Source organism: Sorex fumeus, unplaced genomic scaffold (genome assembly GCF_029834395.1).
Source record: "Sorex fumeus unplaced genomic scaffold, SorFum_2.1 ptg000029l, whole genome shotgun sequence".
Lineage (NCBI taxonomy): Eukaryota > Metazoa > Chordata > Mammalia > Eulipotyphla > Soricidae > Sorex > Sorex fumeus.
In genome coordinates, this window is record NW_026606086.1 from 14,000,186 (window position 1) to 14,144,364 (window position 144,179).

A 144,179-nucleotide genomic window follows, 5' to 3' on the forward strand; every position below is an offset into this window, starting at 1 on the left:
TTGTGGACTGTCTATCTTCACTCCCATTCCTTCCCATTCCAGTCATCGCATGACGTTCTCAGGGTGGCACTGAAGAGTTTTGGTGAAATGGTATCACCCTGCTGAAACCCTCTCTTGACATCAATAATCACTTCCTTGTAGAATGGTGAGATCCTGGTAGTGAATCCGTAATACAGCTCACCAAGGATCCTGCTGTATTGAGTTTGAAGGTCCTGTTTGGCTAGGGCTTCGATGACTGCTTCTGTCTCAACAGAATCAAAGGCCTTCTTTAAATTAATGACCATTAGACAGAATTGTATCTTGAACTCCTGAAAAACCTCAATGAGCTTGGTTATCGTGTGGATATGGATGACTCTGCTGAATCATTTTCGGAACTCGGCTTGCTCGCATGGTTGTCCTTCATCTAGTGTTCTGCCAATCCTATTCAGGATGACTCCAGTGAATAGCTTTTAGATAACCGACAACCGGCATATCGGGCAATAGTTGCCAATGTCGTGCCTGTCTCCCTTCTTGTACAGCAGTACAGTCCTGCTGGTTTTCCAGTGGGACGGAGCCTTGTATTCTGAGAGGTAGCGTGTGAAGAGCTGAGCCAGTGTATTGATGAGTACTGATGGCAGATTCTTTAGGTGTTTTGGTCTGACCTTGTCTGGGCCGGGTGCTGTTCACTTCTTTACCGATGAAATGGCATGTCAGTTTTCAGAAGGGAGAACGTTGGGAAAGACATATCCATCCTGCATAATTTGGTATATGGGCAGGTGGAAGTGGCTATCGAAGAGATCTGAGTAGAAGTCATGGATAATCTTCTCCATTGCCCTTCTGTATTAAATCAGATCAGAGAGATAATAGAGAGGTTAAGGTGTATGCCCCTTATGCTACCATCCCTGTGTCTACTCCCTCATACAATGTGGACTATAGAGCTGTACCTGCTATGTAACATAGGTAGGTCACCACGTACACTTGGAGTGCTGTCAGGTGCAGCTCTGAAGGCTCTCTCAAGCTCCTCTGGTGTAGTCTGGCGAATCCCTGGATTCGCATGTCTTCAGCAATTCTCTACTACATGAATTAAGGGCATACACTGTTGATTATGAATCACCGCCAGGCTTCTGGGTCTCCTGGCACGACTTAGGATGTCACTTCCCAATTTTTTCTAATACCCAACCATTTATAATCTCTTTATACAATTTCTGTGTACACAATGTGTACATGGATGATTTTATGTATCATTATATAAATTATTTTAGCTCTTTTTGAACAATTTAACGTTCCATTTAATTTTTATGTGAAATTTAACTAAAAATTTCTTAAATAATCATGTAGATTGTCTAACTTTGCTATGTGGTCATACTTCCCTGAATTTATTTTATTATAAATACTGAAACACATTATACTGCTTTCTTATTGAGTTTCTTTAAATTACAATAATTTTTGAAAAAAATATTTTCACATTCAATAAAAATTTCTACACAAAATAAGATATAGTTTTGAGTCATTGTCTAATAAATGCTTCATTTGTATTGAATATAAGATATCATATGAATAAATTACAAAGCTAGCAATAGTCATATCCAGTAGAAGGGTATTACCAAAATATGCTTTTCCTTTGATTAAGTTCTGCCATACCTTCAAGATGATATAATTGGAGTGAAAAGAATACATGATCAAGTGGTAAGATCTGAAATATAAATTCTCATAATTATTTTATGATTTCAGAAAAATTTTTACAAGTTTTACAATTGCTATTCAAACTAATACTATTAACCTAGAGCTCATATTATTCGTGAAAAAACACATGTGAATTGTAATTTATATATATTATTGAAAGAAAAATACAATTGTTCAGTTCATACAAATAAAATATTATATAGAATTAATTAAATCTATATAGATTATAAATAATAATCTATATAATGTAATAGATTAACATTAAATTGACATACTACTTCACTTCTAACATAACACCTTCTGCCGTGTCAATTATTTCTAGTTTTATCAAGCAATCGAATATGTATGACTCAGATTGTAAGCAGACTCATTGTAACAAAAACAACAAAATTTCCAATCAAGCCCACATGAGGACCAATTAAATTAGAGACATGTTGAAGGTTGTTTTGTATTGGCAAAAAGTTGCAGGTTGGAAAATGACAGACTCATAATCTCAAAGCAGCCATCTAGTTTAAACAGTTAAAAGAAGTAATTAATCTTCCCTCCCTCCTTCCCTCCCTCCTTCCCTCCCTCCCTCCCTCCCTCCTTTCCTTCCTTCCTTCCTTCCTTCCTTCCTTCCTTCCTTCCTTCCTCTTTCTTTTTGTTTAATGAAGAATGGGCAGGGAACAAAGAGTTGGTTACAGAAAAAAAGACCTCTTGAGTGAACAATATTCTGTGGCTGCTCCCCTTTCTCCAAGGGTATTAAAACAAGAGTAAACAGGGTAAGCAGTTTTTAGGTTTTGGGGCAAGACCAGCTTTTAGTTGTTCTCCAGAAATATTGCTCTTTGACCCAGTTTTATGATGAAATAGTAAATATATTCTAAGGAGTCACTAGCAGTCTCATTCTTTACAACATTAATTTTTTTTAATATATGAGACATAACACAAGTGGCCCGGGGATGTGGTACCAGCATAAATAGCATAAATTGGATGTTCTGGTACAATTCTTTGGCTACCCATGATGGATTTCAGGAAGACCACCAAAAAAATTAAAGCAAGCACTTATTTTGAAAAGCAGAAGAAGTACAGGGTTATGGTAACAACCTGGCAATAATTAATTAAGAAAGAGATAAAGGAAGAAAGATACTCTCATAAGCACAAAAACAAAAGAAAACAATAAAGAAAACACCCTTGTGGAATCTGCATAAATCAGCTGGATTAATAACTACATAATACAATATAGTTGGAACATTTCACATTTGTTCTGTCAGTAAAGGTTTGTTTGGGGGGGACACTATTGCAAAGTTAAATTTTCCCCAAATTTTGTTCTTTTAAAGAAGAAACTGTTTGAGGTTGGAGCAATTGCACAGTGGGTAGGGCGTTTGCCTTGCCCGTGGCAAACTTGGGTTCAATTCCCAGCATCCCATATGGTCCCCAGAGCACTGCCAGGGGTAATTCCTGAGTGCAGAGCCAGGAGTAACCCCTGTGCATCGCTGGGTGTGACCCTAAAAGAAAAAAAAAGGAAGAAACTGTTTTGCTTGGAGTGTAAAGTAAATAGGTTAAACTGAGACCCACAAACCTCCCCTTCACAATTCTTTTTACTTTTCTGTCAAAGCTTGACAAACTTGGAGATTGACATAGTACTCAGTATATTTAGAAGAATCTTTCTCCTTCTTTCTTCTTCTTCTTCCTCTTCTTCCTCTTCTTCCTCCTCCTCCTCCTCCTTCTTCATTTTATTCTCTTCTTCATGTGCTCAGGGCTTACTAGTGGGTCTGTGCTCTGGGATCATTCCTGGCTGCACTGGTGTAGGGGTCGGGGATCCAACCAAGGTCAACTGTGTGCAAGTTAAATGCATTACTCATTGTATTCAGTCTTTTTCATATGAGTATTGCACTTTGCTTACACTTCCTACTTCAAACCAGCGAGAAGTAAATGACTTTTGATCAGGCAGAAGGTTAGAATGACCTGGAGCCAGTCAAAAGATAAGTACTTTGTTTGTTTTAGAGAATAAGACTTAGTCTCCTTTAAACATAAATATCTTCTATTTTGAAAACACTATTTGAAAAAAAAAACCTGGCATCTGTGCTTCAATTAGAAACAAGTTACTAGATTCATTCTTTTCACTTCCTCAGGGAACACCCACAACTATGAAATAATTACCCTCCATTAATCTTAGAAAAACACACTCATTCCTTCATATGTTTATTCCTCTATTTAATGTATTGAACATCCACTATATGTAAGATGGTAATTGAAATATTTAAGGTAAATTTTTGAGTGAAACCAGTAGTCACCTTTCTTCCTAAGCAAGATACAACTGCTTAATATCTACTTAGAAATAATAAATGAAAGCTTGCGTGCCTTGTAGTTTGTTTAAATTGTAAAATGTCATTGATATTTGTAGTATTTAAGCTTTATTTTAATGTGCATTGAATTTCATTGAATTCCAGTGAAGTTATTTCCTAATTTATACAATATGTGCGTTCAGGCAACCTAGAAATATGCATCTTTATACAACTGAATAATATTGAAACTGAATAATATTGAGATATAGTTTAGATTTAATTCATTTAGGGAATGATAAGTTCTTACCAGCAAAAATGTAATTCTGAAAGTAAAGGCTATACAACTACTTTAATGTCACTGATTTTGAAAGAGTTGTTAAGAATTCTTTTCTTAACTTGAAATATCAGAAAATTAAATTATTAGTAAAGCAATTGTTCTAATATACTGGAGCATGGCTTTCTTCTAAATTGTAATAAGATATATTAGGGCATAATAATAAGCAAATTTTATTTCTAAAATTCAGAATAAAGTATAAAATATATAACATGAATTTTAGGATAATTATATCAGACACAAACTCTGTTTTTAGCTTTATCAAAATAAAAAGTATACCCATGGGAAACAATTTGCTACTAAATTTTGCTAACATTCATAAAGCTTTTTAGTTTAATTGCTCATATCAAGCCTAAATAATGAAATGACTAAAATAAATGGCATATATAAATATATACATATATCACGATCACGACCACCCTGTTGTTCGTCGATTGCCTCGAGCAGGTGCCAGTAACGTCTTCTTCGTCCTAGCCCTGAGATTTTTTTTTTTTTAAGTGCCATATTCAAGGCTTTTTCAGGGTTAGGAGAATGAGACCCATCATTGTTACTGGTATTTGGCATATTGGGTATACCACGGGGAGTTTGCCAGACTCTGCTGTGTGGGCATGTTACATTTGGTAGCCTGCCAGTTTGACCAAATTAGGAATGAGATGATAAGATGTCGCGCGGCCGCAAATGCGGCCGCGCGCTTCCGGGAGCTGAGTGTGATGATCTCTGGATCCTGGCCGTTGTTGGAGTTACACGGCAGTTGGTGGGTGTAACTGCCAGTAACTCTGGCAGGTCCAGTCCCAAACTGTGCAGGCTTGGAGATCTCAGCCCCGGGTCCCACACACCTGGGTTCCTCTGTCAGTTCTTTTATGCGTGAGGCTCATCCAAGTGTGTGGAGAGTGCTCCCAGCATGGCCTTGGCTGGGCCTCGATGGTCTTCAGCTGTTGGGCCCTGGTGGAGACAGTCAGGCATAGGGTAGGAGACTCTGTCTTGTTCTCTCCCAGGAGCTGTTCTCTCCCAGCATATATTATATGCTGAAGTTTAGTTTCTTGTTAAATCAATTGCACTGAAATCATAAAAAACAGAAATTTATATATCCTTAGTTTATGATAGGCACCTGACTCCTATATTTTACTTATATTTTTGTTGTGATTGCTTTGTTTTGGAACTTTGCCCAGTAGTGCTCAGGGTTTTCTCCTGGCTGTGCATACAGGAATCACTTCTGGTAGATTAAAAGGACCATATGGCAATGGTCTCTATGAAAGGTAAATACCCTACCAGTTGTACTATCACTTTGACCCTTTACTTTTACTTTTCTCATTCCAGCTAACACTTTGTTTATCCAGGTGATTTGTAGATTCCTCAGAACTAAAATCCTCAGGTCATACATCTATATTACATTAAAAATAATAAAAATAGAGACCTAGAGGATGATTCAATTATCATGAATACCTGTCTTACAAGAATGAGGCAATGTGTTTAAAATGCAGTACTATACACATGTTCCAAGTACCTTCTCAGGTGTCCTGCTGTCTAAGAACTCTAATATCATCATAAAAGTATGTGCACACTTCAGTATCCCACCTGGCATGTGTAAGGAACACAATTTATGTGTTTGACCCCTAGTGAGCATCACAACTAAAAGATTTATGAGGACCATGGTCAAGAAGGTGAATTGTGACCAACATTAATGTAAGTTTTTTTCAGGACCACATGGCGACCAGCAAGTGAAAATGAGACATTCCCAGAATCAAAGATCACCCTGCCGCCAGGTGGGAGGGAGGAATTATGGCCCACTGGCGACAGGAAGTCAGCAGGCTGCATTCCATGCCCCCTCACATTGACCCCCCACAGATAACAAGTCCAAACCAAATGCATCTGTTCCACTGATCTCTGTTCCCCTTTTCCACCCAAGACAACTTAAAAAACCCCTCTTGGTCTCTCCCAGGGGCTTGGCCCTACCATAGCCTCACAGGAGTTTCTTAAGTGTTCTGAGCTGGAGCACATCCCAGAATCTTCTCCTGTTTCCTTCACTTTTACTGGTCTCTGTCTCTCTGTCTGTGCCCGCTGAAATCAGTGATCTATCAATTTACATACACTGAATACTACAACCAGAATGTGACGAAGCACAACTAAACGAGGACAACTCAAGACCTACATTTTGGAAGCATTATAACTAAAATTTGCAATCCCTGCATAACCCCCACGTGAGTATGTAAGCAATGTAGCTGATGTGTCAATAAAATAAGATTTGTGACCCTTCCCAAGCACAGATAGAGTGTGAGCTCTGCATACAGCCCCCCAGTTAACACAATAGCAAGAAGGGAAGTGAAAATTATATATATATATAGTATTATATGTGTTTAATATATCACTGTCACTGTCCTCCCATTGTTCATTGATTTGCTCGAGCAGGTTCAGTAATATCTTCATTGTGAAAATTGTTACTGTGTTTGGCATATCAAGTACGTCATGGGTAGCTTGCCAGGCTTTGCTGTGTGGGCGGGATACTCTTGGTAGCTTGCCAGGCTCTCTGAGAGGGGCAGAGGAATCAAACTCGAGTCGGCCATGTTGGCTGCATGCAAGGCAAACGCCCTACCTGCTGTGCTACCATTCCGGTCCCATGTGTAATATATATATAGCACATATATATATATATATATATATATATATTATAAATATAGATGTAGTAGAATGCATATATAGAAAAGTATGTATCTTACTACATATAATATGTGTGTGCACACACGCGCGTGTGCGGGTGTATCTTACTACATTTATTTAATCACCAAAAGAAATTGAGGATGCTTGGATAGAAATCAGCTTGCTAAACATTGCCAAATTTTTGTATTGTTTCCAGATATGAGCCATATTTATACTCCAAAATGAAATTCTTAACAACTAGCCCTTCTAAAAAAAAAAGTACTAAAGCATATAAACCAATGTACACAATGTTCTTCTGGACTCCCCAAAAATGATCCTGAATTGTTTCCTGAAATAGACATTGAGTAAAGAGGAAATCCTAACCAATATGAGGACTGTTTGATGTAAATTCCAAAATGACAGCAACACTCAGAGACCAAAATTAACTTGACACTTATGTTAGAAATTATGGCATGTGGGGACCAACTTAAAAATTGAATCTTGGCCAAGATTCAACTCGGATAATTTAATGGGAAGGACACATCTTGCGCTAACCTGTGGTTTTTAGTCAAAAATCAGGATAGCCATTCTCAATGATTGATGAAATCTATACATTGAACCCTTAGCCTATTTGTTTCGAACTCTAACTTTGGGGAAAACCAAATAGATGTCTTAGAGAGTGTTCTGCAAAAATAAAGATCACTTAAGTGTGTAAACTATGCAAAGCTTATAATTTATGTCATATATTCATTTAATTCATGTCACATATTCATTTAATTCATCCATAAAGAAAGACCTAAGGGGAAAAAAAAAAAATCACCGACAATGAAAAAAAAAAAAAAAAAAAAAAAAAAGAAAGACCTAAGTTTCAGCTACTGGGAGAGTAATGGATAAAAACTTTAGCCATCAGTCTATTGTGAAATCTATGCAGATTTCACAATAAATTCCATCTCCAAATAGGCTTCCTATAAACATTCTAACGTATTTTGAAACTAGAAAATATTCACACACACACATGTACACACAACCGCATACACACTCTTAATCTAGTGCTTATGAACAAATTTATCCACATATATAAATACACTTTAATTATTTAATCAAAATGTCATGTTACATTTTAATTAATACAACTTTTTTAATAAATAGGAACTCATGTCAGTGTGTCTGAAAAGCAGGTGTATGATTTTACCACCTGCCAATGACTGAGCATATAGTAGAAAATATGCTTTAAAAAATGAGCCTTTGCATTAAAAAAGGGGAAATGGTATTGGCAGAAATCTCATTAATCAGAAATAAGCACAATGTTAACACATACCATATTTGATAGGGTATTTGTAACTTTCAAAATGTTATTTATTAAATTTTTGATATAAGTGATTGGTGACAAATTGATTTTTTTACATTAAATAAAAGAAATGTAGACTTAGGTAAGAGATTATTTTTTCTAAAAGGGTAAGGAGAAAATATACAGCAGTAAAGTTTTCTAACCATCAGATCTGCATGTGTAACCAAGGCTAGACAGATACTACTTAGTGATGAGTACACCAGACTACATTGAATCAGGTATGGTGAAGTGATTGAGTATTTGGACAACTTAGCAGGTAAGTTTCTCCTTGAGATTGAGTGTAGTTCTATGTTTTGTTCAGATTTATTGGTTTTGTCTGGATTGGCTAATTTGCTTATAAACAATTGAGCTAAGGAGGGTTAAAGATAGAGGGTTTTGAATATTTTAGTCGATATTCATCTAGTTCATGGGCCTCTGAGCACAATAGTTATATATTTAATTTCCCACTTAAATTTAAGTTTGAAATTAAAACAGAATATAAAATCACATAGATTGAAATAATAATCATTGACTTTGATTAGTAATTATTGTACCACATCTGAAGATTCCTATCACTTAATCACTTAATCACTTAATCCCCGTTATTCATCGATTTATTCGAGCGGGTGCCAGTAACGTCTCCATTCATCCCGGTTGCGTGCTAGCGTAGCCCAATGGTATCTGTTCGTTTTAGGAACACGTAGAGCCTCAAACCGATCATTTAGGGTCTTGACGAAGAAGTCTGACCATCTTATAGGTGGGCGTCCACGTGATCTTTTGATGTCTCGTGGAATCCAATCAGTAATGTCTCTAGTCCAGCGGTTGTCTGTAAACCTCATTACATGTCCAGCCCATCTGATTTTTGATGTCTTGGCAAATGAGACAGCGTCCCTGATTCTTGAGCGTTGACGAAGATCAGAACTCCGGATTCTATCTCTCATTTGAGTGAATCGTGATATTCCAAGCATAGTTCTTTCGATTCCTCTTTGAGAGACCCGAATAGCGTTCTCATCCTGTTTTCGTAGGGTCCAGGTCTCTGAGGCATATGTTAATGCAGGAAGAATAGTGGAATCAAAGAGATGTGCTCGTAGCTGGAGGTTCTTTGTCCTTTTAGTTATTTCTTCAATGCTCTTGAAGGCATTCCAAGCCGCTCTCTTCCTCCTGCGTAACTCAGGTGCCAGGTCATTCATCATGTTGATTTCTCGACCGAAGTATATATAACTGTTGCATTCGGAGATGGTGGTTCCGTTGAGAGCGAATGGAGCGTCAGGAACAAGGCTGTTTCTCATAAACATTGTCTTCGTAAGATTCAGCTGTAGTCCGACCTTTCCACACTCACGGTCAAAGTCCGCAAGCATTTGTGCTGCTTGGCTGATGTTTGGTGTTATTAGAACGATGTCATCAGCAAAGCGGAGGTGGTGTAGTTGCCGACCATCTATCTTCACTCCCATGTTTTCCCATTCTAGTCGTCGCATGATATTCTCGAGGGTGGCACTGAAGAGTTTTGGTGAAATGGTATCACCCTGCCGAACCCCTCTCTTGATATGGATGATTACTTCTTTGTAGAATGGTGAGATCTTGGTAGTGAATCCGCAATAGAGCTCACGAAGGATCCTGATGTATTGAGTTTGTACGCCCTGATTGGCTAGGGCTTCCATGACCGCTTCCGTCTCAACAGAATCAAAGGCCTTCTTTAAATCAATGAACGTTAGACAGAGCAGCATCTTGAACTCCCGAGATACCTCAATGAGCTTGGTTATTGTGTGGATATGGTCAATGGTACTGAATCCTTTTTGGAATCCAGCTTGTTCACATGGTTGTCCTTCATCTAGTGTTCTGCTAATCCTATTCAGGATGACTCGAGTGAATAGTTTGTAGATGACAGACAATAGGCAGATTGGGCGATAGTTGCCAATGTCGTGGATGTCTCCTTTCTTGTATAGTAGTACAGTCTTGCTGGTTTTCCATTGGGATGGAACCTTGCATTCAGACAGGTAGCGTGTGAAGAGTCGAGCTAATGTATTGATGAGTACTGATGGTAAGTTCTTCAGGTGTTCAGGTCTGATCTTGTCTGGGCCAGGTGCTTTTTGTTTCTTTACCGACGAGATGGCATGTTGGATTTCGGAAGGGAGAACATTGGGAACGACATATCCATCATGTGGTATGTGGTATGTGGGCAAGTGGATGTGGCTATTAAAGAGATCTGAGTAGAAGTCATGAATAATCTTCTCCATTGCCCTTCTGGAAGATGTGATAGATCCATCATGATGTCGGAGGGCAGTCATCTTGGTTTTGTAGTTGGTGAAGGACAGGCGGGCATTACGAATGTTTTTCCCAGCTTCTGCTGCATCTACCAGTACTGCTGCTCTTCTGTTTTTGAGGTCATCCTTGATGGCTTTTCTGCACTGTTTTGCCAGTTCGGACGTTTGCTTGTGGTTGCCTGAGGCACGTGCCACGCCACGTTGGCGAATAAGTTCAAAAGTGTTCGAAGAAAGACGGTTTTTTGTGGTTATCTCTCTCTTGGCATTCCTTGCACAATCATGGAGGTGCTGAATCATTCGATCGTATTCCTCATCAATGTTGTCAATGACGGCATCTTCCCATGTTGCTGCAACAGAGCCAAAGAGTTCCCAGTTGGTGGTTGTTCTGGGAGTCTTCTCCTTAAACCTTGCATTCTTTTCTCCTCGTTCTGTGAAGTAGAATTTTGCACGAAGAAGACGGTGGTCTGATCCCGTTTGGAATTTTGGGACAGCAGCAACATCGGTTAGGCAAAACCGCCAATTGAATATGATGTGGTCTATTTCATTGTGGAACCGTCCATCGGGAGACTCCCATGTCCAACGTTTAGATTCAGCCTTTTGGAATTGTGAGTTACCATGGAAGGTTTTGGTTGACATGATGAACTCAGACAGTCTGTCACCCTGTTCGTTCCATTCCAGGCCATGGGTTCCAATGTGTAGTTCATCGACTGATCTTCTTGGTCCTATCTTGGCATTAAAATCACCGACAATGATCTTGTAGAAGGTGTGATCTTCTTTATAGAATTTCTCCAGCTCCATGTAGAATTTCTCAGTTTCTTTTTCACCATAACTGGATGTTGGTGCATAGACAACAAAGATAGAAACTGCTGGTAGTGAGCCACATTTATTTAAGTGTAATCGTCCGATTCGGGTTGTTAGGCATTCAAATGAATCAATGCTTGTGACTAAGTTTGTGTTGACAAGGATACCGACACCACCGACGCCTCTTTTATCACATGTTCCAAGGAACAGTTCTTCTCCAGTGTCGAAAACAGCATGATGGGATTGATGTCTTCTCGTTTCGGTCAGACCAATGATGTCGTACTTGATCTTTCGTGCTTGTACCATAAGGTCTTCAATGGATGCAGCAGATGCCAGCGTACGAGCATTAAAAGTACAGACAATCATTTTTGTTTTTCTGCGTTTTAGCGATAGCACAGCGGTAGGGCGTTCGCCTTACAAGCGGTCAACATGGCCGACCCGAGTTCGATTCCTCCGCCCCTCTCGGAGAGCCCGGCAAGCTACCGAGAGTATTCGATATGCCAGACACAGTAACAACAAAGTCTCCAATGGAGACTGTTACTGGGCCCGCTCGAGCAAATCGACAATCAACGGGAGGGCCTTTACTTTTTACTTTACTGGTAGCCCATGTCTGCCTTGGTGTTTTATCAGCTTCTCCTTCCATATCCTTCTCGACTCTGCATAATCAGGGTTAGGGAAATGAGATCCATTTATTACTGGATTTGGCATATCAATTTGGTCTATTTGGCATAGACCACGGATAGCTTGCCAGGCTCTGCCGTGTGGGTTGGATATTTAAGGATATTTAAGGTATCCTGAAAATTTAGAGAAAATTAAATAAATAGTCCCGGGAGCTTGTTGTGATAATCTTTGGATCCTGGCCTTTGTTGGGGTTACACGGCAGTTGGAGGGTGTAACTGTCTAGTTACTGACAGGTCCAGTCCCAAACCGTGCAGGCTTAGAGATCTCAGTCCCGGGTCCCACACACCTGGGTTCCTCTGCCAGTTCGGTTATGTCTGAGGCTTATCCAAGTGTGTGGAGAGTGGCTCCAGTAAGGCCTTGGTTGGGGCCTGGAAGTCTTCAGCTGTTGGGCCCTGGCGAGGATAGTCAGACACAGGGTAGGAGACTCTGCCTTGTGCTCTCCCGGGAGCTTGTTGTGATAATCTTTGGATCCTGGCCTTTGTTGGGGTTATACGGCAGTTGGAGGGTGTAACTGTCTAGCTACTGACAGGTCCAGTCCCAAACCGTGCAGGCTTAGAGATCTCAGTCCCGAGTCCCACACACCTGGGTTCCTCTGCCAGTTCGGTTATGTCTGAGGCTTATCCAAGTGTGTGGAGAGTGGCTCCTATAGATTGTAAAAATGGCAAATGTCTTTCTCACTCTACTATCTCAATGAATATGTTTTATTGAGATAAATGTATAAAATAAAATAAATGTATTTTATTGAAATAAAATAAACATATTATTACTACTAGCTCTTTTTTAAAAGAGCTAGTAGTAAAAATATGAGAAAAATGGTACAACCCTGTATATCATAATAAAGAAATTAATACCTCCTTGAAGAATGAAAGTCTTGTTAGAATGGCTTCATGTCTGTTTAATTAAAAGAATAAAAATGCATTCAGAATTACCAGTGAGTAAAGGGGAAAAGCAAATAACAATATAGCTAACTGGGGCTGGAGCAATAGCACAGTGGGTAGGGCGTTTGCCTTCCACACAGCCAACATGGCCGACCCTGGTTCAATTCCCAGCATCCCATATGGTCCCCTGAGCACCACCAGGGGTGATTCCTGAGTGCATGAGCCAGGAGTAACCCCTGAGCATTGCTGGGTGTGACCCAAAAAGCAAAAAAAAAAACAATATACTTTTGGGCATTAGGGTTTTCAATACAGACCATTAGAGGTTATCATCTTTGGCCCTTTATCTACTTTCTGCACACATCTCCCATCCCGGCCAATTCCTCCAGCCATCTTTTTCTTAGTGATCCCTTCTCTATTCCAGCTACCATCCAAATTACTCTGATGACTAGAAAAACATTTTGAAATTAACAATGCTGAAAAGGGGTAATAAAATCAGAAGTTAAAGTACTTGATATAAAGTAGATTTTAAGGAAACACAGAGGTATGCAAAGGTATGAATCACTTAATCAGGAAGCCTACACAACATAGCTCTTTTGAGCTCTGCATGGGAAGTACAAAAGAAAAAAATTAAATTTAATTAAAAAATAAAGAGAATTAAGAGGGAATATGTGACAAATTCATTGGCCTCAACATAAAAAGAACAGAAAAAAATCACTAAGCAGGTATTTCTTTCTTCTTGACAATGTATACAAATATTCTCTCTCTCTTTCTCTCTTTCTCTCTCACACAAACACTAACGCATAAGCCCTATGAAAAATGTAGTTACTTCACATGAACGGAACTGTCCAGAACACTGTCCTCCCGTTGTTGATTGATTTGCTCGAGCGGGCCCAGTAACATCTCCATATTTTGAGACTTGTTGTTACTGTGTTTGGCATATCGAATACGTCATGGGTAGCTTGCCAGGCTTTGTTGTGTAGGCGAGATACTCTTGGTAGCTGCTGGGCTCTCCAAGAGGGGCGGAGGAATCGTACACTTCACATGAATGTTAATTTTTATTAACTCCTATAGAAAAGAAGTTGATAGTGATTCTATAAATGAAAACTTATTTCTGAATTATTTTTGATAACTAAAAACTGTTGTTATCTATCATTGAATTTGCTTGTTACATTTGACTTATTTGTTATTTTCTTAGAATAGATGTATGCTTAGACAAATTGACATTCAAATATGGAGATATTATTTATTTTTGGAATAATTTGCATTTAAACGTTTATGCTCTTAAAAATCAGAGAAGCTAGTCTATATGGACTATAAGTGATGATCTATAAGTGATCTATAAGTGAGTCTATAAGTGATGATCAAATTGGTATGAAATGTAAGCAGATCACAGAGGAACAAGATGAGTAAGGCAGAAATGAGCTCATTGCATGTTTAAATCAACATGCTCTTAATTTGAGAACAGTAATATTTGTGGGCACTATTTTTTTCTAGGAAAGGGTGCACACAGGGAGATACTCAGGGTTTACTGTGTCTCTATTCTCAGGATTCAGATCCACCATGCTCCTGGGTCAATATTCAGTGCCCAAGATGAAACCCTGGTCAGTTACATGAGAAGCAAGTGATCAAATCCTGTACAACCTAAGTTGCCCCGAGAATAGCAGTTCTTTACCAATTTCTCCCATATGATAAAACCATTTATTTATACCCTAAGGAAAAAATAAGTAATACAAGTCTTGAGAAATTTAGCCAAAATACTTCTGCTCACAAGGAATTAGGCATATGTTTTAGTAACTGTTCATACGTATGATTTAGCTTTATTTTATTTATTTATTTGCTTCCTCTTGGTCTGCCTATGTTGATACCAAGTTCAATGAAAACTTCTATATGCTTTCTTATAGACCAATCTCATTCTTATTTTACTTTTTACATTTTTATTTTACTATTTAATTTGTTCTCATTCAGGGATCATTCCTGGTAATGCACAGAGGACCATGTTGATGCTGATGATCAAACCTAGTTGCAAGGCAAACACCCTACCCACTGAACTGTAGTTCTGTCATCTGGCTGGTTTTGGAAATAGAAAGAGAAAAACAATAGTCCTTCAACTAGACTTCTAAACAAAAGATATCCTGAAGTAGCACTGTAGCACTGTCCTCCCATTGTTCATTGATTTGCTTGAGCAGGCCCAGTAACGTCTCCATTGTGAGACTTGTTGTTACTGTGTTTGGCTTATTGAATACATCACAGGGAGCTTGCCAGGCTCTGCAGTGTGGGCGAGACACTCTCGGTAGCTTGCCAGGCTCTCCAAGAGGGGTGGAAGAATCAAACTCATGTCGGAGGTATAAAAACAAATAATTAGAATATGAAATTCACACTGAACAATTAGACCACCCAATGCAAATAGAAGGATTATAAGACTACAATGGACAGGTTATGTCCAAAAATCTCAAAGTATACTTAAATTCTTAGATGTGGATACATCTTATATAAATACATTATAGTACTGAAACAAATACAGTATAGTAACACTTGTTTCTTATCCATTGCTCATTGATCTGCTTCAGTGGGCACCAGTAACGTCTCCATTCGTCCTTATCATGAGCTAGTGTAGCCTAGTGGTGTCTGTTCACCCCAGGAACACAAAGAGCATCAAACCATTTGTTCAGGGTCTTGATAAAGAAGTCCATCTCATAGGTGGGTGGCCAGGCGTTCTTTTGATGTCCTGTGGAATCCAGTCAGTAACAGCTCTAGTCCAGCGGTCATCTCCAAATCACATTTCTTGTCTGGCCCATTTGATTTTTGACGTGTTGGCAAACAAGGCAGTGTCCCTGATCTTCAATGGTTGATGGAGGTCAGAACTCCAAATTCCTTCTCTCCCTTGAGTGAAGTGTGATACTCCAAAGCATGGCTTTTTCAATTTCTCTTTGGGAGACCCGGATAGTATTCTCATCCTGTTTTCGTAGGGTCCAGGTCTTTGAGGTGTACTTTAGTGCAGGAAAAACGGTGGAGTCGAAAAGATGTGCCTAGAGCTGGAGTGTCTTTGTCTTCTTAAGAACTTCTTCAACACTCTTGAAGGTGCATCCTCTTAACAACTTCTTCAACGCTCTTGAAGGCATGTCCTCTTAACAACTTCTTCAATGTCTTGAAGGCGCTCTATGCCTCTCTCTTCCTCCTGCGCAGTTCTGGCACCAAGTCATTCTTCATGTTGAGTTTTCGACCCAGGTACACATATCTGCTGCATTTGGAGATATTCATTCTGTTGAGAGCAAATGGAACATCAGGAACTAGTTTGTTTCTCATGAACATTGTCTTTGTGAGATTCAGCTGCAGTCCAACTTTTCAACACTGATGGTCGAAGTCGACCAGGTGCATATTTGTCAGCGTTCAAAATACAGTATAGTACTGTAACAAAGGAATAAAAAACTTAAACTTCTCAAACTATGCTTATAATAAAAAACAAAAATGAAAAGTACTTTTCTTCAAATAAAATCCCCGGTATCTAAGCACTTTGACAGTAAGGGTATTTGATGTCTTAAAATAGATATGAAATTTTACTAAATGGAGTACAGTACGTGAACAAATGTTATCTAATAATATGAAAACAACATAAATACATAAATCAATCAACGAATGAAAGAATGAAAATGATTTAAATCAATCAAAGCATGAAAGAGGCGAACATTCAGTGTTCAGTAGCCTGGCGTTCACACCCAGCAGAGGGCAGGGAGCAATCCATGGTGCTTCTCCCTCCCTGGAGATATTGGAAGCCATAGGGACTTTTCTCAGAGATATTGTAGACTACAACATACAGTGTAACAGATCAAGTAGGCAGTGTGTCCTTTTTTTACTTTTTTTTTTTTTTGGCCTCTCCAGTCCTCAGGAATTACTACTAGTTCTATTCTCAGAGATCACCTCTGGGGAGTTCAGGAAACCATACGGGGTGTCAGTGGTAGTATACTGAGGGCAAATGCCCTACCCACTCTACTATTTTTCTGGCAAAATAAAAGTACAATGATCTTTTTTTTTCTTTTTGGGTCATACTCATTGATGCTCAGGGGTCACTCCTGGCTGTACACTCAGGAATTACTCCTGGCAGTGCTGCAGGACCATAAGGGATGCTGGCAATTGAAGCCGGGTAGCTGTGTGCAAGGTAAAAGCTCTACCCGCTCTACTATTGCTCCAGCCCCCAGATGGTCTTTTAAGGTGTCATATCATATAGATGAATACTAAATTAAAGTGAGAACATAGAAAATTATTGAATATTTATAAATTGAAATGAGATTGAACATTTTGTTTTAGATATGCAATTATATGTGTATGTACATATCTATTTGATTGTTATGTGATGTGCATATCTTATTATATGTAGTACTCATAAGGCTTGAAGCAAAGTTTTCAATTTAAATTAAGTAATATTAAAAAAGAAAAAAAAATGGTGGTTTGTGATCACTTACCATCGGATAAGCCTCATGCATGAAGGAACCTGCAGAGGAACCCAGGTGCGTGGGTCCTGGGGCTGAGATCTCCAAGCCTGCTTTGATCAGGGCTGGGCCTCCTCTACCAAGATCCCCCATTTTCCACTAGTTAGGCAAAATCACCCACAAACTGCTCTTGGCGCCATGAAATCCCATCAACGACCAAGATCCAGAGACTACAAAACAAAGCTTCTGGAAGTGTGTGGCCGCATATGTGGCCACATGACCTCTTATAGTTTAGTTCTCCTTCTTGGAGAAACTGGCAAGCTACCTACCGAGAGTATTCTGTCCACATAACAGAGCCTGTCAAGCTCCTGTGGCATGTTCTATATGCCAAAAACAGTACCAATGATGGGTCTCATTCCTCTGACCCTGAAAGAGCCTCCAGTGGGGCACTGTTGGGAAGGACGAGTAATAAGAGGTTGCTAAAATCTCAGGGCTAGGACGAATGCAGACATTACTGGTGCACATTCAAGCAAATCGGTGAATAATGGGATGAGAGTGACACAGTAATACAGTGATATCATCTACTTAAATAACTAACAATTGCTTTCTTATCCATCTCCAAACCACCTAATGTATACATCAGGTGTATATTGGTATATTTGTATACAAGAATATGTTAGAATTCAGCCCTGCAGTCATTGACTTTGGGCCAGGAGTCTGGACCCTGAGGGAGCATTCTCCTCTAACAGGTACACCCACCATCCAACCAGGAACCAATCTCCCGCCCATTTTACACCATTCTGTGATTCTTCCTAAACAAACAAAGACATCCTAACTTAGACTTTTAACCATACAAAAGCCCACAGGAAGGAATCCTAAACTGCAAAGGTCACAATGGCAAAGTGCAGAGAAACCTATCAGGCTTAGTCAGTGAAGAAGCTAGCTTAGGTGGATCCACTAGTAATAATGAGTCAAATAACCTCTCTGATAAAAACTCTAAAATGGAACTGTTAATGATACATAAGAACTTAAAGAAATAATAGAATGCTTAGACAATAAAATATAGAAGAATGTGGGAGCAGAAATGAGGAAAATGCAAAGGGCAATCCAAGCAGAAATAACAGATCTGAAAAACCTGGTATATGAAAAGAAAAACTCACTGGAGAGTCTTAGCCACAGAGTAACATTTGCCAAGTACAGAATTAGTGTGCTACAGGATGAGATGCAGAGAATCTCCAGATTACAGCAGAAGATGGAAAAGACCCTCAAAATAAATGAACAGATGATAAGAGAAAAACGGGATGAAGCCAATAAAAATCAGTGAATTACCAGAGGGGCAGGAAGAAAACCCTGATGAAGAAGCAACTGTCAAAGGTATCACTGCTGAGAATTTTCCGAAACTGAAGAATGTGTGCATCCAAATCCAGGAGGCATAAAGTGTACCAGCTAAAAGAAACACAAATAAAAATATCCTAGGACACATTCTAATCAGAATGATGAAAACCACATGTAGCGATAGAACATGGGAAGCATCAATATCAAGGAAATTGCTTATAAAGGAGAATCTCTAAGATTCACAACAGATTTATAGATGAGACAGTGCTGAACAAATTCAATGAATTGAATGCCTCACCAGGAATATATTACCCAGCTAGATTCATTCATATTTGAAAGAACAATAAACAACTTCACAGATAAAGAACCTCAGGAACTCATGGACTCAAAACCGTTGTTACAAAAAGAACTAAATGGGTTACTTTAAGATACGAGGAGCCCCTAAGAACAACAAGCTCCTACAGAAAGATGACACAAATCACTACCACAACAATGTCAATGGACTAAATGTACCAATGAAGAGGTAGAGAGTTGCAGGATGGATTAGAAAATTGAACCCAACATTCTGCTGCCTATAAGAAACATATCTGAAAAATCAAAGCTGCCTACAAGAAACATATCTGAACAATTAAAGCAAACACAGGCTCAAAGTCAAAGGCTGTAAAACAATTCTTGAGGCAAAAAAAGCCAGATGACCTTGCTAGTATCAGACCACATTAGATGTCAAGATGAAGAAGGTTGTAAGAGACAATAAAGGTCATTTCTTAGTGATCAAAGGGCCAGTACATCAGGAAGAGCTCACATTCCTAAATGCATGTGCATCTAATGAGGGACCAGCAAAATACTTAAAAAAACTGCCAATAGACTTTAAGAAAAACATGGCTAGCAACACAATAGCAGTTGGATATTTCAATACCACTTTATCACCTCTTAACAGATTAACCAGATTAAAGATAAGCAAGAAGATAACGTACTTGAAGGAAGCAATGGAAGAGGGGGAGGTTAGTAAATATCTACAGGATCTTTCATTCCCCCAATGCTGAAGACATAGTCTTTCCCACTACACGTGGGGAATTCTCCAAGATAGACCACATGCTGGGTCACAAAACATACCCACATAAAATTAAGAGGATAGGAATTACATTAACTATCTTTTCAGATCATAATGCACTAAAAATAGAAGTGAATCACACAAAGTAACAGAAAATTAAATCAAACAGCTGTAAATTAAATAGTTCATTGCTGAACAACCAGTGGGTTAGGGAAATTGAAATATTCCTGTAAACAAATGAAAATGAGGACATGAGCTACCAGAACTTGTAGGACACATCAAAACAGTGTTAAGAGGAAAGTTTAAAGCTCTGCAAGCATTCATCAGAAAGGAAGAAAGGGCCCACATAAATAACTTAATCTCACAGCTTAATGTAGAATAACGGTTGGTTTGCCCTTCCTCCCTGGCAGCTGGGAGCTTGTGTTTGTTGATTTCCCCCCAACCTATCAATTACCTTTGTCTCCTGATCAGATTCTGACTTGTAAATGTTGTCTTTCTCTTGTCCTTAATGTCTTTGCATGGTTAGTTATTTCACAGCAATTGCTTTTTGTATAAATACTGAAAGACAATTAAAAAGACAAGCTTGTGGCTTGGGAGTTGATTGACTCCAGATAATATTACCTCTTGGACATCTGCTCTCTCGGGTTAAGCCTTAGTTACCCTTACTTCCTAGACACCAAAAGTAGGGTCTCAACATGGGACTGGATGGATCCAGGGCAAGCGGTGAGTTATGAGCTACCCTGGCATCGAAATGGGCCTGGCCAAAGTGCCCTAATGCTTAAATATAAGTTAAGAGCTTGGTCATGGACAAATTCTGTCATGATCCAAAAGTAATAACTAGATTTGGACCCTGCTGGGGCTAGAAATGATTGATCTGGCCTGAGAGCTGTAGTCTGTGTCTGTGGTTTGATGTCCCCAGGAGAGTCACCCTGCAGCCTAGAAGTGTCTACTACTGTTTCCATACAGAATGGTAACTATTAGGAGAATTAAAGATGCTAATGAAGTTGCAGGTCTAAGGAGAGAAGAAATACAACTAAAGGCTGTTTTGCCCTCCATGGATTGCAGGTAGTTGAGGAGTCTGGAAAAACATTTTTGATCACGCTTCCCCAGGGGGTGTGGTTGGAGAGGTGTGGCGAGAGGAAAAAGAAAAGAGTGGCTGCGGGAAAAGGGGGATTTATGCTTGGAGAAAGGGATTGTTGATTGATGGATTGATTGATTGAAGGTTGCTGAAGGGGGACTGATTGGAGGAGAAGGAGAGACAGCAGAGAGAGAAAGGAGATGGATACAGCGGGCAGAAAGAATTGTGCATTTAGAGAGAGATAGGCACAGAGAGAAGGGGGGCAATTGGAGAGATCTGGGAGAGACGAGAGATTGAATAAACAGCAACTAATCAGCAACCAGCTTAGCCCTCATTCTTCCTTCGTCCATCCATGGCAACAGCCTTTGTGGGTGGAGAAGCAGCTTGAGAGCAGCAAACGTGGGCAGTGAGAGAAAGCTACCCAGAAAGCCTGTGAACATCCTTTCACGTGTAATTTCCACACACGTGAGGGGCTTACACAGCACATGTAAGGTCTTACACAGCTCCACAGCCCTGCGGGGTGGGGAATTTCACAGCTCCTCACGAACATGTTTGTTTTTACAGCTAAAGATCTCGGAAAATGACCAACAAGAGGAGCCCAAACCAGGAAGGAGGAAAGACATAGTAAAACATAAAGCAGAAATTAATGAGTGGGGATCAAAAACCACAATCCAAAAGCAACAATACCAAGAGCTAGTTCTTTGACAAAGTAAACAAGTTCTATAAACCAAGTGAGATTCACAAAGAAACAGAGGAACCTAATAAATCAAATTAGAAATGTAAAGGAGGGCAGCACAAAAGAAAGTGCAGAAATCCATAGGATGATCGGAGATTACTTTGAAAAGTTTATGGCACAAATGAAGAGAACCTTAAAGAAATAGATGGTTTCCTGAATTCCTATAAACTCCCAAGGATCAACCAAGAAGTTATGGAATACCTGAACAGACCTATCATCATTGAGGAAATAGAATTGACAACCAAAATTCTCTTCAAAAACAAGTGCCCAGGCAAAAATTAATTTACTATGACATTTCATTCATGACAACGTTTCAACCCTTTAAAGAGGATCTACTGCCATTACTTTTCAAGAGTTTTCAAGAAATTGAAGAAACATAAAGAGTCCCAGTTTCTATGAGTCAAATATCACGTTGACACCAAAGGCAGACAGAGGTACCACAAAAGAAAGAAAGAAAAAAAGAAAGAAAGAAAGAAGGAAGGAAGGAAGGAAGGAAGGAAGGAAGGAAAAATAAAGAAAGAAGGAAAGAAAGAAAGAAAGAAAGAAAGAAAGAAAGAAAGAAAGAAAGAAAATTACAGAATAATTGTCTGTCTGTCTGTCCTCCCGTTGTTCATCGAGTTGCTCGAGCGGGCACAGTAACATCTCCATTGCGAGACTTGTTACTGCGTTTGGCATATCCAATACATCACAGGTAGCTTACCAGGCTTTGTCATATGGGCGAGATACTCTTGGTAGCTTGCCAGGCTCTCCAAGGGGTGGAGGAATCTAATCTGGGTCGGCAGGGTCAGCCATGTACAAGGCAAACGTCTTACCTGCTGTGCTTTCTCCAGCCCAGTCAATATCCCTGAGGAACACAGAGACAAAGATCTTCAACAAAACACTTGCATTACCCGCTGTGCTATCTCCAGCCCAGTCAATATCCCTGAGGAACACAGAGACAAAGATCTTCAACAAAACACTTGCAAGTGTAACACAACAATTCATCAAAAAAATCACACACCATGACTAGGTAGAAATTATTCTGGGGATGCATGGATCTTTTAATATTTGCAAATGAATCAACATAATACACCATATCGATAAAATAAAAGATATAATCCATATGCTTATATAAATAATTCAGAAAAAGTGTTTGACAAGATCCAGCACCTGTTCAGGATTAAAAACTTTCAACAAAATGGGAGTTGAATTCAATACAGATTCAATGAAGTTTTTATAAGAATATCCATGACATTTTAAAAAGAACTAGATGAAACACTCCTGAAATTGATATCGAACAACAAATCTGTTTGAATAGCTAAAGCAATCTCTGGGAAAAATAAGATGGGAGACAACACCTTCCCCAACTTCAAACTGTACTTCAAAGCTGTATTAATGAAAACAGCATGGGACTGGAATAAAAAGAGAACTGCAGATTAAGGAACGGACTCAAATATCCTGAACCTTCAAATATATGATCACCTAACTTTTGTTAAAGGAGAAAGAAATATGAAGTGGAAGAAGGAAAGTATATTCAACAAATGGTGCAAGGAGAACTTGGTAGTTGCATGCAAAATATGAACTCTGATATCTTCCTAAAGCCAGACAAAACAGTCAGATCAGAAGGGATTAAAGATCTCAGTATCATATCTGAATCCATATGCTACATGGAGGTAAATACCTTCCATGACATTGAAGCTAAAAGCATCTTCAAAGATAAAACACTACTGACCAAGCAAGTGAAAGCAAAGATAAACAAATGGGACCACATGAAACTAAGAAGCTTCTGCACCTCCAAAGAAACAGTGAAAAAGACACAAACACAACCCAAAAATTGGGAAAAATTATTTACCCAACATCCATCAGATAAGGGGTTAGTATCCAAGAAACATAAGGCACCTGAAAAAAAAGTTCAATCCCATTAAAAACACGGGGAGATGGAATGAACAGAAGTTTTATCAAAAAAGTAATGAAAATGGCTAAAAGATACATAAAAGATTGCTCTGCATCATTAATCATCAGGGAGATCCAAAACAAAACAAGGAGATTTCATCTCACATCACAGAGATTTGAACACATTCAAATGAATAAGTAAAACCAGTGCTGGTGAAGATGTAGGCAGAAAGGAACTTTCCTTCATTGTTGATGGGAATGCTAGCTGGTGCAGCATTTTTCAAAAAAATATTGACAGTCCTAAAGAAAGTAGAAATTGAGCACCAATTTGACTCAGCAGTACCACTTCTTCGAATATACCATGAGGGTACAAAAACACACAGAAGAAACACCATCTGCACTTCTATGGTCATTGCAGTACTATTCACAGTAGCCAGAATCTGGAAACAACAGGACTGCTCAAGAAAAGGTGAATGGCGGTCTCTTCCTCTTCATCCCCAATGCTGTGCCGGTCTTCTTCCCCACCCAGGTCAGTTTATCCGCCAGTATTCGAACTCAGGACTTGGCTTCAGGTAGTTTACTCATACCAAGAAATCTAGTGTAACATCACAGTTCCCATACCCACACACCAACATGAGGAAACAACGCAAATCCTCACCACATGTGGAGGATGATAAAGAGTCCAGAGGCCTCAGCAGGTGCTACTTACCTAAGGAAACTCTCTGTCAAAGATTTCAGTTATGAAGTCATGAAGACGTTCAATGAACTCAATGAAACAGTCAGACAGATATTCAGTAAATTGAAGAAGGATATGAAAGATACAATGGATCAGACAATCGAGAAAATCCAGGAAGAAATGAGAGCAGAAATTGGAAATCTACACACAGAAATGTCACAAATTAAAGATTCCATAGAATTCTAATGATACTTCTGAAGGACTTAAAGCCTTCTAAAATTCTCAAGAACCATAAAACTCTTTACATGTTTAACATTTGACATCACTCCTCAGATACTACTTTCCCCTTCTATGAGCCTACATGGTCCCATTGTGGCCACAGCTTGCCCAACTTCTGCTCAGATAGAGCTTAAGGCTTATCTATGGCCCTGCCCTGGTCCTGATGAGAAAGTCTGACAAGATAGCAGTTGGACTGACAGAACCAGTAGATAAGCTAGCCTGACACCATGGATTCGAGTACCTAGTCATTCCCTAGACTACCTGGAATTTGGAGATTCACCTTAAACCCATAAACCCCAGGAATGATTAAAAAAATGGAGGAATATAATTACTTTCTTCATAAAAGTGAGTCCAATTAAATCCACAAGTATAAGTGACACTTCACAAACATGAAATTGAAGCAGCAATACTCTGTGCCAATGAACTGAAGAAATCTTGGGAGAGACAGTCAATAAATAATCTCAAAGAAAGATTGAATAAAAACAAGAAATTCAAGCAACTAAAGAATGCAGTACCAGCACAATAGAAGAAAATGAAAATCAAATTAATGACCTTGAAGACCAAACTCATAACATAATCAGTAAAGAAGAGGTCATTAAAAAGTAGTTTTTAAAAAATAAGAATATTTTCATTTGCATGTTCCTCATCACTGATTATTAGGGAAATGCAAATCAAAGTTACAATAAAATATGCCCTCAAAAATGTTTTATATCAAAAAGATTAGAAAATGCAAGTATTGCTGAAGACGTGATGAAAAAGAAATTCTTTGCTGTTGGTGGAAATGCGGTGTGGGACAGCCTCCTTAGAAAACGATGGACACATCTCAAAACATTATGAGTAAAACTTCTATGTGACTCAGCAATTAAATTTTTGAGTATGTACCTTAAGAATGCCAAAATATTGGGGACAGAGAGATAGCACAATGGGTAAAGTTATTGCCTTGTGTATAGCCAACCCAGGTCAGTTACATATAAAATAAAAATAAATAAAATCACATGAAGATACTACCAGAAGCTGTGGAGCACAGCAAAAGTATTGAAAAAAATTGGATAGACATAAGTTAAAAAAATGATGATAGAACCACATCTCACACCATTCACAAAAGTGAACTGAAAGTGCATTAAATATTGGAACGGAACCAGATCCATAAAATACATTGAAAACATATAGGAAAAAGTCTTCATGATACTGATCTCAGAGGTGTTTTCATAAGAAGGCAGCAAAAACAAAACAAAAAAATGGGGTAACATCAAATAAAAAACTTCTGCCCAACAAAAGAAACTTAGCTAAAATATGAAAGCACTGTACTGAATGGGAGAAAGTATTTCCACTCACTATATCAGTTAAACAACAAAGTCTCCAATGGAGATGTTACTGGGAACACTCGAGCAAATCGATGAACAATGGGAGGACAGTGATATCAGTTAAAAAGCTAATATATCACACCAATCACAACCATCCTGTTATTCGTCGATTGCCTCGAGCAGACCCCAGTAACGTCTCCTTCGTCCTAGCCCTGAGACTTTAAAAAAGTGCCATATTCAAGGCACTTTCAGAGTTAGGAGAATGAGACCCTTCATTGCTACTGGTATTTGGCATATTGGGTACGCCACAGGGAGTTTGCCAGACTCTGCCGTGTGGGCAGGTTACATTCAGTAGCCTGCCAGTTTGGCCAAAGTAGGAATGAGATGATAAGATGTTGCGTGGCCATTGGAGACTCTGTGCTGTTCTCTTCCGGGAGCTGGTTTTTATAGTCTCTGAGTCTTGGCCATTGATGGGATTACACGGCGCCAGGGGGCCAATTGGTGGGTGTGACCCCCGCCTACTGGAATTTGCAGGATCTGGGTGGAGGATGCTCAGCCCTGATCCGAGTAGGCTTGGAGATCTCAGCCCCGGGACCTGCGTGCCTTTGTTCCTCTGCCGGTACCTTCATGTGTGCGGAGAGTGGTTTCAGCATGGTGGTGGCTGGTTCTGGAGGTCTTCGACTGCCAGAGCCCTGGTCGGGGCGGGGAGGAAAACTCAATCCGCTCCCCTCCAAGGGGCCCCGGCGAGGACAGCCAGGTGCGTGGGCAGGAGACTCTGTGCTGTTCTCTTCCGGGAGCTGGGTTTTATAGTCTCTGAGTCTTGGACACAGTAAAAAGCTAATATATAAACACTCATAAAGTTTAGCAACAGAAAATCCAACAGCCCTAGCCCTAAATGAGAAGATGAACAAAGATTTTTCCCAAAGAAGACATAAAGATGTCCAATAGGCATATGACAAAGGGCACATCATTATTTGAGTAGGGAAATGAAAATCAAAATAACTATGCAATGTCATGTTACACCAGTTAGCATAGCATATATCAAAATGTCTGGTAACAGATAGAGTTGGTGAGATTGAAGGGATAAAGGAGTATTATTCAATATTGGTGGAAATGTAACTTGGTGTGTAAACTCAAAAAGACAGCAGTAGCTCTATCTCTCCTGCTGCCGCATTCTGTAGTCTTGAGCCACTTCCCCCACCCCCAGAGGTCGATGGTGATGGGCAGGCAAAAGAAGGAAATGAGAGCCAGGCTGGTTGGTGTCAGTGGATGTTATTCCATTCCCATCTCCATTCTCCTCTGATTCTCTTTCTGCTTCTTCCTCCCCCATGCTACTTCATTTTCCTTCTTGATCCCCCTTCATCCTCCTTCTGACTCTGGAGTCTGGATCACCTTTCTACTTCTCCTTCTGGAGTCTGGATCCCCCAGCACACTCTTATTGCCTAGTTAAATCCCAAAGAATGAGGGGTTGGAGCTTACATATAGGTGTGGTCACAATCAATAGGGGTAAAGTTCTTTCCCTCAGGGGATACTTCGTCTAGGACAGATACACTTTCAGCAGGTCAAACCACCCTAGAATGGAATCCCATGGGTGTGTTTCTCCTCTCCTTGTCCAACAAACATATAAGCATTCATAGTATTAATCATTTTGTATGGACACAGTAAGAAATACATTAAGGTTAATTGCTCTCTTAGGGCCATCAGACTACAGTGCTCAGGCCAGATAGTCTTTCCTCTCCCTAGCAGGGTCCTACTCTTGTTGTTACTTTTGGATCATGACAGCATTTGTCTATGATCAAACTTTTAACTTATAGTTAAGAATAGTGGCACTTTGGTCTGGCCCATTTTGATGCCAGGGTAGCTCACAGCATGCCCTGGTTCCATTCAGTCCCTCATCGGGACCCTGCTTTTGGGGTGTTAGGAACTAAGGGCAACCAAGGTTTAAGTCAAGAAAGCAGATGGGCAGGAGTGAATAATAGTCAAAGCCAATTAAATCCTAAGTTACAAAGCATAATATTAATTGTCTTCCTGTATCTATACAAAAAGGATATTGCTTTAAAGTAAACTATTCAAAAGACAGTAAACTATTCAAAAGATGATTCCACTGTTCTTCCTGCATTAACATATGCCTCAGAGACCTGGGCCCTATGCAAACAAGATGAGAACGCTATTCAGGTCTCCCAAAGAAGAATAGAGTTATGCTTGGAATATCACGTTTCACTCAAATGAGAAAAAGAATCCGGAGTTCTGACATCCGTCAATGATCAAGAATCAGGGACGCTGTCTCATTTGCCAAGGTGTCGAAAATCAGATGGGCTGGTCACGTAATGAGATTTAAAGATGACCGCTGGACTAGAGCTGTTACCGACTGGATTCCACGGGATGTCAAAAGACCGCGTGGCCGCCCACCTACCAGATGGTCAGACTTCTTCGTCAAAATCATGAACGATTGGTTTGAGGCCCTTCATGTTCCCAGAGCGAACAGATGCCATTGGGCTACACTAGCACGCGGCAGGGACAAATGGAGATGTTACTGGCGCCCGCTCGAGCAATTCGACGACTAATGGGAAGTTAAGTGATTAAGTGATTAAGTGATTCAAAAGACATAAGGAGAGGAGAAAGGCAGTGTTAACTTACAATACAAGTTCAGTGTCCTAGAAAGATATAACCTTACAAATTAACAGATTCTGATTAAGGGAAAAGCTGATTAACTGGTTGGGGAAGAGAACATAGAGAAGTGGTTACAGAAAAAAAAAAAGAATGGGAGTGACTTGGGAGCACTGTGATGGGTGTAACCTGATAAACCCAAGCTCTTGTGGCAAGGGAGAAAGGACAAATCAATGTCATCCTCCAACTGGGTTCAACTTCTAGGGAAAGGAATATTGAGATTTCTAAAAATTTAGGAATAGAACTCCTGATATAATCTAGCAATAGCCCTTCCTGGTCTATGCCCTATTTTGTAGTGTCCAATCTCCATGGGAAACAGTATCAATTCTCTTCAACAAGAAGAACTCCCATGTAATCCAGGAATACTACTGATTAGTTTCCACTCTCAAGACAAGGTAATATGCACACCTATGTTCACTGGAGCACTTAGTACAATAAATAAAGTGTGGGAACAGCATACATGTTCAACAAAGGATGAGGTGTTCAAGAAGCGCTCATATACATAATGGAATATTTTGTAGATGTAATAAAGAACAAAACCATGAAATTGGCCACTACAAACATTGATAGGGTTAGTGTGCGGAGTGAAATCAGCCAAAGGAAAGGGATAGATGCAGAATGATCTCTCTCATATGTGAGATATAGAGCAAGATAGCAACAAGTGGCCAGAGGAACAGAATGAGAGAGTTAAACCACAGGACTAAGGTTGAGGGGATCATTAGAGCTTGTAAGGGAGGAAACACTAGGTGAGGGAATCAGCTACTCTGGTGATGGGTATGATGTTTGAATTATGTACACATGAAGCATCACTACAAGTATTGTAAATTACATTATCCTATCTTAATAAAAACTTTAAAAAATTAAAAGGAAATCATTAAAAGTGTCCCAAAACATCAAATACATAGAAATCAACTTAAGAGCATTGGTTAAAGACTTAGACTTAGAAAACTATAAATCTTAGAAAACTGGAAGAACTCAGAAAGTTTTATAAAAAAAATTTAGAAAACTCTAAATCTGGTACTAAAAGAAATACAAGAGGACACTTAGAAAATAGAAAAAATTATTTTCACTGGTTGTAAGAATCAACACAGTCAAAATTACTATGTATACAAAGCATTATACAGATAAAATTTAAGTCTCCCATCAGAATTCTAACGATATTCTTTGAGGACATAGAACAATCTCTATTGAAACTATAAAACTCCCAAATAGCCAAAGCATTCTAAGAAACAAGAAGTTGGAAGGAAATGACATTCCTGACTTCTTTTTATACTGTAACACTGTAGCACTGTAGCACTGTCATCCAGTTGTTCATCGATTTGCTCAAGTGGGCACCAGTAACGTCTCCATTGTGAGACTTGTTGTTACTGTTTTTGGCATATTGAATATGCCATGGGTAACTTGCCAGGCTTTGTCATGCAGGCGAGATTCTCTCGGTAGCTTGCCAGGCTCTCTGAGAGGGACAGAGGAATCGAACCCGGATCGGCACGTGCAAGGCAGACTCCCTACCCACTGTGCTATCGCTATAGTTATTTTTATACTATAAAGCAAACATAATAAAAACAGTGTGGTACTAGAAAAAATAGAAACTACAAGATCAAAACTATTATTTCAATAAATAGTCAAATACAAACTCTGATTTATATAGTTAATTACTGACAAAGGGCTGTTAGCATGAAGTGGAGCAGGGATATCGTACAGAACAACTGTATTGAGTAAACTGGATAATGACATGCAAAAATAAATTCATATCAAACACCAAACAGAAAAATTTATTAAAAGTGAGTTTATGAGCTCCAAATAGTACTAGAATCAAAAAATATATAGGCATAACTCTCCAAGCTGTAAGCATTAGAGTGAGTATAGTTTTCAGTGATTTTATTTCATTACTATCAATAGCAAAAACACATTTAAACAAATGTAAGCATATTAAATTTAAAAGTTTTTGCATGGCAAAGGACACCATTTTGGTCACGGTCATGGTCACGGTCCTCCCGTTGTTCATCGATTTGCTTGAGTAGGCCCAGTAACGTCTCCATTGGAGACTTTGTTGTTACTGTGTTTGGCATATTGAATACATCACAGGTAGCTTGCCAGGCTCTGCTGTGCTAGGCTGAAATTAAAAGACAACCTACCAAATGGTAAAAACATTTGGAAACAATACATCAGATAAAGCACTAATATTCAAAGCACAAACAAAGGCAAACAAGAGCCCCATAAAAATGGGAAGGAAGATGGACAGACACTTCCATGAAGAGGGTTATTGAGAAAGCATTTGGAAAATTGTTTATTATCACCTACTCTTAGAAAAGCGCATACCAAAATGGTAATGAAATATTATCTAACACCAGTGACAATAACATATGTCATAAAGAGTAAAATCAGTGTCAGTGGAAATTTGGAGTAATAATAGCTCCCATTCATTGTTGCGAATGCCATCTAGCCTTTGCAGAAAACTAAATGAAGACAAGAGAAATTCCTTATGAGGGGCTGGAGTGATAGCACAGCGGTTAGGGCATTTAACTTGCATGCGGCCGAATCGGATTAGATTCCCGGCATCCCATATGGTCCCCTGAGCACCGCCAGGAGTAACTCCTGAGTGCAGAGCCAGGAGTAACCCCTGTGCATCGCCGGGTGTGACCCAAAAAAAGCAAAAAAAAAAAAAGAAATTCCTTATGAAAAAGATTCTACTTCTTGACTTTTGCCGCAAAAACACAAAATATAACTTGAAAATATATGTGAATATGTTTTCCTGGCATATTATTAATATTAATAATAATTAATATTCAAATTCTTTTGTCCAGTTATTCTAGCATCTTTCATACCTGTCATTTCCTTGCTATGTAGACTATATTATACCGAAACTTTGTAATCAAATCTATACAGAAAATGTTAACTGTTTCATAGTAAAATGTATCACGGCAGATCCTGGCATGCTACCCACGGCGTATTTGATATGCCCAAAGCAGTAATAATAAGGCGTCTCATTCCCCTGATCCCTGAAAGAGCCTCCAATATGGCAGCATTGGTAAGGATGAATAAGGAGAGGCTGTTAAAATCTCAATGCTGGGATGATTGGAGACGCTACTGGTGCCTGCTCAAGCAAATCTATAAACAACTAAACGACTAGTGACTAGTGAAATGATAGTGAAATGTGTATAGAGTTTTTATTATATATTTATTTTCCTAATGGAAACAAGAATATATGAAGTTCTCACTTTGTTATCTGTTTAGGTTTCAAGAATTTAGTCTTTTCATTATTCAACTACTGAGACCTTATTATGTGTGTAGGAAAATTATTTTTTCTCCCCAAAGACATAGTTGCCAATGACATCTCTTTGGGGCTTTGTTAAAATTCAGTTCTGCTTGTATCATTAGTGATATCTGAATTTTGGTCACAAAGGACCATTGATTTATTCACAGAGGACCCTACAAAACCATAAAAGGCTCAAAACAATATAGATTATTTTAATGTGTAGTAATAGAGAATTTGTCCAGATATCAGTAAGTATCTGTTTCTGAATCTTTTAAGAATCTCATTTGTCAGAACATTAAAAATAAATATTTCTTCAGTTCTTTCTTAGATTTATGTATACATTCCTTTCTAGATTTAAAGTGGAATGGAATCTTCAAAGTGTGACTTTTTGTGTCAAAGATAAATGAAATTCTGACAGCATGTTTATGTACCTCAAACGGTGTGGGCACATAAAAAGTTCCAGAAGAGGGTAAGTTCTGAATATATTGTAAATATCAGAACCACATATTCAGCTATAGGTATTATTTTCTTCCATAATGTAACTTTACTTTTATAATTTCAGTTTTTTCTGCAAAATTCTATTCCTTGTCTGAGATAAATATGAGAGTTCACTGTTTAAAATCAGAATGACAATGATAAGGACTAGAAAAATGGTACAAAGGTTAAGGTGCTTGGTTTGCATAGGGTAGACCCTGGATCTATTCCTGTCATCTTGTATGGTTGCCCTAGATACCACAAAGTGTGATACCTTGGTGCTGCCAAGTGTGAACCAAAAGAGAAAAAACCCACCACAACAAAAATAATAATTCAGGAGCCCGGCAAGCTACCGAGAGTATCTCGCCTGCACGGCAGAGCCTGGCAAGCTCCCCGTGACGTATTCGATATGCCAGACACAGTAACAACAAAGTCTCCAATGGAGACGTTACTGGGTCCGCTCGAGCAAATCGATGATCAATGGGAGGGCCTTTACTTTACTTTACTCATGAAAACAATATAATGATTTTTATGTTACTTTGCTCTAGAATATTAAAACATGAAGTGATCATTTTCATTAGAAATATAAATGAAATGCTTTAGCAACACTGGTGATTTCCTAATCTAAATATGTGTAGTCTAATGTGGGATTTAATTTTTAGTCTAAATATAAATCAAATCCACCTTTATGACTAGGCATCGCTACATAAATTAAATGCAGCGATTGATAATAATACACTAAGCAGAAAATAAGATCAGAGAGATAATTCAGTGGGTTGAGAGCTTTGCTTGCACTCAGTCAAACAGGGCTCTATCCCTACACCACATAGGTCCCCTGAACTACTCTGCTGGGAGTATTTCCTGAGTGCAAAGCCAGGATTTATCCCTGAGCACTACCAGATGTGAACCCCCCCCCCGCAAACAAACAAACAAACAAACAAACTCACAGAGACAAAATAACTATTCTACCTATCACTAAATGTGATAGTAGTCTGTCGAAACTTAGACTTGAGAATGATACTCTGAATTCCTGGACACTTAAGACATTCTCAGTTTGTCTCAGAAGGCTCAATTTCAAGGGATTCTTCTTAAAGATTTTGGCATTAGCAGGTGACTGTTTTGATACTCAGATTGAATTATTGCTACATCTACTAGGTTCTCTTTCATAAATCACAGATAATTTAGATTTATAGAAAATCAATGCAGTCAATCAGCTGTTACTGTCTTGATGGATCAAAAGAAACCTGAATTATTAAGGCACAAAGAAATATCAAAACTATGTATTAAAAATTAAAAGATGAGACAACTTAATACCATGCTATAACTACATGTGAGATCTATATAGATCCGTGAAGAACTAATCCTCTAAAAATATAGTCTTCTTCACTATTTTAATTTTAAAATAATCATAAATAATCCATTGATACCATTATGCAATGTTAAATGATAAAGTACACGTATATAATTACTTTGCTCTTTGAGAAGTTTTGATTTTCTGTAAACAAATTTCATAGGAGAATCAAAATTATGGAAGAGCAAACTGTGATTGAATGAATAAATTTTAATTGATAGAAGCTATAAATAATGCCCGTTGTTAAAATTGATAATAGTAAATAATATATTAAATAAACTCTTTTTACATTAAGTCTTCAGTTATCAAATATATATATATAAATAAAAGAGGTGAGTCATGCACACAACAGTGTCGACTTATTTTTCATATTATTTAGGCAGTTTCCTAGGTATAAAATATGTGAAATCCTTAAATTTATTTGTTGTATAAGCCAATAAAACCTTTATAATTGATTAAATAAAAATCATAGGGCTTGAATGTGATTTTTAATCAAATCTATAATTTTTATGTTGACATATTGATTCATAAGGGTCTAAATGTTTAGTTTATCATGGTACAGTGTTACCACAGCACCAAGATGCCTATATATTTTTCTTACACAGCAGGTAGGGCGTTCGCCTTACAAGCGGCCAACATGGCCGACCCGAGTTCGATTCCTCCGCCCCTCTCGGAGAGCCTGGCAAGCTACCGAGAGTATTCGATATGCCAGACACAGTAACAACAAAGTCTCCAATGGAGACGTTACTGGGCCCACTCGAGCAAATCGACGATCAACGGGAGGGCCTTTTACATTTACATTAAACTTTTAAAATTAATAATCTAGAGTTATCATTTAACTAATGTTTTATTGACTATAGGATATTTTCAGCCCTGAAAATGTGATGCATGTTCCTCAAAGCATAAAACGGAGTCAGCTCTCCATCTTCCACTTTCCAGATGGCTATAAAATCTGGGAGATTCACTATTGGAAATAAGAATGTAGTAGTTAGGAATGTTCTTCTTGCTTATGAAGGGACTATTTTAAATTACCGTCATTTACAATATCTTAAAACAAAAATAGTTTTCTTCATATCCCAGTGAAATCAATTCATGTTTCTAGAGAATTATATATATATATGTTTTTACTTTAAGAAGATATTAAAACACCATGATTCACAGAGTTACTCATAATTGACTTTTACATATACTATGTTCTACCATCTATCACTGTGTCATCTTCCCTCAACTATAGTTCTCAGGTTCTCTCCCACCCATCCCACTCAGTCCTAGTCTGTCACTTGACAGGCACATGTTTAAGTTTGATTGCTGAAGTTTGGATCTCATGTTTTCAGTGTTGACTCTGTGAATTGGATAGTCAGCACTACCACTCCTTTATATCACTGATGTACTCGGATCCCCTTGACCTTGTCTGCCCTTGTCTCCTATGTGCCTCTTCTTTACCCACCCACCCTCAATTTCTTTGATTTCTTTGCACCTCTGTCATTCTTTCTATTCTTTTGAGTCAACAGTGATCCAGGCATCCCTCCTTTCACTCCCTTTCCAGTTGTTCCATATGCCACAGATAAGTTATTGTCATCTGGTGTCTTTACATTTTCTGTCTTGCTTTCTCTGATTTTTTTTGATGCAGAAAAGAACTTGGTTCTGAAATAGTAGAGGGATAAATACATTTGAACCGGCACTGTAATAATAAATGTTGGTGCCTGAAGAGCACAGCACCTTTGGAATCAATTCAAATTACAAGTTCTTATTCTACGTTTCTCATATGTTTCTGATAGGTATATTGAAAATACATACATTAAACCTTTAGTAATAAAATAATTCTCTGCAAAATGGAGAGCTAGAGACAACCAAGCAGCATGATAGCTGGCACCCAGTTAGGAATGTAGAGGAATAAATGTTAGTCTCTCACAAAGCAAGCAAGGAGTGGGAGAAGCATTATTGGTGTAGAGGAAGTGGAAATTCATAATGGGCATGAGCAATCTGAGGAAAAGGTGAGGTTTCCAGGCACAGGTTTATTCAGTTATGATGATTGCAAGATAAAAACGTATCAAATTTATTTATTTCTCTGTTGAATTCAATTTTGAGACCAGACAAGGTAGTGCTCAGGGCTTACCTGTGTATCTGTGCTCAGGGATCTGTCCTGGGGATACTTAAGGGGTCAAATGTAGTAATGGGGGTTGAATTCATGTCAGTGGCATGCAAGGCAAGCACCTTATCAGGTCTACTATCATTTCACCGCTTTAAATTTTAAACAAAAAATTAAAATTACTTTATTTACTGAATTTCCATTAAGAAAACCTGAAGAAGCATGGAGAGAAAGTAAAGTCTGAGAAATTAAAAGGTTAAAAAGACAATTAGGGAAAAGAAAATTTACAAGTATAATTCAGAAACATAAGAAAACCAAACAGTGACTATATGGTGCAAGCAAATAGTGTAGAATATTGTATAGTGTATAGGACAGTGTCAAAACTAAAGATGAAATAAAGTTGCGATTTTGACTTAAAAATAGAGATATCACCCAGAAAAAGTAACAAAATAATAATAATAATGATAATAATAATCACTGTCACTGTCCTCCTGTTGTTCATCGATTTGTTCGAGCAGGCCTAGTAACATTATGAGACTTGTTACTGTGTTTGGCATATCCAATACATAACGGGTAGCTTGCCAGGCTTTGCCTTGCGGGTGAGATACTCTCAGTAGCTTGCCGGGCTCTCCAAGAGGGGCAGAGTAATCGAAGTCAGGTCAGCCGCATGGTTCGCATGCAAGGCAAATGCTCTACCCGCTGTGCTATCACTCCAGCCCAAATAATAATAATAATAATAATAATAATAATAATAATAATAATTAATTCCCTCAGCAGTACTCTGGAAATCTAGGGACCATCCCTGAAGTGCTCAGTTTAGCTGTGAGCCTGAGGTCCAATGTTAGGAACAGCAGTGCTTGATCAGTAATTTTTTCAGTGCTCTTGTTTATATAGAAGCTATGTCATAGCGTAGGACTAATCTGAAAATTAGGAAAAGAAGGAAATCATGGATGAATTTTGAAATGCATTTAGCTCATTTGTTAACACATATAGTTGATAATATCATAAAGACATGATTAAGAGAAAACTGGATGTGTTTCAGCCAGAACATTGCAGACTGAATTGGAATGAAGAAAGTAAAAGTATTCTCAGTTGCTCACAGAATCAGAACCTACTTTCCTATGCATTATATATATTCTATATGCTATGTTTTACATAAGAGAAACTAGATGGACCACTAATCACTTGATCACTTGATCACTTGACATCCTGTTACTCATCTATTTGCTCGAGTGGGCACCAGTAACATCTCCATTAGTTCAAATCACGTTCTAGTGTAGACCATGGCGTCTGCTTGTTCTAGGAACACTAAGAGCTTCAAATTGATCATTCAGGGTCTTGAAAAAGAAGTCTGACCTTCTCGTAGGTGGGAGACATGCAATCTTTTGGTGTCCCATGGAATCCAGTTGGTAAAGGCTCTAATCCAGTGGTCGTCTCCAAATCACATTACGTGTCCAGCCAATCTGTTTTTGATGCCTTGACAAACAAGACAGCATCTCTGACCCTCGATCATCAACAGGAGTCGAAATTCCGGATTCTTTCTCTCATTTGAGTTAAGCGTGATACTCCAAGCATAGCTCTTTCGATTCCTCTTTGGGAGACCCAAATAGCATTCTCATCCTGTTTTGTAGGGCTCAGGTCTCTGAGGTGTATGTTAATGCAGGAAGAACAGTGCAATCGAAGAGATGTGCTTGGAGCCAGAGGTTTTTCCTCCTCTTAGCTATTTCTTCAATGCTTTTGAAGGCGTTCCAAGCTGCTCTCCTTCTCCTGCTCAACTCAGGTGCCAGGTCATTCATCATGTTGACTTCTCGACCTAGGTACACATAACTATTGCATCTGGAGATGATTGTTCCATTGAGAGAGAATGGAATGTCAGGAATGAGACAGTTTCTCATAAACATTGTCTTTGTGAGAGTCAGTTGCAGTCTGACTTTTTCACACTCACGGTCGAAATCGGCAAACATTTGTGCCACTTGGCTATGTTTGGTGTTATTAGAATGATGTCATCAGTGAAGCGGAGGTGGTGTAGTTGCCAACAGTCTATCTTTATTCCCATTCCTTCCCATTCCAGTTGTTGCATGACGATCTCGAGGGTGGCACTGAAGAGTTTTGGTGAATTGGTGTCACCCTGCCGAACCCCTCTCTTGACATGGATGATCACTTCCATGTAAAATGGTGAGATCCAGGTAGTGAATCCATAATACCCAGGAACAGAGATCCTCTGCCTGCTCCCACCAATCTCCGGTGACCAAGGGATTAAAACCAGAAGACCCACCCTATCCTGCCCTGTCTGCTTCCACCAACCTCCAGCAACCCAGCAATTACATACAGAAGACCCACCCTACTGGTACCAGATAAACACCTCATCGGCAGACCTCCACTACCTCCACTACTTCCACTACCCAGCTGCTGCCACACTCCAGGATGCTTTCTGGACTGTGCAGACACTTAATACTCATCTTTCAAGTTTATCGCACCATATTTGATAGGGTTCAAATATGGTCTGAACCATGGGGACACCTGCAAGGGCAATTAGCGGCCACGTTAAAAGCCTCTATCCCTCTCGGAGAGCCTGGCAAGCTACCGAGAATATCCCACCTGCATGGCAGAGCCTGGCAAGCTATCCGTGGTGTATTCCAGTAAATACAATGGGTCTCATGGATCACTAATGAAAAGAATAAATATTTCAGTAACCCATTTGAGCAACCTAGGTAGATAATTTTTTACAATGCCAAGGAATTTATCAGTTGATTATAATAGAAAATGATTTTGTTACTGCAAGATACAAATCTACAAATACATCACGAGCATCCCCAATACTGCAACTTATCCAAGAAAAAAATTTCTTGTACATGAACAAAATTCAGATAAATTCAAAATAGTAAGTATAGCAGAATTTTAGGAAAATTGTTTATTTAGTTATTCCAGTTTGATTCCTCCACCTTCGATTCCTCCGTCCCTCTCGGAGAGCCTGGCAAACTACCAAGAGTATCTCGCTTGCACCACAAAGCCTGGCAAGCTACCCATGACATATTCAATATGCCAAACACAGTAACAACAAGTCTCACAGTAATACTGGGCCTACTGGAGCAAATCAATGAACAATGGGAGGACAGTGACAGTGACAATTATTCCAGTGAAAAATAATATGCTGTTAAAAAGTTATTCCTGAGGACTAAATTTAAAAATTTAAAACATATTTTTTATATATTTGAAAGTACGTTATGCCTTAGGCTGCATCATTGTAAATGAATTGTTAAAATGCTTTTTTTTCCCCAAACTATACATATGTCTAATTACAAATTGTAGATTGAGTTTAATTATATTTATTTTAATGTATTAATCAAAAGTTATAATCATAATGCAATTAGAAAAATTCCAGCTCAACACCAGCTGTATGGTCTTCCCATTGTTCATGGATTTGCTTGAGCGGGCCCAATAACGTCTCCATCGTGAGACTTGTTGTTACTGTGTTTGGCATATTGAATACATCACGGGGAGCTTGCCAGGCTCTGCCGTGCGGGCGAGATACTCTCGGTAGCTTGACAGGCTCTCCGAGAGGGGTGGAGGAATCTAACTCGGGTCGGCCATGTTGGCTGCGTGGAAGGCAAACACCCTACCCGCTGTGCTATCGCTCCAGCCCAGAAAAAACAAAGACAATACTGTTAAGACTTGGTTACTTTATGAAAGTCTTCATTATTCATGCAAAAGTATACATTTGTAAATTTTTATCTAATTTTATGTAAAATTTGTCCTGATTAAAATTGCACTCATAACATTTCACACCAATAGTTTGAATGAAAAAAATCAAATTAAGTTATTCAAAATATGCTTCGAAGTACTCAGAATCATCAAATACTACATATAGTAATTGACATTTCTAACTAGATACAACTAAAAGTAACATCCTTTCCCTCAACTTACTATCACTTATCTTTATTTTACACACAGATCAGAAGTCAGAAGCCAGGAATGAGAAATCGCACAGCAATAACCACATTCATTCTCCTGGGATTAACAGATGACCCACAATTTCAGATTCTTATTTTTATATTTCTACTTATCACCTACATGTTGAGCATTCTTGGAAACCTGACCATCATCATTGTCACTTTTGTGGATGCCCACCTAAAAACTGCTATGTACTATTTTCTGCAAAACTTTTCCTTCTTAGAAATTTCATTCACATCTGCCACTATTCCTAGATATTTGTACAGTATAGCAACAGGTGACAGAACCATTACCTACAATGCTTGTGCATGTCAATTATTTTTTGGATACCTATTTGGAGTAGTAGAATTTTTTCTTCTAGCAACTATGTCTTATGATCGTTATATAGCCATCTGCAAACCACTTCATTACACAACTATCATGAATAACAGGGTTTGCAAAAGGCTTAATTCTGGCTGCTGGATAATTACACTGTTGATTATTTTTCCACCACTTTGCTTGGGACTTGGAGTGGAATTCTGTAAATCTAATATCATCGACCACTTTGCCTGTGATGCTAAACCTATTCTGAAGATTTCATGCTCTGATACAGAGCTCTTAGATAAGTTAGTTCTTTTGTTTTCCACGTTTATCCTGCTAGTGACTCTCTCATTTGTGATTTGGTCCTATGGAAGTATTATCAAAACAATTCTTCGATTTCCCTCTGCTCAACAAAAGAAAAAGGCATTTTCTACCTGTTCTTCCCACATGATTGTTGTTTCCATAACTTATGGCAGCTGTATCTTTGTCTATATCAAACCTTCTGCAAAAGAGGACATGACCCCAAATAAGGCAGTATCAGTATTAACTACTTCCATCTCCCCCATGCTTAACCCCTTTATTTATACTCTGAGGAACAAACAAGTGAAACAAGCCATGAATGACTTAGTAAAAAAATTACTTGGCTCAGGAAATTAGGAGTACATTGAAATTAACAAGCTTCTCCCTTATATATTCTGTTTTCTATTGATCTGCAAACGGATGTACCCACTGTGATCAAGTCCTTCTTTATTTAAGAAACCAGTGATTATCTATATATATCCCTATCATTTCTATATTTATGTAAAATATTTCCTATACACAAACATCATATAGTTGTTATTTTAGTCTATATTCACATAATTAGGTAGATATTTGTTTAGGGAAGGTATTAGTGAAAGCAATATGCAGTGTGGTAATAATTATGTCTACTAGTAAATTGATAATAATAATTATCTCCTTTACAGGATGCAGAAAGTAACAGTATAGTCCAGGTTAATGATTTCAAAGACCTTTAGGCCAATTATTTTTGTTTTTAGGAACCACCTGACTGTGCTCAGGCTTATTTGTCTCTGCACACAGGGTTCACTCCTGAAGACTCAGGGGACCATGTATAGTGCTGGGATCTTGAACCATTGGGTTGGTATAGGCATGGCAGTCATCCTATCCACTATACTATCTCTCCAGCTTGTTGTCCAGTATTTTTTTAATGTAAGACTAGAATCTCTACTAAGTTTAAATGCCTGTTGCAATATGAATTCAATAAGAGGGAATCAATACTGTTTTGTAGTGGAATTGGTGCTGGAAGATTGTATTCCTGAAACTCAACTGTAAATAACATTATAAATCACACACCTTAATAAAATGAAAATCACTTGATCACTTGATCCCCCGTTATTCATCGATTTACTCGAGTGGGTGCCAGTAACGTCTCCATTCATCCCTGTTGCGTGCTAGCTTAGCCCAATGGCATCTATTTGTTCTAGGAACATGCAGAGCCTCAAACCGATCATTCAGAGTCTTGACGAAGAAGTCTGACCATCTTGTAGGTGGGCGTCCACGCGATCTTTTGACATCCCGTGAAATCCAGTCAGTAATGGCTCTAGTCCAGCAGTTGTCTGTAAATCAAATTACGTGTCCAGCCCATTTCATTTTTGATGCCTTGGCAAATGAGACAGCGTCCCTGATTCTTGAGCGTTGACAGAGATCAGAACTCCGGATTCTATCTCTCATTTGAGTGAATCGTGACATTCCAAGCATAGCTCTTTTGATTCCTTTTTGAGAGACCCGAATAATGTTTTCATCCTGTTTTCGTAGAGCCCAGTTCTCTGAGGCATATGTTAATGCGGGAAGAACAGTGGAATCGAAGAGATGTGCTCATAGCTGGAGGTTCTTTGTCCTCTTAGTTATTTTCTTCAACACTCTTTTTTTTTAATTTATTTATTGAATCACCGTGGGAAAGTTTACAAAGCTTTCAGGTTTAGGTCTCAGTCATGCAAATATCAAACACATTTCCCTTTACCAATACTTATTTTTTACCATGAAGAACCCCAATAAAATCCCACCCCCCAGCCCTCCCAGTCCCTGTGAGGCAGATGAATTCTAGTTAACACTCTATCTGCTTTGATTAGATTCATTGTTTCAATAAAAGATTCACCACTATTATTTAGAGTTTACCCCCCCCCCCCCAAATCAGACATGCTGAAAAAGCATTGTGAAGTGATTTGCTTCCTACAGCTGGGTTCAAGAATTACATGTTGGTTTTGGATTTCTGCTATTTTACTTATTGACCCTGGAAGTATTTCTACTGAAAGTCAGATGGTTAAGAAATTGGTTTCTGTGCTCTGGAGTCGTGGCCATGCCGGAGAGCCGCTCGTGGGGGACAACTGGTGGCCTCGGTAGGGCGTGAAGGATGGACCGAAACGCTCCCCTTCCCATGAGGTTTTAGTCACCCCCACACCCCCGGCTCATACCTGCTGTCCACAAGGCTCCCATGCGGCCGCCATCCTTCTTTCCAGAGAAGAGAGGGCGAACGGGGCAACACCCTTTCCCCTCCGGCAGACTTGATGGCCTGGATTAACGCATAGTCCGTTCACTTTTCTGCTCCAAGCTGCTGAGTTCTGCATTAAGTCCTTGTGCTTCTGGGGCTGTGGCCATGCTGGAGAGCCGCTTGTGGGGGGCAACTGGTGTCCTCGGTAGGGCGTGAAGGATGGACCAGAACGCCCCCCTTCCCATGAGGTTTTAGTCGCCCCCACACCCCCAGCTCATACCTGCTGTCCACAAGGCTCCCATGCGGCCGCCATCCTTCTTTCCAGAGAAGAGAGGGCGACTTCAACACTCTTGAAGGCATTCCAAGCCACTCTCTTCCTCCTGCGCAACTCAGGTGCCAGGTCATTCATCATGTTGATTTCTCGACCTAGGTATATATAACTGTTGCATTCAAAGATGGTGGTTTTGTTGAGAGCGAATGGAGCGTCAGGAACTAGGCTGTTTCTCATAAACATTGTCTTCGTAAGATTCAGCTGTAGTCTGACCTTTCCACACTCACAGTCAAAGTCGGTCAGCGTTTGTGCCACTTGGCTGGTGTTTGGTGTTATTAGAATGATGTCATCAGCAAAGCGGAGGTGGTGTAGTTGCCGACCATCTATCTTCACTCCCATTCCTTACCATTCCAGTCGTCACATGATGTTCTCGAGGGTGGCACTGAAGAGTTTTGGTGAAATGGTATCACCCTGCCGAACCCCTCTCTTGACATGGATGATTATATCTTTGTAGAATGGTGAGATCCTGGTAGTGAATCCGTAATAGAGCTCATGAAGGATCCTGATGTATTGAGTTTGTATGCCTTGATTGGCTAGGGCTTCTATGACCGCTTCCATCTCAACAGAATCAAAGGCCTTCTTTAAATCAATGAACATTAGACAGAGCGGCATCTTGAACTTCCTGGGAGGGAAAGGGTGTTGCTCCTTTCCGCCTTTTCCCCCACTGGCAGCAAGGTGGTCACCGCTTCAGAGCTTATAGGAAAACCAGGTACAAGCCGGTGGTGACGGGGCAACTGCAGTCTCATTGGAAGAGGGGTGGTACCAGCACGTCCTTCACGCCCTACCGAGGTCACAAGTTACCCCCCAAGAGTGGCATGGCCATAACACCAGACACACAGAAAGCAATCTCATAATTAACTGGCTCTTTGCAGAAACCCAAAATCATGGCCGCATGACATTATAAGATTCTCATAATCAGCTATAGAAAACAAAATATTTCACAATGCCTTTTCAGCAATTCTGATTGTTTGGGGGGAAATTCTAAACAATAATGGTGCATCTTTTGTCAAAATAGTGAATATAATCAATGTAGAGAAGAGTTAAGTAGAAATCATCTGCCTCACAAGCATTTGGAGGAGGGGGGTATAATGGGGTTCTTGGTGGTGAAAAATGAGTACTGGTGAAGGGAAAGGTGGTTGATCATTGTATGACTGAGACTTAAACCTGAAAGGTTAGTAACTTTTCCCACAGTGATTCAATAAACAAATATAAAAAGAAATAAATAAATTAAATTAAAAAAAATAAAGGTGGAATTCATGCCCAATTCAATCAGCTAATCAGTGGCTGAATAAATAGCAGTACTCCTACAAAAAAAATAAAGGAACGGTCTTTAACTATCAAAAAAGATACTTAAAATAAACTCATTTTTCATATCACTTTAAAAAAGTAATTGTAATAATGTTTCATTGACATAATTATAGACAAGTTGCTTTACTGTTTGGACTTTAATTGAACATATTGCCTAAAAAATAAATACTTCATAAAAACTTTTTCTATATTGAACTTGATACTTTTCTTAACTTTTATTCTTTTTCCCTTTTACAGCTCTTGTTTTTAATTTAATTTAATTTATTTTTTTTTCTTCACAAGAAGTGCTCAGGAAACTCCAAAAGATATTCTTTCATAGACTTAGTTTAGGGTTCCATCCCCTCAAACTAGCTTTCTGAGTCTTCATTTCTCTCTATCTCTCTCTTTCTCTCTCTCTCTTTTTCTCTCTCTCCTTCTCTCCCTCTCTGTCCCTCTCACGTTTGGGGCCACACCTGGTGGTACTCAGGGCTTAATTTTAACGCTGTGCTCAGGAACCCCTGAGCACTCAAACCCAGGTCAGCCTTGTGCAAGGAAGTATTTCAGTATTATCTGCAGCATCATCTTTGCATGTAACACCTTCATCACCCTTTAAAATATAATTTATGTTAGAAGGTCCACTTTTGTTTTATTAATAATTTTCAGTGACCTCATTTCAAAATTCATATCTTGTCATAAAAGTAATTTGTTTCTTCACATCATTTCCTTTTGGTTTGACCAAAGTATTTGCACTTGTCCAAAGATTCATAGTGATTTCCAGAATCAAATGAGAAATATTTATAATTTTGATATTCCCTGTGGTTGTATATGCTTTTCAGTTCGACTAGAATATGACAGTTTTAATCTATAATTATTGCTGTTCAATCAGTGGCTACGTAAGTTCTTTTCTTTTATTACTTGACGGAATTGAACTTATTCTAGACTCCTATAATGGGAGGAGGGCATGGAGAAAGGGGATAGTCTTAAACATGTTTTTCCAAAATGGGCTGAAGAGGATAGTACAGCATGTGAGATACATGCCTGGTTTAGGTTCCCTAAGCACTACTAAGAGTGATTCCTGTGTACAGAGATAATCCCTACTGAATGTGATTACAAATACAGGTAAAGGTAAGGTAAAGGCCCTCCCGTTGATCGTCGATTTGCTCGAGCGGGCCCAGTAACGTCTCCATTGGAGACTTTGTTGTTACTGTGTCTGGCATATCGAATACTCTCGGTAGCTTGCCAGGCTCTCCGAGAGGGGCAGAGGAATCGAACTCGGGTCGGCCATGTTGGCCGCTTGTAAGGCGAACTCCCTACCCGCTGTGCTATCGCTCCAGCCCAAATACAGAAAACACATAAATAATTTATAATAGTTAATAATGAAATAAAACACAATAGTTGTTTATTCTGAAATAATTGCCTTAATTTACTTGAAAAATTCTCCAGTTCTACTTTCATCTCATAATATGAATGATGCCTCTGTATTTTCTTCAGAAGACATGAAATAAAATAATATATCTAAGAGTTCACTCGGCAAGTGGGCTGGAGCGATAGCACAGCGGTAGGACATTTGCCTTGCAAGCAGCCAACATGGCCAACCCGAGTTTGATACCTCCGCCCCTCTCAGAGAGCCCAGCAAGCTACTGAGAGTATCCCGCCCACACGGCAAAGCCTGGCAAGCTATCCGTGATGTATTTAATATGCCAAACATAGTAACAACATGTGAGACATTACTGGTGCTCACTTGAGCAAATCGATGAACAATGGGAGGACAGTGACAGTGACTCAGCAAGTATTAAAAACTCCAATATCTTCACAGTTAATATTGGCATGATGTAAAATAATAAAACTGTCCAATTTTTTACATTTGTTAAAATTGGTAATTGTATGCAAAACAATTAAGAGTATATTAATTTGAAAGTCATTATATCCTCCAATCACAGAAATGTTGAGCCCTGCTAAGTGTGACACCAACAGCTTACGGTTATACTCACCATGCCAGGCCAATCATGTCTAGAGGTGAAGGTCCACAAATTTCTAATAATTTTTAAATTAAGAATAGATTTAAACTTTAGTTAAATAATATATAGTGCCCTCAAAGTTCAAAGTGATGAAATAAATTTCACTAAGAACATTTCTATTCATTATTAGAATTTTTGTTTTTGGAACACAACCAGTAGTGCTCAGGGATTATTCCTGTCTCTGTACTTAGAGAGGGTCTCACGGGAACATATGAAGTGCCCATGATTGAACCTGGTTGGCCACATGCAAGTGAAATTACCTGCCTGCTGTATGACTTCTCATGTCCTATTTCTTAGAAAGTCTGTCTAGGATAAGATTTGAAGAACTAATGCTAAAATTAGATGCCACTTTTTTGGGGCTGGAGCAATAGCACAGTGGGTAGGGCGTTTGCCTTGCATGCGGCCGACCCAGGTTTGATTCCCAGCATCCTATATGTCCCCTGAGCACCATCAGGGGTAATTCCTGAGTGCAGAGCCGGGAGGAACCCCTGTGCATCGCCCAGGTGTGACCCAAAAAAAAGCAAAAAATAAATAAATAAATATAAATTAGTATTAACATGTCACTACCCTTTCTTCCCCTCTCCCTTTCTCTTTCCCTCCTTTTCCCCTCCCCTCCTTTCCCCTGTCCTCCCCTTCTCTCCCCTCCCTTCCCACATTGGGCTGTGATCAGGGTTTACTCATAACTCAGCACTTGGGACTCAGTCCCAACAGTGCTCAGGGGGCATATGTGGTGCTGGCAATTAAACTATTTTAGTAAATGGGTTTAAGTGTTTCCCCAATGTCCAGCTCTCCCATCTTACCCACAAAAGGGGTCACTCAGCCTATCCTTTGATAAGTCATCTAGATGATGATCTCCTGGTTCTGGCCTCTGTCTTTCTGTCACTAGTGTTCTGTGATTTGGTCTTTTCCCTGTGCCATTTTCTGTTCAGTGTCTCTTCCTCATCTGAAATTGGCAGCAGGATCTATCTAACCTATGTCCCTTACCTGGGCTCTGCAATCTGTCCCTGGACCTCCTAGGTCCCTGCCTTAGAGAGTCCCCAACACACTTAAAGTGGCATAAAGGTAAAAAAAACAAAACAAAACAAAACACATAAAGCACTATCAATTGATAAAAGTAAAAGGAGAGTTTTTCTTACTTAAGCATAAGCACATAGGTAAGTCTTTTTTTATAATAAAATCTACTGCCCAAAAGATTTAACATAAATATATAACACACACCAGATAATGCACCAGTTAATTCACCAGACCATGTTTCTCTGGGGCTGGAAAAATAGTCCAGGGATTGTCTTACTTGTGACTGCCCCTGCTCCAATGCCCAACACCACAAGTTCCCCCAAGCACTTCCAGGAATAATTTCTAGCACAGAGGCAGAAGAAATCTTGAGAACTGCCAGGTTAAACTCCCACAATTAAAACGAAACATAAACAAGACAGTATTTTAAAAGCAGGGAAGGTTGAAGTGGGTTTTAACATTTATAAGCGTGCCAAAGTAGTAAGAGAATTCCAAATTTTTTGTTTGCTTGTGTTTATTGAAACATTGATATAATTTAAACATAATTTGTTAATGTGGATGTAGGTGAATAAAATAGATTCATCACCAAATTCTCATCTTTAAAATTTCTATTTTGAAGTACTTTCGGAAAAAATAGGGTGGGCTAATTAAATTATTTTTAGCTACACACTAAGTTAAGAATGGTCTCTCAAATCTTGGCAAATGAAAAGAATAGTGGTCTAATAGGCTTCTTTATTATTTCTTCCCAAATTAAGGGGGAAAAAAAGAGATGGAAAGGTAAAATCCACACTACAGGACAGAAACATTACCATAAGTGCTCAGATAGTTAACTTTTTTACTTTTTAGGCCATGAAGTACTGGTTGAAGAAAAACTCAATTCTGGCATGCTTTAGATAGCATATAAACAAAAGTTCCAATACAAATTTATTTATGACCAAAGAGACAATTCATGAGTTAAGGCACTTTCTTTATATGCTGCTGACTCAAGTTAGATTAGTGGTGCTGCATACGGTTCCCCAAGCATGTTGCGAATGACTCATGAGCACAGAGCCAGAAGTAAACCCTGATTATTGAAGGTTGTGACTCAAAAACTCCTCATTTTAAAAAAATATATAAATATTAATGTTTAATGGATTTTACTTTAAATAAGTCTTATCTGACTCTAGCTCTAAAATGTGTTTCTTGCTCCTAATGTTACTTCAGCTGGTTTTTCCAAAGTTTCCAGGATTTGGATATCTATCTATCTATCTATCTATCTATCTATCTATCTATCTATCATCTATCTATATCTACCTATCTACCTATCTATCTATCTACATATATATGTATATATACACATGTATATATTTTATATTTACGTGTATTTAAATTTTTTATTCATTTTAATTTTATTTAATTTTCCTATTTTGATACATTTTTATTTTAACACATTAAAATAAAATTAAATACAAAAATCATATTAATGCATTTAAACAAAGATGAAACATTTATTCTTACGCTTTGAATATTTCTTTCAGCAAATTTACATGTATAACGCAAGAGTATATTAAAATGATCCAAAATTACGAGTTCATATATTATATTAAATCTTCCTTCCTTCCATCCTCCTTCCCTCCCTTCCTCCCTCCCTCCCTTTATTTCTTTATTCCTTCCTTCCCTTTTTCTTATCCTCCTTCTTCTCCCTTTTCTCTTTCTTCTCCATTTTCTCCTTCTCCTTCTCTTTCTCATTCTTCTGGGTTTTTTTTTTGGGGGGGGGGTATGGGTGTGCAGAGACATCCCCAACTGTACTCAGGACATATTCCTGACTCCATGTTCAGAGATCATTTATGAAGTAGCTTGGATACCATATTCAGTGGTGGTTATCAAATCCCAACCAACTGCACACCAGCGAAGCTGTGTTATCTTTTCGACCCAATTTATTTTAATAATATAAAATCTTTTGAAGGGGCAAGGATAAACCTGGCAATGCAAAGGATCTGTGCTCAGAGGATCATAAAAGGTGCCCACAACATTCAAGATAAGTGTCTTAACCCCTTGTACTCTCTCTTCTACCTAAAATAATCCTAGTGAGAGATATGGAAAAATTCTATTTTCTGAAAATAAATTTTCATGATTTTTCAAAGAGAAGAAATTTTGACTGAGATTAAAGAAAAAAATAAGTTATTTGATGCAAGTCATTTTTATAAATTAAGATTCAGGGCATCATGATATGATTAAACTAAGTAAACTATTATAACTTTCCCCAAATGTTAAGGATTTTTTTTATGGTGTGTCTTCTGTGTCAGGGATCCTACCTGAGGCTTCATGCTTGCAGGGCAAGTGCTTTTTTACTGAGCTATATTTCCAGAATAAAAGTCAAGTTTTAAAATAGTTTTCATCTTATTGTTCTAATGTGTATGTTATTATTTGGATAAGAAGAATGACACTTTTTTAATTGTGTTATTGAAAGCTTGTTTCACTTGCTTATTCCTCAAAGTATAAATGAAGGGGTTCAACAATGGGGCAACTGATGTAGTGAGCACAGATACTCCCTTATTGATATCTACCTCTTCTTTGGCTGAAGGTTTGACATAAATGAAAATACAGCTACCATAAGTTATAGAGACAACAATCATGTGGGATGAACAGGTGGAAAAAGCTTTTTTCCTTTGAGAAGCAGAAGGAAATCGGATAATGGTCTTGATGATATATATGTATGAAAGAGTAACAGCTATCAGTGTAATGATGAATGTCAATACTGCACAAATTATAACCATTTGTTCTATCGACCAAGTATCTGAACATGAAATTTTTAAAAGAGGAGATGCATCACAGCCAAAATGATCAATAACATTGGAGTCACAGAAATCAAGTTGGAGGCCCATACCAAGTGGAGTGATGACAATTATCAAACCAGAAAGCCAGCAGCAGAGAACAAGGATGGAACAAACTCTATTGCTCATAATTGTCATGTAATGGAGGGGTTTACAGATGGCCACATAGCGATCATATGACATGGCTGCAAGAAGAAAAAATTCTGTGGCCCCAAAAAGTCCAATGAAAAATATTTGACCGGCACAAGCATTATAAGTAATGGTGTTGTCACCAGTTGATAAGCTATACAGGAATCTGGGAATGCAGACTGATGTGAAGGAGACTTCTAAGAAGGAGAAATTTCGAAGAAAAAAGTACATAGGCGTTTTAAGATGGGAATCAGTCAGAGTAAGAATGATAATTGTCAAATTTCCAGTAATGCTCAACACGTAAGTAAGAAATAAGAAAATAAAAACCAGAACTTGTAACTGTGGATCTTCTGTTAGTCCCAACAAGATGAATGTTGTTACTGCAGTGTGGTTTTTCATTATTTCCACTGATACTTTAACCAATCTACCTGTAAAATGTTAGAGTTAATCTTTATGTAATGAAATGAAAAGCAAATTTTAATAAAATAGAAAACATACAAAAACCAAAGACAAATGAAATTAGAAGCCTTTTTTCATGTGTCTATTGAAAAGTATTTGAAAGGAGCCCGAATTTTTTTTATAAAAAGAACACTTGGCAAATGTATATAGAAAGAACTTCAATGATAAAGACTATGTACAAGTTATGACATACCTATAGTCAACATTGGGTTCAGCTTTGAAATCTGAAAACTTTTGATTTGATATCGGAATCAGGACAATATTCCTACTATTATAATAAACGTACAATATTATATAGGAATTCCTGTGGAAAAAAATAGAGAAGAAATTGTTATCCAAATTATAGAGAAAAAATAAAACTTTTGATATGTGTAGATAATATTAAAATACAAAGAAACTTTCAAAGTATTCAGCAAAATTATTAAAAATAGTGAATAAAATGCTTTCAGGTCTACAACATTAATATATAAAATCCCTTTTGTTTCTATATGTAAACAGTGAAGGAGAAGGAAAAAAATCAGAAAATTATTTTATTTGCTGTAATATCACGATCAAGACGATCACGACCATCCTGTTATTCTTTGATTGCCTCGAACAGGCCCCAGTAACGTCTCCTTCGTCCTAGCCCTGAGATTTTTTAAAAAGTGCCATATTCAAGGCTCTTTTAGAGTTAGGAGTATGAGACCCATCATTGTTACTGGTATTTGGCATATTGTGTACACCACGGGGAGTTTGCCAGACTCTGCCGTGTGGGCAGGTTACATTCGGTAGCTTGCCAGTTTGTTATGTATAATAGCAAGAGAAAATTCCACTGAAAATTGTTAGGGAAAAAATAAAATTGTAAGGGTAGTGCCCTACCCACTGTGCTATCGCTCCAGCACCTATCATTAATAGTGCTTTATATATATATATATATATAATTCTTTTTTATCATTGCTCCAGCTAATTTACTATGTTTGTAATGCCACCCTGATCTTCTGTAGGGTATTTAAAAGTGAACATTCTGACAGAAACTGAAAATAACACCATTCAATTACACTAACTATTGTCCTCTAGACACACACAGCTACAAAACAATTTAGAAACAATTCTTAAAATTCACTGGCTATACATAGTCACTTTGAATAAGAACTCAAAAATCCAGTAACCAACAATTTCCTTTTCTTCTGATTTCATTTTCACATAGTACTTACAATAGGAGTCATGGAATTCCAATGGAGGTGAGATTATAGTCTACAAATATTTTATCTATTTAAACATGGTTTAAAGTATTCAGTTGTATAATCTAAGTTTTAAAAGTAGGTATTACTTTACTCCTTAAGATAAAATGCTTCAAGAGATAAGTGTACAGAGATACTAATAGATAGACTGTCAAAGCAATAGCAGGTCAAATTAGCAGGTCAAATATGCTGTAATATTTGCTGTAAATATGCTGTAATAGCAGGTCAAAATAGCAGGTCAAATATGCTGTAATATAGAGAATTAAAAACATTGTCATAGATAATAATATCTGATGTATTTGAATACTGAAACTCTACAAACTGCCAAAATAAATATAAAAACAGAAAGAAATGAAAAATATCTTTTGTTAATGAATTGGAAGACAACATTTTCAAATGCTATTTTATCTAAAAAAATACACTGATTGACACGATTGCTATCAAAATCCAAATAGTATTTTTCAGATCTATATAGCAACAACAAAACCTACCAACTCTATTACAAGGAAACAAAATGCATACTAAAAATAAAAAAATGGGTATATCGTGGTTACCAATGCACACAAGTAGAGTTAAATATGATCAACATATGATGAAATGTACATAAATAAAATAAGCACTGTATACATAGGTATATATGTATAAAAAATGAACACAACTAAAATGAAACTTGAACTTTGTCACAGATCTAAACATTTTTTTGCAAATATTGTCTAGTTTAACACTTTTCAAAAACTTTATGAAGATCCCTTAAAAACTAATAATAGAACAACATTCAACTGCTTGGTATCTACCCACAAGAAGCAAAATTTTTTATTTAAAAAGATATTTCACATCTATATTCATTATGGCACTTAGTATAGTAACCAAGTTATGGAAACAACCCAATGACTGAAAAAAAGATAATGAAATTATTATATGTAATGAATATATATATATATCACAAATTCATTATCTTTTATACACACACACACACATACACTCATATCTCAAAGGCTGCTCAGTGTCAAGAACTGTTTCCAAAGATTCTTGACCATTGTGGCTCTGTTCAATGTGAGATCTAAGGATATAAGTTGCTGCTCAGGCCCTGAAGTGCTGGGAACAAGATGGGGCCATACCCAGTGATCTTGCAGAGTGGGGACCATCTTGTGCAAGGGATCAGATACAAAAGGAGCTGTAACTCCCGTATTATACCCCCTGCCTCTAGCACTGTAGCACTCTGCTCCCTTTGTTCATCAATTTGATGGAGCAGGCACCAGTAACGTCTCCATTTTCAGACTTGTTGTTACTGTTTTTGGTATATCACATAAGGCACAGGGAGTTTTCCAGGCTCTACTGTGTGGGTGGGATACTCTCGGTAGCTTGCCAGGCTCTCTAGGAGGGTTGGAGGAATCGAACCCGGGTCAGCCACATGCAAGGCAAACACCCTACCCGCTGTGCTAGTACTGTCTTCAATTGAGACTCTACTAGTCACAATTGCATGGGACTTTTCATTTAAAGGGAATCATAGAAAAAAAGCAAAGAGCTTCAAAAAGTTCTTTATGATTGCATGGAGGTGCTTTTTCCATTTTACTGATACTAATTCTACAAACTTCTTTGTAATAAAGTTAGATTAAATTTAGGTTTATTTTGGATGGTATATTTTGAAAGCAGCAGGTATAAACAATTGCTTTTGAATTATTTTTTCAGAATGGTCTTGGATGGAAATTGTTTTTCAGATATTGTTAGAGAGGACTAAAATGGATGTTTCATGATATTAAGGAAGAAAGAAAAAATAGGAGAGGAGAGCAGAGGGGAGGGAAGAGTGGAGGAGGAGAAGAGAAATGGAGAGGAGGGAAGGAGGGAAGAACTGGTAAATAACAGTGAGGGCACACGGCTAGCATATTTGAACCTGGGTTCAGTTCCCATCATTTCATGGTATCTGAGCATTGCAGGGTATAGCCTGGGAGCTCCTCAGAGCATTCCCTGTGACCTGGGAATACACCAAGAGGGCATTGCATCCTAGAACCTTGTACTCAAGTAACCTAGAGTGTCTGAGAATTCATATTCCGGGGTAAGGAAGGACAGGGCAGGCTTAAATGTCACTGTACCATCTTGTTCTCCAGATCCACACTTCAAACACCTGCAATAGCTCAATTGAGGTCAAGGATTTCGGCTTCCCATCCCCACCTGCAATACACCTTCTTTCCATCTTGCACTTATTTTCTCCTACTTTCCAATTTTAACCTGCATCCAATGTCCCTGCTGTACTGGATATTAGTTTATAATATAGCTCCCCCCACCCCCTTTATCCTTCTTGTTAAAATGTTTAAAAATGTTTCATGAACATTCTGATATAATCATATATTACAAGTGTGACTTACTCATTTTTGCTTAAACTTGCTAATTTTTGTCTAAACAAAATAATATGTATGTTTGAAAGATAAGATATTTTAAATGAAACTTAAATATATATTTGAGACTGTGTGTGCATTTTCAAGATAGAAAAAATATTTTAAAAATTTGAATACTTACTTTTTTGGTATATCATTCAGGATTTAGTTTTTTGTTTTAATCCACACATATCCTTAATGGGCCTAAAATTAAATAATAATTATTAGCAGCAACATGGAGATAATTAAATCATGCTCCCATTTAAATTTCACTTAAATAAATGCATTTACATGTTGCAAATATTTTTATATCTGTATAAGTTTAAATTTTTTAAAATTTTTCTGAGTAATCTGAAGAAAAAGGAGGATGCTAAAACGAGAAAAAACAGTAATATTCTTTGATTCTTGAAATGGTTATGATCTGACTCAGCAACATCAAAATAGAATAGATCTCTTAAGAGTTCTTCCACAGCTATAAGTGAGGTTGCTTTATGGCCAACAATCAAGGTAAAAATAAACACACACCTACCCTTGGTGATGCTTCTTTGAAGTTACTAATGAATGCAAAACAAAATATAGAAATATTACAAAACAGAAGTTAACTAATTCACTTAGGATTTGGTATAATATCCTTGGAGACTAGAAAATACATCAACACTAAAGTCAATGCATCTTATTATTCTAATAATCTTTGCCAAAATAACAACCCAAATGCTTTCTTCTTCACATATTTAAATTGATATTTTGTTGATTTTAATATGTTGTATTTTCAAATACATATGTATAATTTATACATAATTTATTAAAAATATTATGACCTTTCAGTGTTTGAATAAAATAATTCCTTATCCTTTTCAAAATAATTTTTATATTTCAGATTATTAGCTTTTCAAAAGTCTAGTTTGTTTGTTTGTTTGTTTGTTTGACCACACCAGGAGATGCTCAGGGAAGACTCTTGGCTCTGAACTCAGGAATTACTTTTGGCAGTACTCTGGGAACCATATGGGATACTGAGGTTGAATCCAGGTCAGCCACATGCAAAGAAACTCCCCTATTGGGTTTACTATCTCTCTAGTCCAGTTTTTGAAAGCCTTGTAATTTACAAATCCTACTTTAAGTAATTATTCAATATCTGGTACAACTAATGGGAATTTTATAAAAATAATTTTGTTGGCAACTAATAAAAGTGTTTATGTTTAGTTATTTCTAAATCTACTAACATTTCTGATCATAATATTGTTTTGTTTGGGGCCTGGCTCTTCTCTCAGGTCTGAGCTTGGATGTTTTTTTCTGAGTATGAACACTATAGGGGCTGGAGCAATAGCACAGTGGATAGGGCATTTGCCTTGCATGTGGCTGACCCGGGTTCAATTCCTCTGTCACTCTATGAGAGCCAAGCAAGTTACTGAGAGTATCCTGCCCACCAGGCAGAACCTGGCAAGCTCCCCGTGGTGTATCCAATATGCCAAAAACAAGAAGTCTCACAATGGAGGCATTACTGGTGTCAGCTTGAGCAAATCGATGAACAATGGGAGGACAGTGCTATAGTACTACAGAGCTATGGGACACTATTCATTGCTGGGGCTAGAACTGGGTCTCACACACGGTCTCACACATGCAAAGTGTTAATTTAGCCCATTGACTATCCTACCGACATTATTTAACATATTTTAAGAAGTGGGCTGGAGCGATAGCACAGGAGGTAGGGCATGTGCCTTGCATGTGGCCATATAAAATACATATTTAATATTTTATTATGACAATTCTATCAGTTAATTACATTGTATTCTACCTTTGGACAGATTTAAATGTATTCATAAAGTATATCTTAATAAAAAGTCACTCATTATATAATCCTCAGTCTGGTTTTCTGAATTAATTTCTCTTTCAGGGATATTTTTCCCACTTTACAAAAGACAGGATTTTGCAAATGTCACATACAAGTTTATTATGTTAGTACAATATCTTCAATATTGTGATAGATTTATGGGGCTATCAAAAGCACCATTCATTGCATCGGTGTCAGGGAAGCACTCTTTACTCAAAGCACCTTATCAACTCCCAGTATATTTTATTTTATATTTCCTTTTAAAATCCTGACAATAATTTCATAAATAGAGTCAGAAGATAGTACAGGAGTGAACAAGGTATTTTTCTTTGTATGCAGTAACAGAGTTTGATCCCCAGTATACCATATGCAGTTCCCTGATCACTGCTGGGTGTGATTCCTGAGCATAGTGCCTGGAGTATAGCCCTGAGTACAGACAGATGTGGTCTTCCAAACAAATAAATAAGTAAATTTATAAATATTCCTGGGCTGGAGCGATTGCACAGCTGTAGGGTGTTTGCCTTGCACGCACCCAACATGGCCGACCTGTTCGATTCCTCTGCCCCTCTCGGAGATCCCGGCAAGCTACCGAGAGTATCTGGCCCACACGGCAAAGCCTGGCAAGCTCCCCGTGATGTGTTCAATATGCCAAACACAGTAACAACAAGTCTCACGATGGATACATTAATGGGCCCGCTCGAGCAAATCGATGAACAATGGGAGAACTATGACTATGACTATAAATATCCCAAAGAATACATCAAAAATTCTAAATTTATTTTTATAAAGTTTATTCTTATGGATTTTATTTATTTATTTATTTATTTATTTATTTATTTATTTTCATTGCTTTTTGGGTCACACCAGTGATGAGCAGGAGTTACTCATGCACTCAGGAATTACTCCTGATGGTGCTTGGTGGACCATATGGGATGCTGGGAATCGCACCCAGTTCAGCCGCATACAAGGCAAACCGCCCTATCTTCTGTGCTATCATTCCAGTTCTAAAATTTCTAAATTTAGTATCTAAATTCTAAATACTGTTCATTGGCAAAGTATTTCTGACAAAATTAATAGGTTACTACAGATGTCACATTTAAAATTTGCTTAGTTTTAATATTTTTGCTAAAGAAAATTTAACTTGTATTTAAAAATTATTATCTTTTCACCTGGTAGAATAAATCAGTAGACCATCATAGATATCTCATCTGGCTCTCAGAACCTGGGAGTGAAGTGAGTCAGTGATAACTCTAGAATTTAAGCTAGGTTCGAGTCATTTTGCTATTTTTAGTCATAGCTGTTTAAGTAGTCAAAATGCAAAAGTTGTGGGCTGGAGAGATGTACATAGGATAAGATGACCAGGGTTAAATTCTCAGCACCCTAATTGGTCTCCCAAACTAGATAGAAGTAACCCTTGAACATTCTACAGTGTAGCCCAAGTTCATTCCCTCCCCAAATGCAAATTCGTGATTTCCTGTTGAATCAGTCCAAAGCACATGATAAAGTCTCAAAAACTGTTGGAGACTTAAGTTCATCTGTGGACTTTAGGAATCTTAAACTAAAAATGTGCCTTTTATATTTTGATAAAACTATATTTAAGAAACAGATATCTACGGCTTTATATCAATATTGTATTAAAAGCTCAGCACTCAAGCATTCACAGAATTATTATACCTCTTCAAAAAGGCAGTGAACATTTTACTTTCTATACAACGTACAGAAATGTGAAAGTTCTAAATATCAAGGGACTAAGTGAAGTTAGTAATTGCTTTATAATACTTTTATTATTTAGAATATATCTAAAAAGACTGATTTTTTATACTTACAGAAAATATTGTGTTTCATATTTACAGACATCTATCTTTCTCCATACTATGTTTTTTCTGCCTTGTGAAAAATTGTTACTTCAATTTATATTTTTACTAATTTCAATAAATTCTAGTTGTCTGGTAAAATGGGCATTTATGAAATTCTGGAAGCTTACTTAAAATGATAGGCTGTGATACTGGTGAACTGGGTTTGATGCCTGGCAATCCACACAATATCCCAAGAACTGCCAGGAGTGAACATTTAAACAAATTATTGAAAAAGTCTTTTTTATGGATATGGTTGAATGTGAATATTTTATTTAAAATAAGTGCTGAAAACACTTCTTGAATTAATTTCTTTCTTTTTACTTTTTTAAAATTGAATCACTGTGAGATAGACCCTTAGAAAGCTGTTCATGATTAGATTTCAGTCATACAGCATTACAACACCCATTCCTCCACCAGTGTACATTTCCCAGCACCAATGTCCCCAGGTTCCCTCACCCCCTACTAACTGCTTGCCTCTATGGCAGGCACTTGTTTTCCCCCTCTCTCTGTCTCTGTCTCTCTCTTTTCTTCTTCTTCTTCTTCTTCTTCTTCTTCTTCTTCTTCTTCTTCTTCTTCTTCTTCTTCTTCTTCTTCTTCTTCTTTCTTCTTATTTCTTCTTCTTTGCTCTTTCTCTATCTCTCTCTCTGGCATTGTGGTTTGCAATATTGATACTGAGAGGTTATCAAGAATATCCCTTCACCTACTTTTAGCACTCAGATCTAGTCCAGCATGATCATTCCCTAGTATTATTGTAATAGTGGTCTCCTCTGCATCTTATCTGCCCTCAGCCCCCCACACACTTGTGGTTAGTTCCAACAATTGACCAGTCCTCCTAGCCCCTGTTTTCCCTGGCCATGGACATTAGTCTTCTATTAGATACTATTTTTATATACCACAAATGAATGAAGTAATTCTGTACCTGTTCCTCTCCTTTGACTCATTTTATTTCTTTATTTCTAGTATAATATAAAATTTAAATCATATTCCTATTTTTCATCTAACAATATTTATCTTTCATATCTATATATGTCATTTGTCATTATATTACTAATCTTTATTAATTTTGCTTCTGCTCTTTATCATTCCATTTTTTCTCAATCACCATCATTGTCACCTAACTACTGCAATTTTTCATTTACACAATTGAAAGTACTTCTTCATGTACTTTAGGCACAGTGAATATTTAATACATTAAAGTTATCATATAATTAATAATACCTCATAAATCTTAAATTTAGGTATAATCACCAAGTTACTGATCTATATGTTCTTTCTTAAATAATAGTGTACATAAATTATGTTTTCCCAATACAGATTGCAGTTCTTTAAAAATATGAGTAGTGCTTATGACAGTCACACATATTTTGATATTTGTCTAGTAATATATTCACATACTGCACTGTAGCACTGTGTAACTGTCCTACAGTTGTTCATCGATTTGCTCGATCAGACACCAGTAACGTTTCAATTGTGAGACTTGTTGTTACTGTTTTTGGCATATCGAATATGACATGGGGAGCTTGCCAAGCTCTGCCGTGAGGGCGAGACACTTTCGGTAGTTAGCTGGGATCTCCAAGAGGGACGAAGGAATTGAACCTGGGTCGGCCACGTGCAAGGCAAATTCCCTACGCACTGTGCTATCACTCCAGCCAAAATTAATTCAAGTAGCATGGTTTAATTGAAATAGAATGGTTTACAATTATATTTATGCCATTTTTCTTTACTTTCAGCGCTACCACTCCAATCCCACCACAAGTATTTCAAGATCCTACTAATATTAATCCTTGATATTGTTTCCCTTCAATCCTTTTAGCCTCCTCAATTCCCAGTTTTATAAATCCTGTCTCAGCATTAGTTTTCTTTGGGGATTTACCAGTACTTTTCTTTCTTTCTTTGAGTTATACATATTAGCAAGATCCTCTGGTTTTTATATTTTACTTTCTGATTACACTTAACATGAACTGAAGATTTTGATATAAAAACCTATCTCTATAAAAGCCATTAATGAAATATAGGCAGACTCTGCAACATCTTGACTTTAGAGGAGTGTTCAGTGGTATGAACTCATGTTTTAAAAAATGAATAAATAAATGGGACTATATAAAATGAAAAAACTCTCTGGACACAGAAAGAAATGGGGTCTGAAATAAATAGACACGCTGACTTGGAGAAAATATTTGCACACCATGCATCAACAAAAGACTAATTTCCAAGATATATAAGCACTTTAAGTGTTCAACAACAATAGCAATAACCAAAAAAAGAAAGAAATCAAAAAAGAGAGAAGGAAATAAACAGATACATTCTTAAAGAACACATAGAAAATGACTAATGGACATATGGAAAAATGTTTATCATTACTGATTATCAGGGAAAAAGAAAATAAAAAATTTTATTTTGATTAAATGAAAAGACAAAAGGCAAGCATTTCATGGTATTTTATACATTTCAAAATTTCTTCATCTTATAATCCCTAGATACAATGTCCCTTTAGATTTCCTGTAGCAAAGTATACACCAATTTTAATAATTAGAAACTGGAAATATTTCCCAAGTCTCAACCTAATTATGGCATAATATTTGTGAGAGTTTTCAATACAGGATTAGTTAAGCACAAATGTTTTAAATTAGCTTTAAAGGAGTTAATTAGAAATTGTTTTATGCATGGCTTTGATACTATCTTATGTTCAGATTTAGGTAATGATGTAAAATTTTAATTACTAAATTTATCACAATTTTGCTCTAGGTTTTCAGTTAACTAAAGTCATTTAATAAAAACTGTCTCTTGAGTAGCTTGAGTCTTAATAATTTTATCCTTTCTCATGTATTCTGGATAAATAGACTGAGAGCCATATATATGTATATATATATATATATATATATATTATTAACGGTGAGTAAGCTAAAGACATTAGATTTCTTTGGAAAAGTTAAGAGGAATTTAAGAATAATTACAATAAATGCTTTCTAAGTTCCATATTTAAACAATATTTAGGTAATATTTTATATCCCCTCTGAGCAAATAATAAAATTTTTCTCAATTTTTATTCTACTTTTTTTTAGTTTGGTTATGGACTATATCCAAAGATTCCCAGAGCTCATCCCTTGCTCTGCACTCAGGAATTACTATTTGCAGTTCTTGGGGAACAAAATGTAAGAACATATAAGAACATACGGGTTGGTTTGTGTAACTGCATTTGTATTTCTAATATTTAATTGGTTTAAATCAGACACTGTACAATAAATTGTGGAGGGAATGATAATTAATTTTTTGATTTTTCAAATAAAAGAACATGAGAAACTCTATCACTTGATCACTTGATCACTTGACATCTCCTACTCAATGATTTGCTCAAGTGGGCGCTAGTAAAGTCTCCATTCATGCCTGCCACATGCTAGTGTAGCTCAATGGCGTCTGCTTGTTCTAGGAACATAAAGAGCCTCAAATTGATTGTTCAGGGTCTTGATGAAGAAGTCTGACCATTTCTTAGTTGGGCAGCCACACGATCTTTTGACATCCGATGAAATCCAGTCAGTAATGGCTCTAGTCCAGCACTCATGTTCAAATTGCATTGCATGTCCAGCCCATCTGATTTTCGACACCTTGGCAAATGAGACAGTGTCCCGTATTCTCAATTGTCGACATAGGTTGGAACTACAGATTCCTTCTCTCACTTCAGAGAGGTGTGATACTCCAAGCATAGTTCTTTCGATTCCTCTTTGGGAGATCCTAATAGTATTCTCATCCTATTTCATAGGCCCAGGTCTCTGAGGCATATGTTAATGCAGGAAGAACAGTGGAATGGAAGAGATGTGCCTGGAGCGGGAGGTTTATCGTCCTCTTAGCTATTTCTTCAATGCTCTTGAAGGTGTTCCAAGCCACTCTCTTCTTCCTGCGCAATTCAGGTGCCAGGGCATTCATCATGTTGAATTCTCGACCTAGGTGCACATAACTTTGCATTCGGAGATGTTCGTTCCATTGAGAGCGAATGGAACATCAGGAACGAGTCAATTTCTCATAAACATTGTCTTCATGAGATTCAACTGTAGTCTGACCTTTCCACACTCACAGTCTAAGTTGGCCAGAATTTGTGCCACTTGGCTAATGTTTGGTGTTATTAGAAGGATGCCATCAGCAAAGCAGAGGTGGTGTAGTTGCCGACCATCTATCTTCACTCCCAGTCCTTCCCATTCCAGTCATCGCATGATGATCTTCAGGGTGGCACTGAAGAGTTTTGGTGAAACAGTATTACCCTGCTGAACCCCTCTCTTGACATGGAAGATCACTTCCTTGTAGAATGGTGAGATCCTGGTAGTGAATCTGTAATACAACTCATAGAGGATTCTGATGTATTGAGTTTGAACACCCTATTTGGCTAGGGCTTCGATGACTGCTTCAGTCTCAACAGAATCAAAGGCCTTCTTTAAATCAATGAACATTAGACAGAGCAGCATCTTGAACTCCCGAGAAACCTCAATGAACTTGGCTACTGGGTGGATATGGTCGATAGTGCTGAATCCTTTGCGGAACTGGCTTGCTCGCATGGTTGTCCTTCATCTAGTGTTCTGCCATTCTTAATCAAGATGACTGGAGCAAACAGCTTGTCGACGACAGACAACAGGCAGATCAGGCAAAAGTTGCCAATGTCGTGGATGTCTCCCTTCTTGTACAGCAGAACAGACCTGCTGGTTTTCCATTGGGATGGAACCTTGCATTCAGACAGGTAGCATGTGAAGAGCGGAGGCAGTGTATTGAGGAGTACTGAAGGCAGGTTCTTCAGGTGTTCAGATCTGACCTTGTCTGGGCTGGGTGCTGTTTGATTCTTTACCAATGAAATGGCGTGTCAGATTTCAGAAGGGAGAACTTTGGAAACGACATATCCATCCTGCGGAATTTGGTATGTGGGCAGGTGGACATGGCTATTGAAGAGATCTGAGTAGAAGTCATGAATAATCTCCATTGCCCTTCTGTAAATTGTGGTAGATACATCAGGACGTCAGGGACAGTCATCTTGATCTTGTATTTGGCGAAGGACAGAGGGGCGTTGCGAATGCTTTTCCTGGCTTTGCTGCATCGGCCAGCACTGCTGCTCTTCTCTCTTTGAGGTCTTACTTTATTGTTTCTCTGCACTGCTTTGCGAGCTCAGACATTTGCTTGCAATTGCCTGAGGCTTGCGCCAAGCCATGTTGGTGAATGTGCTCAAGAGTTTTTGAAGACAGGGATCTTTTTGTGGCTATCTCTCTCTTGGCATTCCTCACATAATTATAGAGGTGCTGAACTTGTCGATCTTATTACTCCACTAGCCAGCCACCATCAATCTCCAGGACACTTTCCTGATGCTCTGACCAAGACTCACGCACAAGTGAAGTCCAACAGAACCAGGTAAATGGAACTCTGTGACCTTGGACTCCAGACTCAACGGACCTAGGAACAGAGATCCTCTGCCTATTCCCACCAATCTCTGGCAACCAAGGGATTGAAACCAGAAGACTCACCCTACCCTGCCCTGTCTGCTTCCACCAACTTCCAGCAACCCAAGAATTACACACAGAAGAACCCTCCTACTGGTTCCAGACAAATACCTCATCAGCAGACCTCCACTACCTCCACTACCCAGCCACCACACTCCAGGATTCTTCCTGGTCCAAGCAAACACTTAATACCCATCTTCCAAGATTACCACACCATATTTGATAGGGTTGACATATGGTTTGAACCATGAGAAAACATGCAAGGGCAATTAGAGGCCGAAACTAAAAGCCTCTATCCCTCTCAGAGAACCCAGCAAGCTATTGAAAATGTCCCGCCCGCACAGCAGAGGCTGGCAAGATATCTGTGGCATATTCCATATGCCAAAACCAGTAAATACAATGGATCTCATTCCCGTGACCCTGAAAAAACCACCAATACGACAGCATTAAGAAGGATGAGGAAGGAGAGGCTGATAAAATCTCAAGGCCGAACTAAGCTGCCAAAATAAAGAAGGACAAAAATGACAGTCTGTACTTTCAATGCATGTATGCTGGCATCAGATGCATCCATCAAGGACCTGATGGTACAAGCGCGAAAGATCAAGTACAGCATCATTGGTCTGACCAAGATAAGAAGGCATCACAAAATGCCGTTTTCAACACTGGAGAAGAACTGTTCCTCAGAACATGTGACAAAAGAGGCGTCAGTGGTGTCAATGTCTTTGTCAACACGAACTTAGCCATGAGCAGCAGTTTCTATCTTTGTTGTCTATGCACCAACATCCAAATATGATGAAGGAGAAATTGGAAAGTTCTACATGGAGCTGGAGAAGTTCTATAAAGAGAACTACACCTTCTACAAGATCATTGTTGGTGATTTTAATGCCAAGATAGGACAGAGAAGATCAGCCAAAGAATTCCACATTGGGACCCAAGGCCTAGAGTGGAGCGAACAGGGTGAGAGACTGTCTGAGTTCAACATGTCGACCAAGACTATCCATGATAATTCACAGTTCCAGAAGGCCAAATCTAAACGTTGGACATGGGAGTCTCCTGGTAGACGGTTCCACAAGGAAATTGACCACATCATATTCAGTTGACAGTTTTGCCTGACTGATGTCACTGTTGTGCCAAAATTTCAAACGGTATTGGACCACCATCTCCTTCATGCAAAATTCTGCATGACAGAGCAGGGAGAAATGGCTGCAAAGTTTAAGGAAAGAACTCCCAGAACGACCACCAACTGGGAGCTCTTTGGCACTATTGCAGCAACATGGGAAAATGGCGGCATTGAGAAACTCTAGATGTCTATGAAATACAGAAAATTTAAAGGATCTTTTTACTAGAGAATAGATTATCCATATTTCAGTACATTTTTAAATATAAAAATATAAAGCTTATTTAAAGGATGAAATCAGATCACAATTTGAACAATGACAGCTTGTTGATAGTAATGGGACTTCATTAAATTAAGAAGCTTCTGCACCATAAAAGAAATGGTAGCTAGAGTAAGAACACCCCATAGATCAGAAGAAAATAATTTGCCCTCCACTCATCTTCTAAAGGTTAATAGCCAAGATACAGAAAGCACTGATAAAAATTTACAAGAAAAATTAACACTGTTACTGTTCTCCTGTTGTTCATCAATTTGCTCGACTGGGCCCAGTAACATCTCCATTGTGAGACTTCTTGTTACTGTGTTTGGCATATCGAATATGTCATGGGTAGCTTGCCAGGCTTTGCCTTGTGGGCTAGATACTCTCATAGCTTGCTGGGCTCTTCGAGAGGGGTGGAGAAATTGAACCCGGCTCAGCTGGGCCAGCTGCGTGCAAGGCAAACACACTACCACTGTGCTATTGCTCCAAGAAAAAATAACTCCATCAAAATGAAGAGAAGAAATGAAAAGATATTTTTTTAAAATAAGATAAAGAGAGGGCTAATAGATATATGAAAAAATGCTTTTGGTCACTTATCATCAGGTAAATGTAAATAAAAATTCAGAAACTATCACCACATACAGTGAGAATAACACATATCAAAAGAAACAAAGAAATTAGTGCCGTGTGGATATGGAGAAAAGTAAGCCTCGGTTACTTCTGATGGTATTGTGGACTGATCCAGCCGTTGTGGAAAATAATGTGACCATTCTTCAGAAGTTGGGGAAGTAACAAAAATGACCATAGAAACAGAAAAACAAAAAAAAAACTCAGAATTACAGCCTCTCTGGGATAGTAAGACAGAAATTAAAATAACAAAAATCCCATTTCTGCCTGTCAACTTGACAGGCATATTATAGACTTTCAGTGGTTGCAGCTTAGATCTCATGCTTTTATTTTTGTGGACTCTTTTTTTGGATATATAAGTATACCACTCACTTATATCATCTGTATAACTGAAGCCCTGATGTCTATTCACCCGTTACTTCTAGTTATCTTCTTTCCCCTTGATTTGTTCCTTCTCTGTGCTTCTTTCTAAACACTGGGGTCAACACTGGTTATACTTGTTCTTTTGGACATGACTATCAGGTCTATGTGGTGTGAGATGATATCTTATTTTTGTTTTGAGTTGCATTTTTTCCATGTGCATTTTGGTCTTTTGTAATTTCTTCTTTGAGGATGTTTCTGTTCATTTCTTAACCCCATTTCTTTTGATGGGTAGGGTATTTTTTTCTTATAAATTTCTACACACACACACATACATATATTAGATCAGTATATATATATATATATATACATACATATATATATCTGTCCTATCTTGGGATTAAAATTACCAACAATGGTCTTGTAGATGGGCTGGAGCAATAGCACAGGGCGTTTGCCTTGCACGCAGCCAACATGGCCGACCCGAGTTCGATTCCTCCACCCCTCTGGGAAAGCCAGGCAAGCTACCGAGTGTATCTCACCTGCATGGCAAAGCCTGGGAAGCTACCTGTGACGTATTAGATATGCCAAACACAGTAACAATAAGTCTCACGATGGAGACATTACTGGGCCCGTTTGAGCAAATTGATGAACAACGGGAGGACCGTGACCGATCTTGTAGATGGGGTGGTCCTCTTTATAGAGCTTCTCCAGCTCCATGTAGAACTTCTCAATTTCTCCTTCATCATAATTGGATGTTGGTTTTTTGCCATATATATATTTATATATATATCTTTGATATTGGATGTTGGTGCATAGACATTGCCATTTATATATATATATAAACTTATATATCTTCGATATAAACACTGTATCTGTTGGGTATTGGGAAAATAATGTTTTTCATTCAGTGGATTCTCTTTGTATTCTGGTCACTATTTCTTTTGAAGTGCAGAAGTTTCTTAATTTAATGTAGTCTGTTTGTTTATCTTTGCTTCTACTTGCTTGGCCAGTGGTTTTTTTATTTTGAAGATACCTATAGTTTTTGTCATCAAGAGTTCTGCCTACGGAGCTAGAGAGATAGCACAGCGGGTAGGGCGTTTGCCTTGCAAGTGGTTGACCTGTGTTTGATTCCCAGCATCCCATATGGTCCCCTGAGCAACGCCAGGAGTAACTTCTGAGTGCAGAGCCTGGAGTAATCCCTGTGCATCTCCCGGTGTGACCCCCCAGAAAAATGTTATGCCTACAATTTCCTCCATATAACTTATGGATTCAGGTCTGATAATGAGAACTTTAATTCATTTTAATCTGAATTTTGTGCATGGCATTAAAAAGAAGTTCATGTTATTTTTTTACATGTTGCTGTCCATAAAAATAGTAAAATAAACACTGGGGAAATGGGTGATCTAGGCATCCCATTTTACTACATTTCCTTATGCTGTTGAAATATTTTCTTAAAAGCAAACTGTAATAAATGTTACTGTTATAATTCTTGTTATCAAATCTACTATAACACACTTCTATCTCCAAGGACACAGTCCCCACTGGTTAGCTACTTGTTTTTACCAAATTCATTACTCAGAAAATTAAATAACTTGATTGTGTGTCACTGAGGACCATTTGTTTATTGAAGCAGATATATATCCTGCAAGTTGAAAGGGAGTCATTCTACATTATTGAAGCATTTTTCTATGTTCTGGTGATTTTAAATATCACTTATCCCACCAGTGACAAAAGTTCATAGCTTTCTCTAATCCTTATACATACCCGTTTATGTATTTTTAATGACAAAGTAAGTAAATATTTGGATATTTATAATGCTTCCAATTGCATGATAAATAAGATTATAATTTGGGCATATAAAACAAGATGAGTTCTAACATTCCCATATGTGCTGCTGAATACGAAGACATAATTTCTTAATAAAATACATTTTTAACAAAACAATCTATAATTTGTTATGTTTAAACAAAGCAGAGACATTTTGACTTACCGATAGAAGAGTAAGTATGATAAAGCTGATTGCAAAACCTTTGTAGAATTAGCAATGTATTTTATTCTTCTAGTGTTACTTAATATATTTTTATTAATGAATATTTTGTATTAATGAAAATATTTCTAGAATTAATTTTCCTTGAATAAATAAATTGAGGAATTTTATGCATAGAGACACAAATAATCTATATTTAACTGAATATAATAATCATTAAATGTAACATAAATATTAAACCTCAAATTATAAATGTAATATACATAGGAAATATATGCACTCCCCCCATAAAATAAGAGCCTAATGATGAAAGGAACAGCATCTCATTACAAAATGGCATCTTAATTTTTTACAACTTTTTGAAAGATAATAAATGGAAACATACAATTTATTTAAATTTGATGATTAAATGTTTGTTTTATAAAAGATAATATATTTGATATTCCTGCCACCATTGTCTCTAATTTTCTCAACCATTTCTTAAACCTGCCCCAGCAGACCCTCAATAACATATTTAATACTACTTGTTATCAATAATCTGATAACAAAATGGTCAAAAAAATGCTTCCTTAGAAAAGGGGTACTGAGAATTATTGTATCTCATCTTCTTGAAGCCATTACATCCTCACATAAGAGATTACACTGTAGCACTGTCCTTCCATTACTCATTGATTTGCTTGAGCGGGCACCAGTAACATCTCCATTGTGAGACTTGTTATTACTATTTCTGGTGTATTGAATACGTCACAGGGAGCTTGCCAGGTTTTGCCGTGCGGGTATGATACTCTTGGCAGCTTGCTGGGCTCTCCGAGAGGGACAGAGGAATCGAACCTGGGTCAGCCACATGTAAGGCAAACACCCTACCTGCTGTGCTATCGACTAAGGTATTATTACAGGTTAATCCTTCTATGTTTATGTTTTGTTACTGTACATTGTGTAATGGAAGGACTAATGGTAGTGGGATTGGTGTTGAAATATTGAGTATAAATAAATCATCATGAACAAATTTGTAAGCCACAGTGTCTATACAAAGTGTATGGCGAAAATTGGGAAAATAAATTAATTATATATTTACGTATAGATAGATAGAAATTACATTGGATAAAACCATTTTTGAAAAAATGAATGTATCAAGAGTATCTCGCCTGTGCAGCAAAGCCTGGCAAGTTACCCGTGATGTATTCAATATGCCAAACACAGTAACAAGTCTCAAAATGAAGACGTTACTGGGCCCGCTCGAGCAAATCAATGAACAATGGGAGGACAGTGACAGTGAATGATTTAAAGAATTGAGTATATTATCTGAGATATTACTGAAAATGATAAAATTGAACTTCTATATATATATTCTACAGACAAGATGTCCAGAGTATATTAGGTAAGCATATTATGAAACACAAATCTGCTTAAAAAAAAGTAGGTCTAGAGAAGCTATTTCCATTCATTTCCAGACAAAAACTTAAAATTCTATATGCTAATTATATATTAAAAGCATCAAACCCTACAGTTGAGGTTAAAGAGACAATTAAAAATGTATTAAATGAAATATGAGTGAGGGAATAGAAATTAGACATCTCTTTTCTTAACAGTAAAGGTAAAGTACATATCCAATAAAGGTAATCACATATTGAGGAAAGACAGTGGACTGGGGTGAAGTTTAGGAAACAGTGTTTAACATTTAAAGGGCTAAGCACACCAAACAAATATCAAACAAACCAACAAACATGAAGCATTTCTTAGATCAAAGACCACAAACAAGAGTCTTCATGCTGAGCTTAAGGTTTTTTTTTTTTGAAATTCCGAAAAAAAAATTTTTTTTTAAACACCATGAGGTACAGTTGTAGATTTACAATTTTTTGTGCTTGGGTTTCGATTATACAATGATCAAATACCCATCCCTCCACCAGTGCCCATTTTCCACCACCATGGATAATATCCCTCCCACCCCCATCCCTTCCATCCCACCCTGCCTCTGTGGCAGGGCGATCCCTTGTATTCTCTCTCTCCTTTTGGGTGTTGTGGTCTACAAAAGAGGCTTTGAGTGGCAAATATGTTCAGTCCATAGTCTACTTTCAACATGCATCTTCCCTCCTGGGAGGATCCTCCAAATATCCTTTATTTGGTGCTCCCTTCTCTATCTGAGCTGCCCTTTCCCCTAGAATGCCTGGCTGGCCTCTAAGCTATGGAGTAATCCTCCTGGTGATGATCTCAGCTATTCTTGGGTATTAATCTCATATTTTGTTACTTTATATTCCCCAGATGAATGCAATCTTTCTATGTCTATCCCTCTCTTTCTGAGTCATTTTGCTTAGCATGATACTTTCCATGTAGTACCACTTGTATGTAAATTTCATGACTTCATCTTTTCTAACCGCTACATAGTATTCCATTGTGTAAATGTACCAAAGTTTCTTTAACCAGTCATCTGTTCTCGGGCACTCAGGTTTTTTCCAGATTCTGGCTATTGTAAAGAGTGCTGCCATGAACAAACAAGTGCAGATGTCACTTCGACTATACATTTTTGCCTCTCTGGGATATATTCCCAGGAGTGGTATTGCTGGGTCAAATGGGAGCTCAATTTCTAATTTTTTGAGCATCATCCATATTGTTTTCCAGAAGGGCTGAACCAGTCAACATTCCCACCAACAGTGAAGGAGTGTTCCTTTCAACTGAGCTTAAGTTTTATATTACATATAAGTACTGCTTGATTTTTAATTTTTTAAATTTTTTTAAAACAGTGAATTATAAATGTATTAATAGTTCAGGCTTTTGTTTGTTTTGTTTTGGGTTTTGGAGCCACACAAGGTGATACTACTGACTCTGCACTCAGAAATTTCTCCTGTTGTTGCTTAAGAGACTATGGGATGCTGGGGATCAAATCCACTTGGGCCCCTGTGCAAGGCAAGCACCCTAACCATCCGCTATACTATCACTTCAAGCCTGAGGGGTTTTATTACTTTTTTTAAGACCCAAAGTGGAACAATAACTTAAAATCAATGGTGGTATTTTCTGATTTATTTCAAATGATGAAAAAATCTGTGTCAAATAACATTACTGTAACCTCAACACTATACCTTCTCAGTGATGCACTTAACTACATGGAGAATTGTAAGTAGATGACAGACATAAATGTCTGATTGTTTATTTGAATGCGTGTGTGTGGAGAGAGTGAAAAAGAGAGAAAACTAAAGATATAAATTTTGAGAACAATGCACAATCTACGATCTATGCAAAATTTTTATGAATGTTTCATACAGGTTGGAGAGAAGGAAGAAATCAGGAATGAGAAATGGTACTGTAACCACATTCATTCTTCTGGGATTGACAGATGATCCTCACCTACAAGTTCCAATTTTTATCTTCCTGTTTCTCACTTACATGCTGAGTGTAACTGGGAATCTGACCATCATAGTACTCACCTTTGTGGATCCCCACCTTAAAACACCTATGTACTTTTTTTTGAGAAATTTCTCATTTTTGGAGATTTCATTCACATCTGCTTGTGTACCCAGATACTTGTATAGCATAGCAACAGGTGACAAGGTCATTACCTATGATGCTTGTGTCATCCAAGTGTTTTTTACTGACCTCTGTGCAGTTACAGAATTTTATCTATTAGCTGCCATGTCCTATGATCGCTATGTGGCAATCTGCAAACCCCTGCATTATGTGACCATCATGAATAACAGAGTCTGCAGGATTTTCATCATCTGTTGTTGGACGGCTGGTTTATGTATACTAACTCCACCTCTGAGCCTGGGTTTAAATCTAGTATTTTGTGATTCTAATAAGATTGATCATTTTGGCTGTGATGCATTTCCCCTAGTAAAAATCTCATGCTCAGACACATGGTTCATGGAACTGACAGTTATAATCTGTGCTGTAATTACTCTGAATGTGACTCTAACTTGTGTAGTTTTGTCTTATTCTTACATTATCAAGACAATATTTAGGTTTCCATCAGTTCAGCAAAGAAAAAAAGCCTTTTCCACCTGTTCCTCTCACATGATTGTGGTTTCCATCACCTATGGCACCTGCATTTTCATCTATATGAATCCTACATCAAAGGAAGAAGTAACCGTTAATAAGGTGGTTTCCCTGCTCATTTCTTCTGTTTCACCTACATTGAACCCTTTTATTTATACCTTGAGAAACAATCAAGTTAAGGAAGCCTTCAAGTACACAATAAAAAGAATTTTCTTACTCTCAGCTAAGTAAATAAATATCTTTAACATATGTGAACAGGAAGTGTATATGGCCAGTGTCATTATAGTTTTGAAGTTTGCAATCTTGTTTTAGTTTAAGCCTCATTTCTTTTGCAGTTCAGAAACACTTTTGTGATATAGTCCTATTTGTTTATTTCTGCTTTTGTTTTCTTTCCTAGTTGGGTGGTATTATTGATGATGAATCCTCTGAAGTCAAGATCTTAGAGAATTCTACTTAAGATTGAGCATTCTACCTATATTGTATATATATGTATATATGTGTGTGTATTTATAAATATATAGATTTATAAATATACATATATTTTGTTTTGAGGGCCGTACCCAGTGGTGTTCAGGATTTACGTCTGTTTCTGTGCTCAGAGATTAGTCCTGGTAGTGGTCCTGGAACCATATGTGATGCCAAAAGTTGACTCCAGGTTGGTCTCGTGAAAGGCAAGTGCCTTGACCACTTTACTATCTCTCTAGCCCCTCCTTGGTATATATTCACACATTTAATATCCAGAACATTAATCCATTTTGAATTGTCCTTTGTAAATGTCATATATAAGTGTCTTATTTCATATTTTTGCATGTGCCTATCCAGTTTTCCAAGTACAAATGGCTTTCTTTGCTCCAGTACATATACCAAGACCCTTTGTTGAAGTTAACAGTCAATATTTTGAGTTTTTTTTCTGGGTTCTCAATTCTATTCTATTAATCTGAGAGCTTTTGTTCCAGTACCATGTGGCATTGATTACTATAGCTCTGTAGTATAGTTTAACATCAGGGAATAAATTGCTCCCATCTTTATTCCCAGAATTGCTTAAGATGTCCTGGCAAGTTCATAGTTGCATACAAATTTTAGAAATATTTGTTCAAAATCCTTAAGGACTTTCATGGGAATTTTGATAGTGATGATATTCTCTACAGAATACTTTGGGTAAAATTATAATTTTAACGATGCTAATTTTTCACACCATAAGCAAGAAATTTTTTTTGTTTCCTTGTGTCAGATTTTCAAAAATGATTTATAATTTTTATTAAACCCTTCGGGCTAGAGTGATACAACAGCGGTAGGGCATTGGCCTTGTGCGGCCCGCCAGGCCGAGCCGGGTTCGATTCCTCCAACACTCTAAGAGAACCCGGCAAGCTACTGAGAGTATAATGCTCGCAAAGCAAAGCCTGTCAAGCTACCTGTGACATATTCAATATGCCAAACACAGTAACAAGTCTCACAATGGAGATGTTAAGGGGCCCAAAAATCGATGAACAATGGGAAGACAGTGCTACTAAATCCTTCACCTCCGGTTTAATTGATCTTAGATATCTGAGTTTTTTACATGATCATAATGAGAAAGCTTTCTTTTCTTACTCTTCTACATTATTGTTGGGCTGGAGCAATAGCACAGCGGGCAGGGCATTTGCCTTGCAGGCGGCTGACCCAGGTTCAATTCCCAACATCCCATATGGTCCCCCGAGCACCTCCGGGGTAATTTCTTAGTGCAGTGTCAGGAATAACCCTTGTCCATCTCCGGGTATGACCCAAAAAGAAAAAAAAAAGATAACAAGTGATGCTGTAGATTCAACCTGAATCTACCACGTATAAGACAAATGCCTCACCTGTTGTACTATCACTCAGATCTAAAATCTGACATTTTAAAATATTGACGTTATATAATGTAACCCTAAGCAACGATGCTAAAGCTTCTGTTCAGTATTATGAGAAAATAAAATAAGAATTAAATTATAAATCCCCTCCCTCTTAAAAATATTTTCATTACAATAAAATACACGAATGCACAAAATACACACAAAAAATTACAAGCAATACGATTACAAATTTCATAGTATTCAAATTTAAAATAAAATATAAAATTAATTTAAATAGATCAGTCGATTTAACCAATATTTTCTGAGTACACTTAACTTTTAATTCTCTTAAGGCTAGACTCACTGCTTTTTTTATTTTGGCTACTTTGTTTTATTTTTGATAAACTCCAAATCTGTATTCCAAAATTACTATGCTACGAATACTCAAAAGAGAATTTTTCAATATAATTACATAATCGCCAATATATATTTTGCCTGTTTTTTTTTTGCTTGAGGCATCCTGGCATGTATAAAATATCAATTTGTTGTGTTCACAATTTTAATTTTCTTAATGACCAATGAGGATATCTTCATGTGAGTTATAGCCATTTCTATATCTTCTTTAGAGAAACATCTATTAAATTATTGCCTATTTCTAGGACTTACTTTTTATTGAACCAGAGTTGGCCTTGTTCATGGCAAGCACAATGTTTGCTGTACTAAGAATTCAGCTTCTAAACACTATTACAAATAATATTTTACAAGTATGTTTCATGTTTATCTCTTTATTTCAGTGTAAAAAGTAAAATATTCTGAAAGATTCCTATGGAACTAAAAATGATGGATAATGATGAAAGTACACTTTAAGTGGAAAAAACATCCAATAACTACCCATTTGCAATGAACTTTGTTTTAAATTTGAAAAACAAAAAGAGAAAAATTTCAAAGTCAGTATCCATTCAGTTGTAAATGATACATATGACATGTGCATATATTTATAGGAAGTCTATATACTACCTGATATGGAATTAAATATTAGCATTTTGTTATTTTTTAAGCTTAGAATGAATTTGTGCTAAAATATAGTCATATGGATAAATAAAAATCATATTTAATTCACATATGGAAGGCAGAAATCAACGAAACAGCAACAACAAAAATACACAGTTAAACATAAAACAGTGCTCAACATAATGTATACCCTTGGATAGTTTGCAGTCATTGATATAATCTTATTTTTTGCTTTTTTGTTTGTTTTTAGACCATACACCAGATGTGCTCAAGGGTTTACTCCTGGCTTTGTACCCAGGGATTACTCCTGGCCAGGCTCAAGGATACCATGTGGTACACTGGGCATTGAATCCCTGTTGGCTATGTGCAAAGCAGCACTCTACCCATTGTACAATCTCTTTGACTCCTGATTATTATTTGTAATGAAATATTAAGTAGACTATACTTGAGGAATGAGCACTGTAGCACTGCAGTACTGTCCTCCTGTTGTTCATCAATTTGCTCGAGCGGGCCCAGTAATGTATCCATTGTGAGACTTGTTGTTACTGTGATTGGCATATCGAATAAGTCACGGTTAGCTTGTCAGGCCTTGCCATGTGGCTGAGATATTCTCGGTAGCTTGCCGGGCTCTCCAAGAGGGGCTGAGGAATCGAACTCGGCTTAGACAGGCCGGCGACTTCAAGGCAAACACTCTACTGCTGTGCTATCACTCCACCCCTGAGGAATGAGAGGAAGCAATATTTTCTAAGACTCAGAAAAGATTGACAACTTGGCTCACATTGCCTCATCCTTTCAAAATCAAATATTTAAATATTTTAAATAAATAATAAATAGTCGGTCATCAATAACAATCCAAATCAATTTATAACTGAATTTCTATATTGTGATTTCAGAATCTCATGGAGTGCAGGTTTAATAATAGGGGAGAAAAATTATTTTATAACTATATACCACTCAAAGTCGGTGGGCCTGTCTTTGTCACAGGTCCTTATACATTGACCAGCATATTCAGACAAGGATGTGGGTTGAAGGATGCTCGTTAATGACATTTCGTATGATCTTTTGAAATGTCAATAAATGGACGACACTCCATTAGAACTTCTAAACTCTCAAGCAGAGCATGGGCTTTCTTTTATGATAATGATTCTACATTTTGAACTAACACACATGATCATAGCTGATGCTACTGAATCTCAACATAGAAGGAATATATTATGAAACAGTTATAATTTTTATGTATTACTTAGACATCCCATCATAAATATTAAGAAAATCTTTCTTTGTGTAAAATACTAATAAACACTGAAAATAGTTGGATGACAAAGAGAGTTCAGGGGTATTGCATGCAGGCTATGAGATCCATCTTTTGCACCACATATGGTCACTCTTCAGAAATAAAGCCCTGAGTACAGGTGAATGTGAGAGGAAAAGCATCATGTACATTATATATTTAAAAAAATGTTAACTGAGAAAAATATTCATTTGACATAATTACACAAATTTAGAACATCAAAGTTTCTGGTTTTACTATTTATTATACTCAATAATCAGGAACAAAGAACAGCATTAGAAAGTATGTAAATATCTTTTGAAAAGGCAAGTAGAAAACAATTATTTTTTTTCAGTAGTTAAGGTAAGGCATATAATCATAATAATGCTTCTACATAAAAAGATGCATTATGCCAATCAGCACTGTAGCACTGTGGCACTGTACTCCCGTTGTTCATCGATTTGCTCGAGAGTGCACCGGTAATGTCTCACAACAAACTGTGAGACTTGTTGTTACTGTTTTTGGCATATCGAATAAGTCATGAGGAGCTTGCCAGGCTTTGCTGTGCGGGCAAGATACTCTCGGTAGCTTGCCAGGATCTCCGAGAGGAATCGGATCTGGATCAGCCTCGTGCAAGGCAATCACCCTACCCGCTGTGCTATCGCTCCAGCCCAACCGAGAATATAATAACATATTACTACACTCAGTAAACTACTATTACTCAATAATAGTAAACTATAGTCAGCTACCATGAAAATGATGGTCTTCTTGCTGAGCATGTGAATATGTAGAAAAGCAGTGTGCAGGAAAATAAGATCAAAAGGAATTAGATCTTAGTTTTATCCATCAGATATTCCCTTTAGAAAAGTTAATGGAATAAAATTCCAATGATTCCATTTACATAAGAGATGGAATAAAAAGACAATTTCTGCCCAAATAGATAGGTCCCAGGTACACAGGCAGAGTCTGAGAACCACGTCATCATGGATCACCCAATCACGTGGCAATGCACATTCTCTCCAGGTCACAGAAGATCTCGTGGTCCTCAGCTCTCCCAGACCAGTCTCCCAGCAGCCTCCCTTTGATGCCAATAAGAAAAAAAAACAACAACAACAAAAAAATCAAGGCAGAAATCAAATATCACTGACAAGATATAGATAACTAAAAAAATTGATTTAAGTATATATATATTTTTCATATGAAAATTTTTACCTTATTTACTTGCTATTGGGCTGGAGCTATAGCGCAGCGGGTAGGACGCTTGCCTTGTATGCAGCTGACATGGGTTCGATTCCTCCATCCCTCTCGGAGAGCCTGGCAAGTCACCGAGAGTATCCCGCCCACATGACAGAGCTTGGTAAGCTACCCAAGGCATATTCAATAAGCTAAAAACAGTAACAACAATTCTCACTTTGTGTTTCTGGAGCGAGCAGACACCATTGGGCTACACTAGCATGTGACAAACATGAACGGAGACATTACTGGTGCCCGCTGGAGAAAATCAATGAACAACAGGATGACAGTGCTACAGAGCTACAGTGCTATTTGCTATTAAATTTTTTGGACATTGAATATCTGTGGAACTGCATTACTTATATAGATTGTGCTATTTAAAACCAGTTTTTAGGGGTGAATTTGAGATATCAGAGCTATATATCTCAAAAAAGCTATAGTGCATGCCTTGCATACACTAGATCCTGAGACCTGAGGCACTGTACGCCTCTTGTGAATCACGTGTAGCCCCAGTGATCTGAGCAGTATCTCTTCTCAGATTCATGAACGATCAGTTTACTACAGCTAGCCTGCATATTGTGGGAATACCTCCCACGGTCCCCTGAATAGGACCTGGAATTTCTTCCCCTCTGTTTTTCCTTCTTGCTTATTTCACTTAACATGTAATCTAATTCCATCCAAGTTACTGAAAATTGCATGAGTTCATGGATACTTGCAGCTGTATAGCATTCCACTAAGTATATTCTACATCTTCATAATCTATTCGTCTATTGTTGGACATCTAGGTTGAGTCTATATCTTCTATAGCATACTAAATGCTGCAATAAATAATAGTGTGACTATGTCCTTTTGAATCAATGTTTTTGTGTCTTCAACGTAGATACTCAGAAATGGAATTGCTGAGTCATATGGCAGCTCAATTCTTAGTTGATTAAGAAATCTCCATACTTCTTTCCATAGGTGTTGAAAAAGACAGCATTCTTACCAGCAGTGGATGAGAATTCCTTTTCTGCCACACCTCTGTCAACACAGATTTTTGTGTAGCATTTTTGATATGTGCCATTCTCACTAGTGTGAGATGAAAGTTCCTTGTCAACTTGATTTTTATTTTGATTTCTCTAATAAGTGATGAGCAATTTTTATGTGCCTATTTGTCATCTGTATGTTTTCCTCAGAGAAGTGTCTGTTCACTTCTCTAAATTCTTGTAGAATTTTTGGATATATTTTGTTGATCTTTGTGAGTACTTAATATATCTTAAAAATCAACCCTTTATTTGATAATGTTGGGTGTGAAATTTTCTCCCATTCAATAGTTTTCTTTTAGTTTTATACTGTGCATCTTCGGCCAGGTAGAAATTTTATAATTTGTTGTAGTTACACTATTATTATTATTTGCCTTTGAAAATGATATTATCTCATTCAAGACAACTTTGAGGTACAAGTCTTGGTTTCTACCTGTATTTTTCTCTATATACTCCATAGTTTCTGGTCTGAGAACATAGTCTCTGATTTCACTTTGAATTTATTTTTGTGTAAAGTGTGAGATATGAATCCAGCTTTAATTTTTTACTTGTGATTACCCAGTTTTCCCACCATTTCTTGAAGAATCTCCATTTATTCCATTTCATGTTTTCAACTATTTTGTTAAAGATTAGTTGCCATATGTAAGGCTATTTTTCCTTAGATATTCAATTCTGACCTTTTGATCACAAAATAGTTTTGTAGTACATTTGTAAGTTAAATAATGAGATTCTCCAAGTTGGGTTTTTTTTTTTTTTTTTTGCAGTATGGCTTTGGTTATTTTGAGTTCTATCAAACCTTTAGAGAAAACATACAGTTTTTATGGTCTGTCTCTATACTAACTTGACCAGTAGGGCAGATGGTTGAATGCTAAGCTTGAGGACAAAGTTGTCGGAGATACATGTTAGTGCTAGGGACCACCAGGGTCACATTCAGGGAAGCTTTATCACCTCCAAGGCTACACCCAAGTTTTTCAAGAGGGTCAAATGACACTAGGTATAAAATTGGACTACCCGTGATTTCTTCCTGATTCCTGTTCATAGGCATTTTGATGGGAAATGGGTTAAATCAGTAGAGTGTAGTGGTAAAATTGTTAATGGTAATTAATAATTTTAGTTAATGGAAAAAAAATGTGTTTATTTTCCTGTGTCACCATTTTTCCTCCCAGCAAGTTTTAATTCTCAGTGCATGAGTTTTTTGATGCCTTTGTTAAGTTGATTCCTAGGTACTTGAATATTTGTAACATAAATGTAAATGAGATTATTATTATTTCTTTCTCTTCTCCAACATTTGCCTACGAGACTTTGTGATCTGCCGCTTTACTATATAAGTTTATTATTTGTAGGAGTCTTCTTGGCAGAGTATTTGGGATTTGAATATATAATGTGTCATTTCCAGTACTAATAGTTTGATATCAAACCTGTGTCTATAAAAAAAAACATTGATAAAAACATAGTCAGGACTCTGCAAAGTATTATTTTAGAGGAGTGTTAAATGATATGACATTTTTAAAGAAAACAAATACATAAATAAACAAATGGGATTATAGCATATAAAAAAAAGTTCATACTCCAAAAGAAATGAGGCCTGAAATAAAGACAGACTTGACTAGGAGAAAATATTTGTACACCATGCATAAGACAAAGGGTTAATTTCCAAGATATATTTCAGCATTCTCAAAGTTCAATAAGCACAACAAAACCCAAAGAAGTTTGGAAGGGGAGAGGAGATGAAAAGACAGATTTTCAAAGAGTATATAGAAAAATAGTTTATCATCAATGATTATCCGGGAAATGAAGATCAAAAAAGTTTGTTTAGGAGCTGGAGCAATAGCACAGCAGGAAGGGCATTTGCCTTGCATGCGCCCGGGTTCGATTCCCAGACTACAGCATCCCATGTAGTCCCCTGAGCACCAGGAGTAATTCCTGAGTGGAGAGCCAGGAGTAACCCCTGTGCATCGCCGGGTGTGACCCAAAAAGCAAAAAAAAAAAAAAAAGATTTGTTTATAATTAAATGTAAAGACAAAAGGCAAAAGTTTTGGTATTTTATACATTTGACTACCTTTTGACCTGATAATTCCCTAGACATAATGCCCCTATAGATTTCCGGTAGAGAATCATAGTTATTTTAATTATTTGAAACAGAATAATTTCAAAGTCTCAAGGTAATTATCATAGTTATCATAGTATTTATGAGCATTTTCAGTATATGATTATTAGCCAGGCACACACATGTTTTAAATTATTTAACAGAAAAGAGGATTTTATTTAAAATCATAATATATAAAGCCTAGATAATATATGTTCAGATTCATGTTGCAATGAGAATTTTACTTTACTAAATCTATAATACTTTGCCCTCTGTTTTCCTAAATAAACAATTAAATATCATTTTCTAATAACTAACTTGAGTTTCATTAGGTTGATTCTTCTGTATTGTGGATAAATAGAATGATATTCTATTAATGGTAAGTAAAATTTAAATGTTAATTTATTTTGAAATTTATAATTACAAAATGTATAATTACAAAAATCTTGTAAGTTTCATATAAAACGATATGTATGTAATATTGTATTATCCCTATGAATATTGTTTTTCACATTTTTTATTTCATGAAAATATAAATGAAGTGGGATTCTTGATTTGTGTCCGTTTCTAATATTTAAGTTGTTTAAATAAGACACTTTACTATCAATTATGTAGAAAATAATAATTTTATTAATTTTTAAATGCAAAGTACATGAGCAATTTTATAGAGATACATAAAACTCGAAGGATTTTTAATCTGTAGAATAGATTCCACATACTTTAACACATTTTTAAATATTGAAAGATAGCTTATTTGAAAAGGTGAAATATGGTCACAATTTGGACAATGACAGCTTGTTGATAATTATTGATTGTCAAAACTGCATCAGTTACAGAAAAAGTTCAGAAAAAGCTTGAATGTTTGAAATTACTCTGATACCTACATGGATCCTACTAGATTTCTCAATTTATTTTGTGAAAAAAAGAAAGCAACAATGGCATATAATGGTAGAATAAACAGGACCCAATAAATATAAACTCAGGAAGAAATTTAGTTTCACCTATGGTTTTCTATCTGTTCTATCAATGTCATAGAGATAATTGATTGAAAAATTAGTATTGAAAGTAAAGACATATATATATATATATATATATATATATATATAAACAAACATTGTCCTCCCGTTGTTCATAGATTTGATTGAGTGAGCCCAGCAACGGCTCCATTTTTTTGAGACTTATTGTTATTGTGTTTGGCATATTGAATACGCCATGGGTAGCTTGCCAGGCTTTGTCGCACGGGCGAGATACTCTCAGTAGCTTGCCGGGCTCTCCAAGAGGGATGGAGGAATCGAACCCAGCTCAGCAGGGCTGGCTGCGTGCAAGACAAACACCCTACCACTGTGCTGTCGCTCCAGCCCATATACTAAATATTTGCATCTTTATATTAGGGTTTGGGTCACACCTGTGATGCTAAGACTTTCTTCTCCCTCTATGTTCTGGAGTCACTCCTGGCCGTTCTTGAGGAATTGTGTATGGTGCTGAAGATCAGACCAGGGTTTTCCACAGGAAAGTGCCTTAATCCCTCTATAATCTTCCAAGACTCAATAAAAGAATTATTATTTATTTAAGAGGACATATCATGGTTTCTTTAAGAAGTCATTTAGATATTTTAATTTATTGAAATTGGAGCATAGATTTGATGACTCCATTTTCACAATGGTAATTTTTTTGACATATTATTATTTATTGGGCTAGAGCGATAGCACAGCGGGTAGGGCGATTGCCTTGCACGCGGCCGACCCAGGTTCAATTCCTCCATCCCTCTCAGAGAGCCTGGCAAGCTACCAAGAGTATTCTGCCTGCACAGCAGAGCCTGGCAAGCTCCCCATGGAATATTCGATATACCAAAAACAGTAACAGTAATTCTCACTTCGTGTTCCTGGAGTGACCAGAATCCATTGGGCTACACTAGCATGTGACAGGGATGAATGGAGCCCCCTCGGGCAAATCAAAGAACAATGGGTCGACTGTGCTATGACAGTGCTACAGTCCTATTATCATTTATTAATATAGCACTGCACTGCACTGTCCTCCTGTTGTCTGTTGATTTGCTCGAACGGGTCCAGTAACGTCTCCATTGTTTTTGAAACTTGTTGTTACTGTGTTTGGCATATTGAATACCTCATGGGTAGCTTGCCTGGCTTTGTCATGCAGGCAAGATACGCTCGGTAACTTGCCGAGCTCTCCGAGAGGAGTGGAGGAATCAAACTTGGGTCAGCCGGGTCGCGTGCAAGGCAAACTCCCTACCTGCTGTGCTATCACTCCAGCCCTTTCTTAATATATGGTTGAATATTTCATCCGAAATTTGTGCTCTGTGCTGGAGTAGATAGTACAGTGGGTAAGTTACTTGCCTTGAACACAGACAATCTAGGTTTAATTCTTAGTCCCCTGATCTTCACCAGGAATGATCCCTGAGCACAAAGCTAGAAGAAGAGCCTAAGCATATCCATGTGTGAAAAACCCATACTCCCAACAAAATTTTAAAAGATAAAAATTTTGCTTTACTTTTAATTTTTTAAATTTATTTCATAAATAGAGTGGTATAATATCCGTATATTTGAAAAAGTAAGACAGTATGTCATATCCTTTATCATTTATAATAAATACCTTTCAACCAAAAAGTGTTTTTTAAGATTACTGAATATATTTTTCTTCTATTAACATTTTCAAATTCACATTTCAAAACTAATTGAATTAACACATTTCATTATTATTATTATAAGATATATTATCTACAGTTTTAAATGAAATGATGTGGACATTAATGTGGACAATTGTAATTGTTATTACAATTATTCATGGCTTCCTTTATCTATAACATATGACTGAGACCACCTGATCTTTCTCCAGGCTTATTTCACTTAGCATGATACCTTCCAGTTCTATCCAAGTTGCAGTCTAAGACAAGATTTCTTCTTTTCTAATAGGATACAAATTTATTATATATATATAGTTAATTTATAATTTATCTACTCACTTATTAGGAAAAATTTCAGTATAAAATAATTTATTAAATTTTTAGTACTATACCTGGAATTAATCAGCACTAATTTGGTGTAGACCTTTACATAAAATTTGAAGCACTGTAGAATTAAAAATTAAATATGCAATAAAATAAAATTTAATATTAATAACATTATTAACCCAATATATTCTGAAAAAGATGTTATAAATAAATTTCCTAAAACTCTTTATCACTCTTTTTGCTCACTGTATTTGACCAAGTAAAGACAAGCAAGAATAAACATGTGACTTTATTAAATTATAAGACTTCTTATCACAAAGGAAATGATGAGTAGAATAAAAAATACCCAGCAGATTGGGAGAAAATAATTTTCTCACCATGCATCTGATAAAAGATTGAAAACCAAGATATACAAAGCCAGGTATATAAAATACACAAAGAAAGTTTTGAGAAAAAAACAATTAAAAATGGAGAGAAGTACGAGTAATTTTTTAAAGAAGACAGATGGATAATAAATATATGATTATAATGCTCTTGATCATTTATCACCAGGGAAATACAAACTAAAACAACGAGTTACCACCTCACACCTGAGAGACTGACATGAATCCAAAAGAGCAAATGACCAGAGTTGGCTTGGATGCAGGGAAAATAGATTTCGTTCACTGCTGGTGACAATGTCCACTAATCTAGACGACAATGCAGGCACTCCTCAAAAAACTAAAAATTGAGCTGCCACATGCCTCAATGATTCTACTTCTCAGCATCTACCCTGAGGGATCAGAAACACTCTTTTGAAAAGACATTTGTGCTTCTATGTTCACTATAGCACTGTTCAAAATATCCCGAATCTGAAAAAAAAAAGTAGCCAAGAAATGAAACGTCCATGGACATATGAAAAGTGCAATTGGAAATATGCAGGCAGCGTGAAGTTGATCAGAAGGAAAAGAACAGAATGATCTGTCTCATAAGTGGGCTAACGAAACATAGTGAGGGAAAAATAATGACCGATTGCAACACAACATAAAATTGCTTTGTAGAACTGAGTTTACCAAGGTGGGGGTGGACAGATGGTACCATGGGAAAACAGATACCTTGGTTGTAGGTGTGACAGTTGAATGCTGTATGGATTAAACCCTATTATGAAAAGTATTTTAAATAAAAAATTGACCCAAAACATGCAACATACACAAATAAGTAAATTAGAAGGAAATTGTCATTTCCTATATTCTTTTATATTTGCATGTAAGAATAGGCTGAGTTTCCAAATAATTTATAATTTTGTACATATGTTTTATATTTGCATATTTAACATTCAGCTTAAATTTTTCTAAGTCATATATATATATTGTTGTGATTTTATACTCTACCTCTTTATAAAATGCCTTCATCAGTAGTTAATAGGAACGTTATAAGAGATATATCAATGCCACTTTAATGTGAAATCTAAAATTTCAGAATTTTACTTCAGGACTTCATTAAAAGTAAGTTAATTGTTTAAACCTTGTAGTAAGGTTTTATCTTACTTCTAAATATGCTCACTTAAAATCAGTGTTCATAAGACTGGACATTAGAAGGGTGAAAAACTTAACAATTACGGGACTTTGCACACGTGAGTTGACTTCCATAACTACTTTATAAAATAGCTTAATCTGTACTGTTGTAGATCATGTCTTTTAAATTCCTGGAGTGTTGCTTTTTTAGTAAGTAAAAGGTAAAGGTAAAGGCCCTCCCGTTGATCGTCGATTTGCTCGAGCGGGCCCAGTAACGTCTCCATTGGAGACTTTGTTGTTACTGTGTTTGGCATATCGAATACTCTCAGTAGCTTGCCGGGCTCTGCGAGAGGGTCGGAGGAATCGAACTCGGGTCGGCCATGTTGGCCGCGTGTAAGGCGAACCCCCTACCCACTATGCTATAAAATATGGATTCTTTTGTATAGCATCCTGATTAAATAGGTATTCATGTAGTTTCTTATTTGTACTTCTTATTTCTAGAATTTGCCTACTTCATAAAAGAGAAATGAAGAATCATACAAAGCAAATAGAGTTTATACTCCTGGGACTGACAGAGAATTCTCAATTACAGCTTCTAATTTTCTTTTTTCTACTTCTAAATTACATACTAAGTATGATAGGAAACTTCACCATCATTGCCCTCACTTTGCTGGATTCCTGTCTCAAGACCCCGATGTATTTCTTCCTTCGCAATTTCTCTTTCCTGGAAATTGCATTCACTAGTGCCTGCATCCCCAAATTCCTAGTCACCATCATAACTGGGGACAAAAATATTTCTTATAATGGCTGTGTCTCTCAGTTGTTTTTTTATATATTCTTGGGGGTGACAGAATTTTTCCTTTTGGCGGCTATGTCCTTTGACCGGTATGTTGCCATCTGCAAACCTTTGCATTATACGTCTATCATGAGCAACAGAGTCTGTCATAAGCTGGTAATTAGTTCCTGGGTAAGTGGATTTCTAGTCGTTTTCCCTCCATTGACATTAGGTCTTGGTCTAGATTTCTGTTCTTCAAATATCATTGATCACTTTCTTTGTGACATTTCTCCTTTTCTGCAACTTTCATGCACAGACACACACAGTTTAGAAATGATTGCTTTTGTCTTAGCTGTGATCACCCTCATTGTCACTTTGATATTAGTGATACTTTCTTACTCTTACATCATCAAAACAATTTTAAAATTCCCTTCAGCTCAGCAAAAGATGAAAGCCTTTTCCACCTGCTCTTCTCATATGATCGTTGTGTCTATCACATATGGTAGTTGTATATTTATCTACATAAAGCCATCAGCAAGTGAAAGAGTTACTATAAACAAAGGAGTTGCTGTGCTAAATACCTCAGTTGCCCCTTTGCTGAACCCATTCATTTACACTCTGAGGAACAAGCAAGTTAAAGAAGCCCTCAGAAATATATTTAGGAAGACATTTTCTGTTCCAGACAAATAACACTTTATGGAAAAAAATGACGAAAAGACAAAATCAGCATTAAGCACAAATGATTTTTACTTTAGTAGTTTTAGAATAAATATCTAATTTTAATCATCCAGATAACTATATGCTTGCCTGAGTTTAGACATTTTTATTGTGTGTATTATAGTTAGTTTTTCTCTTCTTTAGAGTAAAAACCATTACATTAGAAACATAATTTAAATTTTTCCAAGAGTTTGTAAAAATATTTTCTCCAAAATTTTACAACTATAACAAATGAAGAATTGTGGTTTATTGGTAATATTAGTTCCTGGAGAGCTTCGAATGTTCTTGGAGAGCTTAGTAATTTAAATGAACATACTCTCTGTTACTTGAAAGGTACATAATAAATTCTGATTTAAATTCTTCAGAATACATTTGACTTTTTAAGAATAATGCAAAAAACTAGTTTATATAGTGATTTTAAATTTAAACATGCTACTTTAAATGATCATATTTTTCTGCAAAAGAACTTAAAGTTTTATGATTTTTTTAAAGTATTTTCAGTGGGCAAATTTTTTCAATATCAAAGGAAAGTAAAGTAATTTTATTTAATTTACAATAGCTGATAACATGCACAATATTTTAAAGAATGTAAGTACGATTAATAATTTGAACATCTTCAAATATCATTCGATAGAAATATATGATTAAATGTATAACAACTTGTATAATTACTAGTTTTAATTTTTCAAAACCTATTTTATATTACTCCAGAATTGCAGATCTTATCACTTATAGAAGTCATAACACTGTGATTGAGTTGACATTATCCCATGATATCAATTACTTTACGTTATAGTGATGTTGAAGATATTAGTGGGCTGGAGCAATAGCACAGCGGGTAGGACGATTGCCTTGCATGCGGCCCACCTGGCCAATCCAGATTCGATTCCTCTACCCCTCTCGGAGAGCCCAGCTAGCTACCAAGAGTATCTCACCTGCAAGGCAAAGCCTGGAAAGCTACCTGTGATGTATTCGATATGCCAAACACAGTAACAAGTGTCACAATGGAGACTACTCAAGCCCACTTGAGCAAATTGATGAACAATGGGAGGACAGTGATAGTGACAGTGAAGCAAGCTATTAGCAGTATCATATCTTTTATGTGTGCTAGTGATATTTAATCTTTTACTAATGCTACAAATTTGTGAAATTATATCTTGGATACTTTGTCAATTGATTCTAACATGAAACATAAGTGTATTAACTATAACAGATTATTGGTGGATATTTTTTAAAATAAATTATAACAGATAAAGACTTTTATAAATATACACACATAATTTAAAACGTTGTATCTCAAACATCAATAAAATTATTTTTCCTCTTGAATTGACTAGAATAAGTGGAGTAGAAAAGATAAAGCAAAATGTTCCATACCTTTAATGCAGGTAGTATTTATCTACACAATAGTCACACAGTATTTCCAATATAACATCCTATTTCTATCATGGCTTTGGCAGTTTTTTCAAGTATAATATTCTTCTCTTAAATTTCAGTATAAACTAGTGAATGCTCCAACTGTAGGGATTAAGCGATGGGTTCCCAGGCCAGCCAATAAAGAGAGTATTGCTGGTGTGAGATTATGATACTGATATTTGCATAACAGTAATATACTCTACCAAACAGCTGGGCTGGAGCTATAGCATAGTGGATAGAGCATTTGTCTTGCACATGGCTAATGTGGATTCGATTCCTGCATCCCTGTTGGAGAGCCCAGCAAGCTATCCACCCACACGGCAGAGCCTAGCAAGCTCCCCGTGGTGTATTCAATATGCCAAGAACAGTAACAAGTCTCACAATGGAGATGTTACTGGTGCCTGCTAGAGTAAATTGATAAACAATGAGAGGGCAATGCTACAGTGCTACCAAACAGCTAATTATTGCATGGAGGAAATAAAAAATTTGTGGTCTAGAGATATCTGCAAGGATTACCTTCACCAAGTGACCAGTTACCATCGCTCTTGGAAAAACAACATTATAAGTTTCTTGAAAAAAAAAAAAGTACTAACAAGGTGAAATGGGTGGCTCTGGGAACCCAGCAGAGGAATGCCTTGGGTTTTCGACTCAACTAACATCACAGTGGATGAAGCAGGCATAATCAGTCTACCCCGTGCCCAGGGTGCTAACTTGGCCACAAAATCAAACCCATTCTGCATATTCCACACAGAAAATAATGTCCTAGACCAGCTCAAGAAACTCAAAACGAGGAACAATAAATTCTGTTGGATAGCATTGATGGGCTGGAGCGATAGCAAAGCGGTAGGGTGTTTGCCTTGCATACGGCCAAAGTGGCCGACCTGAGTTCAATTTCTCCGCCCCTCTCAGAGAGCCCAGCAAGCTACCGAGAGTATCTTGCCCGCATGGCAAAGCCTGGCAAGCTCCCTGTGATGTATTTGATATGCCAAACACAGTAACAAGTCTCACAATGTTACTGGGCCCGCTTGAGAAAATCAATGAACAACAGGATGGCAGCATTGACAGAGAAAGGAGAAAGCACTAAAAAGCTGTGGCAGCTCAGATAGAGAAGGGACCACCAAGTAAAGGGTGCTAGGAGGGCCCGCCTGGATAGGAGATTCAGGCTGAAAGTAGACTATAGACTGAACATGATGGCCACTTAATACCTCTATTGCAAACCACAACATCCAAAAGGAGAGAGAGAGCAAAAGGGAATGCCCTGTCACAGAGGCGGAGTGTGGTGGAGGGGAGAGGGTAGGGGTTGGTGGGAGGGATTCTGGGACCATTGGTGCTAGAAAATGGGCACTGGTGGAGGGATGGATTCTCGATCATTGTATGACTGAGGTGCAAGCACGAAAGTATGTAAGTCTGTAACTGTATCTCATGGTGATTCACTAATAAAATTTTTTTTAAAAGCTGTGTCACCCAGAGAGCTTGCCAATTGTGGAGAGGTAGAAGGAGTAAACCGGAGAGACTCATCCCAGTTTTCAACAGGCTCAATGTGTAAACAACACAGAACTCCTCCATCTTATGAAGCAGGATCGTAGTCTTGAAGACACAATCAGTACTAATGAGATGTGTAACTTCTCATCTTTATCTATAAAGATATCTTTAAAGTGGAAATGTGGAGGATGCTTAATTAATTCAAAGAAACAATGGAATAAACAGCCAATAAACCTCAAGTGGATGTAAGAGCAGAAATGAAAAAATTACAAGCAGAAAAGATCGAACTAATATTCTTTAAGTAAAATGAAAAACTCACTGGAAGGGATGCAGATAACTTTAGACAACATCATAAGGTGGAAAAATAACTCAAAATAAATGAACAATAGTCAAGAAAACTCTGGGATTAATGGAAGAGGAACACATAAGAGAACCATTAGAGTCCTAGAGACTCTAGAAAGTAAAAGGTCAGGATGACTATGTGGGTATCAGAAAACATAGACTTCAGGACTAAAAATGTTATGAAAAGAGAGTCATTTATCAATGATCAATGGCTAGGCATATCAGAAAGAACTCACACTCCTAAATATATATTCAGTTGATTATAATAAATATATATTAATTCAAGGAAGATTCTCAAAGTAACTGCCAATAGACTTAAAGGAAGACATTGATAGAAACACAATAATTGCTGGGGCTTCAACAAGTCTCTGTCATCACTTGACAAATCATTTAGAATAATCAGCAAGGATGTACTAGATTTGAAGGTAGAAATGGAAGAGTGGAGCTTAGAAGACACACACACACACACACACACACACACAATATAGCACTGTCCATTGTCCTTCCATTGCTCATCAGTGGGCACGAGTGGACATCAGTAATATCTCCATTGTGAGATTTCTTGTTACTGTTTTTGGCATATCAAATACACCACGGGGAGCTTGCCAGGCTCTGCCATGTGGGCGGGATACTCTCGGTAGCTTGCCAGGCTCTCTGAGAGGGATGGAAGAATAAAACCCGGGTCGGCCGCGTGCAAGGCAGACACCCTACCTGCTGTGCTATATCGCTCTAGCCCATCACATCATTTAAGTTGAATCCTAAATAATTTATGTTTTCGTACACTTTAAAAGGTGTGGTTTTTAAGTCATTATTTTCTTCTGGTTTTGTTTGTTGGTTTGGTTTGGGGAGATTAGGCTGTATTGCTCTTGAGGTACTTTTAGAGGTGTTCATGGATTGAATTGAAATTAGCTGCATGTTAAAACTTTTTAAACAACTCTTTCTTTGACCTGCCAATTGAAGCAGTGATTCACTGATGAAGGTAATTTAAAATACCAGCTTAGTGCCAGGAAGATATCTCAAAGGGGAAGAGGACATGGTTTGCACGTGGGATCTGTTTTTTTATTCCCCCACCAACATATGATCCCCTAAACCCTAACACTGGGACTTGTCAAGAACCAGGACTAAAGTTGTTCCCAAGCACTGCCAGCTTTAACTCTTGAGTCAAAAACAGTGGGCTTATTATCAGGAGAGGTTTGCCTTTTAATTTTTTTTCCTTCCTTCCTTCAGCCCCTCTTTTCTTCCTTTCCTCATTTCATTTCACTAATAAAATACATTGGGATGGAGAGAGAGCATAGCTAGTGGGCAAGACATTGCCTTGCATGCAGTCTGACTGAATTCAAGCCCAGTCAGCACCCCATGTGGTGTCCTGAGCATCAGGAGTGATGCCTGAGCAGGAGATCCCTCACAACAATTGTTAAACATGGTTACTGTCGCTGAACTGCCAATGTGAGCAAACCACCAAAACAAAATAAAGTCTTGTACTTTCCTCAAACTTGAATCTCTTAAATTTATGGCTGTTTGCTACAATTTTCCTCTCAAGAATAATTTTATGAGTAGTCCTTTTTATTGTTTCATTTTAAAATTTTTGTTGAATGACTCTCTTTGATGGCTTGTAATTTCTCTCAGTGAGTATCACATTATATAAGCATTTCTCATATTTTATCAGAATAAGTTTTTTTCATTTTATATGTCATTATTTAATATTTTATCCCAATTTTATAAAACATAATAAGTAGAACTATGGTTAAATGTGATTTAAGTTAAATGTATGGCTCTTGTGATTGGCTATGACATTCTAACAACTCAGGATACCCAGAGTAGGCTCAGTTTTGGCAATAATTAGGTCATCTTGCTGAATAACTCAATACTAGTGTCCTTCAGCACTAGGTCATTGACAGACCCAGTGATATTTTGGAGATCTGTCAGTGCCTATAGAACTTGGGTCCCTCATGAGCAAGTCATGAGCTCTTGACCTTTGAACTTTTTCTTTTGTCCATCAGTGAAATTCTTCTCTCATAATTATACATAAAGAACTAGCTATTCTAAAGTTATTCTAAAGGTGTTTCTATATCTTTAATTCTAAGAATTTACAAGCTCTTTTAGTATCTTAATTTCTTCTTTGCTGTTTTTGTTTTTGGGGTTTATTTTGGGAACTAGAAAATTTAATGCAAAGTAGAAGAGAGGGGAAAAAGAACTCCCCTCGTAAGGAGGAACTTAGTATAGGATTAAGTTCTCTTCTTTACTGTTTTTTAATTTTTTTCCTTTTGTGATTAGACTGAGTGTCTTACTTGGTTTTAATTTACTTTAATATACTTTTGCTTTTTTCGATTTTCTAATTGATTCTATTATATATTATTTTATCCACTTTATTGTTTTAATATTGATACATTTTAAGGAAGTAATAATTCTACTGCTACATGCCTTCTTTAAAATGTTGTACTTTAAGTATTATTGCTCTCATTATCCCCTAATAAAAATGCAAACCAGTAGTGAAAACAAGCTAAATAAATTTAAGATATATTTTATAGTACTATAATTAGAAAAAATGCATGAATTTGGTTTAAAAATAGAGTTTAATATTTGTGAGATTAGGCTGTATCATAAAATGAATTTAATAAATCCAATATTACTATATTGTACAAACAAAGTAACCAAGTTATATGACATAATTGATAGTTAAATATTCTTCTGAATTTTACTCTGATTCATCAGAACTTGGATTTTTTTGAGAGAAATGTAATCCTCTTTATGGAGTGATTGAAAGCTTGTTTCACTTGCTTATTCCTTAGGGTATAAATGAAGGGGTTCAACAAGGGTGCAACTGAAGTAGTCAGTAATGAAACACCCTTATTTATGGCCACTTCATCTTTCGCAGAGGGCTTGAGATACATGAAAATACAGCTTCCATAGGTAATAGAAACCACAATCATGTGGGATGAGCAGGTAGAAAAGGCTTTTTTTCTTTGTTGAACAGATGGAAATTTTAGAATTGTCTTGATGATGTATGTGTAGGAAAGAATTACACACTCTAGGGTTATAATGAGGGCAAAAACAGCCATAATGATAACCATCTGCTCTATTAGCCAGGTATCTGAACATGAGATCTTTAGAAGGGGGCCTGCATCACAGCTAAAATGATCAATGGCATTGGAGTCACAGAATTCAAGCTGAAGACCCATGCCAAGAGGTGGGAGAATGATTAGCAATCCTGATACCCAACAGGAAAGGACTAATATGGTGCATACCCTATTGTTCATGATGGTTGTATAATGAAGGGGCTTACAGATAGCAACATAGCGATCATAGGACATGGCTGCCAGGAGAAAAAACTCTGTTGCTCCAAAGAGAATAACAAAAAATATTTGAATTGCACAAGCATTGTAAGTAACAGTATTATCCCCAGATGATAAACTGTACATGAATCTAGGAATACAGACAGTTGTAAATGAGATCTCCAAAAAGGAAAAATTTCTGAGGAAAAAATACATAGGAGTTTTAAGATGTAAGTCCACCAATGTGAGGATGATAATAATCAAGTTTCCTGTTACACTAAGCAAGTAAGTTAAAAATAGAAAAATAAAAAGTAAGATCTGCATCTGTGGGTCATCTGTCAGCCCCAGCAGGATAAATGTTGTTATTGTTGTGTGGTTTATCATGATTAACTTTTGGATTATTTCCCAGATGTGAAAAAAATTTAAAAAATATTTCATTGGTAACTAAAGAGTCACAAACTGTAAAAGATAACTTCATATGATTATAGGTCATCAAATCAACCTTACTTTATTTTCCTTTAATTATATTCAGTATAGTTATTATTTCCATTACCTTCTTGAATTTTATATGAATTAGTACCAAATATTAAACTTATAAGTAAGTTAAAGGCAAATAAAGTGGTATTTTTATATGTACAAAAATTTTATATAAGTTTTGCATATCGGAATATTCCAATCACTAGAAACATGAATTTTCTTCTTTTGCCAACTTCAAATATTCATTCACCTAGAAAACAAATAACAATGACGTCAAAAGTCAAGCTAAACAGAGTTTATTTTTATAGTGTTCTCAATTATATTTAATATGTTTATCAGATGATTTAATATGCACTGTTATATTTATAATGTGGGAGAATACCTTCAAGATAGTTACAGAAAAAATCCTCAAGTGCATTTAAGTTGTTTGTCATATAATACATGGTGATTCCATTTCACACAAAAACTGTGAAATAAGCATTTCATTTAACATTTCCAAATATTACACCATGCCTTTGAAATTGTTTTTACTTCATTCATAAAGTCATTAGTGTCTCTACTTTTTTCTTAAGCCCTACCTAACTAAAGCTTTTCGCTTCTAAAATCTTACTTTTATTTTATTATTAGTTTTCTGGCTTCACTTAACTGTGCATAGGGATTATTCTTGGCTCAGTGCTCAGGGATCACTCCTACTGGTGCTTGAGGGACCACAAGGAATGGCAGGTATTGAACCCCAGTTGGTTTCACAAAAGGAAAACATCTCACTTGCTATACAATCTCTCTGGCCGCTGCAACCTTACTTTTATTCCAGCACTCCCCAATATTTTTCTTAATGTTTTTTAGTGCTCGCTAGTTGTTTTTGAAGTCAAAGTCACATTTTGTAGTTTCATGCCTTAATATTTCCCAGATATTTAATGTTGAGATGAATTATATCACTTTGTGATTTTTACCCAAACTAAAACTTTCTCTTTTTAGTGTTCTAAACTTTGTTCTCTATTCCCTAGTATTTTATCTTGAGATTTTTACAATATTTTTGTTTGTTTGTTTTTCTTCTTATTTAATAAGATCCAAGAGTAATTTCATTCAGGACAATTAAATTTTCACTTATATGCTGTATTGCAAAGATCATAACTACTATAAATAAAGCACTTTAATATACAATACCTGTTGGATATCATATGCACCTCACATAATATACACTCAACGTATAATCATGCTCTCTCTGTAATCCTTCTCCTCTTCCTTTGGTAACTATTTTTGAAATGATTTATATCACTTAAAAAACTGTTCATGGAAGTTAGTTAGCTTATTTTCTCATCTTATGGGAGGAATTACTTAACTTTGTTTCTTAATTCCTCAGAAGTTAAAGCTTTAATAACATTGACTTGATTTTGTCCTTATTCACAGTCTGACACTTTGAAAAGAATCTCAATAAACATAGATTAAGGATCCTGTTGTTAGTGTCAAATATATAAAATGCTTTAAATAAAACAGATAAAATTCACTCTCTTAAACCCCAAATAATAATGGTGCGCTTGGTGTACAAATATTGAGTATAATCAAAGTAGAGATAGAGTAACATGGAAATCATGTGCCACATAGGTGGGGGAGGGGGTGAGGTGAGTGGATACTGGGGGTTTTGGTGATGCAAAATGTGCACTGGTGAAGGATCAGTTGTTTCATAATTGTATGACCGAGACTTAAACCGAAAACTTTGTAACTGCTCACACGGTATTTCAATAAAAAAAAATCACTTGTTTATTATTTTCAATAGTAAACTCAATTTTACAATACTGGAAAGCAAATCAAGCACACAAATAATAAATGGGGGATGGGTGAGAAGTGGAAAGACAGTACAGTGGTTAGAGTGCTTGCCTTGCACACAACTGACCTGGGTTTGACTCCTGGCATCACATAGCATAGCATTCCTTGTGTTCTGTTTAGAAGTAATCACTCAGTGAAGAATCGGGAATAAGCCCTGAGCATTTCTGCATATGACAAAAACAAACGGACAAAATAATACTTATAAATGGGACTACATTAAAGCTTATGCAATGTGAAAGAAAATTGCTGAAATAAAAAAAATATTCCACTGAGTAGAATATTGTGCACATATCAGACAACGGACTAGTCTCCAAGATATATAGGGACTTGCAAAACGCAACAACAAAATGAATAACACCATCAAAAATAGGGAGAAACTTGGTCAGAGAGATAGTACTGTATTTAAGTCACTTGCTTTGCAGTGACCAACACTGATTCAACCCCTAACACTAGCACCACATGTGATCATCCACTACCACTAAACAATCCTAAGCACAGAGTCAGGAGTAATCCCTGAGCTTTGTTTGTTGTGGCTCAGGTCATCTCCCCTAATGGAGAAATAGAACAGAAATTTCTCCAACAAAGATGCAAAAATGGCAAAACAGATAAGAAATACTCATTACGATTTACTAACAGATAAGTTCAAATCAAATGAATGATGTATAATTGCATATTAGGAGATTTTTATATTAAATAAGCCAGAATCAAATGTTGAAACACTATATGAAGTAGAAACCCTGATATAACACTGGTAAGAATATACTATTGGTTCAGTCTCAATGAGAAACAGAATGGGGATCAATAAAACTTAATAAAAATTAAAAAGTACTAAAAATAGATCAACCATATGATTCATCAACTCCACCTCTAAGTATTTATCCCAGTACATACATTTATATTATAACCCAAGTATATAAATGTATACTTATTGCAGAGCTGTTCATTGCAGAGCTATTTACAATAGTCAAAATATGCAAGCAAACCAAAGTCCAACAACAAATTGGTTAAATATCCACAAAGATAAACTTTTGGTGTGTATAAGCAATGGAATAATACACACCTATAGGTAAAAGAAATTATTATAAAAGGCTAGAACTAGATGATGCCATTTTAGCAAAATATGTAGAAAATGAAAGCACTGTAGCACTGTCCTCCCATTGTACATTGATTTGCTCGAGTGGGCCCAGTAACGTCTCCAATTGTAAGACTTCTTGTTATTGTGTCTGGCATATCAAATACATCACAGGTAGCTTGCCAGACTTTGCCATATGGGTAAGATACTCTTGGTAGCTTGCTGGGCTCTCCGAGAGGGGCAGAGAAATCAAACCTTGGTTGGCCAGGTCAGTGCGTGCAAGGCAAATGCCCTACCAGCTTTGCTATCACTCCAGCCCAGAAAATGAAAGAAAATTTCTAAATGACCTCACTCATGTATGGGTTTTAAAGAAACAAACTTAAGGAAGAAACAGTGTGTAATGAAGAAAACCTTCTGAGTATAATGGCAGAACAGACATTACCAAGAATGTCAAGGAAAAAAATGGAAGGGATTCAGACAATTTTAAAGGAATATTGGTAATGTGATGGCAGACATATACTACATCATAAATTTTACAGTTGCATAAATCAACGTTATCTTAACAAATAAAATTTAAATAAATTTAACTACTAATAATTCTTTATAGTTTATGCATGTTGTCACTTTGACAAAGGAAAATACTTTAATTAGTAGCACTGTAGCACTGTCCTCCCATTGTTCATCAATTTGCTGGAGTGGGCACCAGTAACATCTCACAACAAGTTGTGAGACTTGATGCTATTGTTTTTGGCATATCAAATATGTCACGAGTAGCTTACCAGGCTTTGCTGTGTGGGCGAGATACACTCGGTAGCTTGCCAGGCTCTCTGAGAAGGGCAGAGCAATCAAAACCGGGTCAGCTGTTTAAAAGGCAAATACCCTATCTGCTGTGTTATCTGTTCAGCCCTTGATTAGAAATGTTCATTATTTATTTTATTTTTATACATTAATATAATTCTTCAAAAAATTTACTTACCTTTCCAGAATATGTGAGATTATGTCCTTCTTATCTCCAAGCACCTTTTCTTTACACTGTCTTGAGAAATAAGACATTCATATTTCAAAATGCACAAATCTCACTGTTTCCAAAAAATGTTTATAGAGACACTTGATATAAGCTTAATTCTTTTATGGGAGGGGGTGTGCTCCAGCAGTGCTCAGGGGCCATTCCTGGCTCTATACTTCTGATGATCCCTGGTAGTGCACAGGGCACTATATGTGTTGCTGGGGATTTTATTCCAACCCAGTCTTGGTGAGTTGCAAGGCAAGTACCCTAACCCATGTACTATCTCTCTGAACCCTATATTTAATTCTTTATGCCTGAGACAAGCTTTATATCATACATTTTAGAAATATGAACTGATTGAAAATAATCTTCCATGTACTAATACAAATTTTTATCTTTAATGACTATCATTTGTTCCAAGATTTTAATTTCCAAATATGTTTCAAATTTCAATATAAATAAATAATTTATAACATTGGCAGTAATAAGAGGCAAAACTGTAAAATTATTTATTGCATGTAAAAATATCAACTGATTTATGAATTTTAAAAATGTCAAAGCTTTGCAAAAATCATTAAACTTTTCTTGACTTTGTAACTTGATTTTCTCCTTCTTCTTGTCTATCAGTGTAAAATAGTACTGCATTCGAAATTTTAGTTGATCAGTCTTTGGGAAACAGAGAATACTATACCTAGAGCAGTGGATTGTTCTCTTTCACAGTGATTCTTTATTTTATACTATATAGAAGTACATCATTTTATCATTGCTTAAGCTGTGCTACTATTCTTGACATTTTCAGTGGAATCAATATGTAAACAACTTAGAATCAGACACTCTTAAAACAATTAAAAATAATTATTCTAAGACAGGAGAGACAGTCCAGTGGTAGGAAACATGCTTGAGATTGATCAATCTGGGTCCAATCCCTGACACCCTCTATGGTCCCCTTAGCCCAGTCAGGAGTGAAACCTTAACATAGAGCTAGATTAATACTGGGTGCAACCCAAACACACACACACACACACACACACACACACACATACATTATCCCTATAAAGAAGCTTAACAATATTTAAATAAGTTATAATTCTAAATTCACTAGTAGGTCATCACATATTGCAATATTGCCTTTTGCTCTATTCCCCAAATCACAGATCATGTGGTAAGTCATATGTGTAATCTTCATATTTTGTGTATTAAGGACAATTTTAACTTCTTTCAGAACACTATCATTCATTTTTCTCAATTGATTGATTCAGTTTTTATTCCCTCAGTTTTTCCTTAAATGTGGGATAGGCAGAATTATGACAAAGATGTGACTCCCTCTACAAATTTGTATGCTTTCTCATCTAACCTCCCAAACACCTTTTGCCTGCCCAGTTGCACGAACATTTCACTCGATGGTGTAACTACATGTAACATGCAACTACACTCCTATTTTCTTGAGCTTACTTTTTTATCTTAGTGGTGCAACTCTGATTTCTGGTTCTCTTCTGCTTCCTAATAAGCACATTCACTAATGCTGCAAGTACTATTTCCATCTGACTACTGGGAAATTTCAGACAAGCTCTTTTAAATGGAACTATGCTTTTCATTGTCAACCATTTGCCAAGCACAGAATTAGATCTGAATTATAAAGCTCATTTAGCATGCAAAACTTGTTTTGTGATTATTTATATAAATTTTAATTTCTCCAGAAATACTTGTTTAACATGATTAGTTTATGAATATGCATTAATCTGAATTAGGACTATCAAATATGTTGCTATAAAATAGATTCCTAATTCATGGAGATCTAATAAGTTTTAGCCAAACTTGAAGGATGGAATTAAGTTCCATTGAAGAATTAAAAATTAGAATATTTTTAATATAATAAGGCAGGGTTCTAGGTGCATTTTAATCTTGAGATATACCGAAGGCAATTCAGAGAGGTTGTTATCCAAGCTTATCATGATAATATATAATATATAATATATTATATAACATATAATATATAATATATAATTTATTTATAATGCATTACGTTTTATATATATGTTTCTTCCATCAGCATTTTTCCTTATATCACAGGCAGTCATTTATGATATTTACATATTACAGTATAGTTTTAGAGGCAAAATATAAATAAATATTAAATGATTTATTTCATATTTTATTAGTCTTATTATTATATTATCTACAGTTATTAGCAAAAAGAAAATATAATGATTTCTGTTCATGGAATTTAACTATTCCTAATCCTTAATATACATTAATTATTTATAATGGCTGTGAGAATATGTTCTATTTATAAACTCGGTCTCTTTGGACCCTGTTATTTCTACATCACTAAATAAAACAGCATCTCCCAAGAGATATGAAGTTTTTTATGAATAGTTCTTAACTTCTTCCCTTTCATTTGAAATATTTTCTGCAAATTTTAAGTCATTTGTACTTGAAAATAAAAACATCTAATTTCATTCTTCCTACAAACATATGCCTTATAAGTTCTTATATGATTTTATAAGGTAATGTAAAGCTCAAACAGTTGAACAGTCAATCTGTAAAGAGACATCCCTGAAAAATTGATACCACAGGAAAAGTAAGGAAGCAATTTAAAGAAATATAAATTCTAGGAGAAAAATAATAGTGAAGTCATAGAACAAATAAGAAACCACAAACACAGCTACTCGACAGCATTTAATAGAAACAGCAACTCTCAGACATTACAGTTAAAGATTGATTTCTTTCAACTAAATATTTTTTCATATTAATAGTTTGAAAATATATTTGTAATAGTTGATATCTATGGTTTTGATATATACAGTTTTTTAACTTCTAAAACACCAAAACGACAAGATCCTTTACTTATACTGCTATATTTTACCAATATGCCTTCTCATTCCCTGATACACACATCTTACTTGTCTTTCTTTATCATTCTAATTTTTATACTCAAGACATAAGACTTTGGCATCATTTGATATTTTCTATTCCTTTATCTAAAACCCAGGTTTTTAAATTCATAATTTGTTGAAATTATTTCCTATGATGACACTTCTGTTTATATATAAATGCTTGTGACCTCTCACAGTAATAAAAATTTATTTATAACTCATAGTAATAATTATTAATAATCACATAAAATATAAATCAAAACAAAATGAGTATTTTGCTTCCAAAATTGTTCAGGTTTTAATAACCTCTCTTTTTTTCTCTGTACAAATTCATTTTTTACCTTTGTTAGATAAATTTATTTATTCTTTCTTTTTATTATAAAAATAAATAGTATACTAATAAATTTCTGTCTTTATCTTATTTTGTTCTCTGATTTTGCTTGAATCAAATAATTACTGTTAGACCTATTATTTCAGTTACAATAAGAATAAAGAACAAACTGTAAAATAACTAAAAATTTGACAGCAGCCTTGCTGTTACTTTCTTTTTTCTTACCTCCCTTCTGAGCATGCACCAGGGAAAAACTGCCTTAGTGAATTATTCTTCTTATTCTTGATAGTCTGTGAAGTGTTCATGCATGAACAACAAAATGCCTTTCTTAATCATCAAAATATTCTTCATTGAGTAATTCAGATATTAAGAAATTGTTTCCACTGGATATAGGTGCTTAAACGTGACTAAATAATTTCTATTTAAAAGTTTTTATAAAAATATTTACAACTTAGAAATTCTAGACATATTAATCAATATAATTTTCCTTGGGCTACATTTCAAGAACTCTGATATATATTTTATATATTGCTTAGATTGCTTCATGTGATATTAACTCACACTGATGCAAATACATAAATACATAGTAACACTATTATCTTAACATCTAACAAAGAACTAATGAAAAAGGATAATGTCCTTTACAAGTCTTTCATACTAAATTTTTTAAAATATTCAACTGTATTATCAAATAAAATGCCAAGAAATATGTTAATCTCTTAAGACAGAAAATAATCCTCATTTCTACCTATGCTACTTACTCATTTTCATGGTATCTGACGGGAACTTCTTACAGTATTTACTCTGTTGGTTAATAGTTATACAGAGACCTAACAGGATCATCAGACAGAATTTTCCTCTTAAGACATTTTTTAAAGGGTTGGTAGGTTTTCTTTTTTATGAATAAAGCATATCATTAGAGACTTATTTTAAAGTCTCTTGAAGTATGTTTCCTGAGTATGTTTCCTTTGTTCTCTATCCTAAAGAGGAGAAAATCAAATATAATGGAGTAAAAGACCTTTCACTAAGCTGTGGCAGTGCTCTGATCTCTCTTAGCAAATTTGGTTTATTTACCACAAATGTAATGATTTTTATACTTGTCTATTCTATTTTCTGGAAGTTTACCGAGAGCAACTGGGTAATTAAGCAAAGAATTATCAGCCACCTGAATTCTAATGATCCTAAGGAGCTTTAGTGATTAAAATTTGGCAGAGCATCTTACACACAGAGCAGCAGAGAAACTATCCTTTGAGACAGCAAAAATAGGAGTATCAGAAGTCAATTACCCATACTGCTAATGAGGACACATGTACACAAAACAAATTTATTTTCCTATTACACTCTCGAAGAATATTTTTTAAGAAACAGAATACTCAAAATGTTTTGCTTGGGGCCAGAACAACAGTACAGTAGAAAGGTATAGGGTGTTTGCCTTGTGTCCTGCAAGCCAGAAGTGATCCAGAAGTGACCAAGCCCTGAGCACTGGTGGGTATGACCCCCCAAACAAAATAAAATAAAAAAATTTGCTGTCTCTAATCTGTAATTATAATGCAACTATTAAATGTGAAAATACATGTCAAAGAAAATTTGTAGCAAGTGATTTTGTAGAATTATTTCTTTTTATCACAGCATATTTTTTTTTCTTTTTGGGTCACACCCAGTGATGCTCAGGAGTTATTAATGGCTCTGCACTCAGGGATCACCCCTTGCAGTGGTCAGGGGATATATGGGATGCTGGGAATCGAACTTGGGTCGGCCACGTGCAAGGCAATCGCCCTACCCATTGTGCTATTGCCCCAGCCCTATCACAGGATGATTTATTTATATTGAAGAATTAGAAAATATATGGCAGTCATGTTTTTTATTTGCTTAAATTAAGTGGCTTCTAAGACCAGCCATAATTGGTTCTAGACAGAGAAATAGGGCAATTTTTGTTGAGAAAGAAACAAATGCTCTTTGGAACCCAAAGACCTGTGAGATATAGACCCATTTGAGGAGCCTCTGCATCTGAGGCTTAGAGCAAGAATGGATCCTGGAAAGGCAAACATACCTGAGGAAAGGCTCTACCCTGAAGCAAAGACTCTCAAAGAACACAAGAGAACCAACCACAATCTAAAAAACTCCCTCTTAGCAACTACTCTAGCAGACAATAGAGGTGGGAGGGGAGGCAATTTAGAAAATTCTATCTAATCTAAATTGACAGAGCAAAAGACACATTTGTCACCTTCTGCCTGAGATGTGAACTTTCTTTATGGCATATGTACTTGGGAATTCATTGAAGATCTAGCTGAGGTGTGTACTTGATTTTTTCCCCTCTGAGGAAGCCCATGTTCTCTCTTAAACACCTCTCTCTCTCTGTCTGTCTGTCTCTCTCTCTCCATACCACACGTTCCTCATTTCCCAAATAAATTTATTTTTATTTTACTACCTGTCTCCTCTTAAAATTTTTTAAGAACTTCAAAAATGGTGTGAGGGTTGGTGATAGACCTGGAAAGACCTGGTTAAGATTTACAGTTGAATTTGTTATCTAAGAGAACTTCCTCACTTCAGTCCAAGTTCCACAGCTCCCCCCCAAAAAACAGGCAACAGGGATTATTCTCTATTCTCACAAAACAAGTGATTTGATGACTTTGGTGGGGTTGGTGGGACTAAAGATCCCCATAGTGCAGCAGAGCCTGACAAGCTATCCGTGGCATACTCGATATGTCAAAAATAGTAACAATGAATGGCTCATTCTCCTGATCCTGAAGAAGCGCCCAGCATGTCATCAGGCTACACTAGAACTTGACAGGGATGAATGGAGACGTTACTGGGCCCACTCGAGCTAATCAGTGAACAACGGGATGATAGTGATAGTGATAATTTATATATATATATATATATATATATAGTCCTCCCGTTGTTCATCACTTTGCTCAAGCGGGCCCAGTAACATTGTGAGACTTGTTACTGTGTTTGGCATATCGATTATGTCACAGGGAGTTTGCCAGGCTTTGCCGTACGTGCGAGATACTCTCGGTAGCTTGCCGGGCTCTCCGAGAGGGGCAAGGAATCAAACTCGGGTCAGCCATGTTGACTGCATGTAAGGCAAACGCCCTACCCGCTGTGCTATGGTTCCAGCCCTTCTCAGAGAGCCTGGCAAGCTACCAAGAGTATCTCACCCACACGCCAAAGCCTGGCAAACTCCCTGTGGTGTGTTTGATATGCCAAAAACAGTAACAACAAGTCTCACAATTTGTTGTGAGACATTACTGGTGCCTGCTCGAGAAAATCAATGAACAATAGGACAGTGGACAGTGGACAGATATATATATATATATATATATCCATATATATATAAATATCTTGATGAGAATTATATCCAATTTATACAGTTCTTAGAGTATGATGATTTTACCCTTTTCCAATTAACAAAATTTTACATTTTATAATTATTTTATAATAATTTTGTCCTTATGTCTCTTTTAATAGTACTTGTGGGGCTGGAGCGTTAGCACAGCGGGGAGGGCATTTGCTTTGCACGCAGCTGACCTGGGTTCAATTCCCAGCATCCCATATTGTCTCCTGAGCACCACCAGGAGTAATTCCTGAGGACAGAGCCAGGAATAACCCCTGCATGTCGCCAGGTGTGACCCAAAAAGAAAAAAAATATTACTTGTATTTTTTGATATACTAACCTTTAAATTTCAGAACTTGGTATTTTGGACACTATGGCAAATGGGATTTTTTTTAACTTTAGTTTTTAATTCACTGTTTGCATATAGAAACAAGCAAAAGATTGTTGTGTATTGATTTCAATATTCTTCTTTCATCTGTTGGTTTATTATATCTAAGTGTTACTTGTGTTTATGTTTGTTGTGTAGTTTTAAATGTTTTCTAAGTACTATGTCATTATCTCTTGATTTCTTTTATACTAAATGAAAGTTTAAGTTGCTAAACTTTTTTTGAAAGAACTAGCATTGTCTTATGGTTTTATCTTTCTATGACATAAATTATTACTTTTATTTATTTATGTACATTGAACAATCCATGTAGTCCTGTAACAAAACCGATTTAATCATGATTTATCATCCTTCAGTGTATTGTTAAACTTGGGTTTCTAAAATTATGTTAAATTTTGATCTATGGATATCAGGTAGATTGGTCTGTTCTTTCCTTTTAATTCTGTTATTTTTCTTTTGGCAACAGGGTATACTTTTATATATTTTTTAAGACTTGTTTTGTTTTGAGATCACACCTAGAAATGATCACGAGTTATTTCTGTCTCATCTTTCAGGAATTATTCCTGGTAATGCTCAGGGGACTATATGGAATGCTGGAAATTGAGCCCAATCTGGCACATTCAAGGCAAATGTCCACATGCTGTGCTGTCACTATTTACTGACATCTGCAAAGTTCCACATAACATGGGTTCCATGGCACTTCACTCATGCATGAGGCTCGGCCTGAGCATAGGGAAAGCGTCCTGGAGTGGAACTTTGTGACCTTGGACTCTGGGTTCAACAGGACCTGAGATCAGAGATCCTCTGCCTGCTTCCCCCAATCTCCGGCGACCCAGGGGTCCCACCCATAATCAACCTCCTGCTGGCACTAGATAATCTTCTCATCAGCCACCCTTCAGAACTCATGGTTGCTTCTACCAGAAGGGAGCATAAAATGAGGACCCCATAAACATCTCAATGGACTCCGTGCCAGGCTGTTTTCACTCGAGGTGCCCCAGAGGGGGGCAGGTGAGAGCCCTCCCTGCCCCAAGGGATTCAGCCCTGGCAGCCAACCTCCACTACCCAACTGCCGCCATGCTCTAGACCGCTTTCCACACACTCAGGCCAAGCCTCATATATGAGTGAACATATTCCTGGACCACCTGGCCTCGATCATAAAACATTCCCTACCCATTTTTCATAAATACCACACCATATCTGATGGGGTTCAGACAGTAGTCAACAAATATATATAGAGAGAGCTACCTATGGGCTGGAGCAATAGCACAGCGCAGGGCCTTGCACGCAGCCAACATGGCTGACCCGAGTTTGATTCCTCCACCCCTCTCGGAAAGCCCGGCAAGCTACCAAGAGTATCTCACCCCCACGGCAGAACCTGGCAAGCTACCCGTGATGTATTTGATATGCCAAACACAGTAACAACAAAGTCTTCAATGGAGACGTTACTGAGCCCGCTCAAGCAAATCGATGAACAACGGGAGGACAGTGACAGTGACAGTGACAGTGATGGTGTATTTGATAAATCCAAAACAGTAACAATAACAGGTCTCATTCCTCTGACCCTGAACGAACCTCCAGTGTGGCAGCGTTGGGAAAGATGAGTAAGGAGAGGCTGCTAAAATCTCAGGGTTGGGATGAATGCCGACGTTACTGGCACCTGCTCAAATAAATCAATGAACAATGGGATGACAGTGACAGCGATTTATTTACATGTATATATGTGTTGAAGACAATTAAGGACAATCCTCTTGTTCCTTTTCAATCATCAGAAATCTACAGTACATTTTTATTTTAAAAGAATCTTAAATTATAAAATGAATTTTTGGATTAATATTTATAATCTACATAGACATTATTCAATAATTTTCTGTTTCTCATAAGTATCATATTAAAGAAAAGGAATCATTAGAGTAGTAGATGTTTATATTAAAGTATTAGATCATTAAAGTACTGGATATAATATAAACACCACATAATATATAATAAAATTTTGATTATGTATGTAGAAACATCACGTACATTTATGTAATTTTTCATATAAAATACCTATATCATAATTTTGTTTATGTTAAACAGTAATGTTATCACAACGAATATTACTTGAAACACACATTAATATGGAAAATGGAAATGACTGCTTTCCATTATATCTGGGCAAATTCTATAGACCAAGACATAATAACCAATTTTCCTCCCAGGGATCAGATGATGAAACTGACAGATGAATTGAAAAGAATTAATTGGAGGGTGCACAGGAAAAGAACATGCTCATGTGGTAGCCTTGGGGTTTAAGCTCAAGACCTCAAAATTGAACCTGTGACTCTAAGTCACTAAGTATTTCTGTGGGTTCTTTGCACCAGTAATTCCACAAGCAAGCATCAGGGTGGCAACACCAAGACCAAACTCACTGGAACATGATCAGCAGGCAAGTGACATAAACCATTGAGATATCTTTTGAGCTCTCCCAGAGATGTGTGCTTAAATCTATTTTAAGGTAAACTCAACATGTAAAATCACTGCTCCAAATAATAAGTGTACTGATGAGAAGATATTTTATCATTTTTAAAAATGATTCTACAATCTAAAATATGTGTGTTTCCTCTACAGATTACAGTCAGATCAATGTTTTTGAGGAAAGTAACTTTTGCACAACATCCCTAAAGGCTTGTTTCACCTGCTGATTCCTTAGTGTATAGATAAAGGGATTTAGCATGGGGGCAACAGAGGTATTGAGCATAGCTACTCCCTTTCTCAAAGCAACTCCGTCTTTTGCTGATGTTTTGACATACATAAAGATGCAACTTCCATAGGAGATGGAGACCACAATCATATGGGAGGAGCAGGTTGAGAAGGCCTTTTTTCTTTGTTGAGCTGACGGGATTCTCAGAATTGTTCTGAGGATGTAAGAGTACGAGAGAATTACTAACGTCAAAGTAGTCAAAAGAGTTACTACAGCTAATATGAAGCTCATGAATTCTAAAGTACTTGTGTCTGTGCAAGAAATTTGCAGCAAAGGAGCAGAATCACAGGTAAAGTGGTCAACAATATTAGAATCACAGAAATCCAGGTCTAAACCCATGATCAGAGGTGGAAAAATCACCAAAAATCCAGCCAGCCAAGAAGAGATTACCAATTGGTGGCAGATCTTGTTACTCATGATGGTTGTATAGTGTAGAGGTTTGCATATTGCCACATAACGATCGTAGGACATAGAGGCCAGAAGAAAAAACTCTGTTGCACCCAGAAGGATAAAGAAAAATAACTGAGCTACACAAGCATTGTAGGATATAGATTTGTCTCCAGTTACAATACTCATCATAAATCTAGGATTGCAAACAGATGTAAAGGAAATTTCTAATAAAGAGAAATTCCTAAGGAAAAAATACATAGGTGTCTTCAGATGAGAATCTAACAGGGTAAGAATAATAATAGTGAGATTTCCAGAAACACTCAGTGCATAAGTAATAAATAAAAAGAAGAAAATCAGAAGCTGTAGTTTCGAGTTATCAGTCAAGCCAAGGAGGATGAAATCTGTTACTGATGTTCTATTTTTCATCCTGGTGGTTGAATTTTCACATAGTGTACTGGTATATTCAAAAGAGAGAACAATATAAAACAAGTATAAACATGTGCATCTGAATTTTCAAGTAATGATAGTTTTTTTAAAAAGCATCTAAATCCTAAATTAGTCTTTTCCTATGTAGAAACCTTATTTTCCCAATCATATATATTTTACAGGTCAATCTTTGGTTAAATAAAAGTCTTATTATCCTGAATAGTTTATAACATTTCTTACTAGAGTCTGTTGCATTGATCTCTTACAGTTATTGAGTAGGAAAACTATTGATTGATAATGGTTTTTGGTTTCAGTATTTGCTAAAAAATACAGGACACTATGAGTTTGTAAATGTATATTTTCTAGGCATCAATAATCCTACTCATTATAAAAATTAATAATTGCAACAACCCTAATATTGTCTAAAGAAATTTCTAAAATGTTATTTTTGATAAAATTAATAGTACTGATAAACTTAGTGAATAGTAAATAGTGACAATGGGAGAAGCAACTTATACTGAATAATAAATAGAAGTTGAAGCAAAGAAAAATGACTGGGAATACTTACGTTTCAAGTAATAGGAGGTAAATGTTGAATGAAAATTATGTGTTTAATCATCTAGTATCAAAAGATGATTAGGAGATAAATGCTAAAGAGAGAAAATACTGCTTTATTTCCTCATAAATATTTTGGTTATTTTTTTTATCTCAATAGCCTAATGTAATTGTTTCCCTATATTTTTCTTTACTATTCTCTGGAATGTAAAACATTCCATATGACATTTCAACATAAATTTTAGATAAAATTGTTACTGTTTCAGAACATAAATAATGTCAAATTATTTTTTAGAAATAATATTTTTCAGATCTTCTGATGTCAGCGAAACATTCTTAATAATTTACCTTAGCAACAAAGAATCTCCTGAATCTTTTATTTGCTTTGTTACAGAGATAGAGGTTTGTTTGAGAAATAATCTTTGAGATAAACTACTTTATAATGACTTTTGGGAAATAAGTAATAGGACACTGATCAATCATGTTCAGGAACAACCTAGTAAGTACACTTTAATTGGCTATTTGCAGGACCTATAACCTACTGGGAATAGTTTGAAAGTTTACATTAAGTAGGTAGCTGAATATGTGTTCCAAAAACTCAAATAACAACTTTAATTTCACATATTATTTTCAAGATATTTTAGTAATTATATATTTTAATAATGTCATTTTTAATAACAATTAAACATTTAATTGTCTAGTATTGTTGGATAACATTGGTTTGTCCTTGCTCCTCCCGCAGGGAGCTTAGGTTTATTGAGCTACTTCCACAACAGTGCCCCTGAGGCACACCCAGTTCCATCAAGCAATAACAATCCTATATTGCCTTTCTCTTTTCTTTTTATCATCTGCATGGTTTATTTAGCGATGTCTTTTTGTATAGACACAGGAAGAGAGTTCATGCTATGCTTTGTAACATGGAAGTTAATTGACTCAAAAATAATATTTACTCCTGGGCATCCATATTTACTTGACTTACACCTCTGTTGCCCTTATTTCCTGGCACCCAAAAAGCAGGGTCCTAAGAGGGACTGGATGGACCCAGGGCAAGCTGCAAGGTACCCTAGTATCGAAAAGAGACAATCTAAGTGCCATAAGTGTAGTAAGTTAAGAGCATGGTCATGAACAAACTCTGCCAATGAACCAAAAAGAAGTAGCTGAATAAATACCCTGCTGGGGTTAAGAAACACTAACCTGGCCTAAGGACTGTGGTCTGGAATATATAGAAAGATGTCCCCAGGAAGAGCCAAATATTAAGCTTAATATATCTCTTACTGTGTTCATACAAAATGACTAGAAATATCATAAGGAGGAAATTTACTATGATTGTTTAAATGGATGAGTATATATGGATGGATACATATGGATGGATGGAGCTGGAGTGATAGCACAGCGGTAGGGCATTTGCCTTGCGCGCAGCAAGCCCAGCCGAGCCAGGCAGAGCCAGATTTGATTACTCCACCCCTCTCGGAGAGCCTGGCAAGCTACTGAGAGTATCTCGCCTGCACAGCAAAGCCTGGCAAAGCCTGGCAAGCTACCCGTGACATATTCAATATGCCGAGCACAGTAACAACAAGTCCCATGATGGAAACGTTACTGGGCCTACTCAAGAAAATCGATAAATAACGGGAGGATAGTGACCGTTTAAATGGATTACTAGCTGGGGAAAAGAGAAAGCAAGACACCCTGGATGGAATCCAGCCCTTGAATGGATATTCTAGTAATCTAGAGTGCCGAACACCCAGATGAGATTTTGTCCTTGAGTTAATCTCCTGAGGTAATGTCTTTGCCTGTTTGTTATTACAAAAATGTTCAACCCCAGCTTTGTGTATCACAACTGACATGATTTCTGTGTAACTATGCTATAAGGCTAAGAGGGGACTAGACTTTGAAGACTGGAGGAGAAGAATGGAGACTTTAGAGACCTCGGGACTTTGAGGACTAGATGTTGAGGACTAGGAAAAGGCACGACTATAGGCCAGAACAATAGCACAGTGGATAGGGCCTTTATCTTGCACGTGGCTGACCTGGGTTCGATCCCCAGCATCCCATATGGTTCCCCCAAGCTCCGCCAGGGGTAATGCTTGAGTGCAGAGCCAGGAATAAACCCTGAGTATCACTGAGTGTCACCCCCCCCCCAAAAAAAAAAGAAAAAAAAGACACGACTAGAGGATGAGATCTGAGACTTTGGGACTTTGAGGTCGGTTGGAACTAGAAGGAGGACTCTAGATGATGACAATGATTGGAAGTAGGGGACCATGATACTATGATGAGACGAGGAAGGATATAATGAAGGAGAGGACTTTGAGGTCTACAAGGAGACTAGGATGATGAAACTATGATGACCGAGAGGATGATTGCGCCTTAAGGGGAGAGATCAGACTACAATGGGGAAGAGAGAGAAATAAACTGACTACCAACCAGCCTGTGATCCAGCTCTCCTGTTTCTCTATTCCTCCAGTCCTTCATCCATCATGGGCCGGCCTAGAGAGGCGGCTCTTGGCCACTAAACGCTCATGTCCTGTGTGCTCATGCCTTTCTCCTGATACTCACTGTATACCAAATCTATTCTTTGCTTATTGCCAAATAAAATACAGTTCATTTTGTAGTAACTGGGGCTGGAGTGATAGCACAGTGGGTAGGGCATTTGCTTTACATGTGACTGACCTGGGTGTGATTCCCAGCATCCCATATGGTCCCCCGAGCATGGCCAGGAGTAATTCCTGAGTGCATGAGCCAGGAGTAACCGTTGTGTATCGCCGGGTCTGACCCAAAAGCAAAAAAAAAAAGTCTCAAACATTTTGTAGTAGGCAACTAAGAGCACTATAAAATATATAATGCATTGGGGTTGGAGCAATAGCACAACATGTAGGTTGTTTGTCTTGTACGAGGCCAATCAGGGTTCAATTACCAGCATTCCATATGGTTCTCCAAGCACCATCTGGAGTAATTCCTGAGTGCATGCGCCAGGAGTAACCTCTGTGCATTGTTGGGTGTGATTCAAAAAGCAACATATTTAAAATATACATATATACTTGTTTTACTAAATCACTGTGAGATATGTGTTTACAAGAATATTTATGATCAGGTTTCAATCATACAATGTTCCAACACCCATCCCTCCAGTGTGTATTTTCTACCACCAAAGTATTCCTTTTCCCTCCTTCCACTACCAGGCCCCTCCCCCCATCCTGTCTCTATAGAAGGATAGAAGGCACTTTCCTTCCTTTCCTTCTCTCTCTCTCTCTCTCTCTCTCTCTCTCTCTCTCTCTCTCTCATTTTGGGAATTATGGTCTGCAGTATAGATACTGAGAGGTTATCACATTTTCTTCTTTACCTACTTTCCACACACAGTTCTTTTCCAGGGTGATCATTTCCAGCTGTGTCCTTAACAGCCCTTCTCTATCCTAACTGCCTTTCCACCAAGCACTTGAAATAGGCTTCAAACATGAACCAATCCTCCCAGCCTTGCTTTTGTTGACTTTGAGTGTTTATCTCATTTTTTTTAACATTCCACAAATGAGTGCAGTCATTCTAAGTTTATCTTTCTTTTTATGGCTCATTTTACTCAGCATGACTCTCCAAGTCTATCCATTTATAGGCATCATTCATGACCTCATTTTTCCTAATTGCTGTGTAGTATTCCATTGTGTAAATGTACCATAGTTTCTTTATCCAGTTGTCTGCTCTCTGGTACTCATTGTTTCCAGATTCTGACTACTGTGAATAGTGTTGCAGTGAACATAGAAGTGCAGATTTTGTTTCTGCTGTGTGCTTTTGGACTCCTGGAGTATATTTCCAGAGTGGTATTGCTGAGTTATTAGGAAGCTCAATTTCTAGCCTTTTGAGGAATATTGATATTGTTTTCCAGAAAGACTGAACCAGTCAGTATTTCCCAAAATGAAGGAGAGTCCCTTTCTGCCCACATTCACTCCAGTACTGGTTGCTCTTGTTCTTTTTGAAGTGCACCAGTCTCTACGTTATGAGATGATATATCATTGTTTGTTTATTTGCATTCCCCTAATGATTAGCCAATCCAAGTAATTTTTCTTATGTTTTTTTGCCATTTGTATTTCTTCTATAAGGAAGTCTAAATTTTTTTAAAACTAGTTTTGCATATATGTTTGTTTTGGGACCGCACCTGGTTCTGCTTAGTGATTTCTCAAACTTGGCCCTCAGACATCCTTCCTGGTAGTGCTCAGGGGACAATACCTAATGTCAGGTATCAAATCAAAATACGGGTTATGCTTTGTGGGGAAGAGTAAACTAGGGATAAACTCCTTGACTTTAGGTGTTTGGGTCAAGGACAATTTTATTCATATGTAATACTGATTTGAAGCCCCCTCAGGACTGACAGCCAAAGAGAAGCTAATCTGCCAAAAACTTTAGGTATACAGGTTTTTGTGGCTGAAAACTACAGATCTTCTCCTAGTGCGGATGGGTGACCTCCTCTCTGTACTTCCGGATGACATGGAAGCCACACCCAGTTAAATATTTAACTGCCAGTTAACTGCCCAGTTAAATATTCTGGCGCAACATCTCCAAACTCAACATCGACATCCTAGTAGTAGCATACCAAAATGGATGAGATGTAATGCAGAAGCCAACCAATCTTGACTAATAAAAGCATTAACATAGAAGACTTAACTTCCAACAACAGTTTAGTAAACACTCAGGCTAGGATTTTGTGTCCCCCTGGTGAGACACAACACTTTTCACAAGTTTTCTTCTATGGAAACATTTTTTGATCATGCAGTTTGTCATTTAACAGTAAAAATCAATATAAAATAAGTTATTATGGGCCTGCTATAGGAGCAGGCTTGAGAGGTGGTTGGAAAAATGTAGACAATGGTGGAGAAAAATTACAATGGTGGTGATATTGGAATCGGAATGACTGTAACAACTCATCATGAAAATTTTTTACAAGATGGTGTTTAAACAAAGTAAGGAAAAAAGATCTTAAAGATTAAAAAATAAAAATAAATAAATAAAAATAAAAGTTTAATCCTATATATATTTTATTTTGTTCATTTTCTTTTCAATATTGTTGTTAGTATATGTAGTATGTTGACAGATATGAAATATCTAAGCACTGTTTCTACATTTTGCAAAGATCTTGATTTTATAAGCATGACTTATAACAAACCAGAATATTTTTAGAAAATTCTTATATATTCAACCAAAAATTATAATAAGTTGTAATAAATTCCAGCATTTACTGGTGAGATATGTAGTTACAAAGTTATATATTTTAACAGATATTAATCATATTTTAAAAATTATTTGCAGGGAACTTAGCTGTTGGTATAGTATACTGCGGCCAGTTTTAGTCATGCTTGTGAATGGTGGTGCTCAGGCATGTCAGGGCACATCAAATAATGTCAGGAGCTAGAAATTTTCAGAGATAGAACTCAGGGTATGACACATCTAGGCATGTGCTAAGAACCAATAGCTTGAGGTATCTCCATAATACCCAAAATAAAATACTTTTAAACAATAAATTCACCATGATATAGTACAGAGATATTTGTAATCTAGATTAAGAGATAAATTACCTGTATATAATTAAGAAACTGTCAATCTGTTTATCTGATAATATGCTTCCTTATACCCAAAAAATAAATATAAATGTTATGTAATTTCCCTTTCCAATGATCCCACTCTGGTTTTGGATGGACTCACCAGCAAAAACTGTATACATAGACTTTTCTTAAAGATAACAAAAGCTAGTGATATGAATTTGATTATGGGAACCTTATTTTTAGTACAAAAATGAAAATTATATAGCTTAATTCGGTGTTGACTACATTCTCCCACTACAGAGTGATGCTATAATTCAGAGCACCTTTGTTATTCTAAAATTGAGAGAGTTTGATCTGCTGGTATGCATCTAGATTTTGTTATTTTATTTTTTATGGAAACATAAGAAAGTTAAGAAATATACTTTGCCTCAAGGTAATATTTTAATGTCTTTGAAATGTTTAAAATATCTTTAAATATGGACAAATTGGATATTAAAAAATCAAGATTCTCAGTATCATTAATAAGATGCAAGCTTAACTATAATTTTATTCTCAGGATGATATAATCTAGAAGCTTTTATCACAGAGTAAGGAAGCAACGCTTCTGGATCTTGTCAAATTCTAGTTAAACATAGGTTTGACCAGTGACTGACTACTGTGTATTTCGAATTCTCACTCTTTGAATAAAGTTATTTCTAAGACAACTTTTATTTCACCACTATTCATATGCCAGTGTGTATTTCCAATATCATTACTCTATGGATCAAAACAAGTTATAGATAGATAATGTGGCAATCAGTATATTGGTTTGCTGGATCATAGAGTAGTTTTAGTTAAATTTCCTATTTATTTTCAATTAGGTATTATGATTTTCAAGAGCACTGTTGATATTTATTTATGCTAACAATGCTGTTGTACTGCTGTTGTCCTTCACCGTCCTCAAACCTCCTCTCACACCCACTCCCAGTCCCTTTGGTAAACTCAATTCTCTGTTCTGCCAGCAATACCTGTTTGTTTCCATTCAGCATGTCCATTTCAATGCTTGGTTTATTTATACTCTACATATGAGAAGAACCTAAATATTTTTCTTTCTCCTTCTGACTCACTTCTTTAGCCATGAAATTTATTTTCATGTACCCACACAACACACAAACGGGATACATATGTGTGTGTGTGTATGTGTATTCTTTTTCACTCATCTTCCACTGAACACATGTTATTTCAGACTATGGCTATTATAAATAGCACTGCAAAGATAGCACTGCATAGGTGTTCATATATCATTATGAGTAAATGGGTAAATTTTTTATATTCTTGAGAGAGAGATGCCAAAGAGTGGAATAACTGGGGCTGGAGCAATAGCACAGCGGGAATGACGTTTGCCTTCTATGGGCCAACCTGAGTTCAATCTCTGGCATCCCATATGGTCCCCCAAGCACTTCCAGGAGTAATTCCTGAATGCAAAGCCAGGGAGCAACCCCTGTGAATCACTGGGTATGACTCAAAAAAAGCAAAAAAAAAGGAGTGGAATAACTGGGTCATAGTTAAGTACAATTTTTAAAAATTTTTTGGATCCTGTGCTTTTGTCTATAGAATCTGAACAAATTTACAGTTCATCAACAGTGGATGAGGATTCCTTTTTAACTAAAATCCCACACATACTGGTCATTTCCAGTCTTTTCAATAAATGTCATCCTCACTGGTATTAAGTAATATCTCCTTGACATTTTGATCCCTTTCTATGATAATCAGTGATGTTAAACATTGTTTTACATGTTAATGCGTGTGTATATCTGCTTTCTCCAACAATGTGTCTGTTCAGAATGTCTCCTCACATTTTATGTTCTTAATTTTTGGTCATTGAGTTTTCTTAGATGCACAATATGAAAAAAAAATCCCATTCAGTTATCTTTGACTTCTAGTTGTAGGTTTTTATTACCTTTTTATTTTTATAAAATTGTTAACAATAATTTATTGCATTCAATATTATAACAGCAATTCCACCATCATTATATCTTCCCACAACCATTATTTCAGATTTTACTACCACCACACAAAGGAAGAAACTAAATTATTTATTTCTTAATTATTTTTATAAATAATCTACTAAAATTGACCAAAAATTTTCCTTAGAGGAAAGTGGCTGAAGACTGTTGTTTCTTACCCTGGATATATTAAGCTCTTGTATGCAAGATTACTAACATGTTATTACAGGTTGATCCTTGTTGCTAATATGTTTCTCATCAAGATTAGATGCCTTCTACTTTAGAAATGTGGTGTGCTCCACAAATGAGTGCAGTCTTTCTATGTCTGTCACTCACTTTCTGACTCATTTCACTTAGCATGATACTCTCTATGTCTATCCACTTATAAGCAAATTTCATGACTTTGCCTCTTCTAACAGCTGTATAGTATTCCATTGTGTAGCTGTACCACAGTTTCTTTAACCAGTCATCTGTTCTAGCGCATTTGGATTGTTTCAGTGTCTGTATTGCAAACTATAAAGCCCCAAAGTAGAGAGACAGTATGGGGAATAATATCTGCCATGGAGGCATGGGGAGGGGGATGAAGGGGGGCATAGTGGGGAGATTTGTGTTGGGGTATGTGCACTGATGGAGGGATGACTGTTTGATCATTGTGTGATTGTAACCCAAACATGAAAGCTTGTAACTTTCTCACGGTGATTCAATAAAATTAAAAAGAAAAGAAAAGAAATGTGGTGTGTTATTCATGGTACATCAGTGGCTTAGAGAATTCTAAAATTTTATTTTATTTTTTATTTTTTTTATTAGTGAAACACCATGAGGTACAGTTATAGGCTTACAAATTTTGTGCTTGGGTTTCAGTTATACAATCATCAAGTGCCCATCCCTCCACCAGTGCCCGTCATCCATCACCACGGGTGCCAGCATCCCCCACACCCCCTATCCCCCCCTTCCCATCCTGCCTCTGTGGCAGGGTATTCCCCCTTGTTCTCTCTCTCTTCTTTTGGGTACTGTGTTTTGCAAAAGAGGCATTGAGTGGCAATCATGTTTGGTCTATAGATTACTTTTAACATGCTTCTCCCACCCTGGGAGGGTCCTCACAACACCCTTCATTTGGTGCTCTCTTCTCTATCCGAGCTTCCTTTTCACCTAGAACGTGTGGCTGGCCTTCCATTCATGGAGCAAAATTCCTGGTACTAATCTCAGCCATTCCTGGGTGTTAGTCTCCCGTTTTATTGCTTTATGTTCCCCAGATGAATGCAATCTTTCTGTGTCTATCCCGCTCTTTCTGACTCATTTCGCTTAACATGATACTTTCCATGTAGTACCACTTGTATGTAAATTTCATAACTTCATCTTTTCTAACAGCTACATAGTACTCCATTGTGTAAATGTACCAAAGTTTCTTTAACCAGTCATCTGTTCTTGGGCAATCAGGTTTTTTCCAGATTCTGGCTATTGTAAAGAGTGCTGCAATGAACAAACAATTGCAGATGCCACTTTGACTATACCTTTTTGCCTCTCTGGGATATATTCCCAGGAGTGCTATAGCTGGGTCAAATGGCAGATCAAATTCTAATTTTTTGAGAGTCGTCCATACTGTTTTCCAAAAGGGTTGGACCAGCTGACATTCCCACCAGCAGTGAAGGAGGGTCCCTTTCTCGCCACATCCGTGCCAGCATTGGTTGCTTTTGTTCTTGTGGATGTGGGCCAGTCTCTGTGGTGTGAAATGATATCTCATTGTGGTTTTGATCTGTATCTCTCTGATGATTAGTGATGTAGAGCATTTTCTCATATGCCTTTTTGCCATTCGAATTTCTTCTTTGAGAAAGTTTCTGTTCATTTCCTCACCCCATTTTTTGATGGGGTTGGGTGATTTCTTCTTGTGTAGTTTAACCAGTACCTTGTATATCCTTGATATCAACCCCTTGTCGGATGTGTACTTTGTGAATATCCTTTCCCATTCTGTAGGCTGTCTTTGTATTTTGGTCACTGTTTCTTTTGAGGTGCAGAAGCTTCTTAGTTTAAGATAGTCCCATTTCTCTATCTCTGTTTTCACTTGCTCGGCCAGTGGCGTGACATCTTTGAAGATACCATTAGCTTCAATATCATGGAGAGTTTTGCCGACTTTGTCTTCAATAAACATTATGGATTCTGGTCTGATGTTGAGGTCATAAATCCATTTTGATCTTACTTTTGTGCATGGTGTTAGGCAGAGATCTGAGCCCACTTTTTTGCATGTAGCTGTCCAATTTTGCCAGCACAGTTTATTGAAGAGGTTTTCCCTGCTCCATTTCACTTTTCTTGCCCCCTTCTCAAAGATTAGATGATTATATGTTTGGGAGGAAATGTCAGTATATTCAACTCTGTTCCATTGGTCTGTAGCTCTGCTTTTGTTCCAGTACCATGCTGTTTTAATTATTACTGCCTTGTAGCAGAGTTTGAAGTTCGGGAGGTTGATTCCTCCCATTTTCTTTTTCCCAAGAATTGCTTTAGCTATTCGTGGGGGCTTATTGTTCCATATAAATTTCAGGAGTGTTTGCTCCATTTCTTTGAAGAATGTCATGGGTATCCTTATAGGGATTGCATTGAATTTGTACAGTTCTTTGGGAACTATTGCCATTTTGATGATGTTGATTCTCCCCATCCATGATCAGGGGATATTTTTCCATTTCCTCATGTCCTCTTTTATTTCCTGAAGTAGCGTTTTGTAGTTTTCTTTGTACAGGCCCTTTACTTCCTTAGTTAAGCTGATTCCTAGATACTTGATTTTCTGGGGCACAATTGTGAATGGGATTGTTTTCTTGATGTCACTTTCTTCTCTTTCACTATTTGCGTATAGGAATGCCATGGATTTTTGGGTATTGATTTTATAGCCTGCCACTTTACTATACAAGCCTATTGTTTCTAGGAGTTTCTTGGTAGAGGTTTTTGGGTTCTCTAAGTATAGTATCATGTCATCTGCGAATAGTGAGAGCTTAATTTCTTCTTTCCCTCTCTGGATGCCCTTAATATCTTTTTCTTTCCTAATCGCTATTGCAAGTACTTCCAGTACTATATTGAACAGTAGTGGAGAGAGTGGGCATCCTTGTCTCGTCCCTGACCTTAGGGGGAAGGGTCTCAGTTTTTCCCCATTGAGGATGATGTTTGCTGTAGGTTTGTGGTAGATGGCTTTAACTATATTGAGGAAAGTCCCCTCTATCCCCATTTTGGCAAGGGTTTTCATCATGAATGGGTGCTGGATCTTGTCAAAAGCTTTCTCTGTGTCTATTGATATGATCATATGATTTTTATCTTTTCTTTTGTTGATATGATGGATTATGTTGATTGATTTCCGAATGTTGAACCATCCTTGCATCCCTGGGATGAATCCCACTTGGTCATGATGTATGATCTTTTTGATGAGTTGTTGTATTCTATTGGCTAGTATTTTGTTGAGAATCTTCGCATCGTGTTCATCAGGGATATTGGCCTGTAGTTTTCTTTTCTTGCGGTGTCTTTGTTTCCTTTTGGTATTAGAGAGATATGGGTTTCATAGAAGCTGTTTGGGAGAGTTTCAATTTCCTGGAAAAGCTTGAGAAGAATTGGCAATAGGTCCTCATTAAATGTTTGGAAAAATTCGCTAGTAAATCCGTCTGGGCATGGGCTTTTGTTTTTGGGAAGACTTTTGATTACAGTTTCAATTTCCTTGATGTGAATAGGTCTATTCAGGTACTCTATATCTTCTTGATTCAGCTTTGGGAGATGGTAGGAATCCAGGAGTTTATCCATTTCTTCCAGGTTCTCGTGTTTCGTGGCATACAGACTTTCAAAGTAGTCTCTGATGATCTCTTGAATTTCTTTAGTTTCTGTTGTGATATCCCCATTCTTATTTCTGATTCGATTTATTAGGGTTCTCTCTCTCTGTTTCTTTGTGAGTGTTGCTAGTGGTTTATCTATCTTATTTATTTTCTCGAAGAACCAGCTCTTGGTTTCATTGATCTTTCGGATTGTTTCTTTGTTTTCCATGTCGTTGATTTCTGCTCTAAGTTTTATGATCTCTTTCCTTCTGCCTGATTTAGGCTCTTTCTGTTGATCCTTTTCTAAGGTCTTGAGCTGTGAGGTCAAATTGTTTATGTGTATCGTTTCTATTGACTTAAGATATGCTTGCAGAGCTATAAATTTTCCCCTTAATACAGCTTTCGCTGCATCCCATAAGTTCTGGTAGTTTGTTTCTTCATTCTCATTTATTTCCAGGTATCTTTGATTTCATCCTTGACTTCGTTCCTGACCCACTCATTGTTCAACATCGAGTTGTTTAATTTCCAGGTGTTTGATTTGGTTCTTCGTGTCTTTGTGTGATTCACTTCTATCCTCAGTGCATCATGGTCTGAAAAGATGGCTGATACTATTTCTATCTTCTTGATTCTGTTGAGGTATGTTTTGTGTCCTAGCACATGGTCTATTTTGGAAAATGTTCCGTGCGCGCTGGAGAAGAATGTGTATTCTTTCTTTTTCGGGTGTAAAACCCTGTATAAGTCCATAAGCCCTTTCTCTTCTATTACTTCTTTCAAAGCCAATAATTCCTTGCTGGGTTTTGTTCTTTTTGATCTATCCAGAGTTGATAAGGCAATGTTGAAGTCTCCAAGTACTATTGTGTTGGTAGTGATGTCCTCCTTAAAATCTGTTAGCAGTTGTTTTAAATATTTAGCTGTTCCCTCATTAGGTGCGTATACATTTAAGAGTGTGATTTCTTCCTGTTGTACGTATCCCTTGATGAAGAGAAAATAGCCTTCACTGTTCCTTCTAATCTTTTTCAAGGTGAAATTAATGTTGTCGGATACTAGTATGGCCACCCTAGCTTTTTGAGGGAGTTCTGTGCTTGCAGGATTGTTTTCCATCCTTTGACTTTGAGTCGTGTTTGCTCTGGCTGTTGAGGTGAGTTTCTTGTAGGCAGCAGAATGTTGGGTTCTGTCTCTGTATCCATTTTGCCACTCTGTGTCTCTTAACTGGTGAATTTAGACCGTTGACATTGAGAGAGAGAATGGTTATGGGGTTTTAATGGCGTTGATATATACCATATCCTATATACGATATATCATATCATACATATGGTATATATCCTATATACCATATATCATATCATATATACCATAAATGTGAGACCGTCAAAGATATGTCATTTCTTAGATGTATTTCACTTGGCATAAAACCTTGCAGTTCCATCCAAGTTACAATTACCTGAAAGATTTGATATTTTCTTATTCTTGCACAGCATTTTATTTATGCCACAATGTCTTTGTCAATTTATCTGTCATTGAAGATTTGGGATGTGTCCACCTATATCCATTGCAGCTATTGCACTAAAGGCTGCAATGGATATAGATGTGCATATGTATGTTTGAAATCATAAGTCTGTTTTGAGAGGTCGATGCCCAGAAGTAGAATCATTTGGTCATATGGAAGCTCTGTTCATACCTTTTTGAAATGTATTCATACTGTTTTCCTCAGAAGCTTAACAGAACTCATTCACGCCCAAAAGTGGATAAGGATTGCTTTTTAAACAAAATCCCCTATTAATGTTTTCTGTCTTGAAATGTATTTATTTCTCACTGGTGTAATATTAATTATATCAACTCATAATTCCTTAAGAATATGATAATGAACTTTGCAGTACTGAAATGAAGATAGACTCAAATCAAATAATAGAATTATGAATGATAGATGAATCATTAGATTTATGAACAATTAGTCTATGAACAGAGAACCTGGTGCATGAATTAGAACAAGAATGACTGCATAGCCACAATAGAGAAAAAAATGAAACTAGGTCCATATCTCACACTTTACACAAAAGCTAACTAAAGGCAGATTAAAGATTTCACTATTAGGATAAGATTCATAAAATACATTGAGGGAACATAGGAAAAACTCTCAAGAATACTAACATCAGTGATATTTTCAATGAATTGTCTCTTTGCAAAGAATATAAAACAAATGGGATTAGATAAAATTATGATCTTTTCATATGAAAAAATAAACTCAGCTAAAAAAAATTTTGAACATTGAATTGAATGGGAGTAATTATTTGCGCACCATATCTCTAACAAAGGGGTAACATCCAAGATACATAAAGCACTTATAAAATCTACAAGAAATAAATGTTCCATCAAAAAATGAAAAGAGAAAGTGAAGAGATATTTTCTCCGAGTAGACAAATCCATGATCAACAGGCATATAAAAATGTTCTGTATTATGTACTATCAAGGAAATAAAATCAAATTGAAAATTACTTTATTACTTGACACTCATGAAAATGATCTATTAAAAAAATAGCAACAAACAACATCTAGACATAACCAGTGCTGGATGTGATGTGTTGAAAAATGTTCGATCCTCTGCTAGCACTGATTGTGTACTGCCTGGATAGTGCTACCCTGTTGAGTAATCCTCCAGGGATTCTCCTCTAGGCAAGAGAGCTTCAGAGAAACTGCTCCGGAAATGAGGAGGACAGAACACAAAGGGGTGCCACCCGTCTGCCCATAATTTGTAATTGAGTCATTTGCCCATCCATAGTTCCAAGCAGCAGGGTTGTCCTTTTTCCTTCACCGAGAACTTATGTTAATTGATTTAGACCCTAAATCAGTCTTCCAGTCATCCAGGGGTTTGACCAATATCAGAGGGGCACCCCCAATTCTCTGTGCTTATGTTTAACTTCTCTTTCATGTTTTGCTTCCCCTAGCTGTTAATTATATAATTTCCCATTTTATCCCTGACCTCCGGGCTGGAGCGATAGCATAGCGGGTAGGGCATCTGCCTTACAAGCGGCCAACATGGCCGACCCGAGTTCGATTCCTCCGCCCCTCTCGGAGAGCCCGGCAAGCTGCCGAGAGTATTCGATATGCCAGACACAGTAACAACAAAGTCTCCAATGGAGACGTTACTGGGCCTGCTCGAGCAAATCGACGATCTACGGGAGGGCCATCCCTGACCTCCACCTTTCAAGGAGTAGTTTCTCTTTTCCTATATTAGCCATATTTTAGTTCAATAAAGCTTTCTTTTTCTATCACTGCCTGCCAGGTAACTGCGTCCCTGTGCATGTCAAACTTGTAGTCATCCCCCCACCTGCTGGACCAAAATTCGGGTTACAGATTTCATTCACTGAGATGATACATCTGGATCAATCTCTAAGAAAAATAGCACGTGAACTCTTAAAATTTAAAAATAGAGCTTCCATATGACCCATAAATTTCAGTCTCTGGCATCTATCCCAAGAACACCAAACTATTACTTTGAAAAGACATAAGCACACTTGTTTTTTGTTGCAGCATTGGTTACAATAGGCAGGGTCTGAAAACAACTCAAGGAAAGGTGAGTTGATAAAGACATGGTGGCATAGCAGGCTCTGGGCCACCAGACAGACAGCACAGTGACCCAGGACACAGCAGCAGTGCTTCCCAGGGTAGCTTCCACCAGCCCCACCATGGACCCTCAACCACCTTGACTGCCCTGCCTGCCCTAAGGACCCCTCTGCTGCTGCTACTCCTGGGTCTCCTCAGATCTGTGCCCTTACATGGGGGAGACCACCCCTGCTTCTCCTACCCACTTCATCTTTCACAGTTCTGGAGTCAGCAATGTCACGGATGAAATGATGCCAAAACATTTCACTTCTCCTTTTATTATGTCACGGTCACAGTCCTCCCATTGTTTATCGATGTGCTCTAGTGGACCCAGTAACGTCTCCATCATGAGACTTGTTGTTACTGTGTTTGGCATATCGAGTACATCATGGGTAGCTTACCAGGCTTTGCCATGAGGACAAGATACTCTCGGTAGCTTGCAGCTTGCCGAGCTCTCCGAGAGGGGCTGAGGAATTAAACTCGGGTCAGCCATGTTGACCGCTTGTAAGACAAACGACTTACCCACTGTGCTATCGCTCCAGCCCTTTTTATTATGTACTACCAAGAAAATAAAATCAAATTGAAAATTACTCACTGCCTTGGTCTTTCTCTAGTTTCTCTACAATTCCCTGCATTGGGGGTAGCCACCACACCCCCATCTGGCAGCATAATCAACATATGAAAGCCCTTCTTCTGCTCAAGGCAAATACCACTTAGGGGTATTTCTCCTCTATTTAGTCCAATAACTTAATTAACATCTTAATTCTACTTCTTAATATTAGTTATTTTGTATGGACACAGTAAGAGATACACTAAGTGGGAGATGCATGCTGAAAGTAGATTATAGACCAAACATGATTTCCACTCAATTCCTCTTTTGCAAACCACAGCACCTAAAAGGAGAGAGAGAACAAAAGGGAATGCCCTGCCACAAAGGCAGGGTGGGACTGGGGGTTTGAGGGGTTGGAGGGATACTGGGATCCATGGTGGAGGTATGGGTAAAAGGCAAAGGCCCTCCCGTTGATCATCGATTTGCTCGAGCGGGCCCAGTAACGTCTCCATTGAAGATTTTGTTGTTACTGTGTTTGGCATATCGAATACGTCACGGGGAGCTTGCCAGGCTCTGCCGTGCGGGCGAGATACTCTCGGTAGCTTGCTGGGCTCTCCGAGAGGGGCGGAGGAATCGAACTCGGGTCGGCCATGTTGGCTGCATGCAAGGCAAACGCCCTACCACTGTGGAGGTATGGGTACTTGATCATTATATAATTGAAACCCAAGCACAAAAATTTGTAAGTCTACAACTCTACCTCATGGTGTTTCACTAATAAAAATTTTAAAAAAGAGATACATTAAGCTTGTAGGGTGGTTCTGCTGGGGACATCTCCCACAGACTCATAATATAGTGCTCAGGCCAGATTAATTTTTCCTAGCCCTAGCAGGGTCCTAATCCAGCTTCTAGTTTTTGGATCATGACAGAATTTGTCAATGATCATGCTCTTAATTTATAGTTAAGTATTATGGTGATTTGGCCTGACCTGTTTTGATGCAAAGTAGCTCACAGTTTGCCTGGGTATATCCAGTTCCTAGTCAGGACCCTGTTTGGGGGATGCTAGGAAGTAAGAGAAACTGAGGCTTAAGTCAAGAGAACAGATGCTCAGGAGTGAATATCATTCGGAGTCCATGAACTTTCAAGTTACAAACGCATAGCATTAACTGTCTTCCTGTGTATATACATAAAGGACATTTCTCTGAATTAATTATGCGAGGGATTTAAGGAGAATAGAAAAGCAATATTTACAAGTTAACAGAGTCAGATTAGTCAGATTGACTGGTTGGGGAAGCAGAGCACAAAGAAAGAGGTTACAAGTAAACACAGTGGAATGGGAGCACTGTGATGGGAGTGACTCAATAAAGCTAAGCTCCCTGTGGCAAAGAAGAAAGAACAAACCACTGTTATCCTACAGTAAGGGACAATTGCAAATTGACTCAGTCTTTCAGACTTCTAACAGAACCAAGGTTAGGAAGATGATGGAGGTTGGAGAGTGGCTGGGCTTTGTAAAGGGATGATACAGGGTAGAGTTTCAAGGAAATTGGTGGAGGGTCTTTGACCACTTAGGGTAAGGGGCATGCGATGACTTTTTTCCCCTCAAAAGGGAGATTGATTCTCATATTTCCTTATGATACTGACTCTTTTGATATTTTTTCATAATTTCAATTGGCAGTCTTGATTGATTGTGTTTAATAATGTTGATTAATAGATGTAGTTCTGTAATGATTTAACAAGATAATTAAACTGTATTTACCTCTCCAGGTATCTTCCAGAGGGTCTTGAACTCTCTACTTTCCCATTTTCAAATCATAAGAAGCCAGTTTTTAAAGGCTTTCTAATTATAAATGTTGGACACATTTTTTTCTTACTCTCTAACAAGAGGAAAACCTAACGTAATGGTGAACAAGACTTCATACTGTTTTTCTGTGAGTGTGTGTGTGTGTGTGTGTGTGTATGCGCTTGTGTCTGCGTGTGTGTGTAGAACTCTGACAGTTCTGAGCAGGAATTTGACTGTCTACATCAAAAATAATGGTGTTTCTATTTTCTGCTTAAACTTCTGGTGGAATTCTGGAATCACTTAAACAAATTCAGCACTGAATCCTGGTCTCCTGGGTTCTCATGCCACTAGTTAAACTTTTGCATAATGAACTTCTTACAAAATATTGTAGACATACTGCTATTTGTTCAGCCATTGATTAAGCTGATTGAATTTAGCATGAACTCCACATTACTTTTTTATTTTATTGTATCACCATGGCCCGTACAGGGATCGAACCTGCGATCTTGGCATTATTAGCACCACGCTCTAACCAACTGAGCTAACCAGCCACCGTGGGTTGGAGCGATAGCACAGCGGTAGGGCGTTTGCCTTACAAGTGGCCAACATGGCTGAGCCGAGTTCAATTCCTCCGTCCCTCTTGGAGAGCCTGGCAAGCTACCGAGAGTATTTCGCCTGCACGGCAGAACCTGGCAAGCTCCCCGTGATGTATTCAATATGCCAAACACAGTAACAACAGGTCTCATGATGGAGACGATACTGGGCCCGCTCGAGCAAATCAATGAACAACTGAAGGACCGTGACCGTGTATCACCGTGAGATAGAGTTACAAACTTTCATGTTTGAGATTCAGCCATACAATGATGGAACAGTCATCCCGACAACCAGTGCACATTTTCCACCACCAATGTCCCAATTATCAACACCCCACCCCTACACACACATACATACACATCACAGTCCTCACCCTGCCTCCATGGCAGACAATTTCTCCAATACTCTCTCTCCAATTTTGGGCATTATGCCCTGCTCGAATTTTCCTACCACCATTCAAGCCTGCCTGCCTGGGGCAGACGCTAGACAGCACATTTTTCTATAGCTCATTTTGAATATGAACTCTGAGTGAGCTTGTATAGCTGAGCCGAACATGGTTTGTGAGTGTGGCTCCCACATATCTAACTTTTGGTCATTTAATTTCTTGGTAAACTTGGTCCCACGTTGTTGGGCTCTGGCCAAGGGCACAGCAGCAATTTTGGGGAATCAGGAAGCCTGAAGTCACCATCAGGCTGCTGATGCACTCACTCCGCTTGTACATACGTAAAGGTAAAAGGTAAAGGCCCTCCCGTTGTTCATCAATTTGCTCGAGCGGGCCCCGTAACGTCTCCATTGGAGACTTGTTACTGTGTCTGGCATATCGAATATGTCACGGGGAGCTTGCCAGGCTCTGCTGTGCGGGTGAGATAGTCTCGGTAGCTTGCCGGGCTCTCCGAGAGGGGCGGAGGAATCGAACTCGGGTCAGCCATGTTGGCTGCATGCAAGGCAAACGCCCTACCGCTGTGCTATCGCTCCAGCCCCTGTACATACGTAACGAACTTAATTTAGCAAGCAACCAACTTTTTTCTAAAAAAAATGTTATCACTAAGTTTTATTAGGGTTTTATTAGGGTTTTCAGTAAGATGGAACTTCGAGGAATGAGGAGATGAGGAGTGAGGGAGCAGGGACAGTGCTTTTGAAGCCATCTCAGATCTCATAGTAAACCACCAACTCAGATATTTTGGTACGATCGCTGCCTCAGGGACAGCTTATTGTAAGAATACTGCTTTGATCCCACTGGCTAGTATGTGGAGTAGACTTTGCCCACCCAGAACATGACCGCATAAAGGCCACAAAGTGCCTTCACATGGCATTCCAAGGAAGTACAAGACAATATGATAGAACAACAGCATCAGAAAGAAGTCAAGTTCCTGTCTTACTAGTTAGGGGGAAAAGCATAATCTCAATTCAATTTTTTCCTACACATTCCAAACATGGATACAAGAATTTTTAAAGATAAAACTAGACTCCCCCCATTTGTTACTAATGGTCATTTAATGAAAAGATACAGGTTAAGAAAAGTTATTTTGTATCATCTGCATCTATCAATTTAACTATATGTAATCACAGGGTCAGCTGTCACATTTGAAAAAAAGGAAAAGATAATTTCTTTGTTTTTCCCTTTAAATAGAACTTTTTCTAAGACATAGATTAATTTTGTAGAGGACCCAAACCCAGCTAAAACTCAATAATTTAATATGTTATTGCTTTGAAATAGCACTGTAGCACTGTCCTCCCTTTTTTCATCGATTTGCTTGAGCGGGACCAGTAACATCTCCATTGTGAGACTTGTTGTTACTGTGCTTGGCATATCGAATATGTCATGGGTAGCTTGCCAGGCTTTGCTGTGAGGGCGAGATACTCTCAGTAGCTTGCCGGGCTCTCAGAGATATGACAAAATCAGTAACGAGTCTCACAATGGAGATGTTACTGGTGCCTGCTCAAGAAAATCGATGATCAATGGGAGGACAGTGCAGTGGTACAGTGCTTTGGAATATCTGCTTTTGAAAAAGCACATTTTCAAATACATATTGTATTATTTTTTTGTTTCCGATGTTGTTGCCTCTCGAGTCATGTTATTGAAGACCTCTCATAGATTCATTTTCCTGCAGAATTTTGCCTACAGTTTGATAATATATGTTATGAATTCTTGATCATTCTTAATGTCTTTAATACGTTTTAGTTAACCTTTGAGAATGCCATAAGATACAGTTCTAGTTTCATTTATTTATATGACTATACAATTTTCCCAGTAGCATTTGTTAAAGAAACTCTCCTTATTTCATTCCATGTGTTAAGTTTCTTTGTCATCATTTCACAGGTACTAGGGTTTATTGCAAGATTTTAATTTTTTCTTTGGTCTGTGAGGCAATATTTATTCTGGACCATTTTGTTTATTATTTTGTAATTACTTTGTGTGACAAATACATTTTAGGAGTCACAGCACAGTGGGTAGGGCATTTGCCTTGCACATGGCTGACCCGGGTTCAATTCTTCCGTCCCTCTCGGAGAGCCTGGCAAGCTACCGAAAGTATCCCGCCCACATGGCAGAGCCTGGAAAGCTACAGTGACCTATTCGAAATGCCAAAAACAGTATAAACAAGTTTCACAATGGAGACATTAACTGGTGCCTGCTCAAGCAAATCAGGATGACAGTGCTACAGTGTAAATTTGCTAAGATTCATTTTAAAATATAAGCCAGAGATATAGAACAGTGAGCAGGGAAATTGCCTTGCATGCCTTCAACCTGGGTTTGATCCCTGACATCCCATAATGGCATCCCCTGGCATCCCCTAGCACTGTCCTGTTTAATCTCCGAGCATAGCGTCAGGAATATCTCTGAGTACAATAGTATACGACCACAACCATATATAGATAGATAGATAGATAGATAGATAGATAGATAGATAGATAGATATAGATACATGTGGAGTTTGAGCTTTAAATTCAGAAACAACTCATTTTAGGTCATGCTATATTTTAGAGATTGTGATAGGAATATCTATGCTACATTTTCTAAATATTCTGTAACAGGTTCAGATATAATATGGATTCACAAGAACCTGGGCAGGTATTCCATTCTAATGCTAAAATGTCAGAACTAGGGATACTATCAGGTAACAATAGCAATGCGATTCATGTTACTCACAGGTCTTAATATTTAGGTATTATTCACAGGGAATTTTTAAAGCTCAAAATGTACATGGAAATTCAAATAAGAATAGAAGAATTAAAACGTCATTATATTTCAGCACAATATTTCTATTGGTAGTTTCAGATAGTTCTACAGATGGCTGGTTTGTAAAGAAAAAAACTTTATGTAATGTTTTAACTAGGCTAATCATCTCTTAGGTGTTTTTATGTGGAAAGAATTCTCTCTACCCCCTTTCCCAAGATACAGTGATTTTTCGGTTAGGTTAGGATAAATGTAAAAAATGCTGAAGCTTGCTATCTATTATCCTGATCATTTGTTCACAGTAAAAATTTGGTCCTCTACAGAACTCGTTTTATGGTAGTGTGTTAGTCATAGGTTAACAAGTTAATGTGTCAGAATTTAATAAGTCTGAGTTAAGTTTTTAAAAAAGAAGTTATATAGAACAAAATTTGCCAATGGCAAATCAAAAACAAAATAATGCAATAATAATGCTGAAAAAGAAATATCTAATAAGACAGGAGTGATGAAATTAGCATAACTTTAAAATAAACAGGAGACATGATAAGGGGGAGAAATTAAAAAAAAAGAAAGAACTGTCAAAAGTGTACTGAAAGAGAAAGGTTATAAAAGAATAACAAATTATTCAGCTCCTGAAACAACAACTTAGTGATTTAGTTTACCACTTTAAGGAAATAAAACCAACCAAAGAAAAAACATGTCTTATTATGGATTATCGGACTATAACTGTGAGCTGAGATTAACTTGTAATGGCCTTCATATCTATGAAAAGGTAGATTATCCACATAACTAAACTTCTGAAGAAAAGTTGATTGATAAAAGTGTGTCTGGCATTTCTTTATTCCTAAGAACAATTTTGTTTTACACTTACGCTGTTGTAGATTCCAACCACCAGTTCTACCTCAGAGTAAATAATTAGAGACAATTAGATGAATGCAAGTCAGTGTGAAAACAATTAGACGACTGATATCTACTTTTCCTGGCAATTAGCATGATTAGAAAATTCTCAAACTTGTAAATATCAAAGCACTATATACATCCAGTAAACTAACCTAAATTTAGAACATTTAGATAAACAGATGCACTTGGTCCAAAATAGTATAACTGACTCTTTATAAATTTACATGATCCTGATTAATGACATGATTGGTAATGTGCTTGAAATAATGGGAAAATTGACTCTTAAATTGTCACTTCTATTGAAGTTGGTGCTGGGTTTCAATCTATATCATGAACTGAAAGTGACTCGGAGGGTGCATAGAAGGAAAGAATTTTTTATTTCATTTGATTATAATTTATTATAACATAAGTACAAAAGTTAATATTTATGTTTTTGATGAAAAAAGTGACTCCATCTTCATCACCACCAGAGTACCTTAGACCTGTCATGGTGGTCATTAACATCATTTCTACCCAGCTTATCTATTTATTTTTTTTTCATTTTTATCATTGTTACTAAAATCATGCCATTGAAAATACCTTTAAGCTCCAAATCCATGAGTATTCTGACTTATTTTATGTATTCTGATCAAATCTACATTGAATTAACTTTTTGCTAGTGTGAGATTCAGATGTAATTTCATTTCTTTTGTACAGTTTTCTGTTTGGGGATTACAACTATACTTTAATTTTCTGGATTTTGTTTTGTAGTTTGGCTGGAGCGATCGCATAGTGGCGTGGTAGGGCGTTTGCCTTGCACGCAGCCAACACGGCGGACCCAAGTTGGATTCCTCCGCCCCTCTCAGAGAGCCTGACAAGCTACTGAGAGGATCTTGCCCACACCTCAAAACCTGGCAAGCTCCCTGTGGAGTATACTATATGTCAAACACAGTAACAAGTGTCACAGTGGAAATGTTACTGGTCCCGCTCGAGCAAATCCATGAACAACAGGAATACAGTGACAGTGACAGTGTATTTTGTAGTTATAATTCAAAATGTAGAAGTTTATGAGTTTCTATCAGTATCCCCTTTGCATCGAATTAAAAAAAGAGACTATTAACTCCAAGAAAATGTATGGATATTTGAATGATCTGTAAGGGAAGAACTTTGTGTCATACTAATCTCTCTCACTCTTTAGACTACTTTTCTACGTACTATACTAGAAATCTTACAAGTTTAAATCGCACCTATAGCAACGAAGGTAAGTTCTATTACCTTGACATGTATTTTGCTGTTTTGAAATATTTCAGTTTCACTGAAATGAACACCATGTATAAGTTTGATGAAATGAAAAGGCTTTTTTAAAGATGAGGTCAGTATGCAACTTTAATGTGGGTACATGATTAAAGAAATAATATAATTCATTGAAATTAGTTAAGATATAATCAAATATTTGGAAAACTTAATTTTATTTCACTCTTATCATCAAAGTTTTTTATTTCTTTGAGAAAAAAGAGATTCTCTTTATCGAGTGACTAAAAGCTTGCTTCACTTGCTTATTCCTTAGGGTATAAATGAATGGATTCAACAAGGGTGCAACAGAAATATTCAGAACTGAAACTACTTTATTTATTGCCAATTCTTCTTTATCAAAGGGCTTAATATATATGAAGATACAACTTCCATAGGCGATAGAAACTACAATCATATGAGATGAGCATGTAGAAAAGGCTTTTTTTCTCTGTTGAATAGAGGGAAATCTCATAACTGTCCTGATAATGTATGTGTAGGAAAGAATTACACACGCTAGTGTTATAATGAGGGTAAACACAGCCGTAATGATAACCATTATTTCTATTAGCCATGTATCAGTACATGAGACCTTTATAAAAGGGCCTGCATCACAGGCAAAGTGATCAATAGCATTGGAGTCACAGAATTCAAGCTCAAGGCCAATGCTGAGAGGTGGGAGAATAACCAGTAAAGCAGACGCCCAACAGGTAAAAACGAATATGGTACATACCCTATTGTTCATGATAGTCATGTAATGAAGGGGTTTACAGATAGCAACATAACGATCATAGGACATAGCTGCCAGGAGAAAAAATTCTGTTGCTCCAAAGAGAATACCAAAAAATAATTGAATTATGCAAGCATTGTATGTAATGGTATTATCCCCAGTTGACATACTGTACAGAAATCTTGGAATACAAGCAGTTGTAAATGAGACTTCTAAGAATGAAAAATTTCTGAGGAAAAAGTACATAGGAGTTTTCAGATGCGAGTCCACCAATGTGAGAGTGATAATAATCAGATTCCCTGCTATACTCAATATGTAAGTGATAAATAGAAAGATGAAAAGTAGGATTTGCAATTGTGGGTCATCTGTTAATCCAAGCAAGATAAAAGTTGTTATTGCCGTTTGATTCCTCATGATTATCTTTTTATTATATCAAGAAGCATGTAAAAATAAAATTTAAAAGTCATGATGAACCGGATTTTCATAATCTATAAAAAACAAACATTACAGTCTATATTAACTCTTTCCTTTCATCATAATCAATGTGAGTACTATTCCATCCCATTGTGATTTTTTTTATGATTCTCTACTTAGTGTCTCAGTATTCATGTTACTATTTAAAATATATTTTTATGTCATTTATGTCACCTCATATTAAAAAATTAATTTGGGGGTCTTCCAGTGATCATAGGATTTATTTTGCATCAACCTGCTTGAGGCTCAAATCTAGGGCACCAAGTATGGAGTACTAGGGAAACTTAAGACAACTTAACATTGCTTGAGGATTCCCAGTGTCAACTCTGTACTGGTTGGGGTCTCCAGAGATAAACCTAGTGTAACTTGGAAGGGCTTGTGGCAATTGGGATTTAATTTGAGTTGGTTGCATGCAAAGCTTATGACATAACTCTGTATGACCTTTCTCAACTCCAGGAATATTGTCACTTTTCTTTAATTTCATGAATTAAATTTACAAATAAGTTAGAAGGGAAACAATTTAGAAGAGAAAAATTGTGTACTTGACATTTTTATGAAAAAAAACTTTTTAGATAAGACATAGCTCAGTAGTTACAAAATTAAATTCTCTTCTAGAATCACTATCAACATATCATATCCCCAGGACACAAAAACAACAAACTGAAATATATCTGAAATCTTTCCTTTGTACTTCTTTGTATTTTTAAGTAAAAAATTGTTTGAAATAAAATCTTTTATCTATTATGTGAGAAAGATTTCCATACAAGTATTTGCAAAAGGTATAGCCTCATAAATCAATGTTTGTTTGTTTTAGTTACAAAGTTGTTCATTATTGGGTTTCAGTTATCCAATGTTTCAATACCTGTCACTTTACCAGTGTACATTTCCATCACAATTGTCCCCAGTTTCCGTCTCGCTACCTCCACCCCGCCATTCTGCCTTTATGGCAGGCACTTTTCTTCTTTCTGTCTCTCTCTCTCTCATTCTCTCTCCATTTCCTTCTGGGCATTATGGTTTGCAATACAGGTACTGAAAGGTTATCATATATATTCCTTTATCTACTTTCAGCACTCATTTCTTTTTCAGAGTGATCATTTACAACTATCATTGTCATAGTGGTACCCCCCCCCCACTAAGGAAAGTTTCCTGATTTTTTTATCAAATCAAATGTAATCAAACTTCCCTAATTCCATTATAAAATATTACAAAATATTTTATAATGGAATTAGGGCAGCGATAGCACAGCGGTAGGGCGTTTGCCTTACAAGCGGCCAACATGGCCGACCCGAGTTCAATTCCTCTGCCCCTCTCGGAGAGCCCGGCAAGCTACCGAGTGTATTCGATATGCCAAACACAGTAACATAAAATATAATTCTTCTAAATTGTGCTATTATTTTCATTATGCTTTTTGAAATATTACCAGTTTTTTTACTTTCTTAACTTGACCCAACTGTATTTAGGCCTTATATGTGTAATCTGAGTTTCATTCCAACTTCAAAAATGCTTTTATTTCATAATATCCAGTATGTATATTATATTACTGAGGAAGCATTGCATTTTACATATAGATTTCTTTATATTCCTATCATATTTTACTGTCAAACACTGTCCTCCAGTTGTTCATCGATTTGCTCGAGCAGGTCCAGTAACGTCTCCATTTTGAGACTTGTTGTTACTGTGTTTGGCACTTTGAATATGTCATGGGTAGCTTGTCAGGCTTTGCTGTGCGGGTGAGATACTCTTGGTAGCTTGCCGAGCTTTCCGAGAGGGGTGGTGGAATTGAACAGGGCTCGGCCGGGCTGGCTGCACAAAAGGCAAACGCCCTACAGTTGTGCTATTGTTCCAGCCCATCACATTTAAATTAAATTTAGTACATTCTTCAAATAGATTTTAGCATTCTGAGTTTTCTCCTAAGTCTATATTTCTCTTTTTAGTGGCATATATAGATTTCTTGTTATTTAGTAATATAAAGTATAACTATTCCTCCATATTCTGCTGTAAGACATATTTGTTACTATTTGTAATTTTTATATAATATGCTTCATAAATAATTATACTCAGTGAAAATGTTATTTATATGATGGATGTCACAAGCCAAAACTGTCTTGAGTAAACAAAAACTGCTATCGATACGTACCCAATTAATTGCTCCATGTGAATGTCACATACTACATGTCTAAAGCAAAACAGTTTTCTTTCTTCAGTTTTCCTCGTCTTCATTGGCAATTATTTCTGACAAAAGTCAATATATTTTTGTAAAAAATTACATGAAGAGTTCATTCCTTATATTTTTACAATCTTTTAAGTTGCTGAACATTGTTTACAGAATTTAAATTATACTAAAATTACCTACCATTTACTTCTAATTAAATATTTTAATTAGGTTAACTCAAAAAATGTTGTGGTAGCCTATATACAGTGGACAGGGTGGTTGTCTTATACATGGCTGACCCATATTTATTACATGGAATTCAATATGGTCCCACAAGCTTAGCCAGGAGCAAACCCTGAGCTTAGAATCAGTTAGCACTGAGCTATGTCAAGTGTGGTCAAAATGCCCATAAAATTTAGTCTAGATTTTGGGGCTGGAGTGAGAATACAGTGGGTAGGGTGTTTGCTCTGCAAGCGGCTGACCTGGGTTCAATTCCCAGCATCTCATATGGTCCCCAGAGCACTACCAGGAGTAATTCCTGAGTTACAAAGCCAGGAGTAACTCCTAGGCATAGCCGGGTGTGACCCAAAAAGAAAAAAAATTAGACTAGATTTTATAAAACATATCGAAGAAAAATAAACAAATGAAATTATGAAAAAAAGAAATGAAATGAACAAATACTCCTCCAAAGAAGGAATTTAGATGACATATAAAAAATTCTATATCTCTAATTACCAGAAAAATTGAAGTCAAGCCCTAATTGTAAAGCCATCTCCTACCTCACATGTGGGTTTCCATCAATTAAGTTTTAAATAAGTTTTGTTAGGGAGTAAAGGGAAACAGGAACCCTGATTAACATCTGTTATAGGAATGGGAATTAGATGAATCTCAAAGGAAAATATATGGAGATTTCAAAAATAGAAAACTAGATCTACCATATGATCCAAAAATTCTATTCCTACCTGTTTATCTCTAGAACAAATTACCCTAATTTGTAAGGCTGAACTGATCATGACAGATGACTAGACTATATTTTAATACCTAACTTTCAGGTAGGTACTATATTTTTGTTTTCTATCAGTTTTAGATCACAAACATAGAGAAAAATTTGATTGTACCAACAAGCCATACTCTAAATTCAATTGTTAGCAAGATTAAAATATTTACTAAATATTATGATGGTACCTATTAAGGAACCTATTTGGTTTTTGTATAAACATCTATTATTATTATTATTTATATACTTATATCCTAGTTCTGCTTTTTCTAATAAGACCACCATGCTTTTTCTAAACACACCATGCTTTTTCTAATAAGACCCACATTTTATTAATGAGATTTTAATATGTATATATAGTACTTCATTCCCCTCCTTACACGCATGACAGTTTAATATAGCAATCCATTTTTCATGCTGTCTTGAAACTATCCTTAATGAATAATGTATTTAGGGAAATAAATGCAAAGTAATAGAGTTGTAGCAACAGACATGTGTCCTCTCATAAGGGAAATATAATGTGATGGGAAAACGTCTTAGTGTTTCCCAAAAGTGTTTTGTTCAAATTTTAATGTTTTTGCAAAATTTTTATTTTCCAGGTCCTGCTCCAAAATCAATGTATAGCAGAACAGCTGAGAATACTCTTTCTCTCTCTCCTTGCTCTCTCTTTCTCTCTCTCTCTTTCTCTCTCCATCTCTCTCTCCTTTTCAAACTCTTAGAATTTGTTCACTGAAAGTTTTTTCTATAACTGCAAGCTGGGAAGAATTTTAATAAAGATGAAGTTTGCTATAGGCTTTGTTCTCCACACCTCTCAGGCTAAATTTTAATCCTCCCTTTTCTCAAATTTCCCAGATGAACTAATCTGAAGCTTGACTGTGTGGATGCTATGCTCTTGTTTAGGGTCTACCTCTTCCCCTTTAATGATGCAGCGCTCATCTTTTCTCTCTTTCTCCTCCAACCTGTAAAGAACATCAACACATTTACTTCTTTAACAGGACTTCCTGTGGCTATTGGAAAATTGCGAGAAGCTATTTAAATAGCTTCCAATTTTGTCAATTTGCCAAACATTGGGCAAGACTTTATACCGAAAAGTTGATTTTCTTTATACAAAACTTTTCTTTATAGCTACAGATATCCGATTTCATGTTTTTCTTTGGAATTCTTGGGTTTTAGGAGTCATTTGAATGTCATTTGAATGTCTGCAACTTTGAATTAGTCAACTGTAACACTTTTCATGATGGTGTGCGGTCAAACTCAAGAGACTCCAGAACTCACTGCACCCATTCTATTCTGGCATGCAGTGAACTCAAGAAACCTTCTTTTTTGAGGTGAGGCAGAAGTTAGGTGCTAGTGGAAAATTAAAAATTGAAATGATGTTACTATGATACTTGAGTTTTATGTGCATATTGATATTTAAAATGAACCTAGCCACTTATGAAAGTTTCCTGACAATTCAACATTAACACTTATAGGTACACTTCTTCCATGAAGTGATATTTCTTATATTGTGAATAATGAGAATATCATCAATACTGAGTTTGGGCTGGATAAATAGCTCAAGAGACTGAGCATACTGTTTAAATGCAAGATGTATGTGGCCAATCTTGAAACCATACGGTTCCTCAGATGCCCAGGGTTCACTCCAGAAGCAGGAGTTACTCTTAGGCATTGCTAAATATGACTTTAAAGACAAAAAATAAGCAAACAGACAAATTCAAAATTATTTAAAATAATGCCTTACATATTGTAAAACATTTTTATATAAGAACGCACATTAATAATTTCAAAATATAAAAATTAAAATATTAAGGTCCTTTATTTCTCAATTATATGTCTCAATTTGTGGAATAAAATTCAATAATTTGTACATTATACACAAAGATAAAAATTATATTACATATGAGTCAGAGATACTATTTTTCTGAAGCAACGCTAATTATTTAAAATAGTCCCTGTGATAATATTTTTATCTAAAAATAGTCTCAAGGGATGCTGTTTGTACATCACTAAATAAAACAATATCTCACAAAGAGACAAAAATCATCTTGCTGAATGAATGAATACCTTTATAATCATTAAAACATTGACTAAATTTTTTTCTCTTAACATTTTCTGAGTATTGTGAATCTAACAATAAAAATGTACTTTTCCTCTATACCTGTGCTTTATAAAATAATTTTAGATGTAATGACAGGTTAAATTTTGATGAACCTCTGAATAATTCTACAGGAAAACAAACACACTAGTAACTAGAACTTAGCAATATTTTTAATTAAGGTGCTAAATAGTGCAGACCTGGGACACCAAAGACACACAATTAAAGCTACTGATGAATACTTATTAGCAACAGGCTGTCACGTAAACTTACTTCATGGTTAAACTTTTACAGTTCTTTAATAAAATGAGGACAGTGTCCATTTTGATGAGCAATCTCTTCACAGAAAGATGGTCCTTCAGTGACCTCTCACACTGGACAACAGCTTAAGGATGAGATGAAAATGGAGTTTTTGGCGTTTAAATTCCTGGTGTTTATCAAGATACTTCAATCATATTTATCTATTCAAATTTCTTTTTTTTTATAAACTTCTTTTAAGTAAGATCAAACTACATATCAATTGTCTTTTATGGACTTGAAGCATGCACTAACACTTTCCTACACTTATTTTTTATCATGTTCTCTATTTTCTGTTCTTCTTGGTTTAATCTAGAATAAATGTTTGCCCACTGATTCAGGACCAGTGAAGAGCATAAATGCAATAAAAAATGAAATGGCAAGTAAAAACTACCAACCTAGCTCTTCTTTGTCATTTCCTGTTTCTTATATCCCCGCTCTACATAGGCAGCAAGCCAAAATTTTCTCCGGGACATAGTCACAGTCCTGTGAATTTCCCATGAACAAAAAAAAAAGTGATTTTTTAGTCAACGACATTTTTTTCTTTTCTGGGTATCTCAGTTATAGAGATGATTCCATTTAAATGACTTATGCTAGGACAGGATAGACCATGATTTAGTTTTCTTTAGAAAACGATAATTTTTGGGGATATCATACACTTAAGGGTACAATACCAATGATTTGGAAGTATAAATTTGCATTCTTGAAATCTCTTATGTGCAGTTACTCACTAATGCAATATAGCACTGTAGCACTGTCTTCCCGTTGTTCTTCGATTTGCTCGAGCGGGCCCAGTAACTTTGTGAGACCTGTTGTTACTGTGTTTGGCATATCGAATATGTCATGGGTAGTTTGCCTGGCTTTGCTGTGCGGGCGAGATATTCTCCAGAAGCTTGCTGGGCTCTCTGAGAGGGGCAGAAGAATCAAACTCAGGTTGGCCGGATCAGCCGCTTGCAAGGCAAACACCCTACCACATTGCTATCGCTCCAGCCCACAAATGCAATATAATTACATAAAAGACTATTGAATAATAGTAGACCACCTTTTTTGTACAAAAACAGTAAGTTTATATAGCTGTATTACAAAATTTAAAACCAACAGGTACTTTATCTCCTCAAAGAGAATAACTCTCATATATTCCTTATACTACTTACTCTTTGGTATTTTTTACCATTTCCACTGGCCACTCCTTACTGTGTTTAACTGTGTTGGTTAAAATACATTACTCAGTTTTCTAACAGGCTCATTAAACTGTACTTATTTCTCTAGACACCTTCTGGGTAGTCTTTCACTCTCCTAAATTTCCATTTTCATATAATAAGCATCTCACTAGGGACTCTTGAATCTAGAATCATCTTGCATCGTTCACTATCAAGGAAACAAATCTACTCTAACAGAGAACAAACCAATTTGAATTGGATATTGGAAGAGCTCTAATCTTTCCAACAAGGCAGTCGACTTTACCACAACCAAAAATTGATACTTATATTGCTCTGATCTATATTCAATAGATGTTTAGAGATCTCCTCAGTGCCTAAAGGATCCTAGCTGTCCCAGTTGTAATGTGACTAATTGAACTGTTAAATAAAGAAGTATTCTGATGCAACTAAAATCATGCTCAGCAGGGACACTGTCTCCTTTGAGACAGTAAGAGAGAGCAACAGCATCAGAAAGAATAAAGTGTCCATACTATTCAGCACTGTCCTCCAGTTTTTCATAGATTTGCTCTAGTGGGCACGAGTAACATCTCCATTGTGAGACTTGGGCCAGAGTGATAGCATAACGGGTAGAGCATTTGCCTTTCACAAATCCAACCCGGGTTCAATTCCTCCGCTCCTATAGGAGAGCCTGGCAAGCTACCAAGAGTATGCCACCTGCACGGCAGAGCCTGGCAAGCTACCTGTGACATATTCGATATGCCAAAAACAGTAACAAGTCCATACTAGCAATGTGAAAAAATAGCAAAAGGCCAATGAAAATTTTTGCTATATGTTTGAAATTTTTGCTATATGTTTGCTATAGGTTTAAGTATTTTAATAATCAAATTGTTGCATTTTTCTTTATCTTTGTACTTGTTTTTAATGTATTTATTACACATGAAGATATGTGCTGAGAATAATTACCTTTTGCTAAAAATTTCAGAAGAAATTTACCTATTTTTTACCAAAGACATATCTCTATGTTAAAAGAAAAATATACAACACAAATACTCAATGAAAAGAATTTAGTTTAGGTTGTATATTGGGCTGCAATGGTGCCTGTGTTAATAGCATTGTTGTACAAAATCACTGCACACCACCAGCACTGTTTTTTCCTAAATACAGTGCATTCTAATACCTTGAATAGCTACATGCATGACTCAAACACAATCACCAAGTTAAAATCATGAATCTTGTAGGTTCTTGATTTGAAATAATTACTGCACCCCAGGGCCATCTCTGCCTGCCTAACCATGGACCTGACAGCCTCTTGAGCTCCCTGCCAGGTCCCCAGGAACTGCCCTGTTGCAGCTGCTTTTTCTGTGTTTCCGTGGCAGGGCCCAGGATGATGACACCCCCAGCTTCACCTTTCTTGACTTTTGAGATAAAATGATGGCAAAATTCTTTCTCTTTTCCTTGGAGAGTCATAATATATCCCTGGCTGAAAATTTCAATATGCCAACAGAAAACAATGCCATTGTAGAAAGACACTCTAATGTAGAACTTCTGTGCCAAGACACAACATTTGAATATTTAAAATCAGTAAATGTGAATTGGAAAAATGGTGAGAAACTACTTGAGGCCAATTATGTCATCAGTGTAACAGGAAAAATTCAGTATGCCCCATACATGTTCACCTTCTTTTAAGCCATCAAATGGAAAGCTATTCTTGTTCCTTTGAAGAGGAAAAGAAACAGAAAACCACATTTAATTCCAAAATTCCTCAACTTCATTGAAAACTAAACCATTAATTACTTATGTTGAGGTGTCAACTCTTTCGAAACATGGTCCCAAGGCCTGGTACTGTAGCAGTGGAAATACGCAGCTTCCTATTGATCTTTGAATGAAGGAAAAGTATAAGATTAATACAACCAATACCAATGATACAAGGCTCAAGACCATGCAACTTTCAGAGGAAGATCAGAGATCTTGTTGGTGCCAAACAGTATTGCAGTTAGGCAAGAGTTGAATTTCTGCTGAGCCATTTGGTACTCCTGAAGCCATTTCTTGCAATAACTGTTGAGGTATTTCTTTCAGTGACTGTTATTCCGCTTTGTGAAATATACATCCAAAGAAAAAGAAAGTGTCCAGATAGATGATGGGAAAGAATTTGAACAAATTAATTGAACACCTGAAATCAGATGATAGCAACGGTATTGAAAAGAATACTCCTATGCAAAGAAAAAAGTGAGTCAATTGATCAGTGAATGAAACATAACTGTGTCAAGAATCTCTGAAAGATGCACATAGAGATTGTATTTTAGCTTTGCTTGTGCTTCCTGTTAAAAATATCTGATATTTTTAAAAAGATGAAAGTTTCCACAGCATGATGAGTAGTAGCTTTTAAATAATACATGCTATTTTTGATCTAATGATGTATTTTAATTTGTCAAATGTCATTTGTGACCTGTTTGTAATAAAAAATCATTAAACAGAAAACAAAGACAAATATTTGTCTTATTTTGATCTATCTAATCATGATATGTGTAGAAATACATGCAATATTATTTATGTAAAGTTTATTCTTTCCATCTTATTGAAAATAGTACATTCAAGAAGCAAAAATATTCTTGACATTTGGTTAGTCCTTGATCTCTATAAGAAAATGATAATTTTTCTCTCTAAATATTGGCTTAAAACAAAGAAATAAAATTGGATACTTATAGCTTCAACAAAAAATTTAAAAAGAAAGAAAGAAAAAATAGTATATGTATTCAATAGAATAATACTCAGCATAAAGAGATGTAATCTTGCCAATGGCTACAATTGAATATAACTAAGGTACATTATTTTAGAGAAATTAATTAGAAGAAAAGAAAAACTGCAATATGACCTGAGTAATACATGTGGTCAAAAAAATAAAGTAACAGACAATGACAAATTGACCTCAACTTTTGGATTCTGGTGACATAACTGAGATTAGGAAGTGAGTGGGTGTTGGAGGGTGACAGACTTTGTGCAAGGATGGTGCAAAGTAGAGGGTCAAGGGAATTGGTGGAGGGTCTTTGGACATTAATGATGAGGGGCATACAGTGACTTTATACATCAAAATATCAACATTAATAATATTGTAACCACTTTACCTAAGCAATAATAAAATATTTTAAATGGCAGTTATATTTCAAAAGTATGTCAATAGAAATAATTACTCATAAAGTGTAACTGCAAATTCAATATTCCTTCTAGATATTCAAACAATTACTGAATTTAATCATAATAATTTCAGAATTAATTTGTTCTGGTTTATTTATTTTCATTTGGGGGCAACATGTATTGATGGAGCAGGGCTACTTCTAGCAGTGCTTGTGGGACCATACGCAGTACTGGGGATATCACTGGGGATATCACTGGAATAAGACTCATGGAGGCAGCATCTTCCCCTCTTTAATATGACTCCTCCATCCCCAGGAGTCATTTTTAAACATCCCTTTAGCAGCCACTATGTTCTCTTTTTTTGCTCTTTGTCAATAGAAATACGCATATTCAAAGAATTTGTTTATGTGTTGCGCACATCCAGAAATCCAGTGCTAGGGATTTCTCCTGGCTCTGCACTTAGGGGTCACTTTTGGTGGGCTCTAGGTACTATATGGGGTACATGAGAATGTGCATGAGACTGAATCTGTGTGAGCCACATGCAATGCAAGTAAACTATCTGCTTCACTGTTTCTCTACCCTCAGAGATAATTTTTATGTGTGATTATTATTATCTCTTCGATAGCCACATCCAACTAACCACATACCAAATTCCACAGAACGGATATGTCTTTCCCAACATTCTACCTTCCAAAATCCGATGCACCATTTCATCAGTAAAGAAGCGAACAGCACCCAGCCCAGACAAGGTCAGACCCGAACGCCTGAAGAATCTGCCGTCAGTACTCATCAATACACTGGCTCAACTCTTCACATGCTACCTGTCTGAATGCATGCTTCCATCCCAATGGAAAACCAGCAGGTCCATTTTGTTGTACAAGATGGGAGACATATGCAATATTGGGAATTATTGCCTGATCTGCCTGTTGTCCGACATCTACAAGCTGTTCACTTGAGTCATTCTGAATAGGATTTGGAGAACATTAGATGAAGGAAAGTCATGTGAGCAAACAGGGTTCCGAAAAGGATTCAGCACAATTGACTCTATCCAAATGGTGACCAAGCTCATTGAGTTTTCTTGGGAGTTCAAGATGCCACTGTGTCTAATGTTCATCAATTTAAAGAAGGCCTTTGATTCTGTTGAGACTGAAGCGGTCATCGAAGCCCTAGCCAAACAGGGTGTTCAAACTCAATACATCAGGATCCTCCGTGAGCTATATTACTGATTCACCACCAGGATCTCACCATTCTACAAGGAAGTGATCATTGATGTAAAGAGAGAGGTTTGGCACAGCAATACCATTTCATCGAAACTCTTCAGTGCCAACCTAGAGATCATCATGCGATGACTGGAATGGGAAGGAATGGGAGTGAAGATAGATGGTCGGCAAGTGAACCACCTCCACTTCACTGATGATATTGTTCTAATAACACCAAACATTAGCCAAGTGGCACATGTGCTGGCTGACTTCGACCATGTGTGTGGAAAGATCGGACTGCAACTGAATCTCACGAAGACAATGTTTATGAAAAACGGACACGTTCCTGACATTCTATTTGCTCTCAATGGAATGAACATCTCCGAATACAGCAGTTATGTTTACCTAGGTCAAGAAGTCAACATGACGAAGGACCTGGCACCTTAGTTGAATAGGAGGAAGAGAGTAATGTGGAACACCTTCAAGAGCGTTGAAGAAACAGGTAACAGGGAGAGCGCAGACCCCAGGCCCCAGCGCGCGTCCAGATCCGGAGCGGCGTGCCCAGCAGCCCACTGGCCCCCCCCATCCAGGTGGGTTGGAGGACCCCAGCGGAGCCCCGTCCCTGAACCCAGATGTGCCGCCCACAGAGCGAGCCCCGCCGGAGGAGAGCGCGGACCCCAGGCACCAGCGTGCATCCAGATCCGGACCGGCGCACACAGCAGCCCACCGCCCCCCCCCCATCCAGGTGGGTTGGAGGACCCCAGCGCAGCCCCGCCCCTGAACCCAGACGCGCCGCCCGCTGAGCGAGCCCCGCCAGAGGAGAGCGCAGACCCCAGGCCCCAGCACGCGTCCAGATCCGGACCGGCGCGCACAGCAGCTGACCGCCCCCCCCCCATCCAGGTGGGTTGGAGGACCCCAGCGGAGCCCCGCCCCTGAACCCAGACGCGCCGCCCACCGAGCGAGCCCCGCCGGAGGAGAACGCGGACCCCAGGCCCCAGCACGCGTCCAGATCCGGACCGGCGCGCACAGCAGCCGACCGCCCCCCCCATCCAGGTGGGTTGGAGGACCCCAGTGGAGCCCCGCCCCGAACCCAGACGCGCCGCTGAGCGAGCCCCGCCAGAGGAGAGCGCGGACTCCAGGCCCCAGCGCGCGTCCAGATCCGGACCGGCGCAC

At 37.1% G+C, this 144,179-nt stretch overlaps 7 protein-coding genes, 1 non-coding gene and 1 pseudogene across 8 annotated transcripts; 4 read left to right on the forward strand and 5 right to left on the reverse strand.

Annotated features, from left to right (window-relative positions):
• Nucleotides 1-39,406: 39,406 nt before the first annotated feature.
• LOC130024735 (olfactory receptor 6C2-like) lies at nucleotides 39,407-40,342 on the forward strand. The gene has a single exon (XM_056115452.1). It carries the CDS (start codon nucleotides 39,407-39,409, stop codon nucleotides 40,340-40,342), a length of 936 nt encoding a protein of 311 aa, XP_055971427.1.
• An 8,880-nt stretch (nucleotides 40,343-49,222) lies between these two features.
• On the reverse strand, nucleotides 49,223-50,161 carry LOC130024734 (olfactory receptor 6C2-like). The gene has a single exon (XM_056115451.1). It carries the CDS (start codon nucleotides 50,159-50,161, stop codon nucleotides 49,223-49,225), a length of 939 nt encoding a protein of 312 aa, XP_055971426.1.
• Nucleotides 50,162-70,603: 20,442 nt separating this feature from the next.
• On the forward strand, nucleotides 70,604-71,539 carry LOC130024808 (olfactory receptor 6C2-like). Its single transcript, XM_056115590.1, has one exon. The coding sequence runs from the start codon at nucleotides 70,604-70,606 to the stop codon at nucleotides 71,537-71,539; it is 936 nt and encodes a 311-aa protein (XP_055971565.1).
• A 13,186-nt stretch (nucleotides 71,540-84,725) lies between these two features.
• Nucleotides 84,726-85,664, forward strand: LOC130024829 (olfactory receptor 6C70-like). Its single transcript, XM_056115631.1, has one exon. It carries the CDS (start codon nucleotides 84,726-84,728, stop codon nucleotides 85,662-85,664), a length of 939 nt encoding a protein of 312 aa, XP_055971606.1.
• Nucleotides 85,665-91,639: 5,975 nt separating this feature from the next.
• Nucleotides 91,640-92,587, reverse strand: LOC130024647 (olfactory receptor 6C2). The gene has a single exon (XM_056115347.1). It carries the CDS (start codon nucleotides 92,585-92,587, stop codon nucleotides 91,640-91,642), a length of 948 nt encoding a protein of 315 aa, XP_055971322.1.
• A 13,538-nt stretch (nucleotides 92,588-106,125) lies between these two features.
• Nucleotides 106,126-107,067, reverse strand: LOC130024809 (olfactory receptor 6C76). The gene has a single exon (XM_056115591.1). It carries the CDS (start codon nucleotides 107,065-107,067, stop codon nucleotides 106,126-106,128), a length of 942 nt encoding a protein of 313 aa, XP_055971566.1.
• Nucleotides 107,068-125,312: 18,245 nt separating this feature from the next.
• Nucleotides 125,313-125,386, reverse strand: TRNAI-AAU (transfer RNA isoleucine (anticodon AAU)). Its single transcript has one exon. It is a non-coding gene; the product is annotated as a tRNA-Ile (tRNA).
• Nucleotides 125,387-130,975: 5,589 nt separating this feature from the next.
• On the reverse strand, nucleotides 130,976-131,914 carry LOC130024803 (olfactory receptor 6C2-like). Its single transcript, XM_056115584.1, has one exon. The coding sequence runs from the start codon at nucleotides 131,912-131,914 to the stop codon at nucleotides 130,976-130,978; it is 939 nt and encodes a 312-aa protein (XP_055971559.1).
• A 5,977-nt stretch (nucleotides 131,915-137,891) lies between these two features.
• LOC130024648 (embigin-like) lies at nucleotides 137,892-140,905 on the forward strand (annotated as a pseudogene).
• The last annotated feature ends 3,274 nt before the right edge of the window (nucleotides 140,906-144,179 follow it).

Bases quoted from the DNA above. Each gene is read 5' to 3' on its own strand.
- LOC130024735 (XM_056115452.1), top strand. From the start codon at position 39,407: ATGAGAAATCGCACAGCAATAACCACATTCATTCTCCTGGGATTAACA.
- LOC130024734 (XM_056115451.1), bottom strand. From the start codon at position 50,161: ATGAAAAACCACACTGCAGTAACAACATTCATCTTGTTGGGACTAACA.
- LOC130024808 (XM_056115590.1), top strand. From the start codon at position 70,604: ATGAGAAATGGTACTGTAACCACATTCATTCTTCTGGGATTGACAGAT.
- LOC130024829 (XM_056115631.1), top strand. From the start codon at position 84,726: ATGAAGAATCATACAAAGCAAATAGAGTTTATACTCCTGGGACTGACA.
- LOC130024647 (XM_056115347.1), bottom strand. From the start codon at position 92,587: ATGATAAACCACACAACAATAACAACATTTATCCTGCTGGGGCTGACA.
- LOC130024809 (XM_056115591.1), bottom strand. From the start codon at position 107,067: ATGAAAAATAGAACATCAGTAACAGATTTCATCCTCCTTGGCTTGACT.
- LOC130024803 (XM_056115584.1), bottom strand. From the start codon at position 131,914: ATGAGGAATCAAACGGCAATAACAACTTTTATCTTGCTTGGATTAACA.